Below are 144179 nucleotides of genomic sequence, written 5' to 3' on the forward strand. Positions count from 1 at the left end.
TTGGCTCCGATTTTCAAAACAAAGAAATGTATTGACTTATCAATAAACCCCAGGAAGGGCATAAGGATTGCTAAACTCTAGGAATAATTAGAATTTCAAGAGGACTATCTCCAGCTTTTAAACTCTGTCCTCTGCTGCTAGGCCATCCTTTCTCTTTTTCAAAACATCTACAAATGGGCGTGAGATGGAGAACAAGGCCACTAATTACAACTATGCTCAGGTCTCACAAAGTAAATCAACAGAAAGACACTGTCTTTTTTTAAGGCCGAGTTTAAAAATGTGAGACAAAGACTCTGATTCTTGATCATAAATGATATTAGTCTGCAAGTTACATTTCTGGAAATATATTTTTCTAGTTTTGGTATCAGCTTCACTTCTGGCCTCATAAAATAAGTTGGGAAATGTTTTCTTCTTCTGGAAGGCATTGTGTAACATAGACATTATTTCTTCATTAAATGTTTGGGAGCATTAGATGTTAAATCATTTGTGATATTTTTTCTTAATGGATGTTTTTCACCTACTAATGTCAATACTTTTATAGATATAGAGCTATACAAATTATTTCTTTCTCTTTGAGTGAATTTTTCTAGTTTATGCCTTTCAAAAATTGTTTTTCAAACTAATGTGTTTAATTTAGAAGCTTAACATTTTGTAGAATTCCTTATTACTCATATCTGTAGCAAATGTACTGTTATCCCAGTTCACTCCTGCTATTGGTAATTTGTATCTTTGTTTGATACAAATTTTATTAGAATGACTAGAATGTTATCCATTTTATTAAACTTTTGAAAAACCTAGCTTTTGAATTCATTGATTTTCCTATGATAGAAGAAGAAAACCTTGGATTATTTCTTCTCTTGTAATATAAGAATTTAATGATATAAATTTCCCTGCAAGCATTTCCTTAGCGAATTCCCACAAATTTTGATACATTGTACATTAAATATTCTTTTTATTCAAAATAATTTCACATTTTTCCTGACACTTCCTACTTGGCCTATGAGTTATTTAGAAATAAGTTTCTTCATCTTCAAATATTTGATGATTTTTCAGACATCTATCTATCATTAGTTTTTAAATGTCATTTAAATCAGATGATGTATTTGTATGATTTGCATTATTTTAAATTAATTATGATTTGTTTTATGACATAGCATATGATCTATCTTGGTGGTTGAAAAAAATGTACCTTCTGATATAGTGTTGAATAATTTCTAAATTTCAGGTCAAAATTTTTCATAGTATTGTTTAAATATTTTATATCCTTCTTTGTATTTTATAGCCTTGTTCTAACAATTGCTGAGATAGGAGTGTTGATGTCTTCATGTATAATTATGTACTTGTTTATTTCTATTGTTATTTCTATTAATTTTTATTATATGTATTTTTAAATTAGTTTGTTATATTACCACATATTTATGATTATATTGGCTTCTTGGAGGGTTGATCTTCTATCATTATGCAATGACACTATTTATATCTGATAATTTTCTTTGTTCTAAAGTTTATTTTGTCTGATACTAATATAACCTCTGCATGTTTACTATAATGAACATTCTCTTGCTATATAATTCTCCATCTCTTTACCATTAACTTATCTAAGACTCTAAATTTAAAATGGGTTTCTTACACACACGTATAGTTTAGTTTTATTTTAAATCTACTTTTTAGTTAGTGTGTTTGGGGGAGTAATATTTAATAAAATTATTGGTAAGACTGACTTTAGGTTGATCATTTTATGATTTGTTTTCTGCTTGTTCCCTGTAACAGTTGTTCCATTTTCTCTTTTTTTAAAATTATTTGAATAGTTTTAGCAATCCATTTAAATTTAACTACTGTGTTTTTACCTATATCTCCTTGTATTATGTCCGTTGTAGTGACTCTTTAGACTACAAGATGCTTACCTAGCATACCACTGTCTATACACAATTAACATTTTACCTTTTTGGGTAAAATGTTTAGTTTTTTTAACCATACAGGTCCCTTTAATCCTCTGCTTTGGCAAAGGTAGTCAATTATTGTATCCACATATATTAATATGGGAACATGTAGTATTACAAATTTTGTTTTTAAAAAATGATATTCTTTCTATTTATTTATTTATTTGTTTATTTATTTGAGATGGAGTCTTACTCTGTTGCCCAGACTGGAGTGCAGTGGTGGTCTGTTGGCTCACTGCACTCTCCACCTCCTGAGTTTAAAAATTATCAGACCTCAGCTCCCCAAGTAGCTGGGATTACAGACATGTGCCTCCATGTCTAGGTAATTTTTTTTTTTTTTTTTTTTTTTTTGTATTTTTAGTAGAGATGGAGGGTGGTTCCCTGTCATGTTGGCCAGACTGGTCTTGAGCTCCTGACCTCAGGTGATCTGCTTACGTCGGCCTCCTAAAGTGCTGGGATTACAGGTGTGAGTCACTGTGCCTGGCCTATTTTTAAAATTTAAGGGAAAAAATAATTTGTCATAGTTTCCTGGATAGTAACATTCTGATGTTTTTTCTGCACTTGCAAAGTTCCACATTGCTTTTGGTATAAAGGAAATATTCCTTCATGTTTCTTCTGCCTAGTGAACTCCTCTAATCTTTCTTGAAACATAACTATACAACCTTTATTATTTTATTTTTCTTTCTAATGTCTTTGTTTTGCTCTTATTCATTAAAAATATTTCTGGGGCATATGACATTCTGGATTGACACCTCTTTTTGTTCAGTACTTTAAAATGTTGTTTCACTACGGGAATACAATTTTCGGTAAGAAATATTCAGTCATTTGAATTGTTATTCTAATGTATGTAGTGTGTCCCTTTTTTTCCTCTTTTTTTTTTTTACTTGTAAGATTTTTTTTACTTTGACTTGTAGCATGCATATAACATACCTGAAAGTGCTTTTCTTTGAGTACTGTTTCATGTTCATTAATCTTGAATCTGTAAATTTATGTCTTTTACCTTGGGAAGTTGTTCATCATTATTTTTTAAACTTTTTTTTCTATTCCAATCTCTGTCTTCTCTCTTTCTGAAACTCCAATGACAAAAGCATTATGTATTTTGATATGCTCTCAGAGGACATTTAGACTCTGTTCATTTTTATTTTATTCCTTTCTTTTTTTCTCCTTGTTCTTCAGCTTAGGTTAGATGTATTGACATACCATGAAGTTCACTGATTCTTTTCTGTCATTGACATTCTGCTATGAAGCTCTTTCTGTGTATATTTTTATTTAAGATACTCTGTTTTCCAGTTATAAAGCTTCCATTTGTATCTCTATTTCTATTTCTCTGAAGAAATGTATATTTTCCTTCATTTCAAAAATTTTTACTCTTACTTTACAGAACATGGTTAAAGCTCCTTTAAAGTTTATCCGGGCGCGGTGGCTCAAGCCTGTAATCCCAGCACTTTGGGAGGCCGAGACGGGTGGATCACGAGGTCAGGAGATCGAGACCATCCTGGCTAACATGGTGACGCCCCGTCTCTACTAAAAAATACAAAAAACTAGCCAGGCGAGGTGGCGGGCGCCTGTAGTCCCAGTTACTCGGGAGGCTGAGGCAGGAGAATGGCCTAAACCTGGGAGGCAAAGCTTGCAGTGAGCTGAGATCCGGCCACTGCACTCCAGCCTGGGCGACAGAGCGAGACTCCCGTCTCAAAAAAAAAAAAAAAAAAAAAAAAAGTTTATTTCTGATGATTCTGATACCTGGTATCGTGAACCTGGTTCATCTTAGAGTTGGCAATTGTTCAATTGGAGAGAGGTTCAGAAGAGGCATTTTTAGTAAGCATCTTAGTAATTCTGACACAAGTGATGTATAATATCTGAAGAAAATAGATAACGGAGAATATGTTGGGAGACTCAAATTACTGCTTAATTGAAATACTTCATGGTTAAGAAAAAGGGATTAATAAGGACATCTTCCCCCAAAGAGAAGAGAATTATCCCATCTTATGTCCTTCATGACTTGGGAAATAATTACCATGATCATTTTCATACAATTATGTTTGAAATTCTAATGTCTTACTATAGAACACATGTGTATGCACACGTGCACACACACACACACGAGGAATAGTAATTCAAGAGGTGTCAACCTGCTTTGTTTCTTTTTTTTTTTTTTTTTTTTGAGACGGAGTCTCGCGCTGTGTCACCCAGGCTGGAGTGCAGTGGCGCGATCTCGGCTCACTGCAAGCTCCGCAAGCTCCGCCTCCCGGGTTCACGCCATTCTCCTGCCTCAGCCTCCGAGTAGCTGGGACTACAGGCGCCCGCCACCACGCCTGGCTAGTTTTTTGTATTTTTAGTAGAGACGGGGTTTCACCGTGTTAGCCAGGATGGTCTGGATCTCCTGACCTCGTGATCCGCCCGCCTCGGCCTCCCAAAGTGCTAGGATTACAGGCTTGAGCCACCGCGCCCGGCCAACCTGCTTTGTTTCATAAAATATCTCTGATACTAAGATAGTCTAATATAAAATAATGCCAATAAAAATGAAGAAAATGTTCTGCATAACTAAAAGCATAAAGCCCATTTAAGAGGATATATTTAGATTTGTGTGCATAAAGGACTAGTTTTAATCTGGTAGGTACTTTCTGTGGAAAACTATAAATACAATTAGTAATGAAGAAATAAATGCTAACAGAGCCACCAGAATTCTAAAATTATAAGCAAGTATATCGGTTTGTTGTTTTGGAAACAAAAATATCACTTTGAGCTGCTCACCTCGGTAATTATAAAACTCTCATTAAAACCCTTAAATAATGTAGAAAATGTGCAGATAAATTACGTGATAATTCTATCCTATAAAATTCTAACATATAAAAACATATCAATTCTATTCATTTCTGTGAAAATATGCAAGTTAATTCCCTATTGTTCATTTATAAACAACAATACAATTTTAACCACCTTTACTTTTTTTTTTACTTCTCATTTGTTATGGCATAACTTTATTTTCCACTTTAGTTTTTTAGAGGCATAGCTATGCATCAGTGTAACTGAGAATTCATGGTATATCTCTGCCTGAACAGCTTTTCTCACCAGACATTATCTGTGTTCCTAAAGCTCCTAATCCAGGATGAATTATTGTACCGCAAAGTCTGCTAATTCCCCCAAGCAAAAATAGCATAGAATAACAGTATTTTGTCATAACTAAAATAGTCATTCAGTTTAGTCAGGTAGCAAATATATATTTCATATCTACTTTATGAGAGCATTGTGTTAAACTCCAAGAAGCTAGTGGTGAAGAAAACAAGCAATTAAATTTTTAACACCTTAGTTTCTTCCATATTATTCAGCATATACCACTTACACACAAGATACTGTGCTATGTATATGTGTGTATGCGTATATACATAGACTTCAATTTATATATTTTTATTTGAAAAAATTGATAAAGCTTAATCTTTTGGATAAGTTATGCAGTATTTTAATTTAATTTCTACAATAATTCTCTGTGAATTTATGGTTATTATTTTATTTAACTTCCCATAAATATACAAATATAATTAACATCTATGCCTTCATATGTAAAACATAAATTGTAACATATATTATTGCACTTTGTCGATTGTTCAGATATTTGAGTATTTTTTTCTTTTAAACCATATGGTTGCTAAAACATGGATTATTATTTTTGAACAAAGATGTCAATTAAATACTCTGTCATTTTATGTAAGACTGAAAAACACTTGCTATGAGCTAGCCAATCCATAAAAGCAGATTACAAATATATGTTTTTAGATATGATTAAAACATTACAAAATAAAGGAAGTTAAATACAGGCAGAAACCATGCAGGCAATAATAAAGGAAGAAGCAAAAAGAGTGGCAAGAAGGCTGAAAGGAGTGAAGCTTATGACAATTGCCTGCCTAACCACCCTAATAGAAAGTGAGAGGCTCACCCTGACGGGCAAGCTCATGTATGCTTTAACTCCAGAGCATGGAACTGAGGTTACAATGTCTTTTTGCAGAAGTCATGCTAAACTGGTTTCAGAGATGCAGAGGAGACAAAGCTACACACAAAAATTATGCAGTCACAATTTTTGCAGGAAGCAATTTTCTCTGTGACTACAAAGAAGGAATTTCAAGATGAAAAACCTAGAAGACTAATGCTCCTACCCTATCTCACAACTCCCTACAAATAGGCCAAAATTCCAACTACTTAATTCAGTACAAATAGAAATAAACTGGCCCAGAAGGTATTTTTTAATGCAATAAAAAAATGTAGAAAAAATGCAGTAAACTTACTCAACAGAGACATTTTTCCATAAAGTTTCCATTGGAATAAAGTTACGGTCAGCATTTTGCCATGAAAAGGAAAACACAATTATAATAAAGTGACAACCTCAGTGAAAAGAAATTGCAAAGCAAAAAAAATCAAGTATTCAAGGCAAAACAGCAAAACAAGAGGATTTGAAAAAATGAACAGAGGCTTTACACACTGGCTAAAGCATTATGAAGCATTCCTTACAGCTTTTCTTGAAGAACACCTTCCTAGAGGCCTTATGAAGGCATCCGATCCCTGAACTACTTGTCCTGAAGTTAGAGAGAAAAATTGATCTGTAGGTTTCTGTATCCCATTAGCCAAAGTTTGCACCGTAGGTGCAACTCCTTTAAGCATCTGAATCGCATCATGAGGCAACCCTAACAGCTGCTATGGAACCAGCGCCCAAAATAACAATGATAGCACCCCTGGCCTGTAGAGATTAGTGAACTCCCTATTTGCCCACATCATCTGCAGGCTTATGGGCCTACCTGGTCGCATGGGTAACAAGCACTCCCTGCGGTTCTCATGTCTCAGCAGCATCTGTGAAACCCAAAAACTCAAGGTGAGAGGCAAGTGAAACAGGCACAAGCTACATATCTTTAGGGATTTTTCTGGGTGTTTTCCTCTCATGACTGAGATGGCCTAAGAACAACCACTGTAGCAATACTCTTGGGCTTTACAGACTGAACAACAACCTAACTTTATATATGTTTAAAGTTATTGCTAGGGGTATTGTAGCCTGAAAGCAAGCAAGTTCACAAATCCAGAAAGGTACATAAAATGAGTTCAGGGCAATGTAACAGAGCAGGATGCAGGTATAGTATGGAATGGAAATGTAAACACAATACAACTAGAAACAAATTTGAATGCAAGGGAGAAAGAATGTGGCAAGCAGGATATGTTTACTGATAGCCTCACTTATGATAAAAGGCAAGGAATGTCTCTTACAGCTGTCCAACTGAGTAATGATGTAAGCATATTTCACAGCATAAATTTAAACGCTAAGAAAGATCATATCATATTCTAAATTTGAATCCCATGGGAGAGAGATGAGGAGAGGAAATAATTATTTATAGTATGTCAATAAATAAAAATGAATGAAACTTACTTGCTTAAAATGAATGTAAAGATATGACTAAGATCAAAAGAATATTAAGTAGCATGAACAGGAAAAAAAATTCAGATTTTCTGATTCTTGTCAAGATTGAAATATTGTCCAGCATAGTGCTATTCCAAAATGCATGAAAAGCAGATGTTAGTGCTTGGAAAACTTTAAGCTTAAATAACAGGATGCAAAAACATGTGCACACACAAACACATATGTGTGTGTGTGAACTCACATACATATGTGCAAACACACACATACACCATAAAATGAGTCAATACTCATTACAAGATATCATGCACATAATTTTTGTTATTTTTAATATGCTCTACATTCAGAGAAAGTAAAAAGCCTGTCTCCCATTTTTGCTTTGTTTTGTTTTCATTTTGGCTTTTGACATTTTAAAATAAACTTTTCTTCAAATGCTTACCAGAGTTATGGCAAATGATTGCCTTACACATGTAAAAAATTTAAGGAGAACTCTTTTGTCACAGATGGGGTCATGTATTAGGTAAATAGCATCCTATATAGACCAGAGTATATCGCATTACTTAAGACATCAGAATTTACAAAATTGCTGTTGGTCTTATGCCTAATATCCTTCTTATTCAGACAAGTGAACTGGATCAAAAAATAGTTTTTTTTTTTTTTTTCTGAATTGCAAAATGCATTTTGAAGCATAACTCTGGAATGTGAAACAAACCTGCTAAAAACATGCAATTTGATTTTTCACTCTTATTTCTAAGCTTTTGACAATTTATTATTTTTACTTTGTGTTATAGTCAAAATTAGAAATCTTACAGTCACTCTTTATTTCTTTTCTTTTTTCTTTTTTTTTTTTTTTTTTTTTACTGTACAGCATGTCTGGTCACTATTCTTTAGCTTGAACTATTTTTTGAATTTTTTAGGCTGAAATACTGAAATCCTGAACAAGGAAGCAGTGAACACAACAAAGGTAATAATCTACATATATACTGAAGAGTTAAACGCCTGAAAAATCAAGTGACAAGTCTCCTTTATTTTTCACTATTTACTCGGTCCCAGCAAAGATGAGCCTGACAGATACTCTGCATCTGAGAAGTGTCGGCGGGTTGTCAAGCCAAATCCCGGCTTGAAGTTTTGTGGCAATTTGCAATACAGGCTTGTTCCAAGGGTCACAGAGGCTGAGCTTAGCTTTTCATTTGATGCCAGGCTATATCAATAAATTTTAGAAGAGTGCACTGCACCCGGAAACCTTTGTAAGCTGTGGTGCAACAGAAACACTTGCCTAAATCGGAAGAATGGCGGCATCAACAGAAACCATTTTAAGTGTGGCATAGCTAGACCTCAAGGGTTAGAAACAGCTAGTCTATTAGGGCTGGGATTTTTTAACCCTAAAAAAGCAGAATTCCAGTGCCTATTTATCTTCTGGCCATAGATTGATTGTCAGAACCAGATAAACAAGGTTTGGTGGGCTGATGGGTCCACGGAAAAATGAACAAAGTGTGATGAAGCAGTGAGTAACCTACTGGTCTGTAGTTCAGATAATGCGGTTTCAGTGACAGTCTGAAATTAGTGTGCCTTTCCAAGGGTCTGGGCAGTGAATCCAAAATCAGCTGTTCCTGCAACTTGGCTGATATCTGAAATAATTTAGGGCAGGGAAGGGGCAGAGAGTGTTTCAAAAAGACACTGCCTAAAAGAGTTAAGAGAAAAGTAGCTCCTATCCATTGTCATAGAGCAGCCAGCTTCCAAAGATCACAGATGTCGACAGGCTTTGCAGTAGAGTTTGTTGATGCTGAATGTCTTGTTAGGGGATGTTGTACAGAGACATACGGCTTTCAAACGGCTATGCTTATGTAATCTCTCAGACATGCAGCACGATTTGTTCATTTGCTTTTTAAATCTGACGGCAGAAGACAGTGAGGCAGAAATCATTCATTAATGCCTCCAGAACCAGAAGTTCAAGCCTTGCGTTGATTCTTTGTGGCAATTTAGCTTACTCTTATTTTTATACTTTTCATGGGTTAGTTGATTGTGCAAGCTGGAGCATGTTTATGAATGAAAGATAAGCAGTTGCAGACACAGAGTACAGGCATTCTGGTTGAAGAGCATGGAGCAGGCCAGATTGCCTTTATAGGGTAATCATTTTCTCCCTTTGAGATTCAAGGTTATTTACAATTCCAGTTGTTGAATACTGTCACAACCTCTGGTTATATGAATTGCTTTAGCCCTGTACCATGTGTGTACTGATACTTGATGATGTAATTGTTTCTGTGCTGGCTGTATACCTTAAACACATGTACTTAGTACCAAATGTAAATAATGTTTGCAGTTTGAAGAAAAGAATTAGAAACCAACATTAGAACTCCATGAAATTAACATGAATTAGAGTTGACCCTGCAAAGTTGTAATGGGCTTACATGTGATGAATGAAGTACTATCTCATCATATAATATCTGCCACAAGGATACAGTGCAGACGTCTATATTTGAACTTCTGCTCTATAATCTTGTGGCAGACATTATATGATGAGATGGTACTTCAATAGATCACTCTTTTAACACTCTCTTCGCATATTTCCAGGTAGCTTTAGGCAACCCTAACCTCTTTAACATCAGAGTATTCACGTATAACAAGGATACATGGAAATCACACCTAATTCAAGGAGATTTTTTTGAAGATTAAATACGACAGTGTTTACCATAGTGTCTAATATCACAAGTGCCTTGTGATAAACGAAATGTTAGTTATAATGATTATAACTATCATATTATCAGTTTAAATAAGACTTTTTCTTGGGAAACTACTTTCCAATGTGTAACTCTGTTATGGGACTGGCTATCCTATCAAATTTGTCACAATGGGAAAGTTGATTACATGAGGAATGTAGAGTGGAATTGGGATAGAAAAACAGATTTAATCACAAGGCAGGTGAATAGAGTGTGCTCTTAGCACAGTAGAAACAAGAGGGCCTCCTTTACACGCACAGTATAGAAGGATTTATGAAGAAAGCATTGAAAAATGAAAGTGATGAATGAGGAAGACAAAACAAATTCATCCTCTATATTGTTCATTGGTTGTGCATAGTTTAGTCCTCCCACCATAGTTCAAGGCACAAAATAAATAAATCCAATGCAGATGAGACAACCACCTCACGGTCATAACCTAGAGCCTCTTGTCCTGTCATCTGTTCATTAACACATTCTGTGATAACAGGATTTCTCAAAAATAAATCGCTCAGTTGTTGCTGCTTTTACAGAAAATGCAAGGGCCTTTTGTATATCACTTCCAAATCCTCTGACTGAATCTAAGATTTCTCTCTCTCAGCCCGTAGCCCTATGAGCCACAGTTTCTCTTTTGTTTAAAGTAAGAAAAAAATTTATATACCCTACTGCTATTGAGAGACCCAGATGAGAGCAGATCGATGATGACACTTTGTGAACTGTAAAACACTGCTGGAGTTTCAATTCTAGGGAATCCGATGGTCATCAACCTACTCACCTCTCCTACAGTACAAAGTTTTAGTGCTGTGGTAAAATCACCATGGACCTTAGCAACTGAGAGATCTGAATTCAGATTTGGACTCTTAACACTTATTAGTTTATAGGGTCTTGAACAAATTACTTAAGTTCTCTTTAAATGATGATTGTGTAACACTTAGAATGATGGTAGTTTGAGAGAGAGAGAAAGAGAGGGAGAGAGAGAGAGAAAGAAAGAGTATCTAGAGTTTAATTCATTCTATTAGTGGTTTTTCTCCTAACCAAAAAAAAAAAAATAATACTAACTATAGGAGAGAAACTGAATAACTGAATGTGTGTGTGTGTGTGTGTGTGTGTGTGTGTGTGTGTGTGTTTGTGCCTGCATGCATGAGTAATACATATAGTATATGTTTTGGTGGCAGGGAAGACGGGAATCTAAATAATTACTCAGTGATCAAAAGAGTTCATATGGGTGTTTTTGAGCTTTTCTCAGCAGGTAGCATACATTTACAAAATTGTTGATTTAATTTAAAGGATTTCATTGAAAACAGAAAGAATAAAAAGAGAAAATGTAATTTTGGTTATTTTGAAATGGCAGTCTAACAATTGCCACAACAAGAATTATTCTCTGATTAAAAAGCTAAGAGGTTTCTCTAGCAAAGATAAAGAGAAGCTCTGCTCTTTACTGAAAACAGACTAGAGGGCTGCTCCCCAATGAGGAGGCTGAGGAAAGCCTTCCAGTGATGATAACAACGCCTGAAAAGAACAAACTGTAGGGCAGGCTGGTCAGGGTGACTATGGCCAAGAGCTCTCAGGATTCTCCTCCTCCCCCACCCCCCACATTCTATAAGTCTGAAATAAGTTTTGACCTTATAGCTATCTACCTAAGGATTTCCAGTCACTTCGAAGTTCCCAGAACATCTTTGGCCTCTCTTAAAATGATCAATATAACAGAAACAAAAAATATTGTTCAATGCAAAGCATAACACTAGCGAGATAATGAAGGCCATGAATCTTATGATATGTAATATCTTCTCCAAATATGTTGGAGAAAAAGGAATAGTACAACTTCAAAAGTAGCAGTAAAAATGTTTTATGTCACTCGTAAGAGGAAATCAAATGTTAATATAATTCAGCTCTCAGCAAATGCATACATGTTTTAGAGCTAACAATATGAGTTGGCATGATATTTAAGAATGTGAACAATACATATTTTGGATAGAAATGAGACAATGAGAAAATAAATTAACAAGCACTGAGGATGGACTGACTTTATCTCTTTAATTATAAAGGAATAGCGAATTATAAAATAAATTAACTTAGGATAAAATGCTAGAGTTTGAGGCAAAGGCTAACTAAAGAAAGAACCAAATAGGAAACAAGGAGTCCAGCTCTCAATATTATACTTAGCCGTGTACTGAATAGGCTTATAGTTGACACTTAAACAATGCAGAGGTTAGGGGCACAGTGCCTCCTCCCACATCCCTGAAGTCAAAAAGCTGCATATAACTTTTTACTCCCCCAAAAATTGTTATTTGGGGGAGTAAAAACTAGTTACAGACTACTGTTTTCAGAAAGCTTTACTGATAACATAACCAGGTAATAAACACGTATTTCTGTTATGTGTATTATATGCTGTATTCTTAAAGTCAGCTAGAGAAAATAAAATGTTATCAAGAACATTATAAGGAAGAGAAAATTCATTTACATTGCTGTACTGTATTTATCAATACAGTAAGTTTATATAATTTGTTTTCAAGATGAATCACCAGTTTGAAATAGCAGGTAATGGCATCCGCAGACTTCAATCTATGGTATCTATCAAGCCATCCAACTTTCATTATATGGCCTTGGCTTTTCTCTGCTTCTTGGGAGCATTTCCAGCACCACTAGTGGCACTTTGTATGAGTTCCATTGGTGTTATTCAAGAGTTCTGGGATTGCACTAAACACAATGAAAAATACGTGTTTTGTGCAAGAGATTACTTTTTACTACATTTGTTGGCGATGACTGCTCATGTGATGCTTATTGTCACATGGTGTTTTAACTGGATACTCAAAACACTTGAATCACTGCAATAGCAACAGGAGGTGGCTACAAAATTATTATAGCAGTACAGTATATATGACAGTTAATTTCATGCAGTTATAATAGTGCATTTTAACATTTGTTCTTACTGCTTTTGACTTCAAATGATGCCTTGTAGAGTCTAAGTGTATGTAAATTTTGATAATGGTAACTTTCTATAATAAAGTTTGTACATTTTACAGAAGTAAATGATAAAATAAACTAGTATTTACATATATTGTATATATTCATGACATACCTTTTTTTTTTTAATTTCTAGGTTACATAGTTCATCTGTTTTTTTTTTTTAAGTTGTCCCAAATCTCTGAAAAAATTTCCAATATATTTACTGAAAGACATTCTCATATAAATGGACCTGCACAATTCAAACCCATGTTTTTCAAAGGTAAACTGTATATTGTCTGTGAATTGTATCATTACATTTACTAGATGAATTTCTAAGCTATACCATCCAAGCGGCTTTTTAGCATTATTCCTGGGAGACAGTTCCCTAGGCCACAACACAAACAGCACATCCAACAAATTCAACAAGCTATTTTTTTAAAAACATGAAAAGCACGAATAATTATTAAGTATTGCCCTTACTAATAAACAGTTAAATATATTTTGTTAGAAAATAATGAAGTCTCTTTTTCATTGTTTTACAAATATATTAATAGTCTGCAGTAGCTGTTTCTATCTTTAAGTCCCCTCTGATGTAAAGAACAGGAAGGGATTACCATTATAATGTAAAATTAAGCAGAAAGGTAGAAATAAAAGGAGGACTAAGGGTGTGATGGGACCAAATCCCGGCCTAATTTGGTAATATTTCTTAAAAATAGAGAGAGGTCAACATTGTAGGCAGGTATTTCTCACTGTAAACAAGTACCTCAGGCTTAAAAGTAAAAATGTATTGCTGTATCTCATGATTTCCCTAAACTCAGTAGCACTGGGCAAACTAATAGCACTAGTGAGACAACTGGAACAGAAAAAGTGTCGCTGGTTGTATTTTTAACTCATTATTCTCCAAACATTTCATTATAACTTGGCCAGCTTTTAAGTTCAAAGGGAGAACATTCTGAGCAAAATGAATATACAATGAGAGAACCACCATATGCCTAGAAAATTCATCTAAGCTGTAATTATAAGTGAAATTAATAAATCAGTGATTTTGACATTTTGTTGTCCAGTGGGAAGAGAAAATTAACACAATAAACAGATAAAGAGAAAAAAATTTCATCTGACAAAAACATATGGAAGGAAACTGAAATGGGAAAACTTTGGAATAACAACTTTGATTTTACGTTTTCTTAAACTTGTCCTGTGCTTTGTTTGAATTCATCTATCACTTAGCAAATGCTTAAGAAACCCAAATTTCAGTAATTAATAATTGAGTAAGAATCCAAAAATATTACAGTTGTGATACCCCAATGCATATTAAGAAGAAAAAGAAATGATTCAAATGTTTATCTTCATATATTTATTTGAGTTAACTAACAGATTATATATCCATTACTTTAAGTAGGAAGGATAATTATATAATTAATGAATCAAATCAAATTTGTGGTTGTATTCTGACATAAAATCATTTGATAATTTCAGTAAATTTCTATCAATAGAAAACATTTTTGTCAGAATAATATATTAATATTACTGTTAATTTTAAAAACAAGTTTCAATATCCCATTGGTATATTTTTATATTTCATTGGTAATTGTGGATTTATTTAAAACAGAACATCTCACTTAAAGTAAATAATTTGTCTTGATAAAGCAACTTGAGTTGGGTTGCTAATTAGTAGCATCTTTGTTTTGTCCTGAAAAAAATTAGAAGTAGAGAAACTTGGATATTGAGTTCTGCCATCAACTATCTGAGTGATAAGAGCAAGTTGCTAGAGTTTGTAATTTCTTCATAAAATAAGAATTATCGAGGCAGAGCAGATCCAAAGGAATCTGAATATGGAATTTATTTCTCTTAAAAAGGAACAAACTTTTATCATGTCCAAATAAGATATTGATTCCAATTGATGACATTAGTTCCATATTACTGCTATAGGAACACTACTTATTACTAATTTTAATTAAATGAGAGCACTGAAGCGCATGTTATACTATACATTAGGAGTTTGTTAATCAGTATTTTCATATTTATGATTTGTCAGACTACTTACTTTTTGATAAAATGTATTTGAAATTTAGTCCTTCCATGGATATTTGTTCTTTATGTCATGTGTACTAGGCATAATGCTAAGCTCCAGAGATAAGCGGAATGACAGACATTAAAAATTTCAAAATTTGCTTAAATTCTTAAATGAATTGAAGAGTTGGTATTAAGAAAGAAAATAGATTACGATGAAGTACAAGTTTCTTTGCTTGTGTCATATATAGTAAATTATCTCAGTGTGCAGCTTTGTTGTTTGCCTATTGGAGAGGAATGAACAACTGGGAAATAAATCATCTTTTTGGCATTGCCCTTTTATCTTTATCCTGTTTCAAGTACCTCATTCCAGGCGACACTTACAAAACAACAAATTCCACTTGGCATTTTGCTATAAAATATCAGATTTACTTTCAGTTCTCAGTATAGAATATGAGTTTATAATCTCAGGAGATATAATTAATTATCACTGTGTTTGCAGTAATTTTAGATTGCCATATCAAAAAGAGCATATGACATTCAACTCATCTCATTTATTATTGTTTAGATTTCTAGCATCGCTATGGCTAATGATCTCTCAGTATCTTGTTAGTAACACCCTTTTAAAAGTAACTGTAATTCAACTAGAGAGGAAATGAATCTGTTTGGGGACTCAAGCTAAAATCTAGTAAATCAACTTTTAGATGAATCACATTTTTTACTTCATCATTCACTTTAAATCAGTTGAAATATTAAGATTAAGATAAATTTGTTCTGATAGTGTAAGTACTGTCATGTATAATCTCAAAGGCTAAATTCTAAAATACTATTGGCTACAAAGCATTTTACAGTGAATAAATGGCTTTAATAAAAAGTAATATAAATCATGTCAGATACTGCACTAAGTCATTTGCATGTTGTTTATTGATTCAATACATTTTATTGATTGAAGAAACTTGGAGGGCCTAGTATATGTTATGTCTGCATAAGACAGTAAGTAAGAATAATGATGAGAACAAAGACAGAAGATTTCTGTGATACTCACAGCTTGTGGGGAAATATTAACATCATAAATATATATAAAATTATAACTGCTGTAAAAAAATCAATGTATGCTACTCTGAGAAAGCATAACCTCATATTAACATTCCGATTATATAAACAAGAAGTGGTATTACATTTTCCAGATGAAAAGGCAAATTTATTTAAACTCTGTAATGTAAATTACCAAAAATTAGTAAATTCAAGATTCAAAGAGAAGGTATATTTAATGCCAAAACTAGAGCTTGTGTGAAGTAAATCATAGTGGCTTTTAGATTTTCCATGGCTGTGAAAAACAATATTATGTATGTTCATTCAGTTCAGACACAGGCTGAGATGCACATGCATGACATTTGACTAAACATAGTTGAAGACAAAGGTTTGAATCGCAAAGAGTACTTTTTTTTTTTTTTTTGAGACTGAGTTTTGCTCTTGTTGCCCAGGCTGGAGTGCAATGGCGCGATCTCGGCTCACTGCAACCTCCACCTTCCCAGTTCAAGTGATTCTCCTGCCTCAGACTCCTGAGTAGCTAGGATTACAGGCATGTGCCACCATGCCCAGCTAATTTTTGTATTCTTAGTAGAGACAGGGTTTCACCATGTTGGTCAGGCTGGTCTTGAACTCCTGACCTCAGGTGATCCACCCACCTTGGCCTCCCAAAGTGTTGGGATTACAGGCGTGAGCCACTGCTCCCAGCCAAGAGTACATTTTTTAAAAAATAATCAAATAAATATATATTTGCAGTTCTTAGATGGGACTATAATTAGTTATACAATTAAGTTACTCAAACTTTTTTAAATAAATCAAGTGAAAGTGTCAGAATATTCTAAAATTCTACCAATAGTAAATACTAATTTCTTTGTATTATTTTTGCAAAGGTACACATCTATAATTGTGAGAGACTATTTATGTTCAGTCTTTTAGTGTAATGCCATCAAAATGACATGCAAGACTATTAAAAAATAAATTTTTCTATTTTCTGCAACTATATCACAAAAATAAAATTGGATTTTTTTCCCCCAACCAATTTGTAAAGATTGCATGACAAGGTATATGTAAGGTTATGTGGTACACATGAAATTCACTGTTGGAGAGAGGTGTGATTTCAGAACAATTTATATCAAAAGTCTCAAAAGGTAGATGCTGTGAATTGCTAGGGTTAATTTGAAAATTGAAGCTTCTTCTTATACAGGCAACTCAAAGTAGCATATTTCAGGAAAAGTAGCAGCAGGAACTTAATTATTTAACCAAGGTAAATAATTATCATGAGCAACACTAACTAAGCTTACTTCCTTGCAGGTATGAGGATACTGACAAAGATACAGTACCACAGTATGAAGGTATCCATGTTGTCTTCTTTATACTAAACGATCACAAATTCCATGTCTTATCTATAAAGTGGAAATAATATTTTCTCCTAAAGTGAGGTTATAAAGCAATATTAAGGGAAATAAATATTACATTTTACAATGAATTTTACTGTACCTGTTCTTTGAAGTCAGGCTGAAAAGAACTCCATCTATTGAGATCTTCATACATAATAAAAACTGAATATCTTCATTAAGTCTGAATAACCATATAATTCAGATACAGTTTTCATGGTTCATAAGGGGTTTTTTTAGCTTCATTTTTTAAATTAATTGATTCTTTCATTTGGCAAGGAAAAACTGTGCATGTTTGTTATATGCATCATGACGTTTTCAAATATAGACATATTGTGGAATAGCTAAACCAAAATTATTAGCATTTATATTAACTCACATATCTTTTGGGGGGTAAGAACACTTAAATTTACTCTTAATAATTTTCAAAAATACAATACTTTGTTATTTACCATGACTGTGTTGTACAATAGATCTCTTTAACTTATTTTTCCTATCTAAATGAAAAAATTTATTTGACCGACATCTACCCAATGTGCCCTGCAGCCACTTTCCACCATTCCCTAGCCCTTACATGCTACTTTCTGCTTCAACGAATCCAACATTTTTAGATTCCACGTATAAGTGAGATGATACAGTATTGGTGTTTCTGTGACTAGCCCATTTCATTCAGCATTATATCCTCCAGGCTAACCTATGTTGTCACAAATGACAGGATCTTTTCTTCCTTTTTAAGGCTGTACAGTGACCACCATGTGGAAATAAATTTGTTGAAAATCAATTGACCATAAATGCATGAACTTCCGTATGGATGTTCTTTTCTGTTTTATTAGTCTATATTTCTGTCTTTATAGCAGTGCCATGCTGTTTTGATTACTGTAGCCTCAGAGTATAATTTGAAGTCAGGTATTGAGATACTTTCAGCTTTGATCTTTTTGCTCAAGATTACTTTGAATATTTGGGGTCTTTAGTGGTTCCATATGAATTCTAGGAATTTTTTTATTCCTGTGAAAAATATCATTGGAATTTTCATAGGGATGGCCTGAAATCTATAGATTGCCTTGGTTAGTATAAACTTTTTAACAATATTAATTCTTCTAATCAAGAATCATGGGATATCTTTTGATTTATTTGTATCCTTCAATATCTTTCACCAATGTTTCATAGTATTCACTGTATAGGTTTTTCTCTTCCTTGGTTAAATTTATTTCTATATGGTTTTTAAAATGTTAGCATGTATGGAATTGTTTTCTTAATTTCTTTTCAGATAGTTTGTTATTAATGTAAACAAAGCTACTTTATTATTTCTGTTTTTGCTTGTTGATTTGTTTAAGTTGCTTATAGATTCTGGATGTTAGAACTTTGTCAAATACGTGTTTTGCAAATCTTTTCTAGTTTGTCTGTTTACTCTCTTGATAGTTTCTGTTGCTGTGCAGAAGCTCTTCAGTTTAATTAGGCCCTGTTTGTCAACTTTTTTTTTTTTTTCTTTGCAACTGCTTTTGAGAATGTAGCCATAAATTCTCTGCCAAGGCTGATGTCAAAAAGGATATTTCCTAGATTTTCTTCTGGGATTTGTATAGTTTGAAATGTTACATTTAAGTATTTAATACATTTTAAGTTAATGTTTATATATGGTGATAGGTAGGGGTTCAGTTTTATTATTCTGCTTATGGCTAGCCAATTTATATCCCATATCCAAGCATCATTTATTAAATAGACTGTCCTTTCGCCATTGTTTGTTTTTGTTGACTTAAAAAAAATCAGATGGCTGTAGGTGTATGGCTTTATTTCTAGGTTCTCTATTTTGCTCCATTGGTCTATGTGTCTGTTTTAATTCCAGTACTATGCTGTTTTGATTGCTGTTGTCTTGTAACATGCACACAAACTAGAAAATCTAGAGGAAATGGATAAATTCCCATTAACACGCAATCTCTCAAGTTTGAACCTGGAGGAAATTGAAACCATGAATAGACTACTAATGAATCCCAAAATTACATTAGTAATGAAAAACCTACCAAACAAAATGTCCCCGGGCCAAATGGAGTCACGGCTAAAGAGCACATATCAATGTTAGTGAAATTATTCCAAAATAATTGAGGAGGAGAGACTCCTCCCTAACTTATCCTGCAAAGCCAGAATCAATCTCATAAAAGCTGGAAATTTTAGGCCAATATCCCTGTTGAACATAGACACAAAAATCCTCAGCAAAATACTGGCAAACTGAATAAAGCAGCACATCAAAAAGTTAATTCACCATGATCAGGTAGGCTTATTCCTGAGATGCAAGTCTGGTCCAATAGATGCAAATCAATAAATGTGATTCACCAGATAAACAGAATTAAAAACAAAAATTATATGATCATCTCAATATATATAGAAAAATATTTTGATAAACTCCAGCATCCCTTCATGATACAAAGCCTCAACAAACTAGGCATCAAAAAACATACCTCAAAATAATAAGAATCGTCTATGACAAAACAACAGTCAACTCATACTGAAAAGGTTAAAGGCAAAAGCATTCCTATTGAGAACTGGCACTAGAAAAGAATGTCCTCTCCACCAACCCTAGTCAATGTAATTCTAGAGGTGCTAGCCAGAGCAATCAGGAAAGAGAAAAAAAAAATAAAAGACATCCAAATAGGGAAATAAGTCAAACTAACTCTCTTCGCTGAAGGTATGATTCTGTACTTAGAAAATCCTAAAGACCCTGCCAAAAGACTCCCAGTACTGATAAATAAATTCAGTGAACTTCTAGGATATAAAATCAATATATACAAATCAGTAGCATTTCTGATACCAATAATATTAAATATTTAAATGTTAAATAATGAACACCAATAATGTTAAAGCTGAGGGGCAAATAAAAAATGCAATCCCAAAGACACACCCCCCCCAAAAAAAATACCTATGGATACATCTAACTGAAGAGGTCAAAGACATCTACAAAGGGAAGTATAAAACACTACTAAAAGAAATCATAGATGACACAAACAAATGGAAAAACATTACATGCTCATGGATTGGAAGAATCATTATTCTTAAAATGGCCATACTGAACAAAGCAATCTACAGATTCAACGCTATTCCTATCAAAGTACACATGTTATGTTTTACATAATTAGAAAAGCTATTATTTATTTCATATGGAACCAAAAACAAGCCTGGAAAGCCAAAGCAATGCTAAGCAAAAACAAAACAAAAACAAAGACAGCTGCATCATATTACCAGTTTATATCTTTTGATTGAAGAATTTAATCAATTTGTATTCAAGGTAATTATGGATAGACAAGTACACATTCCTGTCATTTCCTTAATGATTTCCTGCTTGTTTTGTAGATCTTTTGTCCTGTTCCATTTTCCTTGCTGGCCCAGTGCTGGGGATGGTCTGGAGCCCAGGGCCTCTAGGGTTAGCTAGGCTCTGTGGTAGGCTTAGAGAAGTCTGTGAGAGCAGGCCTGGAAGAAGTCGGACCAGATCCCCAGGCAGCTGGGACTGACTCAATGCTGTGGCCAGTCCAGAGCCAATGCATTCCAGGACCTGGGACCACTAAAGTCAGCATACTGGTGTGGCAGCCCCAGGGACCTAGTTCCTGGGACCTGGAGCTGAATAGCCCTGGGACCTGGAGCTACGGGTTCCAGCATGAGGCTGGGTCAGTCCTGGAAGCTCAGTCTGTGGGTGCCAGCCTGAAGTCTGGGGTTTTGGGAGTCTTTTCAGTGCTGAATTTTAGTGGGATGGGCCTGTATGTTGGGGTACAAGGCAAAGTCTGATGCTCACCTCTCTCTCCTTTTTTCTTTATTTTTTTTTGAGACGGAGTCTCGCTCTGTCGCCCAGGCTGGAGTGCAGTGGCCGGATCTCAGCTCACTGCAAGCTCCGCCTCCCGGGTTCACGCCATTCTCCTGCCTCAGCCTCCCGAGTAGCTGGGACTACAGGCGCCCGCCACCTCACCTGGCTAGTTTTTTGTATTTTTTAGTAGAGACGGGGTTTCACCGTGTTAGCCAGGATGGTCTGGATCTCCTGACCTCGTGATCCACCCGTTTCGGCCTCCCAAAGTGCTGAGATTACAGGCTTGAGCCACCGCGCCCGGCCCTCTCTCCTTTTTTCTAAGTAAAAGGTAGATCTCTCTATGGTGTACTGCCCCGGGTTAGATGAGGGGTGACATGGGTAATGTAAAATGGTTCTTCCTACCCTATTCAGTGTGTTTCAATTTCTTAAAATGTTTCTGGCACCCTGAATTTTGGTAACCTTTCACTGGATTTCCTTACATTTCATCAAGGTATTTTTGTACATGAATAATTGTTCAAGTTGATGTTTCTGTGCACAAACATGAGGGAATCCTATTCTACTACCTTGCTTGGATACCCTCCAAAGTAAAATAGTTACTTTAGTTAAATAATGTAGATATTGCTCCACTAACTAAGGCATCAGATAAAACGGAGAGTTTGTGGAAAGTGTGAATATTTATTCCTCTTTATATGTGCTTTGACAAATGTCGAAGAAAATGTTCAGCTGATATTAAAAACATTATTTCTGATGGTGTGATTTTGGATATATTGCATTTTTGTTGCATTTTACAACCTCAATATTTATAAAAAGAATATATTTCAAAATAAAATAAAGCCTTTCCTTAAAGAGGAAAGAATAAAAGTAGTAAGGAACATGGATAGAAATAGATTCATTGGGAAAGCATAAAATATATTGGAGGAAAATGCACACAAAAATAAGGAGTACTTGTTTCATAAACTAAAGAAAAGCTTCCATGCCAAGCTGAAATGTTTGAACAAAGATGAATTGTCAGTTAAAAAAAGAAATAATTGGAACATTTTATATAGAGTAATAGAGTAAGGTATGTTCTTCAAGAGAATTCATATGCCAGGCATGGCCGGAGGGAAGAATTCACGTAAAAACATAAGAGAGAGGTGTTTGGAATAGCAAGAAAAATTACAGTTTGCCTTTTTCAGTTGATATGAAATAGGTAATGAGGCCTGAACTGAAAAAAATAAAAAAAGATTTTGGTTTTTGATTTGTTTTTATTTTCTATTTTTCTCTCTAGCAACTTCCTGACCTAAATGCCATATGGAGAATATCAAACGTATGGAAAATAAAAGTTATTATTTGTTCCCTTTCCCTAGCTCTAGATTAAGTGATTAAAAATGCATTGCAAATGTTTTAACAAATTATGCCACCCAGGACAATGAAATAAAAGTAATATATCACTTAAGAAGTTGTATTTTTAGGTATTTTGGCCAGAAAAGAGCCAGTGCTGGTGTCTCAAGACACAGGTGGTTTAACTCATGGCTGGAAAACTAAATAAGCATCATTTTTATTGCACACATTCCATTTGGTGTTTGGAGTATACTTCAGTATAGATGTAAAGTACTTAAATATTTTAAAGAAAACCATTTAATTCTTTTACCTAACAACAATGCAATGTCTGGAACATTCTCAAATGTCAAACATGTTACGTAGCTGTCTCATCCTTAAGAACCTTAAGCCTGCTCTATCCTAAGGTTTTAGGATTGTGTTCTACAGCAGTATTGTCTGGTCAGAGGAACTTATAACCTAAAAAAATTTTTGCAAAACTATAAATAATTTTGCAAATTATTTATAATTTGATATAATAATATATATCTGATATATATGATATAATATATAATATATATTATATTATATATAAATGATATAATAATATATATATCTCATATATATACACACACACCTGATATATATATATATATATATATATATCAGGCATAGTAAGGATTTATTGTCATAGGAGTGGTGGGAGAGACTGTTGTAAAATAATTGGTAGAAGTATAGAATGCTACAGAATTTCTGCTTGATCCCCACAGTGGCAATGATGGGGATCATCTCTCTTCCACTGCACTTCAAGGCAAGTGATGGAGGCATCAAGAGAGCCCTCCCCAAGACTGTGGATGCTTGCTAGAGGGGAAGAGTATATCGTGCAACCTGAAAAAAATACCAATGGAGCTCCTGAAACTTCAGGTTGGCCACAGAAGTCACTAGAGCAGAATTCAAGAGTGCTTTGAGAGAAAATTACGTATAAAAGTTGGAAGTGGAACATAGCTAATTGTAACAGCTTTTATCTAGAACATTCTGACAAGAAGCAACCTTGGGAAGCCTGCCAAGAAAGACAGAACAGTAACGGGAGAAAGCTGCACTCTTAGTGTTGGTGGCAAAAAGTACGTTGGTTCTCTCAAGCTAAGTGCATATCACTAAGATAGACAGAATTGGCATATAATAAAAGGACATTGCCCAAAAGGAGCATCTATTGAACAAAGGGGTCTGTAATGCATTCATATCATTATGGTGTTGCCTTGGCATCCATTGTGAGTATAACTTGGACTTTCTCATACCAGAAGTGGGTCACAGTCACCCATGAGACAGTTTTCAACTCATCAGCTCACTCCCCATCAAACCCTGCCAGTTCCTCATTGTGGTATTATACAACTGCCTTATACAACTTCCTCTTCATGACCACCTGTCTGTGGGACAGCTAGATAAAACATACTTCAGCAGTCTCACTGATCCCCTCATGGACTGTGTAGGTATTTTCACAGTAACCATGTTTCAGTCACAGCATGACCTTCTGGAACTTGTGCCTCCTTGCTTCAAACCTACCCATTAAAACTTGCTGCAGGAACCTTGTTTGGATAATGCCCTAGACTCAATAAAAGGATTGGCTCACAGATTGCTATCCCTCTCTTTCCTGGTGCTGACTCACCTCCATTATGGCATGGTGTGTACCTCCAGGGCCTGTAAGCAAAAACATTTTAATTTTCAACTTGTATTTTTCTTAATCATTAAAAAGGTACTCAGCACCTTAATTTTCCCAAATTAATACAGAATGCCAGCAAAAGAGAATTTGTATGGAATTCCATCACAAGGTAACAGCCGTGGGTTGACAAATACGCAGTCACAGAGCATATTACCATAAAAGTGGACAGTGAAATTCAGAGGACTTTGAAAGAACCTACTACTAATACCACTCAGAAAAGCAAAAACTAGAACTCTTTGAAAAAGAGTTTTTACCAGCTAATACTAAATCACAGTTATCAGCTAAGTGCAGAGATGTTTGCCCTTATTCTTCTCAACTGTGCAGTAGCCAGAAGCTGAGTGCAAGGAGAAGAGTTAAAAGAAACAAGAAGGTCCAAAACAGACTACAACATCCTCCCTCACTGCTTGCCCTAAAAAAGCAGATCAAGTGTGAGCTGAGAGTTCAAGGAGAAGACTGGAAATAAATGTGAGAACAAGACTTGACTTAAATATTAATTTCAGAAAATGAAGTTATTTTAATGTCTGAAAATGAAGAGAATGTTATGAGATCTACCCAAGATATTAACAAGTGTATGGGGAATTAGTATCTGATAAACTCTGTTTGAAAGAAGTGGCCAGAAAAAAAATAAAGTAATTCCCTGATCATAACTATCCTATTCAGCATGTTTAGTAGCTATTGAATGGAAAATGTGGTGAACTATGAAAGATAACTTATCAGAATAATTCACCCATGATTTTGAAACTTTGTTCTTCTACAGATTGACTTTTAATGTCATCAAAAAAGGAGAAATTTATATTCTTATTTACAACCTAAAAATGTTTTATATAAAAGCTTAAATCTCAAATGTTATAACATCATAGAATTTATAAAGCCTTACTTTTTAAAATAATCATATAGGAACCAGTTTTATCTGCCTTAAAATGTAAAGTCCAAACTTAACCTAATTAGACAACTTTTCAGTTATATAACATAGTTCGGCTAATGGGGCTTTTCTCATAGGAATTTAAGAATAAAATGTGTGTTTCTGTGCGAGTAGAAAAGAACAAGGAAGAATATTCCAGAGGTGGCTTAGTTAGGACTAATATAAACTCACCAAGGCGTAAAAACTAGTCCTTCCTGGGACTAATTAATAGCTCAAATCATTAAATCTCCAGGGGCTTAGAAAACCCCTGGCCAGTCCAGACACCAGTGCCCACGTATCCACAAAGGAAACTAATAGAAATTGTCAAGACTGGAGGGGCTTTATGTCACTGGTTGTAGATATTTACATCTGGTGAAAGAACACCATCAAAGTGATGTACAATATTTATTAAGGCAGGATCCAGATCTAGATGAAGAAAGAAACTGCATAGGAATGGGGAGAGCTCTTAGCAATAAGCTTAGCTTTTTGCAACTGTTTGATAAACAGAAACCAAGGTTCACGGATGGACAAATTGGTCCAGAAAATAAGAGGTAAAATTAGGAATAGGAAAAACAGTCTGCCTTTAAGTATTTCACACATATATATTTTAAACATTGTATTGAAGTGTGATACAAAATGAAAGTGCAAATACTGTCAGTTTGATAACTACACAAATTAAATACACCTACATAATCAGGACCCAGAACAAGAAACAGAACATTATTGGGGTTCTAGACGTCACTTTAATGATGCTTTCCATCTACTACCATCTCTTTCAGGTCCCTTTTACTCCACACCTTAAAAACATACTTTAGTGTTATCTGAGTTTTTTTATTTTTATAAATTAAATTATACAGTATGCATACTTTTGCATCTGACTTTTCTAATTCAAAAGTATTTTGTAACATTCATGAATATTTTTGTGTGTAGTTGTAGGTCATTAATTCTCATTGCTGAATAATACTCCCTGTGTCAATACACTACAATTTATCTATTCACTCTTTTCTTAATGGTCACATGGGTAATTTCTAGTGTGAAACAATTATGAATGGTGGCACTATAAACATACTAACTCATGTCTTTTGTTAAGCATATATACCTATTTCTATTTCTGTGGGTTTTTTTCTTGATACAGAATTGCTACATCATGAAATATGCAATTCAATCTTAGTAAATGTTGATTAACTGCTTTCCCAAGACACTGTAATAATTAATACACCCACAGCAATGTAGAAAAATTTTGTTTGGCTACACGTCTTCATCACACTTGACATTTTGAATTTTTTCATCTTAGCCATTCTAATGGCTTCACCTTAGAATTTTAATTTGCATTTCTTAATGACTAATGAAGTTGGACACCTTTTTATATCTATATTGGTCATTTGGTTATTTTCTTTATGGTGTCTTCACATTTTCTTCACATTTTACTATTAGATTGTTAGACTTTTTCTTACTTTTTAGGCATTCCTTATATATTCCAGATTATAATCTCTTCAGGCATATTTTTCCTACTCTTTGTGTTATTTTTGCACACTATTAATGGTGGTTTTTTATTGTAGAAGTTGTTAATTTTAGGGCCGGATTTGGTGTCTCACGCCTGTAATCCCAGCACTTTGGGAGGCTGAGGTGGGCAGATCACGAAGTCAGGAGATCGAGACCATCCTGGCTAACACGGTGAAACCCTGTCTCTACTAAAAATACAAAAAATTAGCCAGGCATGGTGGTGGGTGCCTGTAGTCCGTGCTACTTGGGAGGCTGAGGCAGGAGAATGGTGTGAACCCGAGAGACGGAGCTTGCAGTGAGCCAACATTGCGCCACTGCACTCCAGCCAGGGTGACAGAGCGAGACTCCGTCTCAAAAAAAAAGTATTAATTTTAATGTAATCCAATTTATCTTTTTAGAGATTTATGGTTAGTTATTTTTGTGTCTAGTTTAAGAAATCTTTGCCTGCCCCACAGTCACAAAAAATGTTCTGTAATTTGACCTCTAAAACTTGTACTGCCATACCCCAGGCATGTTTAAATATCACATAAGTAAACCTAGGGCACTAAGGCAAAAGGTTCTGTCTAAACCCTGTTGACTTGTATAGAAGTTTCTAATTTGCCATCAGATCAGGCAGGGATCTAGGTGCAGAGTCAAGACAGGGTTATGCCTACTTAAAGCACGATTTTCAAACATCGATCTGAGCATGGAAGCTCTGGGCTAAGACTTTTGAAGAAAAGGTGCAAGCTGTTTCCAGTTCAGTTAGTGTCTAGTTATGAACTGAGAAATATGAGAGTCGTATGGGTGAAATTTGTAAGAAATGTCAAAATAACTGTAATTATTACAACAGCACTGATTTCTATACCATGACATCAAGCTGTTTCAGACTCACCTGTAGCCTGAGGCACAAGCTATTAATGTACATGGGTATAGTGGTCTCCCTCTCTTGTTATCTTTCCAGACAGTTATTTGAATCTTCCATGTAGTGGAATTCAGGGTGGTATAGACATATTAGAAAATGCTTAATGTATACATCAGTGACTTAGCAACTAAGACAATCAATGGTTACTTGTTACAGATTGATGGCTTGATATACTGAGAGCATTAAAGGTTTCTGTATTTAAATATATATATGTCAATTGGCCCCAATTATTTTGGTTTCTTTCAAAATTTTCAATGTTTAGCTTTAACCCTTTTGTGGCCATTTATTATCCCAATCTTATTTCCAAGAAATAGGATCATAAAAGATAGTCTGACATCGGGGAGTGCAGATTAGGGCAACTCATTTCAGCTATCACACTTTCATCAGGTGAAATTTAAAACTAATTGATCTTGGAAAACCTTGATGTGCCTTAGAGAAGCCAGATTTACAAAACCCAGATTTCAAAGATTTACATATCTAGGGGTTTTGACAAAAATAAAATTTGAAATATTTCTCATGCTCACCTAAAGTCAATTCATTTTTCCAATGATTAGATGCAAGGAAAGAAAGTGAAAGAAAACTTTCAGCAGTTAGTTCCAATTCACCTCATTCTCATTAGGCTCAAGAAATCTGTATTTTATAAGGCCTAATAAGTAATGTATAGAAGACAATGCATTTTATACATGGCCAAGACGTGTACATCCTCAATCACTATTAATTAGTACCTTTGCAAATCAAATTTATTTAAAATGGCATTTAATGTGTCCATAATATTTGTAATGAAGAACATCTGTATTATTCCATAAAATGCACATTGCTCACAGCTGCTCATGGTACTGCCTACAGTTGTGGGATAGTTTGCTTTGTAATGCCTAAGCTTCCTATTTTATCTGTGATAAGAAAAATCTGAAGCCCAGATGGCCCATATCAATTATGCTGTAAAAGTGTTGGCTCATTGCTCCTTCACAACAGGACATTCATTGATCTCAGCTCTGACATGATCTGATACAACGTTTGTGGAAAAGTCAATTTGTCTCTGTAAGTCTCATTTGCCTTAAACTAAAATGATGATGTCAGTTTTTAACCTGTGTTTTGCAAAGACCAGTGTTTGTGTGGTGCTGCAGAGGAGAAGTGCTAGGGGCAGGCAGGGAGTGAGAGTGATTAACACAAGCAAAGTTCCACAAACTTCTGCCTCTCTTTCAGATCTTGTGGTTCTAGGAATTATTTATTTGAATAAAATAATAGTTTTAAACTTCTAAGTATGATTAACGATAACATTATCTCCCTTTTTAATAATCTTTGAACACCTGCTGTGAAGGGAAGGCTATTATTGTACGATGTTCAAAAACTCTGACTTTAATGCTTGCCAGAACTGAGATTTGATCATGGCTCTGCTATTCAACTAGCTTTAAGGGGAAAAACAAAACCTCTCTCTCTTTTAAACACTTCATCTATAAAAAAGGTGGATGACAATGATTAGTGCCTTATAAGGTTGCTTTGAATAGCAAATGAACTAATCTATGTGGAACATTTAGCACAGATCTTAGCACAGAGCAGGAACCCAAGAAATATCATCAATGCTCTTTCACATTTGTCTTACATAATATGCCCTCTCTTGATCAAATGTGGTAATAATATTAAAATGGAATTGATTTTGTCATTGATGATAGCATTTTTATAATAATAAGTCAAAGGCTACAGTCAAATGTACAAGGACTCTGTATTAGTTTTCCAGAGCTCATAACAAACTACCACAAATTGTATTTTAAAACAACACAAAAGCATTCTCTTACAGAGGTTAGAAATCTGAAATCAAGGTGTCATCTGAGCCATGCTACCTTAGGAGGTTCTACAAAACATTTATTCCTTGCCCTTTTCTGCCCTCTGGTAGTTGCCAACAGTCTTTGGCAACCATTGGTTTGTAGCTTTCTGCCTCCATTTTCACATGGCCATTTTGCGTCTTGCTGTCTCTCCTTTCTCTTAAAAAGACACTAGTCGTTGGATTTGGGGTCAATTCATATCCAGTAATGACATCATCTCAATTTGATTACATCTTCAAAGATTAATTTTAAATTTCACCAGCAAACATCTTGACAAAACCCCACAGTGAAGATAACCTGCTGGGAACTGAATCCAAAATGAGCAGCAATGATATGATGGAGAACATAAATGAGAAGATGTAGATTAAAGAGGCAAGGAGAGGAAATAGCTAGGAGATCTCTAAAAAGATTGTTCAAAAACTGCCACTTAAAACAACTGCATGGAAATAATACAAGAGGGAACTCTGTGAAGTTACAAAAACTATACTGTGGCTTACCATCAGACCTCCTGTAAACGTTCGGGTAGCTAATGCCTTGTAAAACTAAGCAACTAAAATAATTGTGTCAAATTCATTATAAAGTTATTTTTAAAGAACAGAAAAAATAAGTAGCAAATCAACAGCCCTGAAGACAGTAATCCTACGTGCATCCTGGCTTACAAAATATCACTCTGAAGAACCAAAGTTGGTTTGGCCCAACTCTGCTTTTTATAGCATGGAATATGAAGGGAAAATAGTAATAATAAATTCTTCAACAGAGATTTTCAATTTGTAAAGAACAGAATCAGGTTGGGAAAAATGAAAGTGTAATATGGAAGAGAGAAATAAAATTAGTGAATGGAAACTAGAACAGAAACAGAATTTTTAAAGGCTGATGAGATACTTCATTAAAAGCTATAAAGTACTTCATTTTAAATGACATAATTCCATTAAATTTTGTCTAGAATTCAGTAGAATTTTTCTTTTTCTTTCCTTTTACTTTAAAAACAATTTGTGAATACACAATTTCTGTTTGGGAAACTAAAACACTTTATAAATTAAATTTAAGACCATAGTTGTCATTTCCCATAACTCATAAATAAATAGCTACAATGATCATCATAAGAAGAGAGGAGGACCTTGAACAGTATGATTCCTTTTTATAAATGTGCCCATTTGCAATTTTTTCTGTGGTTGTTATTGTTTAAGAAGCTGCATTGCTAGTGTTCTATTAGAAATCTTCCTATTTGCTTGTATACTGCGTATATGCAGTGACTGAAAATAAGGAATAATAGAGTCTGCAGGAAATGGATTTCCTGCAAAAGTCATCCTAGCTAAAATTAGAAAATTATCTGTGAACAAAAGCAGGTTGTTCATCTTTTTATAAGGGTATTCCTCTAAAGTAATAGTGATTATTAAATGTCAATTAAAAGGCTTCCATTTTGTTGTTGTCAATTTACAATCTGTAGTTTGATTTGTATTACTCAGTAGTTATTAATACATAAAACTGTTGATGTTACACACTTAGCTACTTCTATAAATATAACATTAAAGTTGAAAGACTGTGCTGAGCTGTCAAGATATTTCAACAAGTCCTTAGTAAAAATATTTTTTAAATTGACTCAATAAAAAATGAATAATTTTAACATGAAAAGTGCACTCTTTTGGCTTTCCATCAACTTATTGCTACCCAGTGCAAAAGATACACCCCATGAAAGCTGCCAGACAATTGGAATACTTTTCTCCTGACTCCCCCATTTTATTTCATAGACTCACTGCATAAGTAATAACATAAACCATGAAAATCCCATACTGTAACTTAACATACTGCACATTGATTACCAATCCTTATTAACCATTCTCCACATTTTTTCCACAGTTCTTTGTTTGGTAACCGTCTTTTTTCTTTTAGCAGGTAATGATGATGATAATTCTAACAGTTGATTCATATTGACTGTATATCCTGTGCCAGGCAATGTTCTAAGCATTTTACACACATTACCATCCAACAACAACTATATGAGTAAGGTGATTTACTTACTTTATTTTAGAAATGACAAACCTGTGACCCAGAAAATTAAGTAACTTGCACAGTCACATAATGAATGAAAACAGAGATCGAATTTAAACTGAGATAGACAGACCTAAATGCCTTCTATCTAACCACTATCCCATGAAATAGACCTTACAGATACTAAAAAGCTATTTTTAATAAGTTTCAAACCTCAGATGGTGAATCTCAAATAATTACATTGGAATCTCATATAAAGACTTTAATTTAAACTTGTATATTATGACCTAGAGATTTCCTTTCTTCTATGTTTAGGTTATTTCACTCTTCTTGTTTTTGTTTTGTTTTGTTTGTTTGTCTGTTTTAAATTTGTTGTTGGAGATATTCTGATGTACCTTCTCTCAGAAAAATGTTTACATTTTCCACTTTAAACTTTATTTTCCCTTTTTTTAAACTCAAGGTATACAAGAAACATATTCTTCAATAGGATTTGTAGAGGTGAGCCTGTAAGTCTCTACAACTTTTCACAGAAAAACATCAGATCAAAAAGATGATCTCCTCTTCATTTCCACTGCCTTTGATCACAAATCTGAAATGCTTACACACTTTCCAAAATTATGTGGCAATTCTGGGGAGGGCAGACTGAAATTTAGAGAGAAACAGGGTTGTCCCATTTAGAAAATAAAAATACGGTACTCTTGGTTAAATTTCAATTTCAAATAAACAATTAATAATATTGTGTTGCATTTTATCTGGAAGCCCTAAACAAGAGGCATAGAAAAATTGAAATAAAAGAGACAGCTCAACATTCTGGACTACCTTGGAATATTTATTAGTTAGAAGATGTTACTAGAAGTCAACACAGCCACATAAACCACTGCCACAGGCAGGTATCTACAACAAATATAGGCTAAGCTAAAGGCCAGTTTGGCAGCTTCTGGTGATCAGTTTTATAAAGGAAGCTAAACATTATAGGGCCCTAGGTAGAAGACTGGGAGTGTAACAGTATGGAACTTAAATCCATATGCCAGAATTATTCTCAGAGGGAGAACCATGTGATTGAAAGAATAATGTGAGATGCTGCTTTAGGTCCCATGGCGTTTGTTAAACTGCCGCTTAGGAGAGTAATATGATTAGTAGCATTACTTTATTGATTTATTTTTTCATTTATTTATTTATTTATTTTTGCGATGGAGTAGGAATGCCTGGAAAAGTGCCAAATTACTTAGTGTATAGAAAAGCTTACGATTATCAAGTGCATATATAACTTTCCACCCTTTTCATACCCAAAACTCAGTAGTCTCACTAAATTAACACTAAAAAATACTGTAAGAATATTTGTTTGAATGAATACCTCAGTATTATCTTGACTGGGCCACCATTTTGAAGTCAACTTGTTATACCTAGTGGTGTTCTGGAAAAGCAGCTGGGGAGGAATATAGGGAGATGATTTTCAACATGTATCAACTTCCAACATGTGACTATTCCCACCATGACCAATTGCAAGCTCCCAAACCAGCTTGCAAAATTCTTAAATATTTAATAAACAATTCTCACAAGACTAAATGGGCAGTTGCAGCACATGTCTTCATTTCACATTCCACCTCAGAGTAAGCATAATTAATACTCATTTAAATATGTATTATGACAAAATATGTGCTCTAGGAGGACATGGATAGATTTCACTCTTATTTATGTCTCCAAATGTTTCCCAGTCCCTGGCATATAGTAGGCAGTAAACAAAATAAATCTTGGTGAAACTGAGTATTAAAAAATCCTTAAACTGTTTAGAAAAAGATCCAGTGCTTATAGGATTCTTATCATTTCAATTTTAATTCCCCCACCCTCCTCCCCCAAAAACAGCAGTAATTTGTCATCCTTATCAGGATGTCAAGTAAACTGACTTTTATGCTTTCATTATTGCCATCCATTCCAAATGTTAACAGAATTTCCTTTTTGAAGGTGAACAAGCTTAATTTAATTATCTCTTTGGTGAACTCTCAGAATCAGCATTTTTCAGTATATAGTCTCTATGACTCAGGTAAACACATTTCAACAGGGGTCAAATCTTGTTATGAAAATGTCAAATTAACACATACTGATGTATTGCATACAAGCCCAGCTTGCAATTGATAAAAGTGGTCTGTCAGTGAAAGACTAATGAGAATGAATTTCATTTCAGGTCTTATACCTAGCTAATGATGTGAAGAAAAAGAGAGCATAAATAGTTAATTTACTACATTTTTAAATATGATTCTATAAAGTAATATAGTTCCCATTAAAATCAAAATATTGTTTTCATTCTTAATGTTCACAAAAGATTTTCATTTTCTTAAGGAGTAAACCAAGGAAAAACCAAGAAACTTTAAATCATGCCATAACCATTTTCAAATATTTTTTCATGCAACTTTTGTGATATAGTGGCATGTTTGTGGCCTCTGTATATAATATTGAACTGTACTTCAAATAAAGATGACAACAATCTTCTGCTTAAACTGGAGTTGTTGAGAAAAGTAATCTCAAAAAAAGTAGTTTATGAAGCACAATCACTCAAACTCCAGTAGTCATAGGTGAAGCAGAAACATAAGATAAAAGACAATGCTCATCTCAAAGTATTTATCCACTTATAATCCATACATGTAATATGAACATAGTGTTTGTATACAATTTTGTTAAATTAAAGCTTATGGCATAAGTCATCTAGAAAAAGTGGAAATAATTTCTCATTAATTTAATTAGCTATAAATATGCTTGTCAAAATGGGTTCAAAGCAAACAAACTTATGCAAATTTTATCACATTGTAAGAATAAAATAGCCAAAAGCAACATTGTCAAATTAATTACCTGCAATAGATGGGTTTATTATTAACTCAATTGTTTACACTTGACATTTTAAAATATTATACCAGAACTTTAATTTTACTTTTATGAAAGTGTAGATATCTAGGAACTCCAGAGAATGAACAGCCAACCTAGCTTAAATATTAAACTACATAGAGAAGACATGATTCAGAAACCAAAAGAGATACCAATTCTTGAAGATGAATTTAAAATGAAGCTGATGATCTGAATATAGATATGAATCATAAAAAGTAAACATATTGCTGAGCAACCAATGGGTCAATATACAAATAAAAATAAAAATAAAAAATACTTTGAAACAAATTAAAATGGAAACACAACATACTAACATATTTGAAATATAACAAAACCAGTACCCAGAGGAATATTTATAGCAATAAAGACGTATATAAAAAACAGAAATAGAATGATGTCAGATAAATAACCTAACTGTACACCTCAAGGAAATAGGAAAGCAAAGACAAACAAAACCCCAAATTAGTAAATAGAAATAGTTAATATCAGATCACAACTAAACAATAGAAAGACTAAAAAAATACAAAGGAAAACCAAAATGAGACATTAATTTGTTGAAAAGATAAATGAAATTGACAAATCATCAACTGGACAAGCTAAGAAAAAAGTAAAACCACAGACAAAAAAGAAGACATTACAACTGACAGAATGGAAATATAAAGGATTATTAGATACCATTATAACTATACACCCAATAATTGGAAAACTTAGAACAAATGTATACATTTCTGGACATATACAACCTAGCAAGATTGAAGCATGAAGAAATAGAAAACATAAACAGATAGGTGCTAACTAATTAGATAATTAAAAAGTCTCCCATTAAAAAAATTAGGACTGTTGCTTCACTCCTGAATTCTATGAAATATTTAAAAAATAACTAATACCAATTATTATTGAACTATTCCAAACAATTGAAGAGAAGGAAATACATCCAAATATATTTTCTGAGGCCAGCATTACCCTAATAGCAAAAAAAAAAAAAAAAAAAAAAAACAGAAAAATAGAAAACTACAGGCCAATATCTCTGTTAAAATAGGTGCAAAATTTGTACACAAATCACTACTGTACCTAATTTAACGATATATTGAAAATATCATTTATTATAATCAATTGATATTTATCCCAGGGATGCAAGGATAGTTCAAAATATGCAAATTCGTAAATTTGATAGATCACATCAACAGATTCAGGACAAACACCATATGACTATTGCAAAATATGCTGAAGATATTTGATAAAATTTAATGTCCTTTTATGATAAAAACTCACAACAAGTTGGATATGCCAGAAACAAACCACAAAATGATAATATGGCAAATCTATAGCTAGTACCATACTAAACACAGAAAAACTGAATGCCTTCTCAGTAAGATCTGGAACAAGACAAGAATGCTTCCATTCATCGCTTTTTAATATAAATATATATTATTAAAATACACATATATCTTACTGGAAATGGAGGGAGATTTTTTCACTTGATAACATGTATTTTCCTAAAATATCAGTATCAAACCTAATATAAGATTTTAGAAGAATTCCCTTTCAAACAAAGGTAAGTTTTCTACCACAAACAATTCTGTTTAACGTTTTTCTTAACCAATGTTGTCTTTTCAAAGTACTGATAATATTTAGTGTTGGCAAAGATGTGAGGAAGCAGAAACTCTCACATCCTGCTGAGGAGATATTTTCTCCAAAGTAATTGAACCCATTAAATCATTTTGGAGAAAACTCTTGCATTGTTCAGCAATGTTCAAGCACTTCTACTTTTCAACCTGTTCCCTCAGAGATATGGTCTAAGGAGAAATGCTTAAGCTTAGTTGGAATACCATTGCAGGCAGTAGTGATATTTTATTTTTAGATTTTTACCTCCAATTCCTTTATTTTTTTATGGCTTTATTTCTTAGTGTATAGACACACACACACACACACACACATACACACACGAGCAGCAGAATTTCTTAGTTTATGAAAATGCATATTATAAACAACTACACATTAATTTCAAAAGACTTTTGTACCAAAATAAACTCATACTAACAAAATATGTATGCATAGGATCTAGTTTGAGGTATTAAGAAAGATAAAACATCAGTTTGAAAAGTGCCCCTATCAGAGCAACATGAATTCTGCTAAAATCAAAGCAAGAATAAACATTAAATTTGTGTTAAAACTTGGTTGGAAGAATAGTGAAATCATTGATGTTTTACAAAATGTTTAAAGAGACAATGCCCAAAAGAAATCAGGGGTTTACAAAGGAGTAACACATTTTAAGAAGGGATGAGAGGATATTGAACATGAAGCTCACAGTGGAAGACCATCCACATGAATTTGCAAGGACAAAAATCATCTTGTTCATGCCCTGAATGAAGCATATCAATGATTAACAGAAGAAACAATAGCCAACACTATTGACATCTCAATTGATTCAGCTTACACAATTCTTACTGAAAAATTGATGTTGAGCAAACTTTTCACTCAATGAGTGCCAAACTGTTGTAGTCAGATCAGCCGCAGACAAGAGTAAAGCTTCCAATTGAAATTTAAACCAGTGGGGTCAAAATCCTAGGCTTTACTAGCATGATCCCAATGATAAAGCACAATCAAAGCAATGGCTATCAAGAGGTGAAACTGTTCTAGTCAAAGCAAAAGTGGACTAATCAAGGGCAAAGATTTTGGCAACTGTTTCTTGGAATTCTCAAGCCATTTTGCTTGTTGGCTTTCTGGAGGTACAAACAATGATAACATCTCATCTCGTTATGAGAGTGTTTTGAGAAAGTTAGCCAAAGTTTTAGCAAAAAAACACCCAGGAAAACGTCACCAGAGTCTCTCTCCACCATAACATTGTTCTTGCTCATTCCTCTCATCAAGCAAGGGTAATTTTGTGAACGTTTCCATGGGAAATCATTAGGCAGTCTCCCTATAGTCCTGATTTGGCTGTTTTTGACTTCTTGTTTTCTAATATTAAAAAAAAATTTAAGGACAACCATTTCTCTTCAGTGCATAATATAAAAAAGAATGAATTAACATGGATAAATTCCCAGGATGTTCACCTCTTTAGGGATGAACTAAATTGCTGGTATCATCATTTACAAAAGTGTCTTAAACTTGATGGAGCTTATGTTGAGAAAATCAATTTACATTTTTTATTTTTATTTTTTAATTTCATTTTTTTGAACTTTTGACATCCTCTTGTGTGTGTATTCATATACATACATATATACCCATATAAATATACACATTCTTAGTGTAAATATGTTTCTTCATGTGTAGTGTACATGTCTTACAAATTTAGCTTCAAAGTTTTTAGAAAGTTACACAAAAAATGAAGTCTTATTTGCACTCAGTAACAGTTTCATTTATTTATTAACATCTCTGAAAACTCCCATAATGAGTTTGACATGTATTCTTTCAGTTCCTGATTATTTCTGCCACATTTAAATGTATTAGTAAACTATATATATGTATATCTATACCATGTATGTGTGTATGTGTGTGTCAGTGTCTGTGCTCACTAACCTGCTTTCCTATTCAGCTTTATATTTTCCTATTATCTCTAGTAGTTCATGTAAAATAATATATTCATTTAAACTGCCAGATAGTAAACAATAATAGGAATATTCAGTGTTTCATAAATGCATTCCCTCACTGAAGAACACTTAGGTTATTCCATTTATTTATTTATTTACTGCTGAAAAGCTATTAACTATAAGCCTCTGCTCAGAGTAAGTGTGAAAATCTCTTTGCAATCCAAATTTTCAGTTGATATGCAGTTCCTTTTCGATGTTCAAAGCACACTATGATGATGTTCCCTATTAACCCCATTCTAACTGATTAGCAAATGAGTCTCAGAAACAGTAAATAATTTTCCCAAGATCATCAAGCTATCTGGGGAGCCAATATCTGTATACAGGTCTATCTCATTCTGGAAACTGTGTTCTAATCAAAGCATTGCATAATATATATTCAATTCACAGAATTAGATTGTGATATCAATTATTTTTCTGTTTCACAAAGCTTGTTTTTCCCAACCTTATAATTTGTGGCAATGATGATGTATACTATTGCCTGAATAAGCTAATATCCAGTTAAGAAGAAGTTTTATACCAGTGCAATGGCTCACACCTATAATCCCAATACTTTGGGAAGTAGAAGTGGGAGGATCACTTGGGCCTAGGAGTTTGAGACCAGCCTAGCCAGGTAACATAGCAAGAACCCATTTCTACAAAAAATGAGAAAAAGATTGCTGAGCATGGTGGCACACAGCATAGTCCCAGCTAATCAGGAGGCTGAGGTGGAAGGATCACTTGAGCCTGGGAGGTTGAGGCTGCAGTGAAGTGCAATCTAGCCACTGCACTCCACCTTGGGCAACAGAGGGAGACTCTGTCCAAAAAAAAAAAAAAAAAAAAAGGCATACTTAAAAAAATACTTTAACTTGTTTTAAAAGTTTTGATTACGACCAGGCATGGTGGCTCATGCCTGTAATCCTTGCACTTTGGGAGGCTGAGGTGGGCGGATCACGAGGTCAGGAGATCGAGACCATCCTGGCTAACATGGTGAAACCCCGTCTCTACTAAAAATACAAAAAATCAGCCTGGTGTCGTGGCAGGTGCCTGTAGTCCCAGCTACTTGGGAGTCTGAGGCAGGAGAATGGCATGAACCCGGGAGACAGAGCTTGCAGTGAGCCAATATCGGGCCACTGCACTCCAGTCTGGGAAACAGAGCGAGACTCTGTCTAAAAAAAAAAAAAAAAAAAGAAAAAATTACAAAAAAAGATAAGTTTTGACATATGTAGTGAAAGACTAAGTCCGTTTAAGACCATCAGATTATAAACTCATGAGATTGCTACTGTGTGAAGGAAATACAAGGTTATCACATTGTGGTCAAAAGTTTGAACCTTTGCCAGCCTAATGCTGACTGAAAATCATTTCTCCTCTGACAGCTACTGCCTTTTACCTTTTTTCAAATCACGAAACAGTAAGTATCACCGTTTATATATCTGCAAGAAAAAGCTCAAGTTACATAAATAAATAAATAAATAAATAAATAAATAAATAAATAAAGTGATGATCAGAGCTTTTTCTCTAAAAACCAGAAAAGCACAGGGAAGAAAAAAATGTGTTTGCGATTACTAAAAATTCCATATAATATATGTGTTTACAATTAATAAAAGTTTCAAGAAAAAAATGTTCAGCTTGTGTCCATGTGTTGGAGGTAGGAGTTTATGAGTGTGCTAAGAAATCCTGTACAACAATGAAAATACAGAAAAATTGAGTTCCACACAGAAGGATATTGCTACGAACCTTGAAATATTTCCTTTCTACATTTGCCAGTAACCAGAAATTCCATCGCTCTTATCTTACATTCACTTTCAACAGAAAAAGTAAAGCAGGAAGCAGCCAAAATCTCCCTTTGCAGGGGGCCATAAGGAGCAGATGTATGTCTACTAGTAATTTCATATTGTAAATCTGGCTAATAATTTCTTACATGTATTTTGTTGGGTACTATGTTTTATTCAAAAATATATGACACTAACCATATTATCAACATGAAAAAATGTAAAATATTATCAAAATGAAACTTCTTAATATTAATACTTTCAAGCTAACCTTAAGATATCACTGCAGGCTTTCCTATAGAGAAATTTTATTTCCTTCTTAAATAACTTTGCTTTTCAAATGAATATAAAAAATTTTGAAAAATTAAAACATATTTAAGAATGCTTCATTCACATAAAGGACTTTTTTTTAAAGTGACTTTCCTAAAAGTACTGCTGATCAGGGTAAAGCCAAGAATATATGTGCCACATATATAAACAAACAAATAATTTGTATAGCAAATAATTAACTCATGTAAATCTATAAGACATAAAACAGTAGAGAAACTAAAAGAAACACATAGATATTCTACAGAATCTAACATGTAAATGATGAATGAATTAAGATGGTCGACTTCATTAAAATTTAGAGCAGTGCTAATTAAAACAAAAATGAGTAATTGTTGAAACCTACCAGGTTACCCAACTCAAAATGTTTAACAATAACATTAGTCTAGGATATGGAGCACCAAAATTCTCATTAGTTGCAGGTAGGAGAGAAACTTGATACAGCAACTTTGAAAAGCAGTTTCCCATTGCCTAGTAAAAATATGGTCAAACATCCGGAGTCAGCAAAATAACATCAAGCACATAACATAGAGAAACACTTGCCCTTGTTAACCAAAGACCTGTACAAGAATGATCATAACAGTAATGCCTATAATAACAAGAAACCAAAAATAACTGAATTGTGTATCAAAAAGAGAATTGTATATCAAAAGTGATATATTCATAAATAAAATATGGTACAGCAACAAAAATGAGTGCACTACATCTTACACACTAATGTAGTTGCATCTCAAAAAACATGAGCAATCAAATGTCTCAGAGGAATACTATATGTATAATACTGCTTACATTTTAAAGTTTCAAAGCGTAGAAAATTAACATCACATATTTTATTCACAAATACACATGTAGTAAATGATAAAGGAGAGAAAGGAAATGACAAATCAACTTTCAAATTAGCAATTATTATTGGGTTAAAGGATCTGAAATGTACATATTAATGGATACACAGAGACTTTCAAAAATCTTGGTCATATCATTATCCTATTTCTTAATCACTTTTAAAAATACATAACTAAAAAAAACAAAAACAGATACACCAACAAGTAAATGAATGAAACCAAAAGTTAGAATACTGTCATTTATAAATTTTGTGGCTTTGGTGAAGGTTTTCCACCTTCCTACCTGCAATTATTTATTAATTAAATGACATGGGAACATACTTTAGAGTCTCTTAGGGTTCTAATATTCTTTGATTCTATATTTCTGTGACATGACACTTTTGGTAAATGTAGGCAATGTATCAGCAAATGGTTTATAGGTACAAACATAACCTTTTGTTATTTTCTTCATTAATTGAGCCTTTACTTTACCTTTATCTGTAAAATAAGTGTGTAATAAAGACACAAAATTCATTCCACTTCTATAAAGATTAAGAAATGTTACAGTTATTGATTTATGTGTGAGCTAATATAATATCACACTTAAAGATATAAAACATTGTAATTTTTGGTGTAAACAGTGAGAAATTTGCAAGTATTATGCTTCAAAATTTTAAAAGAAGTTATAAAATTATTGTGTTTACAATCAGCTTTTGCTATGAGAAATAATAACACTTGCTTTATTCTACTCTCATTTAAGTTTCCTTTGCTCTCTAGAAGTTATTCTGTATCTTGCTGAAGAGGCTTATTACCAACTTTAAGTCTGTAATGAAAGACACCTACTCAGATTTTCACAGGTGCATTAGGCTTCATTCAAAATGAAAACCATAATATACATGAGCTTAAAAAGCCAATTATTGGAATAAATTAGTTCTTTATCTTGGAGGGGCAGCTGATATTTCAAATAGAGGTTGAACATATTTTTTAAAAACTACCTTTCCTCATAAAGTCTTTTTGGCACTAAAGTTGAAAATATTCAATTCTGAATCCATACATGGCACATAATTCTTGTGCATAGCAGAAAAATATGCCACTAGTCAGCAAAGAATGTATGTGAGTACTAGTCAAATATTCCTTTTGCCTTTTAAAGAAAAGACAGTTTTAGTTGATAAATGACATTAGGAATTGAAAGGAAAGGCTGAATGCATAAAAGCCTGTAAAAATATGTATTTTTATGCTCATGATAGAATAAAACACTGTGAAAATTCATGTCAATCCTGTTAGTTTGAGTCTCTTTTTCTATGTACTACCATAGATTTTAGTTAACAAGAGTGTAAGGCCACCATTGCTACTGTAATTAGGGAAAAACGTGCAACTCGTGGCCAAATGAAAAAAATAAATTGCTTTATGGAATTTCATAACTGACATATTCATAGGATCCTTCACCAAAACTAATTTTATAGGGAGAGTTCTTTTTTCTCTCTCTCAAAAAATAAAATGTTCTACTTTAAAATTTAAAGCACATATAAGACCTATTGACCAAGATCCTGGCTGCTTTCAGGAGCTGGTGTTGAGTGCCTGTGGCTTTTCCAGGTGCACCGTGCAAGCAGTTGGTGGATCTACCATTCTTGGGTCAGGAGAATGGTGATCCTCTTCTCACAGCTTAACTAGGCAGTGCTGCAAGTGGGGAATCTGTGTGAGGGCTCTGACCCCATATTTACCTTTGGCAATGCCCTAGCAGAGGTTCTCCATGAGGGCTCTGCCCCTGCAGCACACCTCTAAAATCTAGGCAGTGGTTCCCATACCTCAATCCTTGACTTCTATGCACCCGCAGGCTCAACATCACATGGAAGCTGCCAAGGCTTAGGACTTGTATCCTCTGAAGCCATGGCCCTAGCTGTACCTTGAACCATTTTACCCGCAGCTGGAGCAGCAGGGACATAGGGCACCAAGTCTCCAGGTTGCACACAGCCCCAGGCTGCACACAGCAGGGGAGTCCTAGGTCCCACCCACGACACCATTTTTTCTTCCTGGACTTCCAGACCTGTGATTGGAGGGACTACTGCAAAGGTCTCTGACATGCCCAGGAACCATTTTCCCCATTCTCTTGGTAATTATCATCCAGCTGCTTGTTACTTATGCAAATGACTGCAGCAGGCTTGAATTTCTCCCTAGAAAATGGGTTTTTCTTTTCTATCACATTGTCAGGCTCTAAATTTTTCAAATGTCTATGCTTTGCTTCCTCTTAAATGCTTTGCTGCTTAAGAAATTTCACAAGATACCCCCAAATCATCTCTCTCAAGTTCAAAATTCCACAGATCTCTAGAGCTGTGACAAAATGCCTCCAGTCACTTTACTAAAGCATAACAAGAGTCAACTTTGCTCCAGTTCCCAACAAGTTCCTCATTCCCATCTGAGACCACCTTAGCCTGGATTTTATTGTTCATATCACTATCAGCATTTTGGTCAGAGCCATTCAACAACTCTCTAGGAAGTTTCAAACTTTCTCACATTTTCCTATAATCTTCTGAGCCCTCTACACCTTTCCAACCTCTGCCTGTTACCCCGTTCTATAGTGGCTTCTACATCTGTGGGTGTCTTTACAAAGCAGTCCTCCACTACCCACTACTAATTTACTGTATTAGTCCATTCTCATGCTGCTAATAAAGACATACCTACGACTGGGTAATTTATAAAGAAAAGAGGTTTAATTGCCTCACAGTTCAGCATGGCCTGGGAGGACTCAGGAAACTTACAGTCATGGCAGAAGAGGAAGCAAATATGTCCTTCTTCACATGGCAGCAGAAGAGAGAAGTGCAGGGGAACCGCCCTTTTAAAACCATCAGATCTTGTGAGACTTATACACTATTGTGACAACACCATGAAGAAAACTTGCCCCCATGATTCAATTACCTCCCACTGGGTCTCTCCCACAACATGTGGGGATTATAAGAGCTAAAATTCAAGATGAGATTTGGGTGGGGACACAGCTAAACCATATCACACAGCACTATATATATATATAAAATATATAGTTTATATATGTGTGTGTACATATAATTTTTAGGTGTGTGTGTATATATATATATAATTTTTAAAAGAATTTTGAAAACACACAGTTATTCACAGTTTACATATGAGGCAACTAGGGTGGCTATAGCTCATGTTTCACAGCAAATGAAATGGCAGACATGGCAGAGCTCAGGCATGCTTTCCGTTTCCAAAATATATTTGTATACATTTGCCAAACTTTAAATATACTACGATTTCTATTCATCCTGATTGATTAAAACTGTCTCAAGCTGCAATAATTTTTTTTAAGAAAGGAGGGCAATTATCTTTTGGAACATAAGATGTATGGAACTATGTTACACATATAACACAATTAAAATGTAGCCATTTCTTTCTAATCTCTTTTCTGAGCTCCCTACCTTGCATAGAAGCTTTAAATTTGAGAATCTCAGCATTTGCAGGTTATTATTGTCTCTACTGAATGATTGATTTTTTTCAGGTACATATGCAGACATTTCATGTTCAACTTCAACTTATTACCCTGTATGGTACTGGATGCCAGAGAAAGTGTATGAGTCTATGTGTGCTGGAAAGAGGTGGTGGGATTTATATACATTATTCTTTAACCATGGGTAGTTAAGCAGGTGTCCTTGACAGAAATCTCTAATCATCATGTTTCTTTCTATGTCTTTTTGATATAACATAATCTATGACTGGACTTCTGCCACAATACTGCTCCTGGTCATCAGAGAAGATCCTCTTTATATTTGTGTGAAATAGAAGTTCAATATACACATCTCACATCTCTCAAGCAGGTACACAAGTGCACATGAATTCCTGCACACAGGATCTGGAAAGTCAGAAACTCATATCTAATCACCTTACAGCTTTCTTATCTCACATGGCCACATGAAGGGCTTCTCCTAGAATCATAGTTCTCAAATTTGGACGAAAATTAGAATCACCGAGGAAGCATAATAAACTATCAATTCTGGTAGCTACTGTCCAAGACTGATTCAATCAGATTCTTCATTCAAAAAAATTAAGTCATACTATCAAGGGATGAAGCATAACATTGATACTTTTCAATAGTGCTCAGTTAATGTTAATGTACAGCAAGGAGCACACACCTAGATGAGAAGCCCGCCCTGGTCTACTTCCAGGAATGATTATCCTAGTCTTCCTAGGTGTGGCAGTTCTAGATTTCTCATACTCCTGTATTATTTAACTGCAGTATATGCCTCCTTTCTCTGCTTTACCATGGATTCTGACAGGGAAAGAAATAGAAGAAAGGTTTGACCACTTCGCTTTATGTATTTGATTAAGTATCAGACTTCAGCTTTAGAGATTTTTTTAATGAGAACTATTCATGGTATTTAAAAAATGCTATCCATATTAGTCACTTGTCAGAACTAGTTAAAAGTCCTATGTAAGCATTTATTCCCAAATAAATCAAGTCAAAAAAATTACAGAAACTCACCCCACAGTTAAAGTTTTTTCTCCCAAAGAAAACTTAATCCCAGGCTCACCCTGAGTAAATTATAATACAATAAATGCAAAGGAATAAGATGATGAAAAAAGGAGTAATAATGTGATTATTTGTCCACCGAATAAAATAAAATAAATAAGTTGCACATAAATAGAAGTGATGCAGCAGGAATATGGACTAGAAAGCTCCAGACCATTCTGTCTTGGAAGAGAGACTGAATTAATAACCATATACAGACTAGAATACCTCCATTTATACTGTAGAAACTAGTTGAGAAGGTACAGTACCCAGGTCAATGTAAAACCAAAAAGGATTCCAGAGAAAGGGGTAGAAAATTTGCAATGTTTTGAAGCTATGCCTATGCTCTTCCCCCATACAGCACAGCATATACAACTAGAAAGAAACTTCCCAAGCTTGGGTTCTTTCATTGTGTTAAAAACAAAATAGTGAAGAATTCCTTCTTTTGACCCTATCTTAAGTTAGAAACATTCATTCTTTTGCCCCTATCTTAAGTTAGAAACAAAAGACGAGGCACATATATCTTGGGAATTTTAGAATTTTAGAAATAGAGAAGGAGACATTATTACTTTTTATTTGAGAGAGAGTTTATTTGAGAAATAATGACCTCAAGCTCCTTAAATTTGAGGAGTTAAATGGACATAAAAAATAGAAAAGCTGAAAGAACTGTAGGACATGTGCAAGGAAAACCACACTCAGACATTGTAATAAAACTGTCTAGAGTAAAAAGAAAAACATTGAAATCAACAAAGAAAAAAGTCATCACGTACAAGAAAATTTACACACAAGAATCAGTGAATTTTTTAGCAGAAATATTGCAGGCCAGAAGGAAGTAGAAGATATATTAAGGTGCTGAAACAACAACAATCCCTATCATCCAAGAATCTTGTATCCAGTAAAACTGTTCTTTAAAAGTGAAAGAGGATTTAAGACTTTCCTCAATAAATAAAAGTTGAGAAAGTGCACTACACTAAATCTTCTCCACATAAACACTGATGGAAATCCTGCAAGTTGAAATGAAGAAATGCTAGAAAGCAATACAAAGCCAAAAGGAAAATTAAAATTCAAGAGTAAAGGTAAATACAGGAACAAATTTAGTAGCCTGTACAATTTCAATATCGATTCATAAAATTTTAATGACAAAAACTGTAAATATAAGCTAATTAGACAACACAAAGAATTTGTGACACTAATAACATAATGTGTGGAGTGGAGCTGTGAAGCAGAGTTTTTGCATGAAATTTAATTGCAATTGCTATTAGTTTAAAAGAGAATGGTGTAACTTTAGGATCTTTTGTGTAATTTTAATGGTAATCTCAAAGAAAATATCTACAGAATATATGCAAATGAAAATGAGAAGACAAAGATTTTCACTATAAAAAGTTATTAATACACAAAAGATGACAGCTAAAGAGTAAAGAGAAACTAAAGCTAAAAGAAATACAGTAAATAATTAACAAAATGGCATTAAGTCTTTGCCTATCAGTAATTTCATTATTTTATTATTTATTTTTCTTTTTTTGAGAAAGAATCTCACTCTATCACCCAGGCTGGAGTGCAGTGGCATGATCTCAGCTCACTGCAAACTCTGTGCCCGGGTTCAAGTGATTCTCGAGCCTCAGCCTCCCAAGTAGTTGGAACTTCAGGTGTACACCACCATGCCTGGCTAATTTTTGTATTGTTAGTAGAGATGAGATTTCACCATGTTGGCCAGACTGGTCTTGAACTCCTGACCTTAAGTGATCCACCCACCTCGGCCTCCCAAACTGCTGGGATTACAAGTGTGAGTCACCATGCTCAAGCTGTCAGTAATTATTTTAAATGCAAATAAATTTAATTTCCCTTTCAAAACACATAGATTGACTGAACTATTTTTTAAGGATATTACCCTAACACCTTCTCTAGAGAGATTAATTTTAGATCTAAAAATAAACATAGGCTGGAAGTGATAGGATTTAAACAAAAAACAGGCATTCTGCATAAATGGCAACAAAAACACAATAAAGGTGGCTATGCAATTTTTAGACAGAATAGACTTTGAGTGAAAAAATGTTATAATAGAAAAAAAGAGCATTACACAATGAAAAATATGGTCAGTCCACTCAAAGGCTGTAACAGTTATAAATACTTATGTGCCAAACTACAGAGCTCTTAAACATATGAAGCAGACATTGAGAGAATTGAAGAGAGAAGTAGAAAGCAACATAGTAAGAACAGGATACTTTACTACTCCACTTTCAATAATAGATATAACAACCAAACAGAATACCAGTAAGAAAACAGAGGGCTTGAATAAGGGAGGACACCACCCTTCATGTTGTCTTATGCCCAACTTCTGCCTCCAAAGAAAGAAGAAGTAAAAACTAGAAGGCAGAAATGAAATCCACAGGCAGACACCCCAGAGCTGCACCCTGGGCCTGGTAGTTAAAGATCAACCCCTGACCTAATTGGTTATGTTATCTATAGATTACAGACATTGTATAGAAATGCACTGTGAAAATCCCTATCTTGTTTTGTTCCGATCTAATTACCGGTACAAGCAGTCCCCAGTCACATATCCGCTGCTTGCTCAATCAATCATGACCCTCTCACAGGCACCCCCTTAGAGTTGTGAGCCCTTAAAAGGGACAGGAATTGCTCACTTGGGGGCTTGACTCTTGAGACAAGAGTCTTGCTGATGCCCCCAGCTGAATAAACCCCTTCCTTCTTTAACTGGGTGTCTGAGGAGTTTTGTCTGTGGCTCGTCCTGCTACAGAACAACAATGTAGATCAATTAGACCTTACAGATATATATATATATATATATATATGTATATATATATATGATATTTTACCCAATAATAGCAACGGTACTTCTTAAGTACACATGAAACATTATTCAGTATCAACCAAATATTAGGTCACTGTTATAATCTGAATATTTGTTCTTCCAAAACTCATGTTAAAATTTAACTGACATTGTAACAGTATTAAAAGGGGAACTTTGGGATGTGATGGGTCATGATGGTCCCACCCACATAGGTAGGATTATTGCCATCATCAGAGAATGAGTTTGTCCCCCTTTTAACTTTTTGCCCTTTTCCTTTTGTATCATGTGATGACACAGCAAAAAGCCGTCACCAAATATTGGTGCTTTGCTATTGAACTTCTCAACTTCCAAATCTTTGATCCCATAAATTTCTGTTGATTGTGAATATTATTTCCTGTGGTATTATGCTAAAGCAGTACAAAATAAAATAGGATAGCCATAAAAGAAGTCTCGACAATTTGAAAAAGGTTAAAATCATGCAAAATGGCTTTTTCAGATCACAATGGAATAAAGCTAAAAATTAGCAGCAAAAGAAAAACTGGAAAAATTCTCAGATATATGGAAATTATGAAACACATTCTTAAAAATCAATAAACCAAAGAAATCATAACCAAAAAAAAAGAAAAAGAAAATCCTGAAACAAACAAAAACAGAATTATAACATAACAAAACTTATGGAACACAGAAAAACAATACTAAGAGGGAGGTTTATAGTTGTAAGAGGGTTTAATAAAAAAACAGAAAGATCTCACATCAGCAACCTAACTGTACACCTCAAGAAACTAGAAAATAAAGAACAAACTACACCCATAGCTAGCAGAATACGTGAAATAAAAATTAGAGAAGAGAAAATAAAAAGGAAAAACAATAGAAAAAAATGAAACTAAAAGTTAGTTTTTAGAAAATATCTATAAAATTGACAAATGTTTATCTAGATTCACTAAAAAAAAGACAAGTTTCAATGAACTAAAATTAGAAGATGAAAGAGAAAACATTGAAACCATAACAAAGAAATAAATAAATTATAAGAGAATATTATGAACAATTGTACTTCAAAAAACTAGATGACGAAGATGAAATCAACAAATTTCTAGAAACACACAAAATACCGAAGTTGAACCAGACCAATAAATAGTAACAAAATTACTCATAATTTACAAACCTCCATGCAAAGAAAAGTCCAGGAGCTGATGGCTTCACTGGAAAACTCTACCAAACATTTCCTCTACCAAACAATTACCAAATACTTATCACAGAATACTTAATACCAATCTTCCTGAATTCTTTCAAAAAATTAAAAAGGAGCAATATTTTCAAACACCTACTATGAAGCTAACATAACCCTGATACCAAAGCCAGACAAAGATAGAAACAAAACAAAACAAAACAAAACAAAAAAAACTACAGATGAATATAATTGATCAATATTGGTACAAAATTTCTCAATAAAATACTGGCAAACTAAATTCAACAGCATATGAAAAGGATTATAAACCATGACGAAGAAGGGTTTATTCCTAAAATACAAAGATGGTTCAACATACCAATCAATGTAATATACCATGTTAACCTAATCATGGATAAAAGCCATATGATAATCTCAATTTATACAGACAAAGCATTTGGGAAAAAAAAAAAAAAAAGTCAGTACACTTTTATAATAAAAATTCCCCAACAAACTAGGAATAAAAGGAAACTACTGCAAGATAATATAGCCACATATGAAAATTTTATAGTCAATATTATAGTCAGTGGGGATAGACTGAAATCCTTTCCTGTAAGATGAGGAACAAGACAAGAATTCCTACTCTCATCACTTCCAGTCAACATAGTACTGGAAACCTTACCAAGAGCAATTAGACAAGAAGAAAAAAATCAAAAGCTTCCACACTGGAAAGGAAAAAGTCAAATTATCTCTGTCCACAGATGATATTATCTTATATGTAGAAAATCTTCAAGATTCTACATTAAAAAAGTTAGAATTAATAAATGAGTTCACCACAGTAGCAGGATAAAAAGTCAACACACAAAAGTCAATTGCATTTTTTTCACTTTCAACTTTTATTTTAGCATCGGGGCTACATGTGCAAATTAGTTATGAAGGGATATTGTGTGATGCTGAGGTATAGCATATGAATGAATCCATCATATAGATAGCATAGTACAAATGGGTAGATTTTTTCAACTCTTACCCTGTCTCCCTCTCCTCTTTCATAATCCTCAGTGCCTATTGTTCCCATAAAAGTATTTTTTTTTCTTAATTTTCTTCTCAGATTATTCATTGTAACTGTATAGAAATGCAGTTCAGTACACAGGGTCATTTGCATTTCATACACAATCAATGAACAATCTGAAAAGAAAATTAAGAAGACAATTACATTTAAAACAGCATAAAAAAAGAAAATACTTTGAAATAAACCTAACTAAAGAGGTGAAAGGCTTGTACAAAAAACTTTTAAACATTGTTAAAAGACATTTTTAAAGTCACAAATAAAAAAAGGATGTTATATTCATAGATTGGAAAAAATTATTATTAAAATGTTTATACTACCTGAAGTAATCTTCAGATTTAATAAAACTGTATCAAAATTCTAATTGAATTTCTTGAAGAAATTTTAAAAAATTCTAAAATTTATATGAAATCTCATGAGATTCTAAACAACAAAAAATTTAAAAAAAAAAGATTCTAAACAACAAAAATTAAAAAAAAAAAAGCCTAAAGACTCATGCTTTCTGATTTCAAAAATATTACAAAGCCACAGTAATAAAACCAACATGGCACTGGCATAAAGACTGACAAATAGACCAAAGCAATAGAATACAGAGCCCAAGAGTTAGTATCAATCTGCAACAGTATGAGTGCTGCCAACTTTTCTTAAATGGGAATGGCATATATGTCTCCTCTATCTTGATAAGATTACTGCCTAATTACAAGGAAACCTGCCAAGGTCAGCCATAGAGAACAAGTGCCTTAAATAATCCCATAAGAATTTTCTACCAATACTCTAAAAAGGGACAGATCCCAGGCTCTATCTGACCACAAATGGGCTGTTCTTCCCTAAAGGCCTTAAATCAGAATCTCATAGAATATGACAATTGATATTCCCAGATATGGGTTACCACATGAACAATTAGGAAGGTATGAGTTAAGCAGGAAAACTTGTATCTAGAGAGATCTGCATTAAAAACTGTCCTTATATATCCTCTGCTGGGAGACAGAATTTTCCTCAGGGAAAAGAAAAATAATTAGTCCTGGAAATAATAAATGCTGGAGAGAATATGGATACAAATAATCTCTTATATATTGTTGATAGGAATATAAGTTAGTACAAGCACTATGGAGAACAGTTTGGAGGTTCCTCAAAAACATAAAGATAGAACTGTTATATGATCCAGCAAACCCACTTTTAGGCACATACTCAAAGAAAGGAAATCAGGATTATTGCAGCTCTCTTCACAATAGCCAAGATTTGAAAGCAACCTAAGTGTCCATCAAGAGATGAATTGATAAAGAAAATGCGGTACATATACATAATGGAGTAGCATACAGCCATAAAAAAAGAACGGTATCCAGCCATTTAAAACAACATGGATGAAACTGGAGGTCATTATGTTAAGTGAAATAAGTTAGGCACAGAAAGGCAAAATTCATGTGTTCTTACTTATTTTTAGAATTTAAATCAAAATAATTGAACTTATGATGATAAGAATAGAAGAATGGTAACAGAGACTGAGAAAGGTAATGGTGGAGAGAGGAGTAGTGGAGATAGTTAATGAGTACAAAAAGTAGTTAGAAAGAATAAATAATACCTAATAATTGATAACACACAGCATGACTATAGTCAATAATAATTAAATTACCTATTTTAAAATAACTAAAACAGTATAATTAGATTATTTGTACACCAAAGATATATACTGGAGCTGATGGATACCCCATTTACCATGAGGTGATTAATATGTATTGCATGCCTGTGTTAAAATATTTCTTGTACTCCACAAATATATACACATACTATGTACCCACAAAAATTAAAAATTAAAGAAGAATAGAGATCCCAGAAGTAAACTCTCTTGTATAGTCAAATTACCTTTAATATTTGACTATTAAATATCAAGATATTTAATATCAAAATATCTAATATCAAGATATTATATATCAAGACTATACAATGTGGAATCATCTCTTCATCAAAAGGTATCAGAAAAGATGGATTTGTCCATGCAAAACAATGAAGTTGGACCCTAATTTTACAAGATACACAAAAATTAAGATGAATAAAATACTTACATGTAAAACCACAAATCATACCATCCCTGGAAGAAAATATAAGAAAGATGCTTTAGAACATAGGACTTGGCAATTATTTCTTGGATATGACAATAAAAGTATAGGTGACAAAGGCAGAAATAGACAAATAAGATTACCAGCTTACTAAAATCTTTTGTGCATTAAAGGAAAAATCCACAATGATAAGGCAATCTACACAATACGAGAAAATATTTATAAAGCATATACATATAATAAGATGTTAACACCCAGAATATGTAAAGAACTCCTATAGCACAATATAAACACATAGTTGTTATATAGTTATATATATATGTATATACACATGTATACATATATACACATGTACATATATACACATGTATATATACATATACATATATATAACTATATAACAATTATATATTTATAATACACATACATATATGTATATGTGTAGGTACACATGTATATATGTACATACATATAATTAGCAAAGGACTTGAAAAGATATTTTTCAAAGAGGGCCAGAGAGAATTTCATTGCCATGAAGGGTGAGTCCCAACACAGGCAGCATTCACCACAAGCCAACTTAAAAGACTTTAGGCCTTAACGGAATATCAGCGGTAGTCTAGCAGAACTTTGCATGGTCTCCGATGGTGATGAGCACAAGGTGAGGCTCCCCTGCCTTTAGAAAGTGGAGGGAAGACTGGGAAGGACTCTATTTTGTGGTTTGAGGGCTAGCACAGCATCAGTGCAATAAAATATCAGATAGACTTCTAAGGTTTTTGAATCTAGTCCCTGACTCCTGGAATGCACCTCCAGACTTACCCAGGGGCTGGGGCCCTCACTGCTCTAAACAGAAGGACAAAGGCTTTCCCATGCAGCTGGCTTTGCCACCTGCTGATTGTAGCACACGAGGGCTTTGAGCAAATACAAGCAGCAGTCAAAAAGAAAGCAGAATAAAAGACAGGGGTAGAAAGTTTATTCAAAGGAATAATTATAGAGATTTTCCCAAACCTAGAGAAATATATCAATATTCAAATCCAAGAAGGTTATACAACATCAAGCAAATTTAACCCAGAAAAGACTATCCCAAGGGATCTAATAATCAAACTTCTAGAAATCAAGAATGAAAAAGGATCCTAAAGCAACAAGAGAAAGAAAGAAAGAAATGTACAATGAAGTTCCAATACATCTGGCAACAGACTTTTTATTAGAAATCTTTCTGGCCACGAGAAAGTGACATGACACATTTAGGGCTGAAAGAAAAGAAAAATTTACCCTAGAAAAGTATATCTGGCAAAAATAACCTTCAAGTATAAAGGGGAAATAAATATTTTCCCATACAAACCAAAAACTAAGGGATTTCACCAACACCAGATCTGTCATACAATAATTGGTAAAGGGAATACTTTAATTAGAAATAAACAAATGCAAAAGAATGTTAATGAAGAATAAATAATCATCCAAAGGTACAAAACTCACTAGTAATAGTAAATACACAGACAAACACAGAGTATTGCAACACTGTAACTGTAGGGTATAAATTACTCATTCAAACCAGAAAGAACCAATCAAAAATAATAACTACACCAACTTTTCAAGACATAGACAGTACCATAAGATATAAATAGAAACAACAAAAAGTTAAAAAGTAGTGGGGATAAAGTTAAGGCATAGAATTTTAATAGTTTTCTTTTTGTCTGGTTGTCTATAGAAACAATAATAAATTCTTATCAGGTTAAAATAATGGGTTGTAACGTACTATTTGCAAGCCTCATAATAACCTCAAGCAAAAAACATATAATGAATACACAAAAAATAAAAAGCAAGAAACTAATTCATGTTTCCAGAAAAGATCACCATCACTAAAGGAAGACAGGAAACAAAGAAAAAAGGAAGAGAAGATCACCAAAAAAAAAAAAAAAAAAAAAAAAAAAAAAAAAAAAAAAAAAAAAAAACCAGAAAATGAACAAAACAGCAGGAGTAAGTCCTTATTTATCAATAATAACATTAAATATAAATGGACTAAACCTTCCAACAGCCAAAATATATAGACTGGTTGAATGGATACAAAAACAAGACCCATTCATCTGTTGCCTACAAGAAACACATTTCACCTATAAAGACACACATAGATTGAACAAATAAATAAATAAATAAATAAATAAATAAATAAATAAAGACTGGAAAAAGATATTCCAACAGAAATGAAAAAAGAGGAGAAGTTGCCATACATTTTACAGCCAAAATAGATTTCAAGACAAATCTATAAGAAGAGACAAAGAAGGTCACTATGTAATGATAAAGGGGTCAATTTAGCAAGAGGATATAACAATTTTAAATATATATATATGCACCCAACACTGAAGGACTTAGATATATAAAGAAATCATTATAAGAGCTAGCTGGAGACTTCGACATCCCAGGTTGAAAATTAGACATATCTTCCAGACAGAAGAGCAACAGAAAAAATCAAACTTAACCTGCACTATAGGCTAAATGGATCTAATGTTTACAGAACATTTAATTGAATGGTTATAGAACACAAATTATTTTACTCAGCAGATGGATCATTCTCAATAATAAACCATATTTTAGGTCACAAAAAAAGTTTTAACACATTCAAAAAACTGGAAAAATATCAAGCATCTTCTCTGTTCCAAATGGAATAAATCAAAAAATTAATAACAAGAAAACTGTGGAAACTACACAAATATATGGAAATCAAACAATATGCTCCTAAATGACCAGTAAGTCAATGAAAAAATTAAGAAAGAAATTGAAAACTTTCATGGAACAAATGATAACATAAGCACAGCATTCCAAAACCAATAGGCTATAGCAAAAGCAGTACTCAGAGGGAAGTTTATACTTCCCTCTTTTTGATGTGCCTACATCAAAAAGAAGAAAAGACTTCTGATAAATAATCTAATTATGCATCTTCCTTAGAGACTTACAAAGAGACTTAGACTCCCATACAATAATAATGGGAGACTTCAACACCCCACTGTCAACATTAGACAGATCAATGAGACAGAAAGTTAACAAGGATATCCAGGAATTGAACTCAACTCTGCACCAAGTGGAACTAATAGACATCTGCAGAACTCTCCACTCCAAATCAACATTCTTCTCATCACCACATTGCACTTATTCCAAAATTGACCACATAGTTGTAAGTAAAGCACTCCTCACCAAATGTAAAAGAACAGAAATTATAACAAACTGTCTCTCACACGACAGTGCAATCAAACTAGAATTCAGGATTAAGAAACTCACTCAGAACCACTCAACTACATGGAAACAGAACAACCTGCTCTTGAATGACTACTGGGTACATAATGAAATGAAGGCAGAAATAAAGATGTTCTTTGAAACCAATGAGAACAAAGATACAACATACCAGAATTTCTGGGACACATTTAAAGCAGTCTGTAGAAGGAAATTTATAGCATTAAATGCCCACAAGAGAAAGCAGGAAAGATCTAAAATTGACACCCTAATATCACAATCAAAAGAACTAGAGAAGCAAGAGCAAGCACATTCAAAAGCTAGCAGAAGGCAAGAAATAACTAAGATCAGAGCACAACTGAAGGAGAGAGAGACACAAAAAACTCTCCAAAAAATCAATGAATCCAGGAGCTGGGTTTTGAAAAGATCAACAAAATTGATAGACTGCTAGCAAGATTAATAAAGAAGAAAAGAGAGAAGAATCAAATAGACGAAATAAAAAATGATAAAGGGGACATCACCACGGACCCCAGAGAAATACAAACTACCATCAGAGAATACTATAAACACCTCTATGCAAATAAACTAAACCTAGAAGAAATGGATAATTTCCTGGACACTTACACTCTCCCAAGACTAAACCAGGAAGAAGCTGAATCCCTGAATAGACCAATAGCAGGCTCTGAAATTGAGGCAATAATTAATAGCCTACCAACCAAAAAAAGTCCAGAACCAGATGGATTCACAGCCGAATTCTACCAGAGGTACAATGAGGAGCTGGTACCATTCCTTCTGAAACTATTCCAATCAATAGAAAAAGAAGGAATCCTCCCTAACTCATTTTAAGAGGCCAACATCATCCTGACACCAAAGCCTGGCAGAGACACAACAAAAAAAGAGAATTTTAGACCAATATTCCTGATGAACATCGATGCAAAAATCCTCAATAAAACACTGGCAAACCGAATCCAGCAGCACATCAAAAAGCTTATCCACCATGATCAAGTGGGCTTCATCCCTGGGATGCAAGGTTGGTTCAACATACGCAAATCAATAAATGTAATCCAGCATATAAACAGAGCCAAAAACAAAAACCACATGATTATCTCAATAGATGCAGAAAAGGCCTTTGACAAAATTCAACAGCCCTTCATGCTAAACACTCTCAATAAATTCGGTATCGATGGAACATATCTCAAAATAATAAGAGCTATTTATGACAAACCCATAGCCAATATCATACTGAATAGGCAAAAACTGGAAGCATTCCCTTTGAAACCTGGCACAAGGTGGGGATGCCCTCTCTCACCACTCCTATTCAACATAGTGTTGGAAGTTCTGGCTAGGGCAATCAGACAAGAGAAAGAAATGAAGGGTATACACTTAGGAAAAGAAGAAGTCAAATTGTCCCTGTTTGCAGATGACATGATTGTATATTTGGAAAACCCCATCATCTCAGTCCAAAATCTCCTGAAGCTGATAAGAAATTTCAGCAAAGTGTCAGGATGCAAAATTCATGTGCAAAAATCACAAGCATTCTTATACACCAGTAACAGAAAAACAGAGAGCCAAATCATGAATGAACTTCCATTCACAATTGCTTCAAAGAGAATAAAATACCTAGGAATCCAATTTACAAGGTATGTAGAAGACCTCTTCAAGGAGAACTACAAACCACTGCTCAGTGAAATAAAAGAGGACACAAACAAATGGAAGAACATATCACTCTCATGGATAGAAAGAATCAATATTGTGAAAATGGCCATACTGCCCAAGGTAATTTATAGATTCAATGCCATCCCCATTAAGCTACCAATGACTTTCTTCACTGAATTGGAAAAAACTACTTTAAAGTTCATATGGAACCAAAGAAGATCCTGCATTGCCAAGACAATCCTAAGTCAAAAGAACAAAGCTGGAGGCATCACGCTACCTGACTTCAAACTATACTACAAGGCTACAGTAACAAAACCAGCATAGTACTGGTACCAAAACAGAGATATAGACCAATGGAACAGAACAGAGCCCTCAGAAATAATACCACACATCTACAGCCATCTCCTATTTGACGAACCTGAGAAAAACAAGAAATGGGGAAAGGATTCCCTATTTAATAAATGGTGCTGGGAAAATTGGCTAGCCATAAATAGAAAGCTGAAACTGGATCCTTTCCTTACTCCTTATACGAAAATTAATTCAAGATGGATTAGAGACTTAAATGTCAGACTTAATACCATAAAAACCCTAGAAGAAAACCTAAGCTGTACCATTCAGAGCATAGGCATGGGCCAGGACTTCATGTCTAAAACACTAAAAGCAATGGCAACAAAAGCCAAAATTGACAAATGGGATCTAATTAAACTAAAGAGCTTCTGCACAGCAAAGAAACTAGCATCAGAGTGAACAGGCAACCTAGAGAATGGGAGAACAATTTTGCAATCTACTCATCAGACAAAGGGCTAATATCCAGAGCATACAAAGAACTCACACAAATTTACCAGAAAAAATCAAACAACCCCATCAAAAAGTGGGTGAAGTATATGAACAGACACTTCTCAAAAGAAGACATTTATGCAGCCAACAGACCCATGAAAAAATGCTTATCATCACTGGCCATCAGAGAAATGCAAATCAAAACCACAATGAGATACCATCTCACACCAGTTAGAATGGCAATCATTAAAAAGTCAGGAAACAACAGGTGTTGGAGAGGATGTGGAAAAATAGGAACACTTTTACATTGTTGGTGGGATTGTAAACTAGTTCAACCATTGTGGAAAACAGTATGGCGATTCCTCAAGGATCTAGAACTAGAATTACCATATGACCCAGCCATCCCATTGCTAGGTATATACCCAAAGGATTATAAATCATGCTGCTGTAAAGACACATGCACACGTATGTTTATTGTGGTACTATTCACAATAGCAAAGACTTGGAATCAACCCAAATGTCCATCAGTGACAGACTGGATTAAGAAAATGTGGCATATATACACCATGTAATACTATGCAGCCATTAAAAAACGATGAGTTCGTGTCCTTTGTAGGGACATGGATGCAGCTGGAAACCATCATTCTCAGCAAACTATTACAAGAACAGAAAACCAAACGCCGCATGTTCTCACTCATAGGTGGAAATTGAACAATGAGATCCCTTGGACACGGGAAGGGGAACATCACACACTGGGGCCTATTGTGGGGGGAGGGATGGCATTGAGAGTTATACCTGATGTGAATGACGAGTTGATGGGTGTAGCACATCAAAATGACACATGTATACATGTGTGACAAACCTGCATGTTGTGCACACGTACCCTAGAACTTAAAGTATAATAAAAAAAAGAACTGGAAAAACATGATTAAATCAATCCCAAAGTTAGTAGAAGAAAAAAATATAATAAATATCAGAACGGAAGTAAATGAAATTCCATTGAAGAAAACAATACAAAAAGGAAATAAAATAAAGGTTTTTTTTTTTTTTTTTTTTTTTTTTTTTTTTTTTTTTTTTTTTTTTTAAGTAGGCCTTGCATGGTGACTAATGCCTGTAATCCCAGCACTCTGGGAGGCCTAGGCGGTGGATCACGATTTCGAGAGATCAAGACTATCTTGGTCAATATGGTGAAACCCCATCTCTACTAAAAACACAAAAATTAGCTGGGAGTGGCGGTGCATGCCTGTAGTCCCAGTTACTCAGGAGACTGAGGCGGGAGAATCACTTGAACCCGGGAGGTGGAGGTTGCAGTGAGACAAGATCATGCCATTGCACTCAAGTCTGGGGACAGAGCAAGATTCCATCTCAAAAAAAAAAAAAAAAAAAAGTAAAACAAAATGGACCGACCTTTAGCCAGACTAAGAAAAAAAGGGAGATCTAAATAAATAAAATCAGAAATGAAAAAGAGACATTACAACTAATACTCCAGAAATTCAAAGGATTATTATTGTCTACTATGAGTAACTATATACCAAGAAATTGGAAAATCTAGAAAACATAGGCAAATTCCCAGACACATACAATCTACCAAAGTTTAAACAGGATGAAATACAAGACTTGAACAAATCAATTACAGGTAGTGAGATTGAAGCCAAAATAAAACACCTGCCAATAAAGAAAAACACAGGAAGAGCAAATCAAATGCAACAATACATTATAAAGATCATTCATCATGACCAAGTGGGATGGCTTCACTGCTGAACTCGATCAAACAATTAAAGAAGAACTAATACAAATCCTACTCAAATTATTCTAAAAAATACAGCTGGAAGGAATGTTTCCACATTTGTGGTACAAGGTCATTACCCTGATGCCAGAACTAGACAAAGACACATCACAAAAGGAAAACTACAAGCCAATATATCTGATGAATATTGATGCAAAAGTACTCAACAAAAAACTAGCAAATCAATTTCAACAATACATTATAAAAATCATTCACCAAGACCAAGTAGAATTTATCTCTGGAATGTAAGAACAGTTCAATATATGCAAATCAGTCAACATGATACATATCAACAGAATGGAGGATAAAAACTGTATGATCATTTCAAGTGTTCCTGAAAAAGCACTTGATAACATTCCACATCCATTAATGATAAGGAAAAAAAAACCCTCAAAAAACTGGGGATTGTTTCCAATTCTGTGAAGAAACTCATTGGTAGCTTGATGGGGATGGCATTGAATCTATAAATTACCTTGGGTAGTATGGCCATTTTCACAATATTGATTCTTTCTATCCATGAGCATGGTATGTTCTTCCATTTGTTTATGTCCTCTTTTATTTCACTGAGCAGTGGTTTGTAGCTCTCCTTGAAGAGGTCCTTTACATACCTTGTAAGTTGGATTCCTAGGTATTTTATACTCTTTGAAGCAATTGTGAATGGAAGTTCATTCATGATTTGGCTCTCTGTCTGTTACTGGTGTATAAGAATACTTGTGATTTTTGCACATTAATTTTGCATCCTGATACTTTGCTGAAGTTTCTTATCAGCTTCAGGAGATTTTGGGCTGACACAATGGGGTTTTCTAAATATACAATCATGTCATCTGCAAACAGAGACAATTTGACTTCTTCTTTTCCTAATTGAATACCCTTTATTTCTTTCTCTTGTCTGATTGCCCTAGCCAGAACTTCCAACACTATGTTGAATAGGAGTGGTGAGAGAGGGCATCCCTGTCTTGTGCCAGTTTTCAAAGGGAATTTTTCCAGTTTTTGCCCATTCAGTATGATATTGGCTATGGGTTTGTCATAAATAGCTCTTATGATTTTGAGATACGTTCCATCAATACCGAATTTATTGAGAGTTTTTAGCATGAAGGGCTGTTGAATTTTGTCAAAGGCCTTTTCTGCATCTGTTGAGATACTCATGTGGTTTTTGTCTTTGATTCTGTTTATATGCTGGATTACATTTATTGATTTGCATATGTTGAACCAGCCTTGCATCCCAGGGATGAAGCCCACTTGATCATGGTGGATAAGCTTTTTGATGTGCTGCTGGATCTGGTTTGCCAGTAGTTCATATGGAACCAAAAAAGAGCCCGCATCTCCAAGACAATCCTAAGTCAAAAGAACAAAGCTGGAGGCATCACGCTACCTGACTTCAAATTATACTACAAGGCTACAGTAACCAAAACAGCATGGTACTGGTACCAAAACAGAGATATAGACCAATGGAACAGAACAGAGCCCTCAGAAATAATACCACACGTCTATAGCCATCTGATCTTTGATAAACCTGAGAAAAACAAGAAATGGGGAAAGGATTCCCTATTTAATAAATGGTGCTGGGATAATTGGCGAGCCATAAGTAGAAAGCTGAAACTGGATCCTTTCCTTACTCCTTATACAAAAATTAATTCAAGATGGATTAGAGACTTAAATGTTAGACCTAATACCGTAAAAATCCTAGAAGAAAACCTAGGTAATACCATTCAGGACATAGGTATGGGCAAGGACTTCATGTCTAAAACACCAAAAGCAACAGCAACAAAAGCCAAAATTGACAAATGGGATCTCATTAAACTAAAGAGCTTCTACACAGCAAAAGAAACTACCATCAGAGTGAACAGGCAACCTACAGAATGGGAGAACATTTTTGCAATCTACTCATCTGACAAAGGGCTAATATCCAGAACCTACAAAGAACTCAAACAAATTTACAAGAAAAAAACCAAACAACCCCATCAAAAAGTGGGCAAAGGATATGAATAGACATTTCTCAAAAGAGGACATTCATACAGCCAACAGATGCCTGAAAAAATGCTCATCATCACTGGCCATCAGAGAAATGCAAATCAAAACCACAATGAGATATCATCTCACACCAGTTAGAATGGCAATCTTTAAAAAGTCAGGAAACAACAGGTGTTGGAGAGGATGTGGAGAAATAGGAACACTTTTACACTGTTGGTAGGATTGTAAACTAGTTCAACCATTATGGAAAACAGTATGGTGATTCCTCAAGGATCTAGAACTAGAAGTACCATATGACCCAGCCATCCCATTACTGGGTATATACCCAAAGGATTATAAATCATGCTTCTATAAAGACACATGCACACGTATGTTTATTGTGGCACTATTCACAATAGCAAAACTTGGAATCAACCCAAATGTCCATCAGTGACAGACTGGATTAAGAAAATGTGGCACATATACACCATGGAATACTATGCAGCCATAAAAAAGGATGAGTTTGTACCCTTTGTAGGGACATAGATGCAGCTGGAAACCATCATTCTCAGCAAACTATGGCAAGAAAAGAAAACCAAACACTGCATGTTCTCACTCATAGGTGGGAACTGAACAATGAGATCACTTGGACTCGGGAAGGGGAACATCACACACCGGGGCCTATCATGGGGAGGGGGAAGGGGGGAGGGATTGCATTGGGAGTTATACCTGATGTAAATGACGAGTTGATGGGTGCTGACGAGTTGATGGGTGCAGCACAGCAACATGGCACAAGTATACATATGTAACAAACCTGCATGTTATGCACATGTACCCTAGAACTTAAAGTATAATAAAAACAAACAAACAAACAAACAAACAAAACTGGGGATTGAAAGAACATACACCTCAGTGTAATACAATCTATATATGACAGGCCCACATGTAGTACAATATTGAATGGGGAAAAATGGAAAACCTTTCATGTAAGATATGAAACACAAGTATGCCCACTTTCACCACTGTTATTCACCATAGTACTGGAATTCATGAGCCATGTAGAAAACTAAACAAAAAAGTAATCCCAGCACTTTGGGAGGCCAAGGCAGGTAGATTACTTGAAACCAAGAGTTTGAGACCAACCTGGGAAACATGGTAAAACTCAATCTACACACACACAAAATACAAAAATACAAAAATTTATCAGGCTTTGTGGCGCATGACTATAGTCCCAGTTGCTAGGGAGATTGAGAGGTGGGAGGATCACTTATGTACATAAGGTCGAGGCTGCAGTGAGTCATGTTCATGACATTGCACCCCAGCCTAGGTGATAGAGTGAGACAATGTCTCCAAAAAGAAAGAAAAAAAAAAAATCCTATTTACAATAGCTTCAAATATAATTAAATTAACCAAAAAAGTGAAAGAGTCTTATAATGAAAACTATAAAACACTGATAAAAAGAAGTGAAGAGGACACACACAAAAAAAGGAAAAAATTCCAGGTTCATGAATTGAAAGAATATTAGTAAACGTAAATGCCATCCAAAGAAATTTACAGATTCAATTCAATCGCTATCCAAATACCAATGACATGCTTCAGAGAAATAGAAAAAAAATTCTAAAATTTATATGGAACCAGAAAACACCCAGAATAGCCAAAGTTATCCCAAGGAAGGAAAACAAAACTGAAGAAATAATATTACCTAACCTCAAGTTGTACTACAGAGCTGTAATAACCAAGACAGCATGTTACTGTCATAAAAACAGACACATACATCAAAGTAACAGAATAAAGAACCCAGATGGGTAGTTTGTAAATATTTTCTCCCATTTTATGGGTTGTCTCTTCATTATTTTCATCATTTCCTTTGCTATGAAGAAGTTTTAAAGTTGATCGAGCCCATTTGCTCATTTTTGCTTTGGTTGGCTGTGATTCTGGGTTATTGCTCAAAAATGTTTTGCCAAGACCAATGTCTTGGAGATTTTCTCCAATATTTTCTGGTAGGAGTTTCCTAGTTTGAGGTTTTAGATTGATTTTTGAGTATGCTAAGAGATAGGGTGGGTATGCTAAGAGATGGGGGGGTAGTTTCATTTTTCTTCACATATATATATACAGATATATGAACTGAATATATATATATATATTTTTTTTTCCAGTTTTCCCAACGCCATTTATTGAAGAGACTATCTTTTCCCCAAGGTATGTTCTTGGCACCTTTTTCAAAAATGAGTTCACTGTAAGTGTATGGATTTGTTTCTGGGTTCTCTATTCTGCACATTTATTTCTGGGTACATAGTCAACAGTACTGAAAGCATGATCTCAAAGAGATGAATGCACACTCATATTAATAATAGCACCATTCACAATCATCAAGGGTTGAAAGCGATTCTAATATCCATTAATGGACGAAGAGACAAATGAAGTGTGGTATATACATACTATGGAATATTATTGTCTTGAAAGGAAGAAAATTCTATCATATTCTAAAATATGAAAAATAAGGACATTATGTTTAGTAAAATAAACTAGTCATGAAAAGACAAATGCTGTACAATTTCACCTATTTGAAGTATCTAAAGTATCCATAGAATTTAAAAGTACAAGTGATTACTATGGTCTTAGGGAAAGGGACAAATAAGAGTTGTGGTTTAATGGCTACATGGTTTCAGATTTGCAAGATGAAAATGCTTTTGAGATCTGTTTCCCAACCCACGTCAATATACTTAACACTATTGAATTATAGATTAAAAATGATTAAGATGGTAAAATATCTATCTCTCCATTTGTTTATCTATCTCTACATCTATATCTACACCACCCAAAATATTTCACTTTGGCATAATGATTATTTTGAGCTAGAGACATTTGGGATTCAAGAGATGCAGAAAGAAGCCTTGCCAAAGCTCCCCTTATCTGCCTAAAAGAAGAAACTCCTTACAAACAAGGACTGATATAAATAACCTCTTTCAGGGAAGGTTTGTGGCTATGAAGAACACAGAAAGTTAACACGGAGATGGCCTTGTGCAAATAAAAGTAGCTGAGATAGTCTTTATATTCCATTAGTTTTCACCATATATTTACCTTCCCACAGTTTGCTGCCCGTGGGAGCCCCAAAACTTTTACTTTGTGTTGTGACATCTCCACAATGTATTGTACTTTGTCAAAAATAGTATGTAAGTTTTTAGGTCAAATGCTTTTTTGGGTCTTCTTCTCTAAGAAGGCATTTGTGTCACGTAAAAATTGACATCACATAAAATTTGCATGCTGTTTCTACTGTTAATCCTTTATCAGTCTAGTTTATAGGGCTCCAGCCAGTAAACCTAAAGAGGGTAATGAAAAAAAGTGCTTAACTACCCTATGATATATAGATCTGAGAAGTTTTGTTGTTGTTTCTTTTTGTGTGTATGTATGTATGGATGGATGGATGAATTTTGAGTCAGAGTCTTTATCACCCAGGCTAGAAAGCAGTGACACCATCTCTGCTCACAGCAACTTCCACCTCTCAGATTCAAGCAATTCTCGTGCCTCAGCCACCCAAGCAGCTGGGATTACAGGCATTTTGCCACCACATTCAGCTAATATGTGTGTGTGTGTGTGTGTGCGCGCGCGCGCGTGTGTGTATGTGTATGTTTTCAGTAGAGATGGAGTTTTGCCATGTTGGACAGGCTTATCTTGAACTCCTGGCCTCAAGTGATCTGCCTGTCTTGAAGATCTGAGGTTTTTTTAAAAAAAATACTTTAAATTGACTTACATATAAAATTAAATTAATTTACATTTCACTTTTAACCAGAAAATAAATTTATTCTGAATTTATTATTCATGAAAGTGGATGGAGTTCCATATTTGCTCTCTTAGACACAGGTCATTTTCTCTGGAGCGCTCTGTAAGCACATTAGTTATATACTTCTTCTATTATGCCAAGGATCAAATATCACCTTACAATTAAGGACCATTTCTTGATGCCTAAGTTATTTATAAGGAATACTGTTCTCATTTTCTACCATTATCTCTGCCCCTTCACATTTCCTTTTCCTCTGACAGCATAGCATTTTTACTGGAATAATGAAAAATTTTCCTTGTTCTGCAGTCATTATATATTTCTAAGCTGGTTTTGTCATTAGTATTTAATTTTTCTGTTTTAAAAAGACAAAAATCTTTCTGTACCTCGAAATACTTTAGTCTATTCATTTATGAAATGTATGTGTTAAACAACTTACATAAAATATATATGCAGGTAAATATACATATGCATATATATGGCTCCTCCAGATCTGCTTTTCTACAAGTACAAGTGGAATTTCATGATGAAGCTGAAGGAACAATCAAGGTAATAAAGAAAAAAAGATTTATTTTAATGTTCGATTTGAATTTCTAATTTACCAGGTTCTGTTTACCTTTTTCATATCAACTCAAAATAAATAATATATTGCTTTGGTACTTCTGTCACTCTTCATCAAAAAAAAAAAAGGGGGGGAAGAAAAACTCTTCTAAAAAGCAAACACCACTATAGTCAGTAATACATAAAATTTATATTATTATAATTCAATTTTGATGAAACTTTGACATTCTGAGAGTTCAAGTTAGGAAAATAGCAGTTGCCCTGATTGATGGGCCAAATGGTATGTGTATACTCCTTATGTCCTTTGACTGTATTGCTGCTACTATTACATAAAGAAAAAAATGATGACTTAAGGCTAGAACAAAATTTTCTTGAATTCTTATGATACAATAATTTCTTTTTCTTCTATTTGAAGGTTAAGCTGTCAGCAAACAAATATATGCCCCTTGTATTAGTATTTATGAGGATATTAAATTTCCCATGAGTTATCTATTATAGAATAAATCTATTCTTAGCAAAACTTAATGGCAAATAACATTTTGCATTTTCCAATAAGTAGTTTATACTTATTTTGCTATTAAAATAAAACATGATCAGAATTATTTTCCATGGCAATAAGATAGCTTTAGAACAACCTAAAGTTTATTAATTTAGAATCAAGAATGTAAAACTATATATAGAATTTGAACTTTTAATAAAACATTTGCTGTTTGATATTAGAAACTGCACTTGATAAAAGAGCATTAAGCAGAGTCAAGTTTGTGATGAGCAATCATGTTGTATTTTGCTGCAGTTGTAATGACATAGAAAATTGTTTCTTTTTCCATCATCTTGTATTTTGGATTCATTAGAACTGAGATGCTCATCTATTTAATCAGCATGATTTAAATAGCATTAGCTTCTCACATATTGCCACATGTTGAACTAATTTGCAAACAGTGACATGATGAATTATAGATTTTTTTAAAAGCAACACTCAAAAGATTTCCTGCTTGAATAGAAGTACCTGTCCATGGAATATTGTCTTCAACTCTGCTGAAGAGCTAATTGTTGTAGTGTAATATATTTGTAATGTAATGTAATTAAATACATTTTAAAGACTATTTTCGGAGAAGTGACATAAGCAAGATGGTGGAATAACAGTTTCCAGAGCTCACTCCTCAGAAAAACCAATTTTAACAACCATCCCTAAAGTATGAGTTAAGAAAATACAAATTGATGAGAGCAGGAAAAACATGTTCAATTACCTTCATTGCCTCTTCCTTATTTTCTAGGCCCAAGGTCAGTCCCCATGACTTCAGGCACCATGCTTGCACTTGTGGACTCAGGCATCAGGGCATTCTCATGGAATCAGGTCCAAGCCTACTTTTGCAGGTCAAGGAACAAGGTTTGCCTCAGTGGCAACCCAGTCCCTGAAGACTAAGACTTATATGCCTTACTGCCACATCTGACTCCATAAACCCAGGACTCAGGCTGGGCTGTCTTGGCCAAGTCTTAATGCCTGCTCCCACAGTCTCAGCAGCCAGGACCACCCCATGGGACTCTACTGTCTGTCTGGCCCTTGCAGACCCAGGTTCCCTACCCATCTCCATGGTCTCAGGCTCTCTGACTACCACCACAGACCCAGGCAACAGGCCAATCTTTATGGACCCAGACACAATACCTGCTCACACACACTGACATAGGCACTAGACCAGTCTGCTCAAGGATTCCACTAGCAGGTCTGCCCACAGATCTCCACAGTCGCCCCACTCAAAATCTCTGAATGGGCTGAATGCTGACAGGATTTTCCTGCCAAGGCCAATCTTTGAAGACTGAAAATGGAACTTACTCTTTAAAGAGTACACATCAAAACAGAAACAGAATAATAAATAACCAGCGAAATATGGTAACATGAAAGAAACAAAACAAAGCACCAGTAACTGACCCAATGGAGATCTATGAACTTCCTGACAAAGATTTTAAAATAACCATCTTAAAGAAGCTCAGTGAGCTACAAGAGAATACACTAAATAAAATCTAAATAAATTCAGGAAAGCAAAACATGAAAATGATGAGAAGTTCAACAAAGATAAACTGCCATAAAAATGAAGAGAAACTCTGAAACTGAAGAATACCACTGGGTGAAAAATTGTACAGAAAGCTGAGATAACAGACTGAATAAAGGAGAGAAGAGAATCAGAGACTTAAAAATACTTAAAAATAAGTCATTTAAAATTACCTAGTCAGTGGAACAACAACAAAAAAGAAGGAAGAATGAAAAATAGTGAAGAAAGTCTGTGAGACTCACAGGACACCATTAAAATATAAATATATACATATACGCACACATACACATACATACACATTATGGGAGTACCAGAATGAGCAGAGAAAGAAAAACCAATGACTGAAAACTTGTTGAAGTAATGATGACAGAAAGTTTTCCAAATTTGCGGGGGAGGGGCGGGGGGAAGAACATTAAGATTCATTAATCTCAGAGAATCCCAAATGGATTAAACATAACTTCACCAACATAAAGTATAAACAAATTCTCAAAATTCCAAAGAAAGTTTTAAAAGCAACAAGAAAAAAGTGATCCATAACATAGAAAGAAGTGCCAGGAGGCTGTGAACAGATTTCTCAGCAGAAATCTGCTTGCAGACATAGAGTGAATAGGAGGTAACATTTAAAGATCTGAGAGAAAAAAAAAAAAAATCTGCCAAACAAAAACTATACCTAGAAAATCCCTCCTACAGAAATGATAGAGAGGTAAATACTCTCCAACAAAACATCAGGGAGTTGCTTTTTTTAAACTACATCTGCTTTACTAGAAACTAAAAGAAGTTCTTAAGTTAAAATAAGATGCTCACTAACAACAGTAAAATGTATGAATGTATACAACTCACTTTAATAGTAAGAACATAGTAAAATTCAGAATCTTTGAATACTATAATGGTGGTCTATAAATCACTTTTGATTACAGTATGAAAGTTAAAAAGGAAAGATATTAAAAATAGCTATAGCTACAATAACTTCTTAAATGATTCACTATAAAAAGATGTCAATTATGATATCAATAATAAACAATGTGGAAAGAGAAGTTAAAGTGTAGACCTTTCATATGTGGCTTAAGTTAAATTATTAGCAGCTTGAGACGGGTTGTTTGAACTACATGACGCTTTATGTGAGCCTCAAAGTATCCAGAAAGAAAACAAACTGTTGCTGACACACAAGATAAAGGGCATGGAGTCAATGCACAAAGTCATCAAATAATAAAGGAAGATGCCAATAGAGCAGGAAAGAAGTACAAAAACTATAATAAACAGCCAAAAACAACAAAATGGAAATAATAAGTCTCATCTATCAATAATTACTTAAATTGTTAGATTACATTTTCCAATCGGTCAAATTCACTGCCTGAAAGAGTTAATAGCTCAGGATTCCAGTGATTCAGGTAAAAAGTGGCTAAAGTGATCAATAAATGATTCTTCTAATGGTCTCACTGTCTGCAGCAAGTAGATCTGCACACTGGAAAATCTCTTGGACTTATCTTTATAATTCTTGAGACATTGATCCAGCAGGAGGTACTGACAACTACACACACTCCTCCCAGTTGGATCGAGCAATTCTGCCTAGCAATTAAAGTCTAGAACAATTATGTTCTTTTTTTTTTTATTTTTTTAAATTAATTTATTATTATTATACTTTAAGTTGTAGGGTACATGTGCATAACGTGCAGGTTTGTTACATATGTATACTTGTGCCATGTTGGTGTGCTGCACCCATCAACTTGTCAGCACTCACGAACTCGTCATTTACATCAGGTATAACTCCCAATGCAATCCCTCCCCACTCCCCCCTCCCCATGATAGGCCCCAGTGTGTGATGTTCCCCTTCCCGAGTCCAAGTGATCTCATTGTTCAGTTCCCACCTATGAGTGAGAACATGTGGTGTTTGGTTTTCTGTTCTTGTGATAGTTTGCTGAGAATGATGGTTTCCAGCTGCATCCATGTCCCTACAAAGGACACAAACTCATCCTTTTTTATGGCTGCATAGTATTCCATGGTGTATATGTGCCACATTTTCTTAATCCAGTCTGCCACTGATGGACATGTGGGTTGATTCCAAGTCTTTGCTATTGTGATTAGTGCCACAATAAACATACGTGTGCATGTGTCTTTGTAGCTGCATGATTTATAATCCTTTGGGTATATACCCAGTAATGGGATGGCTGGGTCATATGGTACTTCTAGTTCTAGATCCTTGAGGAATCACCATACTGTTTTCCATAATGGTTGAACTAGTTTACAATCCCACCAACAGTGTAAAAGTGTTCCTATTTCTCCACATCCTCTCCAGCACCTGTTGTTTCCTGACTTTTTAATGATTGCCATTCTAACTGGTGTGAGATGGTATCTCATTGTGGTTTTGATTTGCATTTCTCTGATGGCCAGTCCTTACAAGAAAAAAACAAACAACCCCATCAAAAAGTGGGCAAAGGATATGAACAGACATTTCTCAAAAGAAGACATTCATACAGCCAACAGACATATGAAAAAATGCTCAATTATGTTCTTTAAAATACTCTTCCTTTTGGAGTTGAGGAATGTCTACTGAGCTGCCAAAGCAGTGGCAGTGGAAGAAGGATGGGGACAGATTTCTTATCACTTTTTTTTTTTAATCACTTCTCACTGACTCCTATGTATAATACCAAAGATCTCATAAAAGACATAAATGAACTATACTTGGTTTGATGGGTCTCTAGTAAGCCTGATGTACTCTCGTAGGCAGCATAAACTTGGATTACTTTTATTTGTCTGTGTGTTTTCTGATTCATTCAGCAATTTATCTATTTAGCCACTTTCTACCTGAATCACTAGAATCCTGAGCTATTCACTGTTTCAGGCAGGCCTGATCAATCCTGTTTGTGACAGTGATATTCATGGGCCTAGTGAAATACATCTGCCTATGGCTCAATGATGTTGAAAAGAGATTGCATTAATCAAGGTGTACATCAATCTAATGGGACAAACTTCTGCCTCCAAATTGAGGAAAGTTAGCATGCATGCAAAATACACTGGTTTTTATATGTGCAATATTAAAGATGAGAGGTGAATTGCTGGAGGATAGCCCACTGAATGGCCTTGACCCAGTTATTTACCTCATCCTGCTTATAGTTGTCAGAATAACTAGAATGTGCCAAAAATGCAGTATCCTAAGATAAGGAGTAATGTTATGGAACATCCTACTCTGTTTTCCTCGGTTCCGGAGCAGAGTGGCTTACAATACTTTGTCCTAGTCATCCAAGTGTCACTTGGGATATGAAACCCAGAGTAGAGTGCTTTCAGGGTACCTCAACTATGTTACAAAATGGGGCATGTGTATATGAGGCTCCAGCCATCTTAGCAGCTCTTCTAAGCCTTGGGAAATTGGCTTGCCATGGATTCCAGACTTCTGTTGACTGTTGTGAATAATAAAGTTGCTTTGCTAGACTGGAGTGAGGGTTCTTTCTTACCAGACTAGACCTAAGAATGCAAGTTGTAGAGGTATAAATACTGAGGTAGCTGGGTCTGCTTTGATCCCCTGTCTCAAGAATTCTTGCAATGGATGTTAATTATGTTAATTGTGGTAATACACATGCATATATATACACACATATATATGCGTAATATATATACGTACACCAAAACATCATGTTGTAATATCTTAAGTATATACAATCATTATTTTCCAATTATGCCTCAATAACTCAATAACCCTGGTGGAAAAAACATAACTTTGAAATAAATTATTTAAATTTAGAAAATATAGCATAATACACTGGCTTTTCATTTTATTATTTAAATCCTCATTTCTGGTATACAGATGCAGTAATCATTGTAGTATAATTTTTAAGAGTCATTAAAATACAAATATATGGTCTTCAAAAGAAGCTAAATCGTGTAGATTTTTCCATTTACACACATTGTACAGTCTTCTATTCTTCCCTATATTTATTTATATTTAAATAATTATATTTCTAATTGTACCATCATTATTATGTGTATATTTGCTTCTATTTCTCTACTAATTCAATGAAACATTTACTACAACTACATTTTAAAAGTTTTTTTTTTTTTCTTATTGGCATAATATTCCATTTGCTTTTTAATATTTTTATCTTGGCTTTAAAAAAAGTTATCTTTGAGAAAGCTATTTAAATACATTGTTTCTTATATTAATTTTTCTACCTTTATTTCCTATGGGAAAATGAAGTACCTTTTGAGAACAATGTAAGATAGCAAAAATAGGAAAGAAAATAAAGGATAAATATATTAAATATAAATAACCTAAAATATGTAACTGCTAAAAATTTTATTTGCTAAATAAGTAATAAATAAATCACTAAACAATCAAAACAACAGCAAAGTAATAGCAATATTATATATTATATCACATGTATTATATGTTATTCTATGAATGTGTATATATATGTGTGTGTGTGTGTGTGTGTCTGTGTGTGTGTGTATATATATATATATACACGAGCCCTTTGATTTGCTTTTCTCTCACTTCCGTGTATGCCAATTGGTATTTAAATGATACATCTCCCTTTATACCGCCCTCATTATTTTGGTTCTCTTTTATGAGGAAAAAAAAACTCAAATAGTTATCTACTTATTTGAAAAATACTATTTAAACTCCAATATACTAAATATATTCTATTAGAATTATTTTACTCCTTCACAATTATACACCACAGCAGAAATATTTAGCATTCACATTAAGAGGAACCTCCTCAAAGATGGTGTTCAAATATGAGTTGTATTGTCTAAATAATAAATCTTTCTTTCCAGAAGTGCTTAAGAATAAACTTGATGAGTCAATAAAGAAATTGTTAATTAATATTAGGATTCCATGTCATTTTGTGATTCTATTGTTAGCAGTAGCAAAACTATACGGGTCTTGAGGCACCTCAATTCCTGACTCTTCGAAAGAAAGAATTTGACCAAGGGACATAAGGCAGAGTGAGAGGCTGAGGCAAGTTTTAGAGCAGAAGTGAAAGTTTATAAAAAATTTTTAGGGCAAGAAGTAAGTAAAGTACACTGGGAAGAGGACCAAGTGGATGACTTGAGATTTTCAAGTGTGTGGTTTGACCTTTGACTTGGGGTTTGGTGTGTTGGCATGCTTCCACGGTTGTGTATCTCTCCCCTAACTTTTTCCTTGGGGTGGGCTGTCTGCCTGTGCAGTGGTCTGCCAGCACATGGGGGGGGCCACATGTGCAGTGTATTTCCGAAAGTTGCACACATGTTCACTTGAGGCATTCTTCCCTTACTAGTCAAGTGTTCCTAGAGGAAAGTCATATACCAGTTAAATCCTGCCATTTTGCCTCTTAGCACACATTCTTGACCTCACTCACTCAACTTCTGAGATCTTATGGGGAAGCTGTTAATCACCAGCTTTGGGTGTTTTCTACCTATTGAGAGTCTGCATTTCCCCAGCACAGGCTGCAAACTATTATTATTCTAGAGAGACAGTTTAACAGCTGCCTGACCCTCACCTGATGGTCACCTGACATTCCTGGTTGGTCAGGGAGGGTCCTCTCCTGCCCTACTCATGTGTATGGAGCTACCTACTCTACCACTATAATTTATACTAAATAATACATTGATTTGTGCATATATCTTACCTTAACTCATATTGTAACAGAGCATTAGATTATCAGTACATTTTTTTCTGAGAAAGGGACTTTTTTAAAAATATAACTTTGTCTCTAAAATGAAAATTATTTAAAAACCTTATATTTGCTATAATTAAATTGTTTTGATTTCTAATAACTGCTTACATATCCAGAATATTTTTCAGTGTTTACAAAAATAAGAAGTTATACATTCTAGTCTTTTTGTTTCTATTCTAGATTAAAAAGAAAAACATCAGGCTGGGAGCAGTGGTCACATCTGTAATCCAGGCAATTTGGGAGGCTGGGGCAGGTGGATCACTTGAGGTCAAGAGTTCGAGAACAGCCTGGCCAACATGGTTGAGACCCACATCTCTACTAAAAATACAAAAATTAGCCGGCTGTGGTGCTGGGCACCTGTAATCCCAGCTACTCAGGAGGCTGAGGCATGAGAATCACTTGAACCCAGGAGGCAGAGTTTGCAGTGAGCCGAGATGGAGCCACTGCACTAAACCCTGGGCAACAGAGCAAGACCCCATCTCAAAAAAAAAAAAAAAGAAAAGAAAGAAAACCATCACTCTGTTGTCAATTTTATTTTTCATGCGAGTGAAACTTCTAAAAGCTTGTGCTATTAAAGTATAACCTAGGAAGGGATCATGAGTACTGATGGCGATAATTTAATGGTCCTATCAGTAAAAGTGGAGTCACATCATTTTCAGTCAATAGTGAGCCCCTCTTCCAAGGTATTCCTTAATATGCAATCTTCTTGATTAAAATCTAGACTTTTCCTAAAGCTATCTTTGGCATCCAATCAGAATATTGCCTTCATCTTATTGTAGCTCCTTTATTTAAATCATTCTTAATTTTTATGAAGATGTCATGACTTAAGATATTTTTCAAAACAAAATAGCAAATACTAAAACCAGATAATTTTTCTGTCTAATGCAGATATCAGTGGTTTTCTTTATTCTTCCTCTTTGTAGCTGTGGCTATTTATCTTAATGGTCACTCAACTCAGTCATTTTATTATGCCATAATTCTCTTCCTAAATTATATCAACGTAATATTGCAATGCAGGTTAACCACTGTCAAAATTAAATGGTGTTCTATTTAATCCACAGTTTCAAGGTAGTTTATAATAAATCTATTTAATATAAATTTAAATTAAATATATAAACATATTACATAAATAAATTATAATATATTTAAGTACTTATAGAAGTAAATATTATTAAGTAAAAAAAGTACTCTTATAAATACAAATTTACTGGGACATTTTTCTGAGACAAGATTTCCATGACTTTCTTCATTGAGAAAAGCAATTCAACTTAAATGTATTTTATCTTGGCTGTCCTTTAAAGTCACTATTTACATAATAAAAGGATTTCATAAAAACATGTCTTCAGCTTATAAGGGGCCCCACAGTATGCCTCCCCACCTTCAGTTTGATAAAGGGGAGGCTGTTAGCCTAGTGAAGCAAATAGTCGGTGTCCCCTACTAGTGAGCTCTATCACTTGGGGCAACTACTTTTCCTTCTAAGGAATCTGACAGAATTTATTACTAGGCTTGGTCAGCACTGCACAACAAAGCAGTTAAATCACTGGGACAGTGCATCAGCCCATGCCTGGCTCATATTGGTCTAGTAACAACCTCAATCAGAGATTGTATGCTTTCCAGCTAAACAATTTGTTGGGGAATGGAGTTGGGGTGGAAGATGTAAAGTGCAAGGCCACCTTCAAGAATGCCTTTAATGAAGGTGCTATAGTGCTCAGGAGTGTCTAACTTATTGACTAATGATGCTTATCAGAAGACAAACTAGGGTTTAAATTAGTCTTGATATCCAGATTCCCACATGAAAATGTATTGCAAAATGCATTTTCTGTTTTTTGTTTTTTTTTTTTACATAAAGTGTAAGCTCAATAAACTTAAACATACTCTATTTGAGTATATCTGTCTTTGCATATCCATATGTCCTAATATACTCTGATTCCTCGGTTGTGTTTTATACTGATATGTTTGCTCTCTTTATAAAGGATTAGGAAGCATCAAAGTATAAAGTGGAGGTTCACATGCACACGTATGTTTATTGCAGCACTATTCACAATAGCAAAGACTTGGAATCAACCCAAATGACCATCAGTGACAGACTGGATTAAGAAAATGTAGCACATATACACCATGGAATACTATGCAGCCATAAAAAAGGATGAGTTTGTGTCCTTTGTAGGGACATGGATGCAGCTGGAAACCATCATTCTCAGCAAACTATCGCAAGAACAGAAAACCAAACACTGCATGTTCTCATTCATAGGTGGGAACTGAACAATGAGATCACTTGGACTCGGGAAGGGGAACATCACACACCGGGGCCTATCATGGGGAGGGGGGAGGGGAGAGGGATGGCATTGGGAGTTATACTTGATGTAAATGACGAGTTGGTGGGTGCTGACGAGTTGATGGGTGCAGCACACCAACATGGCACAAGTATACATATGTAACAAACCTGTACGTTGTGCACATGTACCCTAGAACTTACAGTATAATAATAATAAAATTTAAAAAAAAAAAAGAAAAAAAAAGTGGAGGTTCACTTAGTGGCTGTGAAGTACACATCAACGTGTATCTACATCTTGTGCCTGTGAGACATGCCTGCAAGAGCAAGAGAGTGTGGAAGTGAAAGGGACCGGATTTAGTGCTAACCAGACCATTCTTATACCTTCTTAACACTCTGATGAGGAAAGTCACTTATTCTCAGAGCCTCAATTTCTACATCTGTAACATGGTCAATTCTCTTTCTCTCTTTCTCTTTCTCTCTCTCTCCCTCTCCCCTCCTTGTCTCTCCCATTCCCTCACCATACTCTTGCCTCATTCTGAGCCTTCCTTGAGAAAGGTCTCTTTTGAAATGCAGGGCAGATCATTACAGGTTACTATTTTCCTGTGTCTGGCTAGCTAAGCTTTAAGAACCCAAATTCCCTTATTGGAAAGTTCTAATGTTGACATTTTAGGGGAAAATACATGAAGCCTGGGGCCCAATAAAATTCTTAAATACAGCTTTATGAACAACAAAGGGCTCAGGATATTTTAGGTGTCACTTAGCTCCTTAATGTATTGCTCTATTGTTCAGTTTCTGGAGGGTGAACAAATGAGATTCAAAGAACTTCTATTATTCATGTGAATAAATTAGTTTCTTTTTTTTTTTTTTTTTTTTTTTTTTTTTTTTTGAGACGGAGTCTCGCGCTGTTGCCCAGGCTGGAGTGCAGTGGCGCGATCTCGGCTCACTGCAAGCTCCGCCTCCCGGGTTCACGCCATTCTCCTGCCTCAGCCTCCTGAGTAGCTGGGACTACAGGCGCCCACCACCGCGCCCGGCTAATTTTTTGTATTTTTTTAGTAGAGACGGGGTTTCACTGTGGTCTCGATCTCCTGACCTTGTGATCCGCCCGCCTCGGCCTCCCAAAGTGCTGGGATTACAGGCGTGAGCCACCGCGCCCGGCCGTGAATAAATTAGTTTCATATGAGCATGCCAATTATTCAGATTGGAGAACTATACATTTTCTATATTCAGAATATTGAAATATTACCTTAATGAATGAGCTAATGTTGTTTATCAATTTTTCTAATTTATATCTTAGTGAGATATTATGAAACTATACTTAAAAAATACAGCCAAGGCTAACATGCAGTAAGGCTGTGATCATTTTACTCAAATTAACTTAAGTAAAGTAATTGTTTCGAATCAAAGTACTGAGAGAGTTTCAGTATTAAGTAAAGGCTGCCGTTCATCATAGAACATCAGTATTAGATTATAATTTAGATGGATTCTATTCCAACTTCTCCTTGTTATAGATGTAATTGAGGTTCAGGGAGGTTAAGAGACTTGCCCAAAGTCACCTAGCTAATGAGGCTGAGGTGAGAAAAGTAGATCCATGGCTGATAAAGCTGGACTAACTGAAGTATGTGCCGCACAGCTCCAGGAGTACGTGTGTAATGGATCAAACAGGAACCTTAATTATACAATTAAAGCAGAATCATTCTGATTAGCTATTAATAGAATAGTACTTTTTCAGGATGAATATTTTAGTTATGAAGATTTAAACCACAACAAATATATTAAAGGTTTATGTCTAAGAGCCTAAACGTGTATTTCAGATGGTTTCCACAGTGTAGAAATCTAGCTATGTTTATTGGTGAGTTTCAGAGATACCTACATCTGATATAAATAGCATTTATGTCACAGAAGTATTAGAACCTTTAAAGTCAGTATTTTATGTTTTAAAATAACTTTAAAATGTGTATTTTATTTCTACACACCAGTGACTTTGAAGATACGTGGCACAGCTTTTGAATGAATGTTCAGGTACCTTATGATTAATCATATAAAAACTTTTAAAGAGAATGAATAAAAAGCATAAAGTGGTTCTTGTTCCTGGAAATGATTGAGCACATTGAGATTTTACTACACACATTGTAATGGAAAGTGACTTAACAAGAAACAATTTAGCCATGATAATTTCCTATTTCCACTTCAGCTAGAAATGTTAATCACATGTACTGAACAGAAGGATAAAAACATAGTGTATAATGACAGGGACTTTGAAACTTTAAATATTAAGATAGAAATATACATATTTTAACATAATTTTATTCAAAATTTTAATCTATATCCTAGTTACGTTACAGAATGCCTCAAATCTACTTCTTCACCCATTTAAAGAGAGGTTGAGATCATATACAATAGCAGTATGCTATTCTGACTAGTGTCTTAGATTAATTTAAAAGGATGAGGATGGCTATTTAAACAGTTTAACAGCTGTATTGTCCTTAAAATTGTCTTGGAAATTAACTTTTGACAGGAGGCCAAAATATCTACATGGTATTTTTAACGACAGCAAAACTTGAATATTTTATGAATGCATAAGAAATATTACTAAGTCATTTTCCATTGATAATAATAAAGAAGCACATAAGAAAAACAGATACACTTGGGAATGAGTAGTGGTAATAGAAAAATAAATGAAGGCAGATAGGAGAAGTAGTTTGGGGAAAATGACAGCCTTCAAAAGATTCACTCTTTGCTGCAATCATATGTTATACCTTGGAAAAATCTTCTCCATGAGAAATTCAATTTTTCTTTGTGGATTCAACCACTGATGTAATTTTCTCCTCTGTCTTAAGTCCACTGTGGATATACACAGTAGTCAGCCAGTCAACTTTCCAGCCCCTAGGAAATGTGGCTTGGTTGGTGACACAACAAGAACTGTGCAAATACAGCTGAGAAACAGGCATCTACCACTCTGTCTTGGAGTTGTCACCTAAAAGGCAATGGATCTGTGATATTTCACAACATTAGCAGCATTTCCTGGTTTACCTGCTCTTCTCCAGCTCCATAGCTAAGTGGAAGAAAACATATCTCTTTTTAGCCTCAAATAGCTTGCTGCATTTTTTGTTTTATATCATATATTTATGTTGTAATTTATTTATATGAATTTTCAGTGCCTGTGTCTCCTATGATAATATAAAATTAAATGGAGAAACAATTTTTATTAAAACTACTTTACCCTTAGTCCTTAGCAAAAAGGTTAGCACAGTGATTAGCAAAATAAATATTTGTAGAATTATTTTAAACCAGTGAAAAAATATTGGGCATCCTAATCCTTGAATCTTTTGACTATCCACAAATTTTCAAACTTTTTATAATTCCGAAATTCGATGGATATTGTTAACTTTGTCTGATTCTGTCTCTGGGAGTCTGTAACTAATTTCTAGCCCCTCTTGTTTCATATTATATTGGGTTCCTTGATAAACAATATTAACTGCAGTTGATAGAGAGTCTGCAGTTTCTGGAAACCAGAGGTCACTGATCTCGTAAAGAGCTATTTCTTTTATGTTGACACATGCCTGAAATTGAACTGGAACTTTGTGACACTCCTGGAAACTTGGCTGTTGTAAATGTGGGTAGCTCAGGAGAACAGGGAAAGTGGGTTCAGAGAGAAGCAGTACTACTTTTATCCTACAATATTTTTCCCATTAGAACTTGCTGTTATTCCCATCTCATCTCTTCATATCCTCAACATTTGGTTGATGCAACAGTGTAAAGCAACATTGAATAGCCAATGATCAGTTACATCAAGAATTAAATGCAATTTATTTATACTTTCAAGATATATAATTAGTTCCATATACCTACCTTTCTTTTGTACTAGAAATCGTGAAAATGAAATTAGATAATCTACAGAGTTTTTAGACATTTAATAACCTCAGCCTCATCTTTTGTAGCATCAATTATTCATCATTGTATTAAACTGATGTTAGATTTTACACATATTTAGAGACTTTAACAATTTTAACTCTTCATTATTTCTGTGTGTGTGTGTGTGTGTGTGTGTGTGTGTGTCTGTAATGACTCTTGTGGTTGAAGAGATTTTTGAATTATCTTATGAAGGTGTTTATATTTTTAGCTCAGAAACCACGGTTCTCAAATGTGCAGTAAGTTTCTCAAATGTGCAGTAAGAGAAACTTATCTTTGTGTCTCTGCTATCTGGATAACCAACAACTAAACTTTGAAATGAAATAATAACTTGTGGCCTCCCAGAATTTGAAACATAGAGGAGATAAATATATTGTTATGAGTGGTACATAAAACATGAAGTCGAAAACTGTAATAGAATCTGAGTGAATAAAACTTGGATGGAACATCAAGAAAACTTTTCAATAAAGACTATTGTCACAGATTCTTAAGACTCATAGTGAAGGAGGTAGAAACTAAAGTCTACAATATGGGGCATGCTAAAAAATGTGCCTTATTTCTTTGTTTACTTTGTTTATCTTGGCCTTTGGGAGAAAAAGAAAAGTTCATAATATTGCAAGGGAATTTAGACCATAAGAAACATCCAGTTTCCTTCCTGCTTCACAGCAAGGAATGCATTTAGATGTATGTGAGAACCATTCAGTGTTTCAACCCCAGGCAGAGAGCTTCTGGACAGCAAACAGAGAAGAAGCTGGAAGTACAGCAGGGGTAGCTATTTTTTCACTTGTTCGGACATGATAATGTTTATTTTTAAAAAGCCAACAAACACTGCATGACAGTATTCTGGCACCTTGGGCAAGTGCACATTTCATAATCCCAGGTATCGGCCATAAAGCCTAGGTCTCTCTAATGGATTAGAAACTTTTTGAAGAAGATCAAAAGACTCTTTATAAAAATAACAACAACAAAAGTCTAATTCTGTTCCAGAAATGAAAAGAAAGATAAGGAAAAAAATGATACTGATTTATTTCACTAACTTATATTCATTCTAAATTTTTAACTTCAAGCTTTTTAAAACTTAATTTTCCAATGCCTTGCACTAAGTAAGTGTTCAATCGGTGTTAAATAAATTACATAGCAAATCAATATTGGGAATATTTTAATAACACATAGAATATTTTATAGTCAAAGACCAGTTACATCAATAATTAAACAATATTCACCGATACCGAAGTGTTTGAGACTCCTAACATAAAGCAGAATTAAACATTACATTCCCATTTCATAAGTGTAAAAGTTGGAGCATGGAAATATTTAAACTAAATCATGGTATTTTCTTTCCACTATTTAGCCATGAATGTCCTAGTTATAAGTGTAAAGTAAATGAAGTTTGTCTTCCTTCCTTTCCTTCCTCATGCTGCTCTTTCAGAACAATTTTCTATACAAATACCTGTCCCAGACATCATAAAACTTAAATCCTACTGTTTTTGTTTCTGCCTGGAATTTTCATTTTTATGCATTTGAAATTTCTGCCCTCCACCTTTTTCACACCTTTAAAATATATTAAAGCTTTGCTTCATGTATTCTGGGGCTCCAAAGAGGTCAGTGTGCTAAACTAATCCTGCATTCACTAGGAAGGGGACAGCTTTTTGAAGCAATAAGTATGTCTGACCTTATCTTAGACAAACCTTTAATTATTTAGCCTAGCTACCAGAAAGAATGTACTGAATTGTTCATTCTATATTTTCACTGATGGGTTCATATAAATGCCTCATAAGAAATATTTGTGTTTAATAATGAAGGGCAGAAGTGAGACGTTTAAAAGGTTTATTTTAGCAATTACCCAGGGGATTTCCTGGCCAATTTTATGTTGTCTTCTCCTGTTACTCATAAAGATATGCAAGAAAATTCCTAGGTTATCAAGTCACAGGCTACTGCTGAATATCTAAAGAGCTAGTCATCAGGTTTCCACAATAAAGGCAAGCATAAAATCACAAAATCATCTGTGGGAAATTATGTGGACTTAACATGACCACACATTTTTTTGAAATTTCTTGCATTGAGAGGTGGTGGCTGTTCTTGTGTCTAGGCTGGCTGGTAACTGCCTCCAATAGCAGAGTATAATAAGTAAACCACTGCTGTGAATGAAGCTCTTGGCTCTGCCTTTAGGGGTAGCAACAGATTCTGCTTTGATCTTTTGGAGCTTTGAGCCACCATTTAAAATGTCTGCTACCATTATAGAGGAATCAGTTATAGAGGACACATTATAGAGGACACATTTCTTCTGTCCCCAAAAAGATACCAGGTATTTGAGTAAAACAGGCAGGGACCCAGTAGATGAGCTCAGTTGTTAGCCAAACAGCACCAAATTATATCTGCCATGCTACATGGGGAAGAACTATAATCCATTTGTACTCATCTCAATTTCCTTGCCCACAAAATATACAGAAAAATAAAAAATATAAAATGGTTATTATTTTAAGCTACTAAGCATGGGGACAGTTCATTATGCAATTGAAACCTTAAATGAGAGAATGCATTGTGTCATTTTCAGCAGACTGGGTAATCTGTTCTTTGTACCTACCTGGAATAGTTCTAATATTTTTCAAAGAGATTCATCAAATCTATGCAGAGCTTGAGATGTCTCCTGACATCATACTAAGAAGACTCTGCACTAGGGTCTTCTAAGTGACAAAGCTCTTTAAATGACAAACTTCTAGTCATGTCCTTTGAACAAATTATAGCATTAATAAATAAAAATATTATATATTTGATTATCTGATTGACTAATGAGCAAAAATAATTGTTGTGAGGGATAAAGTTAAATAATATACATGAACTTCCTTTGCACAGTATAAACTACAATCCACAAAAAGGTACCATCATACCACCATTGTGAAGATTTTATGAATGCTCCCTCTCCATGAAGAATTTTCATCTGGAAAATTGTATTTAGCCTGGAGTCAAGGGAATGATATTGTTATGAAAAAAGCACTGTTTAAATAAACAAATATCTTTAAAAAAATAGAAAACTTTCAAATAAATCTGAAAAAAATTATTAAATTTTCTTTAAGATATAATTGATATACCTTAAAAATGACCTCTTAAGGTATACCTTTCAGTCACTTTTACTATATTCACAAAGTTGTGCAGCTATCACCAGTAATTCTGGAACATTTTCATTACCTAAAATAAATCCTGTAACTAAATGTTATCTTTTAGAAATAATAAAAATGGTGATGATAGTAATAAGAAAAAAATAATTGAGGACAAATCCATATATTCTAACATAACAGAAAATAAATCAATGAAGTTGCAAGCTTGGAAGAGACAGATCCTGTGTGCAGAAAAAGGCTAACATAGCAGGCCTGAGAAACTATCGTTGAAAAAGTCTGCTCCAAAGTTGGCCCTTGGTTTGCACCTGAGAACTGGGCTGGTAAAGTTAACGACACTGACATAAAACTTTCTCTAATTGATGAGAGTGTATGACTGTGAATAAACTTTTTATAAAAATAACATTATTTATAGACTCCTGGGAGTCTAGAATTTTGGCACATGATAACTAAAGTGCCTACATGGCTATCCCAGTAAAAAACTTGGATGCTTAAATTCTACCAGATATAAAAAGAAGATCTAATACCAATACCCTTGAATGTCTCCAAAAAATAGAGAACGAACTCCTCCCTAACTCATTCTATGAAGGCAGCATGATCCTGATACTGAAAGCTGGCAAAGACACAAGGAAAAAAGAAAACTATATGCCAATATCTCTTATGAACATAGCAGCAAAAATGCTCAACAGAATACTAGCAAACTGAATCCAACAGATCATCAAAATGTTAATTCACTATAATCAAGTAGGCTTAATTCCCAGGATGACAGGTTGACTCAGAATACACAAATCAATGAATGTGATTCACCACATGAACAGAATTAAAACAAAAATTATATGATCATCTCAATAGATGTGGAAAAAGCTTTCAATAAAATCCAATACCACTTCATGATAAAAACCCTCAAGAAACTAGACATCAAAAGAACATACCTCAAAATAATAAGAACCATGTGTGTTGAACCCACAGCCATCATCATACTAAATGGGAAAACAGTGGAAGTATTCCCCTTGAACTGAAACAAAATAAGGACGCTCACTCTCACCCCTCATACTCAACATATTACTGGAAGGGCTAGCCAGAGCAATCAGGCAAGAGAAAGAAATGAAAAGCATCCTAATTGGAAAACAAAAAGTCAAACTATTTTTCTTCATGGAAAATATGATTATATACCTAGAAAACACTAAAGACTCCACCAAAAGTCTCCTGGAACAGATAAATGATTTCAATAAAGTTACAGGATACAAAATCAATGTACACAAATCAGTAGTACTTCTATATATGAATAGCATTAAAGCCAAAAGCAAAAAAAGAACACAATTTTATTTATAATAGCCACAAAAAATGAAATATTGAGGGGTACAGCTAATAAAGGAGGTGAATGATCTCTACAATGAGAACTATACAACGCTGCTAAAAGAAATTATAGATGAAACAAAGAAATGAAAAACACATTCCATGCTCATGGATTAGAAGAATCAATATCATTAAAATGGTCACACTGCCCAAAGCAATCCACACTCCCAACGTTATTCCTATAAAAAAATCAATGTCATGTTTCACTGAACCAGACAAAACTATGCTAAAATTCATATAGAACCTGAAAATAAGGGCCCGAATAGCCAAAACGATCTTAAGCAAAAAGAACAAAGCTAGAGATATCATATTACACACTTCAAACTAATCTCTAAGGCTACAGTAGCAAAAACAACATGGAACTTGTCCAAAAGCAGACACATAGAGCAGTGGAACAGAAGACAGAATCCAGGGGTAAAGGCATAGAATTACAGTCATCTGATATTTCACAAAGTTGACAAAAATAAACAATGAAGAAAGGACTCCCTATTCAACCAATGGTGCTGAGATAACTGGCTATCCATATGCAGAAGCATAAAACTGGACCACTACCTTTCACCATATGCAAAAGTGATCCCAAGATGGACTGTAGATTTCAATGTCAGACCTAAAACTATAAAAATACTAAAAGAAAACCAAAGAAACACCATTGTGAACATCAGCTTTGGGAAACAGTTTATAACTAAGTCCTCAAAAACAATTGTGACAAAAAATAGAAATTGACAAGTGGGACCTAAATAAACTAAAGAGCTTCTGGGGCCAGGTGCGGTGGCTCAAGCCTGTAATCCCAGCACTTTGGGAGTCCGAGACAGGCGGATCACGAGGTCAGGAGATGGAGACCATCCTGGCTAACCCGGTGAAACCCCGTCTCTACTAAAAAAATACAAAAAACTAGTCGGGCGAGGTGGCGGGCACCTGTAGTCCCAGCTACTCGGGAGGCTGAGGCAGGAGAATGGCCTAAACCTGGGAGGCAAAGCTTGCAGTGAGCTGAGATCCGGCCACTGCACTCCAGCCTGGGCAACAGAGCGAGACTCCGTCTCAAAACAAACAAACAAACAAACAAAAGAGCTTCTGCACCGAAAAAGAAGCTGTCAACAGAGTAAAAAGACAACCTGCAGAATGGGAGAAAATATTCTCAATTTACGCATCTGATAAAAGTCTAATATCTAGAATCTATAGAAACTTAGATGATTGAACAAGTCAACAACAAATATGCTCATCAAAAATGGGCAAAATACATGAACAGACACTTCTCAAAAGAAGACATACAAGTGAACAATAAACATATGAAACAATGCTTCACATGATAAATCATCAGAGAGATGCAAATCAAAACCACATTGCAATATCATCTTCTTTCAGTCAGAATGACTATTATTAAAAAGTCAGAAAACAACAGATGCTGGCAAAGCTGTGGAGAAAAGGGAATGCTTATACATTTTTGGTAGGAATGTAAATTAGCTTTGCCACTGTGGAAAGCAGTTTGGAGATATCTCAAATAACTTAAAACAGAACTACCATTTGACCCAGCAATCTCAATACTGGGTATGCATCCAAATGGAAACAAATTGTTCTAACAAAGAGCACTTGTGGCTGGGCATGGTGGCTCACGCCTGTAATCCCAGCACTTTGGGAGGCCAAGGAGGGTGGATCACGAAGACAGGAGATCGAGACCATCCTGGCTAACAAGGTGAAACCAGTCTCTACTAAAAATACAAAAAAAACAAAAACAAAATTAGCCAGGCGTGGTGGCAGGTGCCTGTGGTCCCAGCTACTTGGGAGGCTGAGGCTGGAGAATGGTGTGAACCTGGGAGGTGAGCTTGCAGTGAGCCAAGATCATGCCACTGCACTACAGAGCGAGACTCCGTCTAACAAAACAAAACAAAAAAAAAACACTTGCATGTTCATTACAGCACTATTCACAACAGCAAAGACATGGATTCAACCTAGGTGCCCATCAACGTTGGACTGGATACAAAAATATGTAGTACATATACACCATAGAATATGACACAGCCATAAAAAAGAATGAAATCATGTCCTTTGCATCCGTATTGATACACTTGGATATTACTATCCTAAGCGAATTACTCCAGGTACAGATAACCAAATAATGCATGTTTCCACTTGTAAGTGGGGACTAATATCTGGGTACTTGTGGATACAAAGATGGCAAGCAACGATAGAAACTGGGAACTACTTAAGCAAGGAGTGAGAGAGAAAGGCAAAAGTCAAAAAACTACTAAGTACTATGCTTAGTACCTGAATGTCAGGATCATTTGTACCCAAAATGTCAGCATTGCACAATATACCTTGCTCACAAACCTTTACACAAACCTCCTGAATCTAAAAGAATAGTTGAAAAAAAAAATGACAATCTTGGACATTGTGTCTATAATGAGTTTCCAAAGAATAGAAAGAAGCAAAATGAGCTCATTATAAGTGACTGTGAGTATGCCTATGATTTTATTGTTGACAAAGAAATAAATATTTGGGTTTATTTATTTAATAAATGTTGACTAAAACTGTAATATAAACTAGATGTTATATGATAAAAATTCAGTGGTAAACATGGCACAATGGCTGGCTCTTAAATTTCTAATAGAAGCCTACAAGTTTTCAATGCAAACTTTGAATTAATATTTGCCTCCTAAACATAAAAGCATCTATTACTACCTTTATACAAATTATTTAAAAATGTGTGTTATAAGAAAGTGGCTGATAGAGACACATGGACAAGGAACACAGTGTTATAAATGTTACCTATAAGATTATATGACAGGTGGTCATGGAATAAAATGATCACAGAAAATACAGTGATATGTCTCATTAATTATTGTCTATGCATAATTGATGAGCTTCTTATGAGCAAAAAGTGATTAAATATCCTAGATGTAATTATAATTCAAGCAATATTTTTGAAATGCTAAGCAACCACTGAACACTAATACCTTGGCATATTCTGTATCTAATACATTTGTCTAAATGACTTTTGCAGACAAGTAAGGCTGATGAGGACTTATATCTAGAAAATGTGTATAGAAAAAATACGTTTAGACTCCTCCCCAGAAAGAAACCCTACCGAATTCTAGAGGTGAAATCCAGAAGCTTTATTCCTTGAATGATCTGAGACTGCCAATAATCTCCCTGTCAAACATCAGCACTGAAACCGTATAAACCCTTGTTGAATAGATAGAAATTACTTATGTTCATCTCAGAGAGCTACACAGTCTTTGCTCTGTGGGATATTCCCAAAGTTTTAAGGCCATCGTGTATTATCTAGGCATTTAGAATTAGTTCATTTTTTTTTTTCTTTCACCATTTCCCTATTTCTATATTATAGGACACCAAGCCTAAGATACAGTCATGAGAAGTTTTTCACACTACTACAGGTAAGGGAGAATAATACAATGACTTATCTATTTTTAAACTTCATTTTGCACTGTAATACTATTCAATATTCCAATTGATCAGCCTCATATAGATGGGGAGTAGGTGGGGACATCACAGTGTGTCTGGAGTTTCTTCCTTCTGGTGGGTTCATGGTCTCGCTGGCCTCAGGAGTGAAGCTGCACACCCTTGTAGTGAGTGTTACAGTTCATAAAGGTGATGCATCCGGAGTTCTTCGTTCCTCCCGCTTGTGATCTCGCTGGCTTTAGGAGTGAAGCTGCAAACCTCCGCAGGGAGTGTTACAGCTCATAAAAGTGGTGTGGACCCAAAGAGTGAACAACAGCAAGACTGATTGCAAACGGCAAAAGAACGAAGCTTCCACAGCATGGAAGGCGACCTGAACTGGTTGCCATTGCTGGCTCTGAAGGCCTTTTATTCCCTTATCTGGCCCTACCACATCCTACTGATTGTTCCATTTTGCATAGAGTTGATTGGTCCATTTTACAGAGAGTTGATTGGTCCATTTACAGAGCTCTGATTGGCCTGTTTTGACAGAGCACTGATTGGTGCATTTACAAACCTTCAGCTAGACACAGAGTGCTGACTGGTGCATTTACAATCCTTTAGCTAGACACAGAGTGCTGATTGGTGCATTTACAAACTTTTAACTAGACACAGAGTGCTGATTGGTGCATTTTCAAACCTTTAGCTAGACAGAAAAGTTCTCCAGGTACCCACCTGACCCAGAAGCCCAGCCGGCTCCACCTCTCAATGGCATTCACCACCTGACTTTGCAGCACCTAGCCCAGGCACTCCAGCAGCCCAGAGAGAGCTCCTCCTGCAATCAAGCCTAGCATGTGGGGCCTACCAAGCCCGCATCCACCTGGAACCCGTGCAGGCCTGTGAACCCCATGTGCAGCCTTAGGTCCCGCCTGCGCCTCTCCCTCCACATCTTCCCAGGAGCAGAGGGAGCCGGCTCCAGCCTCAGCCAGCACCAGAGAGGGGTCCCCACAGCTCAGCGGTGGGCTGAAGGGTTCTTCAAGCACGGCAAGAGTGGAGGCTGAGGCCAAGGAGGCACTGAGAGTGAGCGAGGGCTGCTAGTGAGAGGTGACAAAGTGCTGGAGGCCCTTGCTCACTCTCAGCACCTCCTCAGCCTCAGCATACACTCTGGCCAGGCTTGAGGAGCCCTTCAGCCCACTGCTGCACTGTGGGAGCCCCTCTCTGGGCTGGCTGAGGCTGGAGCTGGCTCCCTCTGCTTGCTGGGGAGGTGTGAACGGAGAGGTGCCGGCAGAATTGGGGCTGTGCAGCAGGGCTCCCATGCTGGCACAGGTTCTGGATGGGCGTGGGCTCTGTGGGCTCAGAACAGCTGGCCAGCACCGCTAACCCTGGGCAGTGAGGGGCTTACCACCCAGCCCTGGCAGCTGTGGGGGGTGCACCGGGTCCCCAGCACTGCCAGCCCACCCATGCCATGCTCGAATTTCCACTGGGCCTCAGCCACCTTCCCACAGGGCAGGGCTTGGGACCTGCAGCCCACCATGCCTGAGCCCCCTGGCAGGGGGCACAGGAGCCTCCCTGACAGGTGCTGCCCCCTGCTCCGTGGTGCTTGGTCCCATCAACCACCCAAGAACTGAGGAGTGCAGGCATGTGGCATGGGACTGGCAGGCAGCTCCACCCACAACCCTGGCACAGGATCCACTAGGCAAAGCCAACTGGGCTCCTGAGTTGGGTGGCGGCTTGGAGAACTTTTATGTCTAGCCAGAGGATTGTAAATGCACCAATCATCACTCTGTGTCTAACTAAAGGTTTGTAAATGCACCAATCAGCACTCTGTGTCTACTTCATAGTTTGTAAACTCACCAATCAATGCTCTGTGTCTAGCTAATCTAGTGGGGACTTGGAGAACTTTTGTGTCTAGCTAGAGGATTGTAAATGCACCAATCAGCACTCTGTGTCTAGCTCAGAGATTGTAAATGCACCAATCAGCACCCTGTCAAAACAGACCAATCAGCTCTCTGTAAAACAGACCAATCAGTTCTCTGTAAAATGGACCAATCAGCAGGATGTGGTGGGTCAGATAAGGGAATAAAAGCAGGCTGCCAGGGCACCAGCAGTGGCAAACCGGTCAGGTGCCTTTCCATACTGTGGAAGCTTTGTTCTTTCACTCTTTGCAATAAAGCGTGCTGCTCACGCTTTTGGTCCGTACTGCCTTTATGAGCTGTAACACTCATTGCGGAGGTCTGCAACTTCACGCCTATAGGCAGCAAGACCCCGAACCCGCCAGAAGGGCTGAACAACTCCGGAGGGGAGAAACGAACAACTCCAGACATACCACCTTTAAGAGCTGTAACACTCACCACGAAGGTCTGCAGCTTCACACCTGAGGTCAGCGAGACCACAAACCCACCAGAAGGAAGAAACTCCGGTCACATCTGAACATCTGAAGGAAGAAACTCTGTACACACCATCTTTTAAGAACTGTAACACTCACGGTGAGGGTCTCCGCTTCATTCTTGAAGTCAGTGAGATGAAGAACCCACCAATTCCGGACACATCAGCATGTTGTCACCTCTCAACGGTACTTACTAATTTAAGAAGTAATTAATTACTAATTACTATGATGTAAGTACTGATTACTTAAAGTTTTCTCCATCTTCTTTGGATGTAATCATTAAAATAGTACTCCGGGAATGTAAATAAGGAGACCTTACCTAATCTTATATTTGTTTGTGGAAAAAGTAGTAATAAAATGATTATCCATATATTCACTGTAAACTCATTAATACTTAGATTCTGAAGAAATACAACAGCTGTTGTAGAATTAATTCTCCTTCTGATGTTCTCTTTCATATAGTGGATATTCTATTACTATAATACGGCTTCTCTCCTTCATAAACATTTTATAAACACTTTTCAAAAAACTATTAAAATATTCAAATATTTGCTCAGCTGATAGAAGTGTGGAGTCACTAAAATGTTGAGTATTGCTATAATATTATTTAGTGTTTCAGGCTCTTGAAACTTGGAGAGATTAAAGGATATGAGCAAAATAGAATACTCATCAATGTCTACAGAATGAGAAGAGTGTAGGGCAGAAAATTGGGTACCCTGGGGGTCTCTTACTCTTTGTGTTGTGAACAATAGCCCTTTCTTTAGGGAAGAGTTTATCCATTGTTTGTGGTCCTAGTGTGGTTGTCAGAGCAATCTCTTCCCCAGAATATAAAGCTGGTTTCTGACTCAAGCTCAGAAATTCTAATGCCCTAGACTGCTGATAATTGTTATCAATCTATTGACAAGTAACCTAAATATGTTCAATCACTTTGTTCGCTACGTCTGGAAATATGCTTGCCAGGAGTAAAACACCATTTTTTCTCTAGAACTACTTACTTGAGTGATAGAAAACTGGATTTGCCAATTATCATTGTTTCTGCCATGTGGACAGAGACTGTATACAAAATTAATAGGAGTGAAGACAGAAAAATAAAAATATTTCTGGTAGCACTGAAACCCTGGTTCTAATCTGTGAGGCTCTTTTGTGTATTCTGAACTATTTCTACTTCCTTTCCAACTTCATGAATCAGAACATTTCCTTTTCCATTTTTTTTTTTCATTCGGTTCCCACCAATAATGAAACTTAAGTATTTGAGGAATAATCAGAGCTAGAGGTATCTACAAAAGACACACACACCCCATAGAGTTTAATAACTTTAACAAAAGCCTAAATGCTGACCACGTCAATTAAATAACTCTCATGATGCTCCTTATGCTAGCCATAGAAGCGAGAGTAAAATAATGCAATAGAAAACATGACTGAGAAGCCCAGAAGGGAGGGGAAGATATCAGTGCTCACCTCTGTGCAGGGTGTAAGAAAATTGTGAGAAGACATTACAACAATTTAAGATTTACATATAATCAACAAAAATTGGTAAATAGAACTGAGGAGTGTTTCAGTTAAAAATTTATGGGACTATAGGCTATTTTTTCTTCATATAAAATCCAATAATAAATGATTATTTCTTTCAATAATATTTCTTTCTGAAATACTAAGACCAGAATTTTGGCAAGAAGTTTGCTTTTTTTAATTATTATTTTTTTTTGTGCTGGTGCTAGAGCCAACTGATTTTGCCTTTGTGCCAAAATTTTTTCTAGCCTTAGGGATACATAATAAGCACATCTCTACTAAAATGAAACTCAGGTTTCTCATTTCAAAATGAGTATTTCTAATACATAGTAATAATCTTAGTGCTGAGATTTCCCAAGAGATCTTAACAAAGTAGATAATTTAAATATTAAAATATTATAATTTTGAGTATATTAGCAATTTCAGGGCTGATAGGAAGTTCTTTATAAAAACTGAACCTCAGAATATCTGAGTTCCAATTTCTGAATTCTGTTTCTGAAACAGCAAAATAATAAAACATTTTTAGCCACCTAGAGGGCACCTCTGGCCATTGAGTCATTTCTATGTATACTGACAGTTTCCATATTGTGCTTTTCTAAGGGAAAAATGCTACAATTTCCAGATTCCCTTAAAGCTGGGATGCAGTCACGTGATCTGTTTCACCAACCCTACTGTACTCCCTGAAATGAAGATGTGAAAGGGAGCAACATGAAGTAATGACTGTGTGAGGGAGAGTTGTCTTCTAGTAAGAAGGGTAGCAAATGTATCTGCTTCTAGGATCACTCCACATGCGCATCCCAATGTGATAAGCACTGAGCTGCAACTGTTGACAGAACAGTCCTGTGGTGTGATGGTGTCTGTTGCAGATGAATTTGTTTTGAGTGTAGATTCAAGCCTATCTTTCCTAATCACTGCAAGGCCCATGAGGTATCATCACATAAACCCCTAAATCAGCAAGAATGAACTCAGTTGTTCCAATTAAAAACTCATAATTAGGACGGGAGCGGAGACTTATGCCTGTAATCCCAGCACTTTGGGAGGCCGAGGTGGGTGGATTCCTTAAGGTCAGAAGTTCAAGACCAACCTGGTCAACATGCTGAATCCCTGTCTGTACTAAAAATACAAAAAATAGCTGGGCATGGTGGTGGATGCTTGTAATCCCAGCTACCTGGGAGGCTGAGGTGGGAGAATCGCTTGAACCGGGGAGGCTGAGGTTACAGTGAGCCGAGATGGTGCCACTGCACTCTAGCCTGGATGACTGAGCTAGACTCTGTCTCAAAAACAAAACAAACCAAAACAGTAATCTTCACAACTATGGGTGTGAAGTTAACAAACAGACAGAAAAAAAAAATAACTCTCTGAGGCAGATAGGACAGAAATTTTGTACATATGTACAAATGAGGAAACCAGGATACAATTTCCATTCATTTAATAAAAGATTTAATATATTTGTTTTAGAAAAGAAAGAATACGTGTAAAAATGCTCAGTGAACATGTATGCACCATATGAATAAAAGCTGTCACTGTGATTATCACATGCCCTTAAATAATTCCTATGTGTGACTCTACTATACTTTTATTTTATATGCTTCTTAAAAACAATGAAGCAAAATATGTATCTATTTCAAAAAAATTTCAATTACGCTAGATTGCTTAACCTTTTTTTCTTTACTATTTCTTTCTTTATAATAGCTTAGCAATCATGAATATTACCAGGTGTAGAGGTAGGACAAATTTGTCCCAATATTTTTAAATATCAAGTCTAAAATCATTCAGTAAAATGAAGAACAAGGAATGCCATGACTTAACAATGCTTTCCGCTAAGTATGCAAGTGAGAAGGACAAGAGTGTCTCTGACAAGCTCATGCATCTTAAATTCAGCACCACTCAATGCTCCTTCCCAAGAGGATGCCTAAATAGCACTAGGCAATGGAGATATCCAGCAATAGGGTGCATTGATACAGAAACTTTACAATGCATGTAAATGAGAACACTCAATTCCTAAAGGAATCAACTAGGGACCAGGCTTGTCACTCCTTGAAAAAAGTAAGTGCACACACACACACACACACACACACACGCAGCAGCAGCAGCAGTAGTAATGGAAGCAATATGACTATAAGTAATTTGTGAGGTAACATAATACAAATGATAGTGAGATTTTTTTGATTCACAATAGAATATCTTAGACATGACTCAAGAAAATGAAATTGATGAGAAACTCTGAGTTTTAAAATGAAAAATATTTCTGGAGGTGTACTTTGCTCCCATGTAAAATAACTAATTTTCAAACTCATTAAACAAGATTATTGCAGCAATTGCCCTCACACCCCCACCATTCACCCTCGCTTGCATCATAATGTAAACAACTTATCTATTACAAAACAGTTCTCTGCTTTTCTTTGCCTGTTTCTAACTCTGGTTTCTGTTTTCAAAGGATGAACTACTGAATATTTTCCATTTGCAATGAGAAAGCTGATTGAGATTACATTGGATCTCTGAAGTTAAAGTGCCATCTTGTGGCAAAAGTAAGCATCTCAATATAGATTTAAAAATATATTGGCAAGATGATAGTTTTCACATAATAGAGATGTGTGAAATTCATATAAAGCATTCAATATTAAATTGCTGAAATATGAACATAGTTATACAAATATAGATCTGGCTTTGTTTTACTTTGCTAGCAGCAGCATGTTAAGCTTTATGTGGCTAGGTTAAATCATGCATTCTGTGTTCGTGCTACTACATTCTGCATTTTGTCATTGCAGTATTATCAGCATAAAATGGATGCTATAGACCGCATGCTCTCATACAACATAAAGATTGTTTAAGACTTAAGTAACAGTTCTTTCAGGATCAAGGGCAAACCTCAGTCTCTCTAATAAACTTGTACTGCCTGTACCAATCATGTCACTTGGAACTGATCCATTCTATTTTAAGAATTTAAATGGCAGCAATGCTCAAAACATTGTACCAAAGAGGGAAGGCCAATGCCAGCACACACAATGCTGCCGGTGCACAGTCAGCGATTGCAGGAATTCTGTAAAGCAAACAAAATGGTTTCCTGCATGTAGCCTGACAAATTTGAAAAGCAGTCTCTAGGGACTGGCCAGAGGCTGATAATAACTTCCTTGCTGACAGTGCCATCAAGCTAACAGTTAATACATACAGTCATCATTGACTTGACATTGTAATTACTTGAATGAATAATATATCTGTGGAAAATTAAAAAAAAAATCTAGGCCATATTTTTAAAATATAACAAGTAATATACACCATAAAATTATACCACAAAACACAGTCAACCATCTAGACAATGAAAACCTATCTTTCATAAAATCTCAAACATGATGAAAGAAACAGTTACTAAAATAGGGAAGTTAGTCTAAAAGGAATTTGAAATCAAACAGAATTCCAGGAGAATCTGATTTGGGGGTAAGTGAATTCAACAGATTCTTAGACAATTAAGAGTTGATTGTGTCCAAATAGATTCAAGAGATCACATAAATACTTGCCTTTCCTTTTGAAAAAAGATCATGAAAGAGATGAATTTATCTGCTTTTTTTTTTCTCTCCAAATTTTATAACGTTTAAACTCTTTGAAATAGCATTTCTTTTCTTTATAACACAGTCTTTGAGGGGGTCATATAAATGATCCATGTTATAAAGAAACATATATACTCTTGAAATTATTATTGTCAGTTTTTGTGCATCAGGAAATAAATCTGTAGAGTTTCTAAACAGCTTGACTTTATATTTAATTATAGTCTTTGTATTAGAAGTTGTCTCATGACATGGCAAGACTCATGAGCGTTATGACTAGTATTAATCTCTTCTAAAGTATGGTATATCAACAAAACCCGGCAAAGATACAATGCAAAAGAGAAAACTATAGGCCAATATCCCTGATGAATATTGACACAAAAATCCTCAACAAAATACTAAGAAACCAATTTCAACAACATATCAAAAAATAAATTTGACATGAGCAAATATGCTTTATTTCTTGGATACAAGCTTGGTTCAACATACACAAATTAATACATATGATTTACCATATAAACATAATTAAAAATAAAAATCATATTATAATTTTAGTACATGCAGATTTTATTTTTGGTAAAATCCAACTTCCCTTCATGATAAGTATCCTCAAGAAACTAAGCATTTAAGGAACATACCTCAAAATAATGAGGACCATGTATGACAAAACCACAGTTAACATCATACTGAATAGACAAAAACTGGAAATATTCCATTTGAGAACTGAAAGAAGACAAGGTTGTCCACTCTCACGACTCCTACTCAACATAGTGCTGCAAGTGGTAGCCAAAGCAATCAGGCAAGAGAAAGAAATAAAAGGCATCCAAATAGGGAAACAAGAAGTCAAACTGCCTACTTTCATGGACAATATGATTCTATACCTAGAAAACTCCAAAGACCACACCAAAGGCTCCTGGAACTGATAAACAACTTCAATAAAGTTTCAGAATACAAAATAAATGTTCAAAAGTTAGTAGCACTTCTGTACATGAATAACGTTAAAGCAAAGAGACCAATTAAGAACACAATCCCACACAAAAACGTGCAACACAAAAAAATTAAATGCATAAGAATACATCTAACCAAGGGGGTGAAAGATCTCAACAAGGAGAACTATGAAAAACTGTTAAAAGAAATCACAGAGGACAGAAGCAAATAGAAAAAAAAAAAAAAAAAATCCATGTTCATGGATTAAAAGAATAAATATCATGAAAATGGCCATACAGCTCAAAGCAATCTACAGATCTAATGCTATTCCTATTGAACTATCCATGTCATGTTTCACAGAACTAGACAAAAGTAAACCAAAATTCATGTGGAACCAACAAAACGACTGAATAGCCAAAGAAATCTTAAGCAAAAAGAACAAAGCTAGAAGCATCACATTATCCACTTATACTATAAGGCTTATACAGTAAACTACTTATACAGTTGCCAACACACCATGGTACTGCTACAAAAACAGACACATATAACAATGGAACAGAAGAGAGAACCCAAGAATAAAGGCATACACCTACAGGCATCTGATCTTCTGCAAAGTCAACAAAAGTAAGCAATGGAGAAAGGACTCCCTATTCGATCAACGGTGCTTTGATAACTGGCTGGCCATATGCAGAAGAATGAAACTTCGAAGTGTGAAAGTGAGAAGGGTAAGAGTGACTCTGACAAGCTCATGCATTTTAAATTCAGCACCATTCAATGTTCCTTCCCTAGAGGATGCCTAAATAGCATGAGACAATGGAGATATCCAGTAATAAGGTGAATTGATAGAAAAATATTACAGTGAATGTGAATGAGAACAGTCACCTCCCAAAGGAATCAACTAGGGACCAGGCTTGCTATTTCTTGTAAAAAGTAAATTTACACACATTTCCTACCTTTAACTACATGCAAAAATGAACTCAAGATGGATTATAGATTTAAACACAAAACCTCAAACTATAAAAATCCTGGAAAAATACAAAACAAAACAAGGAAACACCATTCTGAACATTGGCCTTGGGAAAGAATTTATGATTAAGTCCACAAAAAAAATTTCAACAAAAACAAAATTGACAAGTGGGACCTAATTAAACTAAAGTGCTTCTACACAGCAAAAGAAACTACCAACAGAGTAAAAATACAACATACAGAATGGGAGAAAATATTCTCAAACTATGCATCTAACAAAGGTCTAATATCTAAAATCTATAAGAAACCTAAACAATGTTTTCGTTGAACAAACTAGGAACATATATGCCCATCAAAAATGGACAAAACACATAAACAGACACTTCTCAAAAGAAGATATACAAGCAGCCAACACACATATAAACATTTCTTCACATCACTAATAATCAGAGAAATGCAAATAAAAACCACATGGCGATACCATCTCCCACCAGTCAGAATGACTATTGTTAATTGATAATTATTATTAAAAAGTGAAAAAAGTACAGATGCTAACACAGCTGTGAAAAAACAGGAATGCTTATACATTTTTATTGCGAATATAAATTAGTTCTGCCACTGTGAAAAGCACTTTGGAAATTTCTCAAAGAACTTAAAACAGAAAACCATTTGACTCAGCAATTCCATTACTGGGTATAAATCTAAAAGGAAACAAATCGTTCTACCAAAAAGGCACATGAACTTGCATGTTCATTGCAGTGCTATTCACAACAGCAAGGACACAGAATCAACCGAGGTGTCCATCAATGTTGGATTGGATTTTTTAAAAAGTGTGTATATCTACACTATAGAATACCATGTAGCCAGAAAAATAAGAAAATCGTGTCTTTTGCAGCCACATGGGTGCAAGTGGAGGCCATTATCTTGAGTAAATTAACAGAGGAACAGAAAATCAAATTCAATATGTTCTCATTTATATGTGGGAGCTAAATATTGGGCAATCACAAATATAAAATGGCAACAAGAGACACTGGGAACTACCCAGAGGGAAAGAGGAGAGCCATGAGTGGAAAAACTATTGGGCACTATACTACTAGAAGAACTATTGGGCACTATACTTAGATGGGATAACTTATGTTCCAAACGTCAGCATCAACACAATGTACCTAGGTAACAAATTTACACATATATCCTCTGAATCTAAAATAAAAGTAGAAAAAGGAAACATACAGATAAATGAACCCAGGGCTTTGAGGGTATTCTATGTTCACATAGAAAGCCCTTCTCTTTCTCAGGTAACCTCTCCAAGAGAAAGTGGTTTTGTGTAGAATTTTCACGAATACAATGAAAGTCAAAACATTCCCAGCTAAAATGTGCATTCTATTATTTTCAAATTAAATTGTCCTCTCTGCCTCAGCATGCTCTCCTTGTGCATCGTGATGATTAATTTCAATTGCTCAATGATGCAGGTTTCTAGATGAATTGCAGAGTCCACTCTGGGTTCCAAGTATGTACCTCTGGAGTCTGCTCACCTTTAGAAAAGAGATCATATACTAACTTAAAATAATGAGGATTTTAAAAGCGGCTCACTTACAATCAAAGTCACATCTTGCAAAATGTTCTACTCATACTAGCTTTTCTTCTTTCAGTTGGCAGCTTCCTGTCCCTTTCTACTCATTTTCCATCTGATACCATGTGACTCAAGTGGGATTCACAATCAAAATGAACATATTTACTGCATAATTCCAGATTTTACAGTATTTTCTAAGCCAACAGGAGCAACCAGGATTCACATGAGTCCTTGAGTTGATGTTTGATAGACACCTGAGTGACGCTTACCCACCAGAAATTTCCAAGTTGATTGCCATCATAAATACTACTAAGCTTCCTCTAGTGAAAAAAATCTTATTCCATTTGTCATCACTCCCAAAGGCAATGAAATATGTAATATAAAAGCTGGTCAGAAATTGAAAAAAATTAAAAATATGGTATATTGAATTTTATCTTTTTGTTTAAAGATTTATACTATAGCTTTATTTTTATAATTAATTTTCATATTGTTCAATTATTTTATATCCCTCTTTCTACTGAGTGTTTTAAAAATTATCTTATTCAAACTTCCCAACAGTTGTGAGGCTCAGAGTACATTTTGTAAAAGCAAATACCTAATTTGTGTTAGATAGGCAAGTAGTTTTACATTTAACTTTTACTCCTGCTAAATCCCTATTTTTATCCCAACTTTGAACAACTATGTCAAAAAACAAACAAAAAAATTATGTGTTATTTTGTAATCAAGAAAATATTACTGCATTTAAAAGTGCTACAACATTTTAACTAGTAAAGCATGCTTATAGGTTTCATGTATAATACAACTTACGTACTGTAAGTACTCATATAGCAGTTTTTGGTCAACTTTCCTCTAACAATTAATTTAACTAATGCCAGTAGTACTCCAGCTATCTTAGATTATGAGCCCATGAGGTGAGTTTAGCAGCACCAGCTGTTCCACTCACATATTACTTAATCTCATTTCAAAATGGCTTTTTATTGGGATTGACTATTTTATGTCACACAGTCCAATATTTACAGCAGAAATCATGGTTAGAAGGGAAATACCTAAGTATTTAGTGATGCCTAAGATTGGAGATGCAATAATGATAACATTCTTTTCTCATGTAAGATGCCCCTATCACGTCACTGGACGTTTCACAATCTTTCTGTTTCTTTTTCTCCTTTTGGGTAATAAGGGTTGTGAGACTGGAGATTTAAACAGCATTATCTCACAAGTATAGGAGCCATAGTCTATTCATATGAATAGAAGCCACAGTCTGCTATCCTTATCAAATGAAATCGACAGTGTTTTCTAACTGAGAATGTTTTGATTTTCATTGCATCCAGGAAAATTTTACACAAAGCCTCTCTCTGGAGAGGATTCTTTGTCTGCAGAGGATTCTAGTCATAGTCTACTAGTAGTAGTAGTCTAAGCCTATTACTCGACTACTACAAGGTCTACTAGTATGACTGTTAATAGTATAGTTTATGTAGTCTATGCAGCCTCCTAGAACTACTTAGTAGACCTTTTCTACTAAAAGCAAAAAAAAAAAAAAAAAAATCATTTATGTGCAGAGGTACAGACACTGCTGTAAGGCCATTTAATAGACAGTTGCCCCTTTACAAACTACAAATCTGTATGAATGGGGTGGGAATGTGAAGGTCACATCAGCTTCAGGTCTCTATTTCACGTGGGGTTCTTGAAATTTATGACAAAGTTCAGTGGCAGCTCAACCTTTTAATAAACCTTTTAATAAATGAAATCCATATCTCTTTATGGCCATCATCGCTTTTTTCCTTTTCCCTAACAGTTCTTCAGGTTCCTCAGTCGCACCTGTAAACATGACACTTTTGGGGCCAAAGAGAGTTGAAGTCTACAGAGTGACTAAAGACCTTGACCATATAATTTATAATTATTTTCTAGTAGCCAGATATAACTATTAGGTTTTCTCCTTCTCTCTAAATATACACATACACACATCTACAAATATATTTCTGTTTTAAGTTGTACAAGGTAGGGGGAAAGACATACAATTTAATTTATTTTATTTTTATTCAGAAGGACTCACAATGGAACATATTGAATTTCTGACAATATCCAGGGCCATGAAGTAAAGAAACAGAAAATGAAAGCCATTTCCAACATGTCCATGCTTATATGCTATTATTGATTGGTTTTGAATTCCTCTTCACCCTGACCTCAGTTGCTGTAAGGGAAAAAGTGTCTGGCCTTCTGAAGCATCTCACACAAAAAAGATAAAAAACATACAAAACACACTTAAAAATGAGAGAAAGGATATACTTGTCTCATATTGCCTGTCTTGCCTCTGGAAATGATTATCTCAAAGTATGTGGCACCTTCTCCTAACAATGTCCCTACATCTTCACTTCTCCTCTTCTCATTAAAACCATACAAATCAAAGCCCAAAGCTGTAAAGTGAATTTAAACCAGGGATTTGTGTATTATACAAATGTGTGGCAGGTACTTTGAGTTTCCCTCATCAATGGGAAGTTTTCTTTGACTTGTAAGGTTTAGAATGGTGCACCTCCAAAGTGCATGCCAGGGAAGCATCCATGCATTCATTCCCTCCCTGCTTCGGAGGCCACTCTTTGGACTTCTACTGTGTGCTTGGCACTGGGCACTGGGCTATAGAGTGAGGATAAAAGGGCAAATAAGCATGATCTGTACCCTCACATTTTTAGAGCACAGGGTAGGGAACCATAGGAGCAGAAAAAAGATAGTAGTGTCATAGCCTGAGTCAGGAGAAGGGAATATGAAATAAGGGTTCCTTTAGAAGTCATATGAGCTGAGCCATGGCCAGGAGCGGTGGCTCACGACCATAATCCCAGCACTTTGGGAGGCCAAAGCAGGTGGATCACCCGAGGTTGGGAGTTAGAGACCAGCCTGAGTAACATGGAGATATCCTGTCTCTACTAAAAATACAAAATTAGCCGGGCATGGTGGCACACGCCTGTAATCCCAGCTACTTGGGAGACTGGAGGCTGAGGCAGGAGAATCACTGGGAGGCATAGGTTGCAGTGAGCTAAGAACGAGCTATTGCACTCTAGCCTGGGCAACAAGAGTGAAACTTCATCATCAACAACAACAACAACAACAAACGAACTCTTCTGAGCTTAGTCATAGAAATAAGTAACAGTTATTCTGATGAAAGGGGGCCAGTACCAAGCCAATAAAGGCATTTCATGAACTAAAACCCAGAGGTCAAAATTAGTGATATTATGTAGGTAACCAGTAGAAATTTATTTGTGCAGAACTTTCCAACATTATTATTCTGAAGATCACATAGTTTGGTTTATTTTATTCTTACAATGTTTATGCACTGCATTATATATTACTCTTTATATAATAGGGGCCTCATAATGATTTTTAGTTGACCTTAATTCAGGAAATTTGGTACTATGAAAATAAATGCAAATGATGTTACTATCGTTACTCCTTTTTGTAGTCCTCAAGGTCACAAGTCACTTTGTCACAACCTGCTCCAGAAAGCTACATTATACAATGTCTGATAAATAGCACAGGGTACATAGAGGTTCATAAAATTCTCATAATCTGATTTATATTGAGATCAGTAATGAGAATAAGTTTCCTTCACAATGGTTTCTTCCATTAAACCAGCTAAGTGAGAAGAACTTCTGTCTGACACTTTTAAGCATCTAGGCTGCACAGACTTTGAGATAAACATTAAAAATAATTCCTGATGATGATGATCTGATGTATTTCTGCAGTCAAGAGAAGTTATTCTCATTTCAAATATACACTTACTTAAGACAATTTGAAAAAGAGTTTGAAATCTAGGTCCAACAGTTACTAGAGTATGTATATCTTGAAATTTTTCCTTTTGAAATTATAGAACATATCTTTGAATTTTAATGGTGTTAGGGTGATAAAAATGATCAAGAGGTACATGTGTTTTCTTTCAACCATCTGTCAAATGGACTTCTTGTGACATTCAGGTCTCCTGTATACAATGCTTTGAAAAAAATCAATGTTTTTCTTTAAAAAAATTAAATCTCAGCTTCAATAGCCACAAAGAAAATGAAATACTTAGGAGTTCATCTAACCAAGGAGGTGAAAGATTTCTGCAAGTAGAACTACAAAACACTGCTAAAAGAAGTCATGGATTACACAAATAAATAGAGAAATAGTTCATGTTTATGGTTTGGAAGAATCAGTATAGTATAAATGGCCATATTACAGATTCAAGACAATCCCTATCAAAATATCAATGCAATTTTCACAGAACTAGAAAAATCAATTCTAAAATTGATATAGAACCTGAAAAGAGCAGTCCTAACAAATAACCAAAGCAGTCCTAAACAAAAAGAAGAAAGCTGAAGGGATCATATTGCCCAACTTTCAAACTATGCTGTAAGACTACAGTAAAAGCACAGCATGGCACTGCTATAAAAATAGACATATAGACAAGCAAAACAGATTATAGAACCCAGAAATAAACCTGCACACCTACAACAATCTAAAAATCAACAAACTAAGCAATGGGAAAGGATTCTCTATTCAATAAATGGTGCTGGGATAGCTGGTTAAGTCATATGCTGAAAAATGAAACTAGAACCCTAATTTTCACTGTATATGAAAATTAACTCAAGCTGGATTAAGAATTTAAATTTAAGACCTCAAACTGTAAAAATCCTGAAAGAATGTCTAGGCAATACTTGTCTTGCTATAGTTTTTGGCAAATAATTTATGACCAAGTTCCCCAAAGCAATTGCAACAACAACAAATTGACAAGTGGGACCCAATTAAAATAAAGAGCTACTGCAAAGCAAATTACCAAAAGATTAAAACAGGTAGAATACAAAATGGGAGAAAATATTTGCAAATTATGTATCTGACAAAGATGTAATATCCAGAAACTAGAATCTATAAGAAACTTAAAATAACAAGCAAAAGACAAAAACTCCAGTTAACAGATGGGCAAAGGGATGAGCAGACACTTCTCAAAGAAGATGAACAGGAAGCTAACAAAGATATGAGAAAATGCTCCACATTAGTAGTCATCAGAGAAACGCAGATAAAAACCACAATGAGATATCACTTCACATCAGTCAGAATGATGATTATTAAGAAGTGGAAAAACAGCAGATGTTGGCAAGGCTGTGGAGAAGAGAAAATGCGTATGCACTGTTGGTGGAAATGAAAACTAGTTCAGTCACTGTGGAAAGCAGCTTGGAGATTTCTTAGAGAACTTAAAAGGTTATACACAAAAGAAAATAATTCATTCTATCAAAAAGACACATGTACCTGTATGTTCACAGCTGTGCTATTTACAATGCAGAGACATAGAATCAAAGTAGGTGTCCATCCACAGTGAATTTCATAAAGAAAATGTGGTATATTTACAATATGGAATTCTACACAGTCATAAAAAGAATGAAATCATGTCGTTTGCGGCAACCATGAATGGAGCCTAAGTGAATTAAGAGCAGAAAATCAAATGGCACATGTTCTCACTTGTAACTGAGAACTAAGTGTTGAATATGTATAAATGTAAAGATGGGAAAAATAGCCACTGGGGATCACTAGAAGGGGGAGGGAGGTGAGGGGCTTCCACTGAAGAGCCACCTGTTGATACTATGCTCACTGCCTGGATGATGGAATTGTTAGGACCCCAACCCTCAGAATCACACAATTTACCCATGTAACAAATCTGCAAATATACCCTTTAACCTATAATAAAAGTTGAAATTTTTAAAATCTCATAATTTAAGTTCTATTTCATTAGTCTTATTTGAATAGAAATATGGTAATTAACATAACCCTGCTTATTGTACACTTAGATTTTCTCTAAAGGTCTATTTGAAGGTCATTTTTCAGTTAAATTTTTGTATCTCTGACATACTCGTAATTTTTTCTACTTCCCATTCTGGAAGCTATCCACACACACACACACCTCCTCCCAACCAACACACACATATATTTCAATTCATTGGTCTTCATATTTTCCCTTGTGACACAATCACTTTCAATGAAGTTTGATGTTAATGATACAATTAAAATTTTGTCTAGGGTTATGAGAATCATAAACATTTAAATTCTTATTTGCCAAAAAATAAATACCTATAAGAAAATATTTCCCAGTGAACGAAACTATTGAATTTAACAGTGTTTCTTGTTACACATTTAGCCATTTTCTTCATGTGTGACGTGCAGCATATTTCTTATTCTAGATTATTTAAAATCTCATTTTGAAAGTCAATCCTTTCACATGCTACCTGCTGCACATTGAGTGAATAATGTGACTTTACATTCTGATCAAAGTTACTAAAACATTAAAATTAAAATCAAGTGTACTTTGGATATTTATATTCTCAAGCAACTAAAATGATTTGAAATAATGGGTCTACATGTTATGCTCATTTTATATCAAGTATTAAACATAATTTTCCTTGCCCTTTGCTAAAGTAAATAAGTAATCATGCTCATCTAATTGTAACAAATATTTCTAAAAAGAATCTCCTCAGAAAAAGTTTTAAGAATTTGTGATAACAGTAATTACTTATGTAGTCTAGTATTTTATGATTTTTTAAAATAATTTAAGTAAACTTCTTCCTGGACAAAATGTTAGTGTAAAAGCTGATGATTGACTCAAATCTTGGTACTTCTGAAACTTTTTGGTACATTATAGACTTCAAATTTGTTCAATCTTATTCTTGACTTTGCTAGATATGTATTTTGCAAGTTGTTAGTGGAAGTGTAACCTGCAAATATCCCATAAAATTGCCTGCAAATAAATGATATGGAAGGTTTAAATAGCTGTAAGACAACATAATTTGGAAGAGAAGCTAAGGATACTCACACCAAGACCCAAATGATCAGTATCAGTGGCAGGTACCTAGGATGATAGTTTACTATGGTTTTAATTTGAGGCTATTGTGAGCACCTATCTTGTAACAAAATATCTATCTACCTTCACTCCAATTACTATGGGTGCTCAAAGATAAAACTGTGAAAAACCTAGAAATAACTTCTAAATAGAAGTTAAGGAAAGAAAAACAAATTTCTAAAAAAGTGTGCCTGTGTAACCTTAGGGAAAATGACTATTTTTAGGAAAGAAACTTTAAGAAAGCATTCATAAGAAGAAAACCAATGCCCTGCTATTATTTGCAACAAACCATAAGAAATCAGAACCCAGAACAAAGAATACTCAGATGAAATAAAGACATGATTATAGAATTCCACTTCTGAACAGACTACTTAGTTTCAGGAAGTATATTTGATGTGAGGTTTACATTTAAAATAAAAAGCACTTTAGTTTAATTAGATCCCATTTGTCAATTTTGGCTTTTGTTGCCGTTGCTTTTGGTGTTTTAGACATGAATCCTTGCCCATGCCTATGTCCTGAATGGTATTACCTAGGTTTTCTTCTAGAGTTTTTATGGTATTAGGTCTAACATTTAAGTCTCTAATCCATCTTGAATTAATTTTCGTATAAGGAGTAAGGAAAGGATCCAGTTTCAGCTTTCTACTTATGGCTAGCCAATTTTCCCAGCACCATTTATTAAATAGGGAATCCTTTCCCCATTTCTTGTTTTTCTCAGGTTTGGCAAAGATCAGATGGCTGTAGCTGTGTGGTATTATTTCTGAGGACTCTGTTCTGTTCCATTGGTCTATATCTCTGTTTTGGTACCAGTACCATGCTGTTTTGGTTACTGTAGCCTTGTAGTATAGTTTGAAGTCAGGTAGCGTGATGCCTCCAGCTTTGTTCTTTTGACTTAGGATTGTCTTGGCAATGTGGAATCTTTTGTTGGTTCCATATGAAATTTAAAGCAGTTTTTTTCCAACTCTGTGAAGAAACTCATTGGTAGCTTGATGGGGATGGCATTGAATCTGTAAATTACCTTGGGCAGTATGGCCATTTTCATGATATTGACTCTTCCTATCCATGAGCATGGTATGTTCTTCCATTTGTTTGTGTCCTCTTTTATTTCACTGAGCAGTGGTTTGTAGTTCTCCTTGAAGAGGTCCTTTACATCCCTTGTAAGTTGGATTCCTAGGTATTTTATTCTCTTTGAAGCAATTGTGAATGGAAGTTCATTCATGATTTGGCTCTGTGTTTGTCTGTTACTGGTGTATAAGAATGCTTGTGATTTTTGCACATTAATTTTGTATCTTGAGACTTTGCTGAAGTTTCTTATCAGCTTAAGATTTTGGGCTGAGACAATGGGGTTTTCTAAATATACAATCATGTCATCTGCAAACAGGGACAATATGACTTCTTCTTTTCCTAACTGAATACCCTTGATTTCTTTCTCTTGCCTGATTGTCCTAGCCAGAAATTCCAACACTATGTTGAATAGGAGTGGTGAGAGAGGGCATCCCTGTCTTGTGCCAGTTTTCAAAGGGAATTTTTCCAGTTTTTGCCCATTCAGTATGATATTGGCTGTGGGTTTGTCATAAATAGCTCTTATGATTTTGAGATACGTTCCATCAATACCGAATTTATTGAGAGTTTTTAGCATGAAGGGCTGTTGAATTTTGTCAAAGGCCTTTTCTGCATCTATTGAGACAATCATGTGGTTTTTGTCTTTGGTTCTGTTTATATGCTGGATTACGTTTATTGATTTGCGTATGTTGAACCAGCCTTGCATAAAGAGCTTCTGCACAGCAAATGAAACTACCATCAGAGTGAACAGGCAACCTACAGAATGGGAGAACATTTTTGCAATCTACTCATCTGACAAAGGGCTAATATCCAGAACCTACAAAGAACTCAAACAAATTTACAAGAAAAAAACAAACAACCCCATCAAAAAGTGGGCAAAGGATATGAACAGACAGTTCTCAAAAGAAAACATTCATACAGCCAACAGACACATGAAAAAATGCTCATCATCACTGGCCATCAGAGAAATGCAAATCAAAACCACAATGAGATACCATCTCACACCAGTTAGAATGGCAATCATTAAAAAGTCAGGAAACAACAGGTGCTGGGGAGGATGTGGAGAAATAGGAACACTTTTACACTGTTGGTGGGATGGTAAACTAGTTCAACCATTATGGAAAACAGTATGGCGATTCCTCAAGGATCTAGAACTAGAAGTACCATATGACCCAGCCATCCCATTACTGGGTATATACCCAAAGGATTATAAATCATGCTGCTATAAAGACACATGCACACATATGTTTATTGCGGCACTATTCACAATAGCAAAGACTTGGAATCAACCCAAATGTCCATCAGTCACAGACTGGATTAAGAAAATGTGGCACATATACACCATGGAATACTATGCAGCCATAAAAAAGGATGAGTTTGTGTCCTTTGTCGGGACATGGATGCAGCTGGAAACCATCATTCTCAGCAAACTATCGCAAGAACAGAAAACCAAACACCGCATGTTCTCACTCATAGGTGGGAACTGAACGATGAGATCACTTGGACTCGGAAAGGGGAACATCACACACCGGGGCCTATCATGGGGAGGGGGGAGGGGGGAGGGATTGCATTGGGAGTTATAACTGATGTAAATGATGAGTTGATGGGTGCTGACGAGTTGATGGGTGCAGCACGCCAACATAGCACAAGTATACATATGTAACAAACCTGCACGTTATGCACATGTACCCTAGAACTTAAAGTATAATAATAAAAAAAAATTTTAAAAAAAGCATACTAGTCATAGAAACTCCTAGCAAAGCTGGTTTTGAGATTGAAAAACTTTGAGTTGTGATGATATTGTAATAGTTAAAATAAGTTACTATATAAGCACTTATAAAAAATAAAATAAAATAAAATAAAAAGCAACATTCTTAAGAGCAGTGGTTCTGAAATACCAGTACAGATCAAACTTAGCTCTTACGTTTTCAAAGGCAAGGTCTTCGGTCATTTTGCTCTTGATTCCCATGATTTCTGATTCAGTGATTAAGAGCTTTTTAGGAGATTTTTTAAAATTTTTCTTCTTCAGCTAAAATCATTCCTGTTGAAAGGCATTTTAAATCAGTAATATGGTAGTGGGTCTGATTATGAACAATCACATTAAAGCTGTACTTTGAGGACAATTGAGCCATATTGTATTGAAATATTTTCCCAAGAAAATCAGTGAAGGCATTTCTTTTGACAAATACTGTTTTAACAAAGGAGTTATAACATATAGCAACATTAAGAAGTCTCATGACCTGAATGAATTTAAAAACTATTTATTGTTATTACTTTGTAGAAACTTCCTTAGCAACAACAAAAAATAAACAGATTAAAGAAAGTTATATACATAAATATCCACATATATATCTACTTACATATACATGAACACATATACAAAATAAGGAACACCTTACTAAATTGTAAAAAAAAAGGATTATATAAATATACAGAATTAACAGTCATTTGTGGTGAAAAGGCATCAATACTTAATTTGAGAGGATATCAAATCTTGTGATATATGCCATAGGCATTATTTTCTGCTGTTGGAAATAATAATAAATATTGGTATTACTTTTACAGGATGCCCCCATACCAAACAGAAATATTTCATCCAATTTGAAATAAATACATTTATAATAAATAATAAAACCATAGCTAATAGGAATAGTTTCCCAAGAAAGTCTCTGTTGTGGTCATTAAGAAAAAAAACACATTTCACACATTGTATTAACTAAATTTTCATTAATTTATATGTTTTTCCCTCTGGAGGTTCCAGTTGACCTTTTCATCCTTAGGAAAAAAACAAAGACTAAGAAACAAGAACAAAAACATTGTCACAATTTTGAAGAAAGAAATCCCAATGTACTCACTCATTCCTCAATTACTCTGACTTAGAGTGAAAAAATTAAAGTTTCCTGATTAATTTTTTCTACTTACCTAAAATAGTTTTGTAAAAAATAAGGCATTTATACCACCAAAACAAAGAAAAACAATGAGAACACAGCAGTTTAAAATATCAGTGAGTGTAGAAATGTAGTGTAGTGTTGTGTGTTTTTTTTGTATGTGTTTGTTGGCATTAAAGTTGTCTGATTATGTGATAGTTTGATTTTAAAGAAAGTAATTGTAAAGAGAGTGAAGAGAAAATATAACTTCATACTTTAAAAAAGTAATTTGTCTCTTATTTATAGATAATACTATAAAATATGTTATATCAAGTAAGATATTATAATATATTGAGTAAATAAAAGATAAATTTATAAAAAGAACAAATAAGAGACTCTGTAAAAAAAAAAAAAAGACTCTAAAATGTCATTAGTCTTGGAAATATCTATCACTTAGTAAACTTTTTAAATTACTATATAAGTTTAATTCTCAAAGTTTTTCTGAAGTCAATTACTTTTCTGAAACTTGTTTGCACACTGAAATATTTAATATTTTAGCTTGACAAAAATTTAACTGAGAATACTTTCCTTTCAGTAGAAATAAATTTTGGAATAAGATCTATATTCAGTTTTGGATAAAAGACATCTGATTTTTTTTTCAAGTTTCTCGATGATATATGAAAATCCATCATGATTTCTAACATCACTGATCCGTATTTTTTATAAAATCATTCTAATCTTCACTTTCCAGGTATTTCCTTGAATTTAGTTTCAAAAACTAATAGTTGTAGCATTCCTTTTGTGAGAATAATTATCTCATATAGATTTTTTTTTTTTCCGTTTTCTTCCTAATTCTGTCAAATGACGTCCTGTAGTAGCTATCTCTGAAGTAGAGTGACTGACTGACAGGTGTTGTCAGCAAGAAGTCTGACGACTAAGAGATGTGTTTGTCTTCTAATAGATTCAATAAAGCATAAAGGAGAGGCAAAGCAGCAGTGTGTACAGCTTGGGGAAGCCTTTGGCTAAGCCCCTTTGAAAGATGTGAAATCTCTGAATATTCTAATTGAGGCACAGATACTTACAGTCTGCATTGTTGTGTGCTTAAAATATTCAGCCAAGATGCCTTGTAGCATATTATTATCTAGGAAACAGTGATACATATCATAATGAGGCCCAAATCCATCGGATTTTTTTGTGTGTGCTTCCATAAGAAGCCATAGTCGAGTGTAGTTACAGAATGACATAAAAATCTGTCTTTAAGGTATGTTATCTCTTATTTCCTCTGCAACTCTAAAACTGCGCTGTGAGCATCTTCTCAGCAGCACATATCTCAAGCCTGCTGTGAGTCGTTACGCCCTCAGCAAGACTTCCTCCCCTCTTCCTCCTACCTTCATTTAGTTCCCCCAAGAAAACATTGTGTGCTGTGTATTCATTTTCTGCAGCTCTTGGATTCTGAATGTAACTGAACGGAAACTGACCATTTCTGTAATAAGCAACCTCTTCAATTAGTCACACTGTCACCTGTGATAATACAAATTCTTCTTTGTGATTCTAATCATCAGCTGTCATTCAAATAATGCCAGGTGCTTGGCAAAGCACTCTGTGGAATTTTTCATCCATCTGTCCAGTCTTAGAAATGACCTTCTATTACTTTCATTTGTATACATGTTATCTTTAAATGGGGCATTTGCATAACAAAATAATGCCTCTGACCACACCAGGGAGTTGCATGATGAGAAAAGAGACTATTTACTACATTATTTGTAAGCCATATGATATTAAAGACTATTGTCATTCAGCTTCAGGCCACCAACACTCAGTGTATTTATATAAAGGCAGCAAATGCTAATTGTTAACAAATACAGCTCTCCTTTTTATTGGCTACAAATTTGTTAGGAGCAGAAAAAAAAAAAAAAACAACTATTCTTCAAATAGATACTTGTATTGCAGATGCTTAAAGGAGTGACTAATAAGGCTATTTATTGTCCAAATTTGACTAATTGTTGTGCTGAGAAACTGCCTAGCCAGTTTGTGCTTTGAAATTAAGCATTTTCAGTAAGTTCATCAAAGAAGTAGGACTCTAGCTACCAGCAAGAAATTTAGAAACTTGTCTATTCATATTGATCTCAACTAGCATGGTGTTATATAGAAAACTACCTACAGGCACCTAAAGGAATGATCTATGGGTAAATGTGAAGAAGTCATAAATAGCCTCCCAGAGGCTATTAGACTGAAAAATAATCCTCAAACTGGACCACTTTTGAAGATAAAACAGGTTACTATTAATATCATAACCATTCGAATAAAGCTGGACTGTCCCAGGCACATCGCAATATAGGCTTTCTGTATTTAGACTTTTATTGCTCCACAAGTTTTAAATAAATAAGTGATTCTCTATTGCATGAAAAATAAATTGCCTCAAATGTTTTCAAAATATGGAAACAAACCACAATTCCATTTTTTCATCATCTCATTTTCTAAGCACATTGGCCTACATGTGTTGGCTGACCATGCTCTTCTGAAAGACGTTTTTTCCCTCAGTTTATTTTCCTTTTAAACTTTTATTTTAGGCTCAGGGTACCTGTGTAGGTATGTTATATAGGTAAACTTGTGTCACGGGGATTTGGTGTACAGATTATTTTGTCACCAAGGTACTAAGCATGTTACTGGAGAGTTACTCCTTCCAACCCTCTCCCTCAAGTAAGCCCCAGTGTCTGTCGTTTCCCTTTGTGGCCGTTGGTTTTCATTACTTAGCTCCCACTTAGAAGTGAGAACATGCAGTATTTGGTGTTCAGGTCTTAGTTTGCTAATAATAATGGCCTCCAGCTCCACCCAGGCTTCTGCAAAGCATATGTGTATATGCACCAAATCTCCTTTATCCACTCTACCATTGATGGTGATTTAGGTTGATTCCATGTGTTTGCTACTGTAAATAGTGCTGCAATGAACATAAGCATACATTTGTCTTTCTAATAGAATTATTTATATTCCTTTGGGTATATACCCAGAAATAGGATTGCTGGGTGGAATAGTATGACATCTCACTGTGGTTCTGATTTGCATTTCTCTAATTATTAATGATGTTGAGCATTTTTTCATATACCTCTTGGCCACATGTATGTCTTCTTTTGAAAAGTGTCTGTTCATGTCATTTGCCCACTTTTTAAAGGAGTTGTTTCTTTTTTGTTAACTTATGTAAGTTCCTTATAGATTTGGGTTATTAGGCTTTTGTCAGACATATAGTTTGCAAATATTTTCTCCCATTCTGTAGGCTGTCTGTTTACTCTGTTGATAGTTTATTTTGCTGTACAGAAGCTCTTTAGTTAAATTAGGTCCCATTTATCAAATTTTGCTTTTAGCACCTCTGTCATGAAATCTTTTCAGTTCCTATGTCCAGAATGGTATATCCTAGGTTATCTTCCAGGGTTTTTAGAGTTTGGGTTTTATATTTAAGTTTTTAATTCACTTTGAGTTGATTTTTGTACGTTGTATAAGGAAGGGTTCCAGTGTCAGCCTTCTTCATATAACCAGTCAGTTATCCCAGCACCATTTACTCAATACAGAGTTCTTTTTCCATTGCTTGTTTTGACGATTTTGTCAGTTTTGAGAAGTAGTTTTCCTCTGTCCAATTCTCTTTTCATTTTTGTTTCTAAATAAATGTTCATCTCAAATTTATCTCATTACTGACAATTATGTTACCTCCATATTATCTGGACTAAATCCCGGAGGGAATATTTTGGTGGACTTAGCCAATAACCATCTTCTCTAGGAATCAGCACTTCCATACCACGTCACTCACGGAAGGGTCATGCCTGCCTCTGGAATAATTCAAATAACAAATTACCATTGCTGTGGTTGGGCTTTTAAATTTGAAAATGGTCATAATATTGCATGCAGGGTGAAGAATATGGGGCAGTTGCAAACTCACCCTCTTCACAAAGCCTTCTCAGAATGATTCCAGAGAAAATCAAATTCTCCACATTTAACACTCATAAAATTTTGTGTTTCTATTATCACTGTGTTCTGTATCTTTTGAATACAAATATTCATATTTTAGTGTCTCCACCACTGGTTCACAAAATTCTGAAGTCCCGCAGCCACAAGATTCCTCTTACTGTCCCTCACAGTCTAGTGACTAGGCACTTAGTAAATGTTCAATAAATGTTAATTTCATTGAAATGACAAGTTCGTAAACTGTAATAGTTTAATGTGAGTTGGAAATGGCAATTTAAACTCAAGAAGCCAACAGTCTTTTTATTCTAAGATATTGAAAAATGAGTCATCATTCATCTCATCTCTCATTCCTTCTTTGCCTCTGTCATTCTTATGCTACACAGAATAATGGATATGTATTAGGTCAGACTTTTCACAGGATGCTACTGAAGGTACCAGAAGTAAAAATTATGGCAGGAAAAATCATGTATTATTAAAGAAGTCTATATTAAAATAATGTAAAAGTTTTTCTGAGTTGGAAGGCAAATCATTTCCATTTCATACAATAGGTTCAACATTGTAAGATTGGCAGAACCCAACATAAAGAAATAAACTTGAATAAAAGAGCAGGAAAATACTGGTGAGTGATTAGCAGGAATAAACAAACAAACAAAACCCCAGCCTTTCATCAATCTTCATATAATTATGAATACCATTAGTAAGATTTACTTTATAGAATGTCATGTCAAAAAAATATAAGTGGGCCGGGCACCGTGGCTCACACTTGTAATCCCAGCACTTTGGGAGGCCGAGGCAGGTGGATAATGAGATCAGGAGTTCAAGACCAGCTTGGCCAAGATGGTGAAACTTCAACTCTAGTAAAAATACAAAAAAAAATTAGCTTGGCGTGGCGGCAGTTGAATAAGACCTTTACAGGCAGTTGTACAGTCCATTTCGATCTTTCATGCAACTACATATGCAACTATGCATATATATATGTATGCATCTTCTTAAGAAAAACTTTTCAAAAATGACCCTTGACATCATATATTTGAAAATTCAAGAAATGTCAAGGACCAAAAGGCCATTATAAGAATATAGAAAGAAAATCAATTTTGCTCAAGTTTAATCTAACTCTGAGAGTTATCACAAGGATTAAACATGGAATTCAATTCGCAATATATCACAAGCAATATTTTGCTTTTACAGTTATACAGTTATTCTTATCATTTCCTGGAATTGGTATTTTCTACAAACAAAATGGAATCAAACTTTTTCTCATCTAAATGGTGAGTCATTTTACTTTTTACTTATTGTAAAAAAGTAAATTAGTCATTTACTTTTATTTATTTCATTAATAAAGATTAGAATATTTCAGAGAATACTGTACACCCTTTAATGTAACTGAATCCCCTTAATTCTACTCTTTGATTTCTAATAAATGCCTTTTGATGGTTATTAAACTTGTATTCTCTCAAATAAAAATCCCATTGGTTATTTCAAAATATCATTTATTTGTACATCTCACTATCAGAAAATTAAATTTTAGAACCCCCATCCCAAAACAAAAATGGGTAGAAATCAGTACATAAAGTTATCTTAAAAGGGTAATAATATGTAAAAGTGATACATTGAACAAAGGAAAAAATACGTTTTGGAATGTTTTAGTATTAACAAGTGGCTTAGTATTCCATGGTGTATATGTGCCACATTTTCTTAATCCAATCTGTCACTGATGGACATTTGGGTTGATTCCAAGTCTTTGCTATTGTGAATAGTGCTGCAATAAACATACGTGTGCATGTGTCTTTATAGCAGCATAATTTATAATCCTTTGGGTATATCCCCAGTAATGGGATGGCTGGGTCATATGGTACATCTAGTTCTAGATCCTTGAGGAATCGCCATACTGTTTTCCATAATGGTTGAACTAGTTTACAATCCCACCAACAGTGTAAAAGTGTTCCTATTTCTCCACATCCTCTCCAGCACCTGTTGTTTCCTGACTTTTTAATGATCGCCATTCTAACTGGTGTGAGATGGTATCTCATTGTGGTTTTGATTTGCAGCCATAAAAAAGGATGAGTTTGCGTCCTTTGTAGGGACATGGATGCAGCTGGAAACCATCATTCTTAGCAAACTATCACAAGAACAGAAAACCAAACACCGCATGTTCTCACTCATAGGTGGGAACTGAACAACGAGATCACTTGGACTCAGGAAGGGGAACATCACACACCGGGGCCTATCATAGGGAGGGGGGAGGGGGGAGGGATTGCATTGGGAGTTATACCTGATGTAAATGACAAGTTGATGGGTGCAGCAGACTAACATGGCACAAGTATACATATGTAACAAACCTGCATGTTATGCACATGTACCCTACAACTTAAAGTATAATAATAATAAATAAATTAAAAAAAAAAAAAACACAAGTGGCTTAATGCTCAGGATTATTTTTATTTTCATAACAGCTAAATATAAAGTATATTAAAGATTTATAAGTGATGAAATTTGTAAAACTAGCATACATTTATACATGTATAATAAACACATGTTTAAATTACATTATGATTATAAAATGTGTGAATTAAAGTGATGTGAAGCTGTTTTCCCTTACGATGAAAAACAGGTTAAAATATCCAGCTAAGGAAGTTTTTTTTTAATTAAAATTTTGACTTATGGTTAGAAGTATATGGTGAAGTTTTTCACTGAACTTCTGTCCTACTCTAAGTTGCAAAAAGAAATGAACACCTTAGTGAGCAGGGGGTGGAAGGAGTGGTTATAGTAACGTGATAAATGCAGAAAAAGGTTTTTTCTTTCAATACATTGCAGATACTGTTCGACAGTTTATCTGTACAAAAATAAAATGTGATCCCCTATAAAACAGCCAATGTCACCAGATATTGGTCATGCAAGTTAAAGTTCTCTCAGGCCTATTCCACCTTTTACAATTTTTCCCCCTTTTGCTAGGACAAATAAGACCTTTACAGGCAGTTGTACAGTCCATTTCAATCTTTCATTTAACTACCTAATTCTTGTTATATGCATTTGTTTAAAATTGTTATTAATAAAAATCTAAAAATATTCTAGGTTATTGTAAACATACTCTATTTTTGAGTTTGAATAATACTTCATGATAAAAATATAAACATTATAAATTTTATATTTCAATTACTCACATCACAACTAGTTTTGGGGTGTTATATACATTGAATGACCTCATTCTCTCCATAATTTTCAAATCTCTTTGAATAAAAAGGAATTCTACAAATATAAGCTGCATGAGGCATATTTACACACTTGAATGTCTTTCTTGTAATTTACATTTATCACTATATAACAACTTGAAATTTTTATTTTACAGGTTAGCAGTTATTAATCTTGCTATGATATTAGAGATTGAGATATGAAGTCATTATTAAGTCATAGTGTTTAGTAAGATATCATAACTTATAGTTTAAGAATACAAGCCCTTTAAGAGCAGGAATTATTTATTTTTTCTGTTCTGTTTTTACTGAGTTCCTTGTACAGCCTGGAGCATAGTAACTCTTTAATAGATGTTTGCCAGTGAATAAAATAATAAGTAAATGCATGAATGATGGCCTAAATTTAAAATGCACTACACATAGACTCCAAACTGATCCTATAGTTAAATCAACAGGGCAAAATTTTATTTCTGGAAGATGAGGAAATTTGAACTCCAAATAATCTTCAAACTTAAAAATTCACCTTTGGTTTATAATCTTCTTGTGTATGTAAGCTGATTTACTTTTAATTTTATTTACTAATAAAATAGGAATAGAACATTATGAGAGACATTGAAGACTGATAAACGTCCACTCTGACCCTCACATGTCCTTGTCCCTTGTAGCTGTTGCACAACATGTTCCCAGCATGTGACCTAGGCCCTAACTCTTCATCTCCCTCCTTTTGATAACATCCAAATAGTACAAAAGTGGCTGCTAATCTGAAAAAATAATACCTCCCTCTTCTTAGTACTGTCTCTGCATAACTAGCCTAACTTCAGCTGGCTGCCTCCTGCTGAAGCCCTGTAAAATAGTCAGCCGCACTTCCTGAGGTTACAATCTCCACTCTTTCCTCATGCCTAGCATCTTCAAAGAAACATTTGTGCTCGTGGTGTTATGCTTGATTTTTCTCCACAGGAGGACCAATTTATTTCATGGCTAGAGTTAGCGTTAGATGTATGGGAATATGTGCATTGAATTTATAGGTATACGTCTGGTGAGGTCTTAACCTCTGTAAGAAAAGTTCTTGCAACACAAGCAAATATTTCTCCTTTGTTTTTCTAAGTCTGTGAACATCAAACCCTAAATTCTTCATGTAAAGAATATGTATAAATTTCAAAACTATAAGGAAAACCAAAAATTATAGAATTTTAGCTTTTGGACTTTTTATTCATAAGCATGCCTCGTTAGTTTATAACTCCTCTCAATTATTTTTTACATAATTTTCACTGAGTATTAATTATTTCATTTCTGAGAACAACCAGCTGAGAAAAAATTACCCTTTAAAAGTATCTTTGGCGGCTGGGCGCGGTGGCTCACGCCTGTAATCCCAGCACTTTGGGAGGCCGAGGCGGGCGGATCACAAGGTCAGGAGATCGAGACCATGGTGAAACCCCGTCTCTACTAAAAATAGAAAAAATTAGCCGGGCGCAGTGGCGGGTGCCTGTAGTCCCAGCTACTCGGGAGGCTGAGGCAGGAGAATGGCGTGAACCCGGGAGGCGGAGCTTGCAGTGAGCCGAGATTGCGCCACTGCACTCCAGCCTGGGCGACAGAGCAAGACTCCGTCTCAAAAAAAAAAAAAAAAAAAGTATCTTTGGCTTGGTTTTTATAAGACCTCCTCATGAACAAGATGAGCATTTCAGGTAGAATGTATGAGTCTTTGATATCATATTTGTAGAAGCATCTCTGGCAGTCCTTGGATCCAATCTAGACGCTCATGATACTCACTGGCAAACATATTTCTTTACTGCCAAAAGAGAAGCTGTGCCCTCTGGACTCTGCTTGGTTCACCTCAATGTCTACAGAGTAGGTAACAAGCTGATTATAAAGCTTTCTGCTAGCTCTACTGTGGGCATCAATACTACCAGGGCTCCAGGGTTTAACCCCTTCCCATATCCTATTACAGAGAGCAGCCAGAATCTTAAGTGACCTTACCTTCTGTGCCCTTAGCACCCAGAGATGACACTACCACCACATCCTATCCACCAGAGCATTTCTGATACATAACTCTTTTGTCAGTCATCTGGCCAATTACTACATCCATAATGTTTTGTTCACGGCCCAAAGTGTAAACCTCTCCAGTCATTTGTCTTTTCATAAAATTTTATGCTCAAACCTATTTGTCCTTCTTTCTCCCTCAACCCATCCCATTTCCCTTAAACCTTTTACCAGGCTCTCTAAAATATCCTTTTCATGCTGATAAACATTTTTTAAAAATAAATTAATTTTGTAAAAGCCTACCTTGACCTCTTTACTAAGAATCCCCCTCCATCTTTTTGACATAACTGGATTCTGGTTCCCTCCTGGAATACAAATTTTCCCAGAGCTTTCCAGATGACATGACTCTAGTTTGAAGTGAAAGGTTAGCATCCTGCCTGTCCTCAGTTCTCCCAGATGCTTCCTACTGAATACTTATATTGAACTTTTCTTCACTGTCACTGAGATCAGCCTGAATTCCGTGTTGTCACCGTCATTATTGGTTACCTGTTTACTCCTCTTTTGGAGAAGAAATGTTAGGTCTGGCACATGACATCTTCCCACCACAGCTGTATTATTTATTCAGGATGACTCAAACAATAGCCAATTTTATTATCTTCTTAAGTTCCTTGTTTTGCTTTCCTATTACAGGCATACCTCAGAGATATTGTGGGTTTAGTTCTAGACCATCTCAATAAAGTAAATATTACATTAAACAAATCACACAAATGTTGTGATTTCCAAATGCATATAAAAGTTATGTTTACCCTGTACTGTAGTCTAGTAGGTGTGAAATAGCACTTATGTCTAAAAAGAATTACATATCTTAGGCCGGGTGCGGTGGCTCACGCCTGTAATCCCAGCACTTTGGGAAGCCGAGACGGGCGGATCACGAGGTCAGGAGATCAAGACCATCCTGGTTAACACGGTGAAACCCCGTCTCTACTAAAAATACATAAAAAAATAATTAGCCAGGCGTGGTGGCGGGCGCCTGTAGTCCCAGCTACACGGGAGGCTGAGGGAGGAGAATGGCATGAACCCAGGAAGCGGAGCTTGCAGTGAGCGGAGATCGCACCACTGCACTCCAGCCTGGGCAACACAGCAAGACTCTGTCTCAAAAAAAGAATTACACATCTTAATGAAAAGATTCTTTATTGTTAAAAGAGAAATTGCTTTGTTAACCTTTTTTGCTGGTAGAGGGTCTTGCTTTGATGGCTGTTGACTGATCAGGGTGGTGATTGCTGAAAGTTGGAGTAGCTGTGGCAGTTTCTTAAAATAAGAAAACAATGAAGTTTGTTGCATCAATTTACTCTTCCTTTCACAAAATATTTCTCTGTAGCATTCGATGTTGCTTGATATCAATTTACCCACAGTGGAACTTTCTCAAAATTAAAGTCAATCCTCTCAAACCCTGTTGTTGCTTTATCAACTAAGCTTATGAAATAGGCTAAATGCTTTGTTACTTATGTTTATATTCTAAATGCTGCATTGCTGTCATTTCCACAGTGTTCACAGAATCTTCATAGTATAGATTCCTTCTCAAAAAAACCACCATTTTTTTTTTTACTCATTTATGTGAACCAATCCCTCATCTGTTCAAGTTTTTTGCTTCTTTGTTTGTTTTTGTTTTTGTTTTTTGAGACCAAGTCTCTTCTCTCTGTCACCCAGGCTAGAGTGCAGTGGCACAATCTTGGCTCACTGCAACCTCTGCCTCCTGAGTTCAAGTGATTCTCCTGCCTCAGCCTCCTGAGTAGCTGGGACTACAGGTGCACACTACCACACTCAGCTAATTTTTTTGTAATTTTAGTAGAGGCAAGAGTTCACCATGTTGATCAAGCAGGTCTCGAACTCCTCGGCCACCCACCTCAAATTATCCACCCACCTCAGCCTCCCAAAGTGTTGGGATTACAGACATGATCCACCGCATCCGGCCTGTTCAAGTTTTATAATGACATTACAATAACCATATCTGCAGCAACTTCTTCCACTGCAGTTTTGAGCCCTTCAAGGTCATCCATGAGAGTTGGAATCTTCTTTCAAACTCCTGTTAGTGTTGATATTTGACTTCCTCTCATGAAACACGAACATTCTTAATAGCCTCTAGAATAGTGAATCTTTTCCAGAAGTTTATTTATTTATTTTCTTTTTTTCTGAGATGGAGTCTTGCTCTGTCCCACAGGCTGGAGTGCAGTGGCATGATCTGGACTCACTGCAACCTCCGCCTCCCAGGTTCAAGCGATTCTTCTGCCTCAGCCTCCCAAGTAACTGGTACTACAGGAACACACCACCACACCCAGCTAATTTTTGTATTTTTAGTAGAGACGGGGTTACAACGTATTGGCCAGGTTGGTTTCAAACTCCTGATCTCGTGATCTGCTTGCCTCGGCCTCCCAAAGTGCTGGGATTACAGGTGTGAGCCACTGCTCCCAGCCAGAAAGTTTTAAATGTACTTTGCCCAGATGTATCAGAAGAATCAATATCTATGGCAGCTATAACTTTATAAAATATATTTCTTAAATAATAAGATTTGAAACTAAAAGTTACTCCTTAATACACGGGCTGCAGAATAGCTGCTCTGTTAGCAGGCACGAGAAAAGCATAAATCTCCTTGTATATCTCCATCAGAACTCTTGAGTGACCAGGTGCGTTCTCAATAAGCAGTAATATTTTGAAAGAAATCTTTTTCTGCAGAATATGTCTCGACAGTGGGCTTAAAATATTGAGTAAACCATGCTGTAAACAGATGTTCTGTCATCTAGGCTTTTTTCTTACATTTATAGACCATAGGCAAAGTAGAATAAGCATGCTTTTTAAGAATCCCAGGGTTTGAGGGATGGTAAGTGAACACTGGCCTCAACTTAAAGTCATCAGCTGCATTAGTCTGTCACTTGAAGATTTGAAGTCAGGCATTACAATGTCGAATTTATTTAAAAATATAGTTGTATATGAAATAGATTCTTTTTGAAATACTTGATGCAACTTCTTAGAAAAACAAAGTGTTAAAGAGGAAAACAGATGACCATGACAGAGAAATAGTGAAAAAAATAGAAAGATTGAAGCAATTTGTTGTGGCCAGAGCTTACACTGAGACTTTTCTTGGTCCAAAAATCTTCAAGCTATCAGATTTCTTTGTGTGGGATATTTTGTCTTAAATTTCTTTTTCTAAATGTTGATACACTATAGAAAGCTCTGATTCTCATAGAAAAAGAACCAGATTTTTTACATGTAGCTACTCACTTGTACCCATATCATTAATTAAACGATCTTTACCCAAAGTATTTATTCTACTGTCACTATTGCATACAAAATCCCACATACGTTGTCTATTCTGACTCTATCTTATTCTACTTATGATTCTTGTATAAGGATTATACTTTTGAAAACTAAACTAGCTTTAGAGTTCATTTGGTGTCTAAACTATCATTGTCCAATAAAAATATTATTATTATTTTCTAACAGCCACATTTAAATAAAGATAAAATGAGGCTGTACAAAGTAATTTTAATAATATTTTTTATTTAACCCAATATATAAAAAATATTTTCACATGTAATCATTATATTTTAGCACATAGTCAATATAAAAACAATTATCAATAAGATAGCTTCTAGTTTTTGAGGCTAAATATTTGAGATGTAGCGTGTATTTTACACTTAGAGCACATTGTAATGCAGACTAGCCACATTTTAAGTGTTCAACAGACACTAGTAATTAGTGGCTACTTTACTGGACAGTGCAGATGTGGGAAAGTAATTGTGAAAGGAAAATCAGTAAAAGTCTTGTAATAAGAGTGTCTTCCTAAAAGACACCCTAAAGAATCATGCAATCATGACCATTAAAAGCTTTTCTGTATCAGACTGTCATCCAAGAGTTATTTGAAGAAACAACTTTGGATGAAGATATTCAATCCTACTACATAACAACTCAAGCATCTCCAAATTTAGCTGCTTCTAATGATTGTTCTTTCAAGTTTCAGTTAATTTTCCTAAAATCAGGTTCAAGAGCATAAAACAAATTTTACAGTTGCCTGATTTAGTACTTATATAGAAAGATTTGTCAGTATTATTTAATAAAACTGTAGTACATTATAATTCCATATTTATTGGGTTATCAGTTTTGTAATAAGTTTTATTCATTATGGAGTTTAGGTATCTTTAACAGATTAAATTGATTAAATATTTGTTCTCGATAACTTCCAACCTATCGATACACCCCCTACCCCAAACTGAGTTCAGCCTTCACAAATAAATAACCTTTTTTCAATGAAATTAGATAGCATAGTCTTCTACTCAAAACTTTCTAGAGAAATGTTGTTCATTCAATATTACATCCAAAATGCTTACCCTGGCCTACATGACCCAATAGGGTGGGCCCCATTGTTTTCTAACCTTATATTCGACCACTCCTCCAACTCATTTCTCATGCTGCTCTAGACACACTGACATTATTAGTGTTTCTCAAACACAACAAAGTTTCCTCTGGTGAAATATTTTCCCTCTGATATTCACATGGCTCTGTCCCTCACCCCTTCAGGTCTTTTTTTGAATACTGACTTTCCAATGAGTCTAATCTATCCACATTACTGAAAATTGCAGTGTCACTTCTCATTACCACTACTCTCTCTTCTCTATTTTACTTTTCTCCATAGAATTATTCCTCTCTAATCTAGTCTTTTTTTTTTTTTTTTTTAACTGTTTATTTGTTGTTACTTCTGCTCCACTAGGATGTAAGTTCTGCAAGGGCAGGGGTTACTCTCCGGTTTGCTGCTGTTTCCAAAGCATCTAAACAGTTCCTATTGACATATATGTGTTTAAAATACTATAATAGAAAATGTATATATCAAGTATGATATATATTTTTAAAGTTGTTTGATTATAACCTCTTTATTTTGACATTGAAAAAATAAGGAGTTCTATGTAACATTTATAGCCACTATTTCCAAAAGCAAAAGCAAAATAAATAGTAAATAACTAAACATGGTTTCATTAGAGATATTTAACTTCTTAATCATCTTAGCACTTCGTTGGTGTGTGACAGGGACTATTTGAAAATTATATGATTAGCAAATTGTGCCTATTCACAGTTATAATGAAGAGTAAAATAAATAAATAACTTTAAACTAACTTTAGATATTTCTGGACCTAAATCTTAAGCTTTCTTTCACAATGCTAGAAAAAATGATAATTAAAAAAAAAAAAAAAAAAACTTCAATCATTTAAAACTAGCAGAAATTCTCAAAGGATATTTTCTTTCTTTTTTTAAATAGCAGTTGTTCATATTTTTGACAATTAAATGTAACCATAATTATCACTCTGCCTTTCAAAGAGTCTTTGAAGTTTCAGGGAAATCTGAACTCCTACTGGCTAAGTTTTAAAGATCATTATTCTGGAGTGCCACAATGATTGCTATAATAGAAAGCAAAATTTAGAAGTTTTAAAGGAATAAATACAAAAAATCTTATAAAGCAACAGTATATAAAAATTGAAAGCACTCATAGGCACCAACAACATCCAAGCTGACAGCCAAATCAAGAATACAATCCCATTCACAATAACCAAAAATGAATAAAATACCTAGGACTACAGTTAACCAAGGAGACGATAGCTGTCTACAATGAAAATTACAGAACACTGCTAGCTTCGACTGAAAGGGACAGGGACAGGATGAAATGAATAAGACTATCACTCTTCCAGTTTCATAGGTGGGAAATAGATTGATAAAACCACTTATCTAAAAACATATACTACGTTTTAAGAAAAAAGAATAGCTTGAGGAATCAGAGAGTGGAGCTGAGTGGGTTCAGAGGCAGATGCCCAGGTTGTTGGCAAAAACAGCAGAGCAATGGGTCCAGACGATGCCATCTAAAGCCAATGGAAATTATTCCGAAGCCTTGAAAACATTTTTTTTTTTTTTTTGGCTGCATTTCAAAATGCTTGGGAATAGTGTTTCATTCTTACATTTTATCCCTTTCAAAATGGAAATAGCTATTCTGTTATTGTATGCTTGTCCCACCATTATATTTGGAAAGCATGATTAGTTTTCTAGTTTGAGAGGTCCACATATGGAGAGAAAATCCACTCAGTGATTATTCCCCAAAATATTAATGTATAGTAATTTTTAACATTCTCAGAAATTTAGGTAAATAAAAATTATAAAATTATCATTATAAAAAACTTTGTAAACATTTAACCAACATTTCTAAAAGTGATAGCCCAATGTCAGTTGCATTTCTTATTAATGAAAGAATATAATTTATATAAAATATTAATACTGAAATACCTAACTTAAGGTTATTTAGATAATCAGGTTTGAAATTTTTGAGTTTCTAATAATTAAATGGCATTGTGAACTTGATACTATAATGGGTTAGTACTTTGAAAGATGTTGGAAAAAGATGAAAGTATTTTGCATGTAGGATGGACATGAATCTTTGAGGTCCAGAGAGCAGATACTGGTAGGCTAAAAAATGTCCTCAAAAGATATCCACGTTCAAATCTGTAATCCTGTTTCAATGACTGTGAGATTCAACATCTTTAGCCATCAAGGAAATACAAATTCAAATAGTAATGAAATACCAATACACAATACATTTGCTAAAATTTAAAAAGATAACAACTATTGTTTAGTTGTAAAGAAACTAAAATGTTTATATGTTACTAGGGGATATGGTATAAAATGATACCTGTACCTAAAAAGCACTTTGGCAGTTTATTGAAAGGTAAAATATACAAGAAAAAGCTACACAAAAATTGTATCTGCTCAGTCAGCTATGTTCCAATAACTGTTTGACACACAGGTTGGTTTGTTTTGTCAGCCCCAACACATTATTAATTATCAATATTGGGATTGTAATCAGGTATTTGTTGTCTTTCTTGAAGCATAATCAATTCTCATCACCATATTCTGGTAAAACTTAGTGGTACCATCCAAGATGTTAATTTCTTGCTTTGCTGCAATGTGCTCATAACTTCAAGAGTTCTATGTCTGCCCTCAAAGTTCCCTTCCCATTTTATATGAATCATGCACTTCTGTGCAATTTTTTATTTGCCATGCATATTGGACTCTTTCTTAGGATCAAAATATATGATGTTATCTCAAAATAGTTATCTCAACTATTTTTGCGTGTTTTTATTTCTTTATTTATGGGGTGGGTATGACACTTCCTTTGCAGTCACTCTGTTGATATGTTGCTATGTACTTATAACTTTATACTTGGACTATGAAGGGTGTATATTCCTCTTATTTAAAACTAACTAGAATTTTACATAGTAGAAATAAAAATGTTAATTTATCTGTAATAGGTCTTTCAGTTTAAAATTTTCCCTAGTCACATAGATGAATACTAATAAGTCATTTACATTCCTGATCACATACATGCATTGAGATCAAAATGAAATTTGAATGTACAGTCCATATCCATGAAATAAATTGGGGTTATAATTAATGATCTGTCCCACACTACCAATTTATTTGAATAGAACTTTAGGTTGAACAAACCAGACATATAAAATGACTTTTAAGATACAGTTCCTACTACTCTAATATAAATTATTATTTATTAAATTGGAACAAGGTTGTTCAACTTTAGCATTTCTATCTGTAGAAATGTAAGCTCTCAGGTCCAAGAGAAACAATTTTTAAAAAGAAGTGACTATCTGGACTGATAGCATTTGACTTTTCTGAAATATGTAAAATGGATATGAAACCACATACTTAAAAGCTTAGAAATAGACCTAATGAAATTCCTTTCTAACATCAAGTTTTTTACAGGAAGTGTTTCTTCTTTGAAATCAGATAGACCTGGTTTCAAAACTTATCGCTACCATTTAGAAGAGGTGACATTTAACTTACTTTCTCTAAAGTCCAATCTCTTCATCTGTAAAATGGTGCCTTAAAAATCTAACTCATACTGTCAAGATAATTAAATAAATGTTACGTAAAGGACTTAACACAGAATGTGGTTTATGAAAAGCACTCTAACTCCTAATAGCTATGATTACCTATATTAACAAGCATTTATTTCAGTGTGCTACTCAATAAATACATATTATGTTAACATAATCTTGCAGCTTTCTAATCTGTAAAACGGTAATAACACCTGCCTTATAGATACTTGCAAAGATCATAAGAATTTGAAAGGGAGATGAGAAATGTATAGTCTATTAGAAAAGCCAGGAGCAAATATAAAGAAAAACAATAGGGTGTAAGTCAGAATGTTTTGTTCTGTTATCTTCTCCTATGAGGCATCTGTTTTATTTTGAGAAAAGAGTCTCTTTGGAAGTGAGTTGTCTCATTTTTAGGATGGGATGGCGGGAGTAAAAATTTTTTCGCTTCTACGTTAAAGTCCTATGGATTAGAAGCATGTAAGATGTGCTGAAAATATTTGCTGTAAATTTCCCCTCTTGTTATTGCACAGATATTTTTTACCCATACAAATCTCAATTATAGAGAATATGTTGTATAGCAAGTGACATACTCACTTATCTGTAAAAATACTTATGTATAGTAATTTTTAACGTTCTCAGAAATTTAGGTAAACAAAACTTATAAAATTATCATTATAAAAAACTTTGCAAACATTTAACCAACATTCCTAAAAGTGATAGTCCAACGTCAATTGCATTTCTTATTAATGAAATAACATAATTTATATAAAATATTAATACAAAAATACCTTTAAAAATATTGTTTAACACATAAACATTCTTCAAATTAAAGGCACTTTATTGATAATTTTTAAAATTAAAGACAACATAAAATAAGAATTCTTATGGTATTAAACAGTCCTCTATGCTTGAACAAGTTTTTATTTGCTGGAAACAAGGTTGAATTTCTAATGTCTGCTATGAAAATATAAAGCCATTAAAAGTATTCGTTTTTTAAAGAAATATTTTTAATTCTTTCTGTATTTTACGTTGTCTAGAAATTTAGTGTTTGAAGATTTCAAATGCATGTCTATTAATTATTATATCTACAGTTAATTATTATTTTTATTTTTGCATGTTTGGAAGTAACAATATTTTATTTCAATAAAACTATTAATAAATCAAGCTTTTAGTCATGCTTTATAATATTTAATTATTTGCATATTTATTATTTGAGGATACATAGCAAACATAATTTAAGTATTTCAATGATGAGCATTGCCCCAGAAACTCTAAACATATTAGATAAAATATAAATTGTGTTACACAATGAAATATTTGTGCAAGAATATGACAAAACATAATTTCTTAAATGAAACAAATCATCCTGAGGGAGATACTATGGTCTTCATTGAAAAGTTTGTGGAAATATAAAAATCACATATTATTTACAATTTAATATTTGCTTGAATATTAACTTGAAATTGTGAAATATTTTTACATGCATTCTGGTCTGTGAAGCTATAGTTCATCTGTAGGTATACTAAACACTAGAATATGTTTTTTTATCATTTCACTTCAATGGGCCAAAGATTTCCAATTCATATAAGAAGACAGACATTATAGCTATCTTAATAATTAATAATTCAATGCTCTTTTTGAATATATACTATTAGCGAATAAGAATTTCATCTCCCTCAGAAATCAGAAACCTGATGTGAATCTCACCTTTGATCTTAAGTAATTAAAATGCCATCTTTTTATCATACCCTCCAGCTGTCAAGGAGATGGCACATCTTCCAGTTGGATTAGGGAAAGATCATAGGCTTTGGGGACAGATGTCTTAAATCAAACCTTACTGACTGTCTGCATCATCAGATATCTCTGTCCTACCTCTCTCTTCTGGGATACTACAGTCAATAGATAAGATTTATTTGAAAAATTTAATCATCATCCACATATTGGTTATTATTTAAACCAAGAACACCCAAGTGAACTTAAATCTTTCAGGACTGACTGATTTAAGTTCAAACTGATGGTGAGCCAGTGTGATCTTTTCCCTTTGATTTCAACTCAGTCAAGGTCCAGTTGGTTCAACAGAGAGATTTAGTATGAGCAACTAGTCACAAAGACGGTAAACAGAAAGAAATTGAAACACCATCCTTAGTGGGATCTGTAACACTGGAGAGGAAGGGTGTGTGGCAGGAGATGGGACCAAGGTGCAAATGTAGCTACTGTGATAATTTCCATCTATGTCAGAGCCAGGGCAATATTTCTGACTTTTCTATTTCTCCTACACACCAATGTTATGTCACCAATCATTGGCATTAGACAGAAACCTGCCTGGCAGTTTGTAATGCTCGGGGTTTTTTTTGTTTGCGTTTTTGTGTGATAGAAGTATCAGGATAGAAACAGGAGTAGATTTGAGTGCACACAAGAAAATGATCAGCCCATATCATAACTGTTTACATCTCTCAGTTGGTCTTTTCTCAGATAATGATAGGCATTTCCAGAACGAAAGATATATGTTTACCAAAATAACACTGATAAAATTTATCCTCTCAATCACAGATTTACCTTGTACCTAATCTATTATCTGGTAAGCACTATTAGTCCCAACACCAAATTTTTGCTCTAACAGAATATAACATTTTCAGCAATAAGAACAATGTAAGCAGAGCTGATTAAAATAACAGTTATCCCTTCATGTCTCAGTATTCCTTTGTCTTTGGCTTGCAGTGAGGGAGACTGTACCTGAGATTGGCATCCTCTGTCAGGGAGGACTTGATTTTACAATCTCTAGGTGTGGTCACCAGGCACTCCCAGACAATAGCTATAGACAGTGGTCATGCCCAAACAGCTAACTTAATATCAAGAGAGTTTCAAATTTATCCTCTTATCCCTACATGCAAAAGTTTGCTTTCATGTTTGCTCTATCAGAGTGGAAAGGGAGTAGAATTGTATTTATTAGACTCCTATGGCTGCTGTAGCATATAATCACAATCTGGGAAGCTTAAAATGGAAGAAATTTGTTCTCTCACAGTTCTGCATGCCAGATATTTGATGTCAAGGTGTCCCAGGCCATACCCCTCCAGCAGTTTGGGGGGACAATTTTCCGTGTCTCTTTCTGCTTCTGGTGGCTGTGAGCATTTCTTGACTTCCTTTCCTTGTGGCCACATCACTCCAATCACTACCTCTGTCTTCCCCTCCTCTTCTGTTCTTCTGTTTAAACATTCTCCTATTCCATCTGTCTGTCTGAGAGGGCATTCTCTTATAAAAACACATCACTGAACTTAGTGTCCATCCATATAATCCAGGATTATCACCTCTCAAAATCTTTAACATAATTACATCTGCAAAGACCCTTTTTCCAAGCAAAGTGACATTCGCAGGTTCCAAGGCTTTGACTTGAGTGTCTTGAAGGGAATATTTTTTCACCCTGTTACAGCAAGGGCAGAGTCTTTGCACTGGAATGTAGACTCACACTCCAGACCTTGCTTTAATATATTTCTCTGTATGAAGATTAGAGGATCAAAAGAAATCTTACCTTCTCTTCTCTTGATCACCTTTGGCCTATGTAAGTTAGTGAGTATTTTTCATTATAAAGCTTTTTTATTTAACAAGGATTACAAATTGTTTGGGAACGAAAGGTAGTGATGGAGAAAAGATACCCTTTGCACTACAGCATTACATTACAACAAATTAGCACAGGAGACCTATTTTTATAGATTATCACACAATTACACATGTGTCAAATATGAAGCATGTAGATCTAGAAAAATGATAGGATGAAAAGATACATAATGCACCCTTACACAACCTAAATTCTTCAATGACCTTAAATCTTCCCTTCTTCCCCTTCCTGTTCATGAAGCAATCATTGTTGCAAGGAGGTAGTCACACTAATTCCAGACTTACCCTGCTGTGCAAAACCCAGTCAAGAGCTGATTCTACTACTTTACCTTACTTGGGAGTAAAGAGATGTAATTAACTCACCTATTTGATCCAACCAGTGTATAAGTACTCAGGAGTCATTTTGGATGATAGCTTTTCAGTTCTGTACAAACTATAATCTTACTCCAGAAAATGAGAGTAATCACAGTAGGCAGGAATCAATAAAACATGAGTACCTGCTCTATAAATTTTTTTGAGACAGGGTCTCTCTCTATTTCTCAGGCTGGGATGCAGTGGTGTGATCTCGGCTCACTGCAACCTCCCCCTCCGGGGCTCAAGTGATCCTCCCATCTCAGTCTCCCAAGTAGCTGGAAATACGGGCCTGTATGACTACACACAGCTAATTTTTGTATATCTCCATAGAGACAGGGTTTTACCATATTGCCCAGGCTGGTCTTAAACCCCTGGGCTCAAGGTATCCTCCTACCATGAACTCCCAAAGTGCTGGGATTACAGACCTCAGCCACTGCGACCAGCCTACAATTTATTTCTTGGCTGCATTCTTGGTGCTAAGTTCTACAAAAATAGGGTCCTGAGAGATTGCTGAGGCATTCTTAGTCTGAGAAATATCTACTCTAAGACTACATAGTTGTGTATATGTATATGCATGAGAATGTGTATGTATACACATGTGAACCCCACGTATCTGAGACAGGTCTCAGTTAATTTAGAAAGTTTATTTTGCCATTAGTCTGATGGGCTTCCCTTTGTGGGTAACCTAACCTTTCTCTCTGGCTGCCCTTAACATTTTTTCCTTCATTTCAACTTTGGTGAATCTGACAGTTATGTGTCTTGGAGTTGCTCTTCTCGAGGAGTGTCTTTGTGGTGTTCTCTATATTTCCTGAATTTGAATGTTGGCTTGCCTTGCTAGGTTGGGGACGTTCTCCTGCATAATATCCTGAAGAGTGTTTTCTGGCTTGGTTCCATTCTCCCTGTCACTCTGAGGTACACCAATCAGACGTAGATTTGGTCTTTTCACGTAGTTCCATATTTCTTGGAGGCTTTGTTCATTTCTTTTTACCCTTTTGTGTCTAAACTTCTCTTCTCCCTTCATTTCATTCATTTGATCTGCAATCACTGATACCCTTTTTTCCACTTGATCGAATCGGTTACTGAAGCTTGTTCATGTGTCACATAGTTCTCATGCCGTGGTTTTCAGCTCCATCAAGTCATTTAAGGTCTTCTCTACGCTGTTTATTCTAGTTAGCCATTCTTCTAATGTTTTTCCAAAGTTTCTAGCTTCTTTGCGATGGGTTCGAACATCCTTCTTTAGCTTGGAGAAATTTATGATTACCGACTGTCTGAAGCCTTCTTCTCCTAACTCGTCAAAGTCATTCTCCATCCGGCTTTGTTCCGCTGCTGGCAAGGAGTTGCATTCCTTTGGAGAAGAGGTGCTCTGATTTTTAGACAGATCAACGAGACAGAAAGTTAACAAGGATATCCAGGAATTGAACTCAGCTCTGCACCAAGTGGACCTAATAGACATCTACAAAACTCTCCACCCCAAATCAACAGAACATACACTCTTCTCAGCATCACATCACACTTATTCCAAAATTGACCACATAGTTGAAAGAAAAGCACTCCTCAGCAAATGTAAAAGAACAGAAATTATAACAAACTCTCAGATCACAGTGCAATCAAACTAGAACTCAGGATTAAGAAACTCACTCAAAACCACTCAACTACATGGAAACTGAACAACCTGCTCCTGAATGACTACTGGGTGCATAACAAAATGAAGGCAGAAATAAAGATGTACCTTGAAACCAATGAGAACAAAGATACAACATACCAGAATCTCTGGGACACAATTAAAGCAGTGTGTAGAGGGAAATTTATAGCATTAAACGCCCACAAGAGAAAGCAGGAAAGATCTAAAATTGACTCCCTAACATCACAATCAAAAGAACTAGAGAAGCAAGAGCAAACACATTCAAAAGCTAGCAGAAGGCAAGAAATAACTAAGATCAGAGCAGAACTGAAGGAGATAGATACGCAAAAAACTCTTCAAAAAATAAATGAATCCAGGAGACTTTGTTTGAAAAACATCATCAAAATTGATTGACACAAGACTAAAGAAGAAGAAAAGAGAAAAGAATCAAATTGATGCAATAAAAAAATATCATAAGGGGGATATCAACATCGATCCCACAGAAATACAAACTACTATCAGAGAATACTACAAACACCTCTATGCAAATAAACTAGAAAATGTAGAAGAAATGAGTAAATTCCTGGACACATACACACTCCCAAGACTAAGCCAGGAAGAAGTTGAATTCCTGAATAGACCAATAACAGGCTCTGAAATTGAGGCAATAATTAATAACCTACTAATCAAAAAAAAGGCCAGGACCAGACAGATTCACAGTTGAATATTACCAGAGGTACAAAGAGGAGCTGGTACTATTCCTTTTGAAACTATTCCAATCAATAGAAAAATAGGGAATCTTCCCTAATTCATTTTATGAGGCCAGCATCATCCGGATACCAAAGCCTGGCAGAGACAAAACAAAAAAAGAGAATTTGAGACCAATATCCCTGGTGAACTTTGATGCAAAAATCCTCAATAAAATACTGCAAACCAAATCCAACAGCACATCAAAAAGCTTCTCCACCATGATCAAGTTGACTTCACCCCTGGGATGCAAGGCTGGTTCAACATACGCAAATCAGTAAATGTAATCCATCATATAAACAGAACCAAAGACAAAAACCACATGATTATCTAAATACATGCAGAAAATGCCTTTGACAACATTCAACAGCCCTTCATGCTATAAACTCTCAATAAACTAGGTATTGATGGGACGTATCTCAAAATAATAAGAGCTATTTATGACAAACCCATAACCAATATACTGAATGGGCAAAAACTGGAAGCATTCCCTTTGAAAATTGGCACAAGACAGGGATGCCCTCTCTCACCACTTCTATTCAACATAGTGTTGGAAGTTCTGGCCAGGCAATCAGGCAGTCGAAAGAAATAAAAGGTATTCAATTTAGGAAAAGAGGAAGTCAAATTGTCCCTGTTTGCAAATGACATGATTGTATATTTAGAAAACTCCATTGTCTCAGCCCAAAATCTCCTTAAGCTGATAAGCAACTTCAGCAAAGTCTCAGGATACAACATCAATGTGCAAAAATCACACGCATTCCTATACATCAATAACAGACAGAGAGCCAAATCACGAGTGAACTCCCATTCACAATTGCTTCAAAGAGAATAAAATACCTAGGAATCCAACTTACAAGGGATGTGAAGGATCTCTTCAAGGAGAACTACAAACCACTGCTCAACGAAATAAAAGAGGATATAAACGATGGAAGAGGATTACATGCTCATGGATAGGAAGAATCAGTATCATGAAAATGGTCATACTGCCCAAGGTAATTTATAGATTCAATGCTATCCCCATCAAACTACCAATGACTTTCTTAACAGAATTGGAAAAAACTACTTTAAAGTTCATATGGAACCAACAAAAGATTCCACATTGCCAAGACAATCCTAAGCCAAAAGAACAAAGCTGGAGCATCACGCTACCTGACTTCAAACTATACTACAAGGCTACAGTAACCAAAAGAGCATGGCACTGGTACCAACACAGAGATATAGACCAATGGAACAGAACAGAGCCCTCAGAAATAATACCACACATCTACAGCCATCTGATCTTTGACAAAGACAAGAAATGGGGAAAGGATTCCCTATTTAATAAATGGTGCTGGGAAAACTGGCTATCCATATGTAGAAAGCTGAAGCTGGATCCCTTCCTTACACCTTATACAAATATTAATTCAACATGGATTAAAGGCTTAAATGTTAGACCTAAAAGCATAAAAAGCCTAAAAGAAAACCTAAGCTGTACCATTCAGGGCATAGGCATGGGCAAGGACTTCATGACTAAAACACCAAAAGCAATGGCCACAAAAGCCAAAATTCAGAAATGAAATCTCTTTAAACTAAAAAGCTTCTGCCCAGCAAAAGAAACTACCATCAGAGTGAACAGGTAACCTAAAGAATGGGAGAAAATTGTCACAATCTACCCATCTGACAAAGGGCTAATATTCAGAATCTACAAAGAACTTAAACAAATTTACAAGAAAAAATCAAACAACGCCATCAAAAAGTGGGTGAAGTATATGAACAGACACTTCTTAAAAGAAGACATTTATGCAGCCAACAGACACAGAAAAAAATGCTCATCATCACTGACCATCAGAGAAACGCAAATCAAAACCACAATGAGATAACATCTCACACCAGTTAGAATGGTGATCATTAAAAAGTCAGGAAATAACAGGTGCTGGAGAGGATGGGGAGAAATAGGAACACTTTTACACTCTTGGTGGGACCATAAACTAGTTCAACCATTGTGGAAAACAGTGTGGCAATTCCTCAAGGATCTAGAACTGGAAATACCATTTGACCCAGCCATACCATTACTGGGTGTATACCCAAAGGATTATAAATCATGCTGCTATAAAGATACATGCCATAAAGACACATATGTTTATTGTGGCACTATTCACAATAGCAAAGATTTGGAACTAACCCAAATGTCCATCAATGATAGACTGGATTAAGAAAATATGGCACATACACACCATGGAATACTATGCAGCCAGAAAAAAAAGATGAGTTCATGTCCTTTGTAGGGACATGGATGAAGCTGGAAACCATCATTCTGATTAAACTATTGCAAGGACAGAAAGCCAAACACCACATGTTCTCACTTATAGGTGGGAATTGAACAATAAGAACACTTGGACACAGGATGGGGAATATCACACACCAGGCCTGTTTTGGGGCCGGGGGGATGGGGGAGGGATACCATTAGGAGATATACCTAATGTAAATGAAGAGTTAGTGGGTGCAGCACACCAACATGGCTCATGTATGCATATGTAACAAACCTGCACATTGTGCACATGTACCTTAGAATGAACTTAAAGTATAATAAAAAGAAATTTTAAAAACAAGAAGTTTATTTTGCCGAGCTTGAGGAAGTTCACCCATGACACAGTCTCAGGTGGTCCTGACAACATGTTCCCAAGGTGGTTTGAGCACATCGTGACTTTATACATTTTAGGAAGACATGGGACATCAATCAGTATATGTAGGATGAACATCGGTTTCGTCTGGAAAGGCAGGACAACTCAAAGCAAAGACAGGACAAATCAACACAGGGAGGAGGCTTCCAGGTCATAGGTATATAAGACAAACATAGTTGCATTTTTTGTTTCTCATTAGACTTTCCAAAGGAGGCAATCAGATATACATTTATCTCAGCGAGCAGGGGGATGATTCAATAGAATGGGAGGTAGGTTTGCCCTAAGCAGTTTCCAGATTGACTTTTCCCTGTAGCTTAGTGATTTGGGGGCCCTAAGAATATTTTCCTTTCACACACACATACATATAAATATACACAGATGCACATAGAGATTTCTGTAATACTTTAGTAGTCACACATATATTCTTCTGTAAGTAAGAAGCGTTTAGTAATCGTAGCAGTGTGGGAAGCCACGTTGGCTGGATTGACTGAGCTCAGGAGTTCGAGATCAGCCTGGCCAACATGGTGAAACCTCGTCTCTAAAAAAATACAAAAAATTAACCAAGCATGGTGGCAGGAGCTCATAATCCCAGCTACTCAGGTGACTGAGGCACGAGAATCGCTTGAACCAGGGAGGCGGAGGTTGCGGTGAGGCGAGATCGCGCCATTGCACTCCAGCCTGGGTGATAGAGCAGATTCTGTCAAAAAAAAAAAAAAAAAATGATATAGTTACCTTTTGTAAAAAGTATCACACTCATGGGTGGAAAGGTACACTTACTTGATCTAGAGAGGAAGGAGCTAGCCCAATGGAAAGGTTTAAAACTAACCTTCAGCTACAAAGCAATAAGCAGTGATGAATCCTTAAAAATAATTTTCATTTCTTCACTAGAGAGACGTGGGAATTACTGTCGACATTGTCATTTAGAAAATAAGAAAACTGAGAAAGTAACGTAGTAAATAGCAGATCTATGACTTGATCCCAGGGTCTGTACACATGGATCCTGGGGTCAAGTCATAGCTCTGCTGTACTGCGTCATTGTGTCATTAGTTCTCCTGATCCTACAAGTTCCATTTAAATTTTTATTTCCTGTAAGAGCATTAGCAAAGAATAACTGCACTTTTACTGCTACTTATTTAAAAATAGCACTTTTCTGAAGCATTTGGGCTTCAAAGATTCATTTCCAGATGCAGAGAAGAAACAGTACAGGAGCATCCAGGGCAGTTAATTGGGGTACATGAGGAGGATCAATGTAGCTTTCTGTTGGCAACAGTGGAATAAAAGAAATAACCGGGAGCAGTTATTAGATGTTTGCCATATGTGGGATACTGTGCCTGGCACTGTGCAGGTGTTATCTCATTTAATTCTTAAAACTATTATTGAGTCACCTAATTGTAATTTCTACTGTCATTTCCATCTTATACATGAATAAAGGACACTTGCTTTTAGTAACTCATCCACCAACAGACAACTAGCAAGTGGAACAGCCCCAATGGGAGTGGTTTGGTTAAGATGCAATCAACTACCTAGATTGACAATAGAGAGCCAGAGAAAGTGGTCTGGGATGAGAGAGCTTTCAATACATCAGCAGTATACTCCCATGAGATTAGCAGAAGCTGAGTCATTAGTATGAGCATTTGGATCTGTTGATTCATAAACCATTTATTTTTCAACTAAATTATTTTATATTTTCTGTATTGAATGATATGAGGAAACAAAAAGGGATCCCCTACTTATAACTATATTGTAAATGGTAGTGACATGAGGATACTCTTTTTTTATTGTACATTATTTCAAAAAAATGAAATTCAACTTCAATTACTTATGCCAGTAATGATCCAAAGATAACCTATATTCTAAGAAGGAGTTAAATATAGTATTACCCACATTACACCCAACTCACTCTCAATGATTTTTCCTAAGTGAAATATACATCCATTGAAAGTGTGTTTATACTTAGGCTCTATGTAACATAGAAAACAGCAGTTTAATAAACAATAATTTTATAAAGATTGTCCAGGAATTACTTAAATCGAATTAGAATTGAAAGAAATTAATTTTCTCCATAGTGATTGTACTAATTTACATTCCCATCTGCAGTGTTCAAGGGTTCCATTTCTCCACATCCTCATCTGCATTTGTTATTGCCTGTCTTATGGATAAAGTATATTTTAACTGGGTTAAGATGTTCTGATTTATTTGAGGGACCTAAAAAATGAAAACAATTGAACTCATGGAGATAGAGAAAAGAATGATGGTTACCAGAGGCTGAGAAGAATAGTGGTCAGGGGAAAAATGGAGAGAGTTAATGGGCGCAAAAATACAGTTAGGTAGAATGAATATGATCTAGTGTTTGATAACATAGCATGGTGACTTTAGTCACCAACAATTTATTGAACATTTTAGAGTAACTAAAAATATAATTAGTTTGTTCGTAACACAAAGGATAATTGCTTGAGGTGTTGTTTAGCCCATTTATCCCATTGTGATTATTACACATGGTATGCCTCTATCAAAATATCTCACGCTCCCTGTAAATATATACACCTACTGCTTTTTAAAAAATTTTATTACAAAATAAGAAACTATATTTCCATGAAAAAGCATAGTTACTATGGGACAAATAATGGAGCAGAAACGTTTTATTGTTTAGCTTGAGGTAGACAAACTGTAGCCTACTACCCCTTTTTGTATAGCCCGTGAGTTAAAAATAATTTTAAAATGATTTAATTGTTGAAATCATAAGAAAAAGAAAATATTTTGAGACACATGAAAATTTTATAAAATTAAAGTGTCAGTGTCCATAAAAATAATTTTTATTGAATACACCCATACCCATTCACTTTGTATTGCCTGTGGCTGTTTTCATGCCACAATGGCAGAGCTAAATAATTGTGATAGAGGTCGTATGGCCTGCAAATCTTGAAATATTTACTACCCGACCCTTTACAGAAAAAAATTGCCAATTGCTAACATAGATGACTGAACCAAACAAATAATATTCCTAAACAAAAGAAATATATTTATAAATCATACATTTATAGTCTCTCTCTTTAGAGCTCCCACTCTCTGCCCTCTTTCTCTGTTTGAATTTTCTCCATACCTTCAATGAATCACTAACAGCTTAAGGAAAAATTTTAAATTCCCAAGGTAGAACTTCAAACCTCTTAAATTTAGCATGAACAAAACTGTGGTTTTTAGCTTATAGGCCATTAACTACCAGTTCCTGAAAAGCTGTGATGCTACTCACCATCCCCACAAATCTCATGGGTTTGCCATCCTGTTTCTGCTCCTGCAAAGTCTACCCTCTGTTCTACATCTTTTATTCAAATTCTTTTTCTTCCTTTCTTTGTTTCTCTCTCTCTCTCTCTCTCTCTCTCTCTCTCTCTCTCTCTCTCTCTCTCTCTCTTTTTAGAGATGGAGTCTCACTCTGTCGCCAGGTTGGAGTGCAATGGCGTGATCTCAGCTCACTGCAACCTCCGACTCCCTGGTTCAAGCAATTCTCCCACCTCAGCCTCCCAAGTAGCTGGGATTACAGGCATGCACCGCTACACCCAGCTAATTTTTGTATTTTTAGTAGAGACAGGGTTTCACTACGTTGGCCAGGATGGCCTCGGTCTCCTGACGTCATAATCCACCCACCCTGGCCTCTCAAAGTGCTGGGATTACAGGCGTGAGCCATGGCGCCCAGCCAAAATCTCTCTTTTCTATTGAATCATTGTATTTCACTTTAGGCCAAAGTGGTCTTTCTCCTTCTGTTTGTTAGCACTTTTCCTAGGTGACAGTCTGCCATATATCATCCTTTTCTCTTTTCATTTTGCATTAAAATTTCTAAATGTTAAGCAATTTTTTTGAAAAATTGTACTGTTCTTTAAGTATATACCCCTAGTCTTCATATTACAGTATGTCCTTCCTATAAATAGGGGCCACCTCTCTTTTAACTTGATTTCCTTCACTGTTCCTCATGGTGTTTTTCAAGTTGTAAGTGTTTGACTTGTATTTATTTTACCCAGAATATTCTGAAAGTATGCATTTGTTTCACCATTTTACCTAGAATATTCTGAAACAGAAACATAGTGATATACAAAAAAATGCATATTTAAAAATATTGTTCAGTATACAAACAACATCTATTTCTCTAAGCATATACATTTCTTGAATTATTTGTTTTAAATTTATAAAAGAACAATGAGACACACACATACAGAAAGAAAGAGAGAGAGAATGATATTTGAAAGCCATACCAATAAATAATAACAAAGCCTCTTGTCTGACATCTGCATTCCAGTCCCAGTCTCTAGACCTCAGCTGAATGAAATGGTAAAATCAGTGCTGTGGCCATCTGTAGCAATTAACTGAACACTAATGTTCTTGCTGCAGCTGATGGTTGAGACCTCTGCAGTACGATAAAGTGCCTGGAAATTCTATTTTCCATTTTCTGGAAAAGGGTAGGAAATATTGATCAAGTCTATAACATAAAAGCTCATTCAATTCAAAGCAATAGAGAGATATCAAGACAACAAATATTTTCATCTAAAGAATAAAGGAGTTGGTGAGGCATCAGATATGCATAATTATAAACAGTTGCTACCTTCCTAATTGGATGACTGGGAAAATCTCTAGCTGTAGGGATCCAATTGGCAGGGTCACAATGTTCCTTGTGTACACTGATGTCTAATGAACAATATTCCCACCATAGCTCTGTGCTGTGTGTAAAAATGTTACCTTTGGCCTTTCGGTAATAAAAGCGAACAGATCTTAATTTATTTTGATGACAAATGGTAAAGGAACATGTTTGTCATAAATGAAGAAGATAACTTTTTCCCTCAAAACCCATGACAAATTTGAATCAGCTAATTAAGCCACAAAAAAAGTACCATTTTATCGTATTTCCTGAAGCCATATGTTTCTGAATTTGTATCTACTAATGTAGTTTTTACAAGAATGTGAACTTTAATTTTTGTTCCAATTGATTGAGAGTTATGTGTTATATGTTTGTACAAAGATGTCTTACTTAACTCAGTATACAGGGCTGTCAGAATGTTGTGTAAGCTGATAAAAATATATTTTGGCATCATTGAAGCAACAACAGCCAATGGAACAACTGCCTTTGGAAATTGGACTGAGACTAGTGATCCAGGGAGAGCACTGGTATTTTCATGGTCCTGTAGAACTGGTCTTCATTTCCTCTGAAATTATCTGGATACTCCTAGTCATTTTCACACAGTCCTCTGTGCAGCATATAGTTTCCTGTGTCAGCCATCCCACATTATTTTTTTTTTAATAGAAACTTTCTGTAACAAACTAAGTAGACTTTATCCATCCAAATTCTATCATATAGAAGGGAAAAATGCAACTGTCATAACAGAATGAAGAAAGCATTTCTTTCAGTGTACTGCTACATTGCAACAAAACTAGGTTAAGATTTAGCTTGTTTCTCATATAATACATTACAGCAAAATCAGCAGGGAATTTTTGTCTGCCAGGGTGCAGTTATAGTGACAGATATAGGTGCTGCATTCTCGTTTCTTTCTAATTGTTCTGTCATTCAAAATATTTGTCTGAAGATTAAGAAAGAAAAAAAGATGATATTTAAGTATAGGTAAGGCTGATATATAAAGTGAAAGCAACTCTATCTCCCAGATGACTGATTTTTACATTCTTTCCTTTGTGTCTATGAATTTCAATATTGTGTTAAGTACAACTATGTTGTGCTATAATAATAGAGTCTTTCAAAATACCACAGACTAGAGCATGAGTTGAACCTCCATGTTTTATGATGCTATTTCCCCAGGCAGCCCAGCTTACTGCACCTCATCTCGCCTCAGCTTTAGCAATAGAAGGAAATATTAGGAGTTCCATCATTGCCTGAGAGGTGAAATATATCTTTGAAAGCTTCATAAAGGCAGGAATAGAAATATTATAAAGACTTCATGAGGGAATTAAAAACACATTCCATATTTGTTTTCCAGGTTTAAGAGTAAGTGCCTGAGAGTCAGTTCAGATAGTAAGTTTCAACAAAACATTAGAGTGCAGTGGCTTCAAATAAAATCTGGGAAGTCATATTTTTTTCTAATCCAATTTGTAAGGGAAAAAAAACTTATAAAATACAAATGTAAAAGCAAAGGAAGAACAGCCAAACCCAAAATAAATTGTTACAGTAAATTCTTCCTTATTTGGTGCCCTACTAAATAAAATTCTCTTAAACAGCATGTGTACTGAAGCCCCTTGTAAGAGTATGGTTATTAATCTCCTGCATCAATATCTTTTTTTTTTTTTAATTTTATTTTATTTATTTTTTTAAATTTATTTATTATTATTATACTTTAAGTTGTAGGGTACATGTGCATAACGTGCAGGTTTGTTACATATGTATACTTGTGCCATGTTGGTCTGCTGCACCCATCAACTCGTCATTTATATCAGGTATAACTCCCAATGCAACCTCTCCCTCCCCCTCCCCATGATAGGCCCCCGTGTGTGATACCCCTTCCTGAGTCCTAAGTGATTCATTGTTCAGTTCCCACCCATGAGTGAGAACACAGCGGTGTTTGGTTTTCTGTTCTGTGATAGTTTGCTACACGATGGTTTCCAGCTGCATCCATGTCCCTACAAAGGACGCAAACTCATCCTTTTAAGGCTGCATAGTATTCCATGGTGTATATGTTACATTTTCTTAATCCAATCTGTCACTGATGGACATTTGGGTTGGATTCCCAAGGCTTTGCTATTGTGAATAGTGCTGCAAAAAACATACGGTTCATGTGTCTTTTTTTTTTTTTTTTTTTTTTTTTGAGACAGAGTCCTGGCTTCTGCCCCAGGCTGGAGTACAGTGGCCGATCTCTGCTCACTGCAAGCTCCGCCTCCCGGGTTCACGCCATTCTCCCGCCTCAGCCCTGAGTAGCTGGGACTATAAAGCATAATTTATAACTTTGCAAGTGCGCCCAGTAATGGGATGGCTGGGTCATATGGTACATCTAGTTCTAGATCCTTGAGGAATCGCCATACTGTTTTTCAATGGTTGAACTAGTTTTTACAATCCCACCAACAGTAAAAGTGTTCTATTTCTCCTTCCACATCCTCCAGCACCTGTTGTTTCCCTGACTTTGAATGATCGCCATTCTAACTGGTGTGAGATGGTATCTCATTGTGGTTTTGATTTGCATTTCTCTGATGGCCAGTGATGATGAGCATTTTTTTCATGTGTCTGTTATTGTATGAATGTCTTCTTTTGAGAAATGTCTGTTCATCCTTTGCCCAATTTTTTGATAAATGTTTGTTTTTTCTCTTGTAATTCCATTGGAGTTCTTTGTGTGGTTCTGGATATTAGCCCTTTGTCAGATGAGTAGATTGCAAAAATTTTCTCCCATTCTGTAGGTTGCCTGTTCACTCTGATGGTAGTTTCTTTTGCTGTGCAGAAGCTCTTTAGTTTAATTAGATCCCATTTGTCAATTTTAGCTTTTGCTGCCGTTGCTTTTGGTGTTTTAGACATGAAGTGTCTTTGCCCATGCCTATGTCCTGAATGGTACTACCTAGGTTTTCCTAGGATTTTATGTATGGTATTAGGGTCTAACATTTAAGTCTCTAATCCATCTTGAATTAATTTTCGTATAAGGAGTAAGGAAAGGATCCAGTTTCAGCTTTTCTACTTATGGCTAGCTAATTTTCCCAGTACCATTTATTAAATAGGGAATCCTTTCCCCATTTCTTGTTTCTCCTCAGGTTTGTCAAAGATCAGATGGCTGTAGATGTGTGGTATTATTTCTGAGGACTCTGTTCTGTTCCATTGGTCTATATCTCTGTTTTGGTAAGTACCTGCTGTTTTGGTTACTGTAGCCTTGTAGTAAGCAGTTTGAAGTTGCAGTGTGGATGCCTCCAGCTTTGTTCTTTTGACTTAGGATTGTCTTGGAGGTGCGGGCTCTTTGGTTCCATATGAACTTTAAAGCAGTTTTTTTCCAATTCTGTGAAGAAACTCATTGGTAGTTTGATGGGGATGGCATTGAATCTATAAATTACCTTGGGCAGTATGGCCATTTTCACGATATTGATTCTTCCTATCCATGAGCATGGTATGTTCTTCCATTTGTTTGTGTCCTCTTTATTCCCTACTGAGCAGTGGTTTGTAGTTCTCCTTGAAGAGGTCCCTTTTACATTCCCTGCAAGTTGGATTCCTAGGTATTTGATTCTCATGCCACCAGGAATGGAAGTTCATTCAAGGATTTGGCTCTCTGTTTGTCTGTTATTGGTGTATAAGAATGTCGTGATTTTTGCAATAATAATTTTGTATCCTGAGACTTTGCTGAAGTTGCTTATCAGCTTAAGGAGATTTTGCATGAGACAATGGGTTTTCTAAATAAACAATCATGTCATCTGCAAACAGGGACAATTTGATTTCTTCTTTTCCTAACTGAATACCCCCCTGATTTCTTTCTCTCTTGCCAGCTCCTATTGCCCTAGCTGTGAACTTCCCAACACTATGCGTTGAATAGGAGTGGTGAGAGAGGGCATCCCTGTCTTGTGCCAGTTTTCAAAGGGAATTTTTCCAGTTTTGCCCATTCAGTATGATATTGGCTGTGGGTTTGTCATAAATAGCTCTATTATTTTGAGGTACGTTCCATCAATACCGAATTTATTGAGCTGCTTTAGCATGAAGGGCTGTTGAATTTTGTCAAAAGCCTTTT

This window comes from Papio anubis, chromosome 2, assembly GCF_008728515.1.
Source record: "Papio anubis isolate 15944 chromosome 2, Panubis1.0, whole genome shotgun sequence".
NCBI lineage: Eukaryota > Metazoa > Chordata > Mammalia > Primates > Cercopithecidae > Papio > Papio anubis.